At 37.6% G+C, this 144,179-nt stretch overlaps 2 protein-coding genes across 5 annotated transcripts; one reads left to right on the top strand and one right to left on the bottom strand.

Moving 5' to 3' along the window:
• The first annotated feature begins 45,864 nt into the window (after window positions 1-45,864).
• On the top strand, window positions 45,865-66,649 carry HPF1 (histone PARylation factor 1). Its single transcript, XM_090288870.1, has 8 exons — window positions 45,865-45,975; window positions 49,292-49,451; window positions 51,378-51,567; window positions 52,554-52,652; window positions 58,138-58,288; window positions 62,344-62,431; window positions 65,104-65,276; window positions 66,403-66,649. Exons 1-8 carry the CDS (start codon window positions 45,928-45,930, stop codon window positions 66,532-66,534), a joined length of 1,041 nt encoding a protein of 346 aa, XP_090144996.1. The 5' UTR covers window positions 45,865-45,927; the 3' UTR covers window positions 66,535-66,649.
• Window positions 66,650-71,546: 4,897 nt separating this feature from the next.
• On the bottom strand, window positions 71,547-133,753 carry CLCN3 (Cl-/H+ antiporter 3). 4 transcript variants are annotated; one of them, XM_090288866.1, is made up of 14 exons: window positions 133,237-133,753; window positions 122,751-122,926; window positions 99,995-100,152; window positions 95,453-95,552; window positions 93,609-93,796; window positions 92,641-92,763; window positions 91,246-91,452; window positions 88,248-88,328; window positions 86,782-87,327; window positions 84,161-84,347; window positions 80,979-81,377; window positions 78,374-78,590; window positions 73,663-73,738; window positions 71,547-72,067 (listed from the first exon to the last, which is right to left on the bottom strand). In XM_090288866.1, the coding sequence occupies exons 2-14, from the start codon at window positions 122,908-122,910 to the stop codon at window positions 71,909-71,911; spliced, it is 2,601 nt and encodes an 866-aa protein (XP_090144992.1). In that variant the 5' UTR covers window positions 122,911-122,926; window positions 133,237-133,753; the 3' UTR covers window positions 71,547-71,908. The 4 variants fall into 4 exon arrangements, with proteins under 4 accessions (XP_090144992.1, XP_090144993.1, XP_090144994.1 ...); XM_090288867.1 differs by lacking the exons at window positions 122,751-122,926; window positions 133,237-133,753 and adding an exon at window positions 113,541-113,777; XM_090288868.1 differs by lacking the exon at window positions 73,663-73,738 and having other exon boundaries at window positions 71,905-72,067.
• Window positions 133,754-144,179: the final 10,426 nt, after the last annotated feature.

Here is a 144,179-nt window from a genome sequence, read left to right as displayed (position 1 = left end):
TCACCACTTAGCAGCCATGTGACCTTGTACAAGCTCCTGAACTTCTCTAGGCCTCAGTGACTTCATCTGTCAAATGAGAATATTAATAGCCCCCCACTCATAGAGGTGTTGTGAGGGTGACATTAAAGAATCCATATAAGTTACTTAGCTCAGTACCTGCACTTGTATGTGCTCAATAATGTTATATGATTACTTCCAAACGTCCATTTTCTAAAGTCTCTGCTTGAGAGTCCTGAGAGTCATGGTGTTTAGATTTTAATAGATGTGTAATAATAACTGATACCTCCTATGAAAGACTATGATTTTGTTTCCAGTGCAATGACACTTTCTACTGCTGCCTTTCACTGGGGCCCCACAGAGACATGCTTTCCTCAGGAGCCAGTCCCACACAAAGATGAATGTTATTAATTCTGTCAAGATCACCCAGCCCTGTGGCAATCCATCTTCCACCTACTTTGATCCCTGAAACCATTTCTATGAGGGCAAAGTCCTTCATCACATAATTTAAGATAATGCTTAAATTGTAAAACTCCTCTTTCTGTACACACCTTCTGCACTGGCACTAGGAACACGATGAATGCAGGTGATCCTTTGTTTCCTTTAAAAATTAGTCTCAGCACCACTACAGCAAATGAAGAAGCAGAAACCTAAAGGGAAAAATAATTGTATACTACACATTCTTGTCTGTCTGACTATTCAAAGATGGTAGCATCTCTCTTCCCTGTTGCCTCTTCTACAAGTAAGAGTAGTTGGGGAAAGTCCTTCTCTTTTCCTTGTCATGGTTAAGCCCAAATAACATACACAAGGAGGACCAGCCAAGTCTAGTCTTTTGAGAAAGCTCAGAGGAAAGACTCATAATTCCATGCAGGTGGTACCAGGAGGAAAGTATTGTCTCTGTAAAAGTTCTGATACTCTTCAAGCCAACCCTGAAAATCTGTGTGTCAGCGAGACATTATTGATCAAAGCAGAGGTTAAATGCAGAAAGAGCCTGAGGCTGACATGATGAAGTGAGCAGGCCAGGGCAGGTCAGCAGGGTGGGGCAACCAAGGGCAGAGAAAACAACAGGAGGGAAACGGGAGGAAGAAGCTGCTGGGACCCAATGAACTCTGCACCACTCAGATTGCCACATAATCCCAACGCATGTGAGCACACATAATTTATATATATTATAGGATGTCTTGGTAGGGTCTGAAGAAACTCCTCGTAAAAGTAGCTTGACTATAGATTCTTAATCTTCCCACCAAAGCCAGGGAAGTTAGAGACGAGGAGCGAAGAGTTTAAAGGCATTTGCAGACCAGAACAACTGAGGGAAATAATATGTATTTCTCTTAACTGTTTTGAATGAGTGTTTCACCCAGTGGTGTAACGCTACGTTTCATCTGGAACCGAGCAACGAAGCTTAATCTTTACTGAGAGAATAATGTTCTCCACTCTCTGACAGGGCAGCTGCTCCTTGTATCTGCTTTTTGTTGTTGTTGTAAAGAAATGCATCCTGCACAGATGGAGGAATGTCCAGTGCTAAATAACAGGAAAAAGTAACAATTCAGGAGCATTTATAGGTACAGTACAAATTTAATTACCAGGCCCTGGAACAGTACAACCTCTAATTTTAGCTACTTCCTTTTGTTCCTTTACTGCTGCCCCTTGCCCTGCCCTTCGCCAATTTCCCCCCATAGTAAAGATTGCAAGTAACAGCTGTTTTGGAATTAGAAACCTTCACCTCTACTTATTAGATCTACTTTGCCATTGGTTAAGAATAATGCATATGATAGCGATATTTATCTTTTAATAAAAAGTACATTTAAATTCATTTTTCACTTATATTTTAATAATACCCTTTGAAGTGACTTTCGTTCAACAAAACCATACTGGGAATCACTGACCGTGTATACACTTGTTGGATATTTTTCTAAATTTCTTCTTCCAGAGGAAATTTCTTTCAGAGAAACATTGTTACAGCTCTACAATCCCTTATTCACCATTCCAAAATCCCAAAAGTTCTGAAAATGGAAAGTTTTTCATAACACAGTTGGTACCAAAACCTGGTCTGACCTGAACTCATCTGAAGTCAAACTCTGACCTGAACTGGCAGAAGCCTATTTATAGTTTTCATTTATTTCACAACACATTGTAAATATAAGTATACTTTTCTGCAGAAATATTAGTGTATTTTATTACCTACCTAGGGCTGCCCTAGACCTCATTTTACATACTATATGGTATATTACCATTCTAAAAATCTGAAAAAATCTAAATCCTGAAACACATCTGGCCTTGCAAGTTTCAGATTAGGAACCATGGTCCAATCAATACTTGCCAAATCAATACGCAGATGAACTAAGGACTTCCCAAGTGCATATTTCACTACGCGAACCGCAGGCCGGCTTTTGAGCAATGGCTATGGGCCCCTTTACATCTCATTAGACATTCTTCCAAAGAGAGAGGAGCTCTGCGTCTCTGGCATTGCCCACGGCTCCCTCGGTTTCTTCCGTCAGATGCAGTGATGGATGCAGGCTGAGCCCTGGCATCCATTGGATGGCTATACTTCATCATCCACTTAACCACTCACTCCTCCATTCATCCACTAAATAGTTATTAAGTGTTACCACCAGGCACTGTGGTAGCATAAGAAATACAAAGATAAATGAGACTTAACTCTCTGCCTTCTAAAAGCTCCTCTTTGTACACTGAGACCAGATTGGTGGTTGCCAGAGGTAGGGAATGGGGGATGGGCAAAATGGTTAAGGGGGTCAAAATGTACAAACTTCCAGTTATAAAATAAATAAATCATGGGATGTAATGCATAGCCTGGTGGTTATAGTTAGTAATACTGTATTGCATATTTGAAAGTTGCTAAGAGAATGGGTTTTAAAAGTTTTCATCACAAGAAAAAAGAATTTTTAACTAGGTATTGTGACAGATGTTAACTAGACTTATTGCAGTGATTATTTCATAATTATACTAATAGCAAATCATTTTGTTGTATACGTGAAACTAATAAAAGTTAAATGTCAATTTATACCACAATAAAAAATTTAAAAAGTTTTAAAGTGAAACTAAAATCAGGAGACAAAAAATAAAACTCCTATTTATAATATTAATGTTATAAAACAGAATATTAGAAAGCTAAAATTATCTTCTCTTCTATAAAGTAGTCATTCTTTCTTTCTAACAGACATTTATCAAATTCTACACTGTGCCAGGCACCAAGGATGCAAAAGTGAACAGACCTTACTAGGGGCACTAAGTAATAGTGGAAGAAGATGACACTTAGAAAAAAATTGTCCTTTGCAGCCAGCCTTACATAGTGGGGAGGAAATGCCAGTCTCTGGCTAGGAAGGTCAAAAAGCTTTCCCAAAGGTGGTGATATCTAAACCAGAGTAGGTGCTTATTTGGGGAGACAACCAGAGAAAGGACATTCTAAGGAGAAGACACAGCATGCGCAAAGGCATTGAGTCCAGAAATAGTTTGGCACATAGAGCTTGAGTCCATTTGGAATGGCTGCAGGTCAAGGTGCATGTGGAAAAAGCCAATTTTTTTTAACTGAAGGAGAGAGACAAATCGACCTAAGCAGTGTCTACATTTTCCTCTCGGCAATGAGGAGCACCTGAGGCATATTTAAAGAACCCAAATGACATGATCCGATTTGCACATGAGGAGAATTCCTTAGGTAGGAAATAGTTTGGAAAAGAACAAAGATAGTGAGTCTGTTTCTAGCAAGATGCCCTTAGAATATTCAAGTAAGATATATCTGTCTTGTAGGACTGGTCATAAGTAAAAGCTACAAGGCCCTAAGTGAAATCGTAAAAAAAGCAAAGTTGATTTTCAGCCCCCTTTGCCACTCTACTTCCCTGTGTCTCACTTTCCCGTGGAAGTTCTCAGAGACACTGGCATGCCCAAACTGGCCTAGCTGCTTTAAGAAAAATACAATTGCATTTCTTTTAAATTGAAGGGTAGTGTACTTTCCCCTTGAAATATTTTTTTGCAGGAAGGAAAGATCAGATAACATACAACAACAACAACACATCATTTTATCCTTCCTCTTTCCTGAGTGCTACGTTTCACAAACTTTAAAGGAGAGGGGCGTCCCAAGAACAAAGTGATAACTAGGGATTATTCACATGCAGCCCTAAAAAAATCTAAGTAAAGGCAATAGAGTGACAACTCAAACAATTGCCTGTCAGTTGCTTTTTATAAACATGGAACAGATGAGTGTTACTAATTCTTAGGTAGAGCTCAGAAGCAAGGAAGGGAAGGAAATGTATATTTGCATTGTTTGATAGGACAGTATTTAACAATGACTAATTTTATCTCTTGGTCTGAAAACTCTCTAGACTGTTACTGGCTTCGAAAGGATGGAATGTGGTTGGCAGGGCCTTTCATGTCACTTAATGTAGCTGCAACCACATGGGCATCATAATAAACAAGGTGAGAAAATGGATACAGTTTAACTATGATGCTCTTCTGAATTTGTTCCTTCATCTGTGTTCCATTTGACTCCACTGAAAATGAAGTTAGAATGTTGCCCTCTTTAGGTGCCCTCTTTTAAAATTTAGATATCTTGGAATGGGTCCCACCCAAAGCCTCATTCAGTTAGTGACTTTGAGTCACACAGCCTACTTGGAAAAGACCAAAATCTAAACCTTAATTTCGGATTTTCTATTCATCTATACACTTCCTATTGCCTGATTATAATCTTATAAAGGAGCATCAATAGGAAGGTGTTTCAAGACCAAGTTATACAAAAACGCTCAAATAAGAAAATATTTACGGAGTGCCTTGTTGAATGCTAAGCACTACTTGACATGGCCCTCACCCTCACAGATGTTTAAAAAAACACCGCCACCACTATCAATGGCATGAATAGCATTATCTGAGTTCCAGTTGGAAATCACTCACCACTCCATGGGTAACATGGGAAGCTCATGCAGTTCACCAAGCCTCGGTTTCCTTATCTGCAAAAACAAACAAAAACAAAAACAAAAAATAACTCTTCCTTGTGAACTTTTCATGATTATTGCACAGTTTAAACAAGGGGTGGGCCATATGATTTGGCCCACCACCTGATTTTGTAAATAAAGTTTTATTGGAACACAGCCACACTCACTGGTTTATATATTGTCTATGGATACTTTCATGAAGAATTAAGATCATATATCCAACAAAGCATAAAATATTGACTACCTGCTCCCCTGTAAAGTTTGCCAACCTCTCATTTAGATAGTTGTCGTACATGTGCAGAAATGTGTGATATCGTGCATATATTTCTCTCTTGTTCAGGAACAGACCTCAGGTTGGGTAGATGGGACACCTAGAGCACTAGCCTTGTTTTGACCCAGTTGCATGGTAACACTCAGGAACAGTCAGTGTCATCAGCGCCCCCAACTGATGAGTCTCCAGAGCAGTTAATAAGGACCAAAAGGCATCATAAATAAATAAGTAAATAAGTAGTAAAGTTGGAAACAGTAGGGTATTATAGAATCTGACAAGACCTTTCCCCTGGTAGGCTATGTATCTTATGGGAATTAAGGGCCAAAGGGGCAAATACTTCAGACTGGGAACATGCTCCTAAGTTATTTGGACTGAGAAGACCTCTGTGTGGATCTATGTCCAGATAAATGCTTTCTTTTAGAATTGAGATATAATAAAGTCCACAACTTTTTTTAAAAGATTTTATTTATTTATTTTTATAGAAAGGGGAAGGGAGGGAAAAAGAGAGGGAAAGAAACATCAATGTGTGGTTGGCTCTTGAGCGCCCCCAACTGGGGACCTAGCCCACAACCCAGGCATGTGCCCTGACCAGGAATTGAACCAGCAACCCTCTGATTCGCAGGCCAATGCTCAATCCACTGACTCACACCAGTCAGGGCAAGTACACAACTTTTAAATACATATTTCAGTGCATTTTTATCTATGTATATCACTGAGTAACCAATACCTAGATCAACATATAGAACATTTCCAATACACTAGAAAGCTCACTGGACCCCCATTCAGTTGAAAACCCTTTAAAGAAACTAAAGTCTGATAATCTGAACATCATCTAAATAGAAATCAGATAGTATATATTCTTTTGTGCCTCACTTTTTTGCTGTGGAGAAGACACATGAAGAACAGTCGTTCCCTCTCTTGGCTGGGGAGGCAGTCAAAACAACACAAGAGGACTTCTGGCCAAGATGGAGGCGTAGACAGACACACTGCATCTCCCTCCACAACTAAGAAGGAATACAACTACCTCAAAACTAGAAACAACCAGAAGTTCCAGAAAATCAATCTACATGGAGGTTCAGCAAACAAAAATATAAAGAAGAAATACTCATCCAGACAGGTAGGAGGGGCAGAGCTGGGGCGGAGAAGATGTGGTGTGGTGGCAGCAGCAGCAGAAGGCCCACAGAAAGCACAGTCACACATTTTTTAAAGTCAGGAGGGACACCTGGGGAACGTTCCCAGCTCCTCACCGAATCTCACAGCCCACGGTCCCAGCACCAGGGAAAATCAAGCTTCATTGCTCCTGACTGTGCAGACCAGTGGGGGTTGGGGTGGAGGCAGAAACTGCCGGTCTCAGCAGAGTCCACTTGTTTAAAGGGCCCCAGCAGTCCTAGAACGTCCTCAGACCCACCCACTCTGGAAATAACAGCCAGGGCAGCAGCTAGAGGGGCGCCAGTCTGGTGTGAAAGTGGGAGAGGTGCCTGGAAAAGGGGCGAATGCTGGCCAGGTGGCATTGTTCCCTCTCAGACCCCTCCCCCACATACAGCGCCACAACGTGGTGAAACAGGTTGCCCTGTACTGATGAATCCCTAAGGCTCCGCCCCTTACAACATAACAGGAGCAACAGCTCTACCTGGGACACAGAAGCAAACAAATACAGGAGCCTGTCAGAATGAGGAGACAGAGAAGTGTAGCCCAAAAGGGGAAACGGATCAAGGATCCAGTGGGAGAACTAAGCAACAAGGAGGTAGCCAACCTAAGAGATGGGGAGATAGACAACCTAAATAGTGAAAGGCATGGATAATCTAAAATAACAGGAAATAAAGGATGCAGAATTCAAAACGCTGGTGATAAAGATACTCACGGGCTTGACAGATATGCTTGAGTACAGCAAACGCATAAGAGAAGTGAAGGCTATGTTAAGTGAAACAAAGGAAAATCCACACAAAACCAATGGTGAAGGGGAGGAAACTGGGGTTCAAATCAATGATCTGGAACATAAGGAAGAAAAAAACAGTCAACCAGTGCAGAATGAGGAAGCAAGAATTGAAAAAAAATGAGGAAAACTTTCCAAATTTTGCAAAGGAGATGGACATACAGGTCCGGGAAGCACAGAGGGTCGAGCTGGACCCAGAGGGGACCACACCAGGATGCATCATAACTGAGATGCCAAAGGTGAAGGGTAAAGACAGAGTCCTGGGGGCAGCAAGAGAGAAGCGGAGAGTTGCCTACAGGGGAGTGCCTATAGGACTATCAGCTGATTTCTCAGAGGATGCTTTGCAGGCAGGAAGGGACTGGCAAGCAGTATTCAATGTGATGAAAGGCAACCTGCAACCAAGATTACTCTACCCACCAAAGCTACCATTTGAAATGGAAGGGCAGATGAAGTGCTTCCCAGACAAGGTGAAGCTAAAGGAGTTCATCATCATTAAGCCATTATTATATGAAATGTCAAAGGGAGTTACTTAAGAAAAAGAAGATCAAAACTATGAACACTAAAATGACAACAAACTCACAACTATCAACAACTGAATCTAAAGAATAAAAACAAAACCCAACTAAGCAAACCAGAATAGGAACAGAATCATAGGTATGGGGATCATCTGGAGGGTTATCAACTGGGAGGGGGGAGGGGGAGAAATAGGGAAATAGTGCAGAGACTAAGAAGCATAATTAGTTGGTACAAAATAGACAGGGGGATGTTAAGAATATATAGGAAAGGGTGAAGCCAAAGAACTTATATGCACGACTCGTGGACATGAACTAAGGGGGGTAGGATTCCTGGAGGGAAGGGGGGCACTGGGAAGAGGGAAACAAAGGGGAAAGAACTGGAACTACTGTAACAGCATAATCAATAAAATATACTTAAAAAACAAACATAAGAACAGAACAGAAACTGGGGTAGCCATCCCACTGTCTACCTGGATCTGTAATGTTGGTTAAAGGAAGATTCCCACTACTGCTCCTAAGCCCATGCAAAGACCAGCTCGTCGAAGTTTTCAAAGGACAAATATTGTTCTGTTCCCTCGTAGCTAAAGGCTATAGGGGAAGACTCTGCCATATAACCCAATGCTTGCCGTACCCTCAGCTGCCTACCGTCTAAGATCCCCACAGGTTTGCCAAAGGCTCACACCTCAGTTTAGACCCAGTTCCTGCACCTCTGTCTCTAGAGAGACATAATCACCTATATGAAGGCAGCCCCCTGCCCATAGACAAAGATGCCAAAACTGCAGCAACTCACCAACAGTAAAAATTGAGCATGTTTAGCATTTAGTACAGAATCATTAACACCAAAGGCACCTGCCAAGCCAGAACCTCAACCCTCACTCTCACAAGCTGCACTTTCTGTTAACGTCCTAAGACTTGGCCCCATTGTGCAAAGATGTCTGGGTCTGTGAGGTGGTCTGATAACTGAACTGTCCTGCACACTGAGTTTTGAATAGATTAGGAAATGAGACAAAAGAGTCCGCTGAAGGAGAGTCCAAATATCCTGTGTTTTACTTACAAGGCCTAGGCTGATGGACATGGATCATATCTGCAGGCAAATAGACTTCATAATACTAAACCCTAGAATGAGACCCTCACCAGTCCAATCACAGACAAAACTACATCCTCTCTGGCCCGTCCTGACAGCATGGAAAAGCTGAGGAGACTGTTGGCTTCCTGTGGGCAGCTTTCTCCCCTGAGGCAGGGGGAGAGGAAAGAGCTCAGTTACACGTGCCCAGTTTCTCCTTCCAAACTCCCAAACAGATTAAATCATTCTTCCTCCCCGGGGAGAACTGAATAAGAGAGTGGAAAGAAGTTAGAAGTTTAATAATGAGTGGAGTTCCCTCCACATAGCAGGACACATAAAAAAAGAGAAATACATATTCCTTCAAAAGAAATGTAAATCATCCATAAACTATTAGCTAATACACTATTAGTAAATGTTAACAATTAAAAATATTAAACCATACTTAAAACATGAAATATTAATGAGAATATTTTATTAACTAATTGAAAATCCCTTTCACTAACCATAGAGATAAGAAGTTTTTAACTCTTGCAAATGGCTTTAGGTGTCAGAATAACAATACAGGTTACAAATAGAACATCTATATTTTAAACAGGATGTACTCATTTTTCAGGACCCACTTTTTTTTTTTTTTATGATTACTATAAAATAGGCGGTAAAGGCCTCATTATGGAAGAATTCAGAGTCAAACTTGACTACTTCAATCTTTTCATCACCATTACCTTCCCTGTATTTTCATTACCAATTATTATGGGCCACAAATAAAAGAAGCTGTATGTAATTAAAATGTCCTTTAGAGCAGAGCGCTATTCCAACAAGTCTGCACTCTATTGCAGTCTAGTCTACACAGATTTAAGAGATCTGTGATTAAACAGTCCCTAGGATATTACTTCATATCAGGGATAGTGACTATTCAAATGATATTTATAAGACATAAATTACCTTTCTTCAGGAGCAATCTCGAAAAGTGAATTTTAAGAGCAAAACACTGTGGAGGGGGGGATGCCAAAATATCTAAAATGATGAATAAAATCTTTTTTTCAAAACTGAAAACTAGATAATTGCTTTCTACATGGAGATAGTACATTAAAATAACGATCACACTTTAACTTTCACAGCTAAGTTAGCAAAGTTAATTAAATCTTGCATGTTATAAACTGCATTTTCTAAACTAAGAACAAAAGTATAAATAATAGTCGTGGTGAAGTTTTGTTACACCACCATGCTCAGACTCTTCAAACGTAGTATAACTCGTTAACGATAAATTGAAAGCGGCTCCTCACCTCTCCTCAAATAGAGAAACTGGAGGCGTCCTCAGGGCTGATGTCTCTCTCTCTCGCTCGCTGTCAGCTCCGTGAACATGGCCAGGATTTACAGCTGGGTACTAGGGCGTTACCCAAGTTATCACAACACCTTGTTAGCATTCTGCCTATGGTTGTCTCGCAAACGCTCTTTGGTTTAATTAATTAAAGAGTACCTGGGAGGTTTGCCCTGGCTGGTTTAGCTCAGTGGATTGAGCATCGGCCTGCGAGCTAAGTGTCGCTGGTTCGATCTTCCAGTCAGGGTACATCAGAGAAGGAAAACTCTGATTCCAAAAAACCTCCGCTGCCTTGCGGCATACCTCTTCAGGGGAAAGGCTAAGGGAGTAAACCCCGACAGAAAATCCGGAGCCGGAGTCCCTAAGGCGGTTTGACGTTGTAGTCAACACCGGCAACTCCTGCGGCGCACCTGAACCCAAGCTGTATCGACTCCGTCTTTCCCTTGGACCCTTCAGCTGCGAAGAGAGGGGGGGTCTGCTGCATGGGCAACAGCAGACCCTCCATATCACCCTGCCCAGGCTCTGTAGCTTCAGCGTCATCATAAGATGTCAATTCAACACGGGAGGAGACAGATACCATGTCACTCCCGAGTCGGACTGCACAGCCATTCTCGGCGGTGCAGATAGACTCTTAAGAAGCTACACCATCGTCTCTCGAGACGGACGGCTGCCGACGATGATACCTGGGAGGTCCATAACACAGTGTTTAGAATCTAAAATCTCTAAAGCCAGTCTAGCCCGGTTCAAACGTGGCTTTACTCGGTGTGTCTCAGGAAAGTTATTTAACTTATCTTTGCCTCGATTGTTCTTTGTTTTTGTTTTTAAATCTGCAATAGTCAGGTGACGCCAACTTCAGCAGCTCCCCTCTTCCTTTTACCTGCAGTTTTGCTTCCTGGCAGTTTCAAAAATATTAAGCGGAAATTCCAGGAATAAACATTCAAGTTTTAAATTGACCGCCATTCTGAGTAGCGTGTTGAAATCTCCAAGTCCTGCTCCTTCCCGCACCGCGGTGACATCCGCTTGTCCAGCGTCTCCGCGCTGTGTGCGTTCCCCACGCACAGTTACTTGGGAGCCGCTTTGGTGATCAGCTCCGCTGTCCCGCTACCTCAGTGCGGTGTCAAGTCGCCCTTAGAGTATGTAAGGCTAAGTAAGTCACGATGCCTACGCCGTTGGCCTCACTTCAGCTCATCCCATAGGCAGCGCATCATCTTAGGAAGAAGAAAGGTGAGTACAATACAAGAAAATATTTTGAGAGAGAGACCACATTTTCACATAACTTTTATTACCATGTATTGTTATAATTGTTCATCTCTTTTTATTCTTAGTGATTATTTTTCATCTCTTACTGTGCCTAATTTATAAATTAAACTTTATCAAAGGTAAGCATGTGCAGGGAAATAATGTAGTATATGTAGGGTTCTGTACTGTCCACAGTTTCAGCCGTCTACTGGGGGTCTTGGAATTATCCCCTACAGATAAAGGAGGACTGCTGTAGTAGAAACACCTCATTAGTCCATCTCTTTTACCTTTGCCCCATGTTGCTATCTTAAGGCATGCCCTGATCATTTTGTACCTGTTTGCTCTTCTCAAATTCATTCTATACAGCATGCTAGAGTGATATTTCTAAAATGCAAATCTGCCCTTAACTTCTTTGCTGCTGTTACTGCAGTCAAATGTGGAGTGTTTTCCCACATTATTTCTGGGCTCTGCATTCCCATTTCTGGACCCATTAATTTTTGTGAGATGTTAATGTATAAGGCTGGTGCAAAAATAATGTCTGATTTCGAGGTATATTTTAAAAATGAAAAAGCCCATGATTATGAAAATATTTATTTGTTAACAAAACCTCCTTTGCTTTCTAGAACCTCATTCCATCTGTCAACTAGCTTACAAATGCCACGCTTGTAAAATTCTTTAGGTTTTGAAGCAAAATATGAATTCAACTCATTTTCAACCTCTTCTCATGATGTCAACCTAAGACCATCAAAATGGTTCTGTAGCCCTCGAAACAAGTGATAATCAGGAGAATATGGAGGATGGAGCAATATTTCCCAACCAAGCTCTTTCAAGAAATTGTTGGTGAGTCAAGCTGTGTGAGGATGAGCATTATTGTGATGGAAGATGACACCCTGTCTGTTGACTAAGGAGGGTCGCTTTTGGTTCAAAGCTGCTTTCAAATGATGAAGTTGTTCACAGCAAAGATTAGCAGTAATTGTTTGATTGTTGTCTAACAGTTCATAATAGACAATTCCTTCCATATCCCACCATACACTCAACGTGATCTTCTTTGGATGAAGTCCTCCTCTTGGTTGTTGAACTCTTCTTCCTCCTCGACTGATCCATGATTGGCAGCATTTAATGTTATGGTAAAGGACCCACTTCTCAGCACCTGTAACAAGCCTAGCTAAAAATGGTGCCTCAAGGTCTCGAGAAAGCAATGATTCACAACAAGCAACACGCTGTTGCAGATTCTCTGGAGACAGTTTGTGTGCGACCCATTTTCCAACTACTGAAACCTTTCCAATCCTTTTTAGTTGGTGTAGCATGGTTGTATGGGTTATGTTAAATTGCTCTGCAAGTTCCCTAGAGGTAACAGTGGGGATTTCTGTGACAACAACTTCCAACACTTCGGAATTAAGTGTTTTGGACGACCCTCTTTTGGCTCATGTTTCAAACTGAAATCCGCACTTTGGAAATGGGAAAACCACCTCCTGCAACTTCTTTCAGTCACTGAATCATCCCCATAAGCACTCTGAATAGACTTTGCTGCTTTACCTGCATTGACACCTTTATGAAACTCAGAGTAAAACATTTCTAATGTGGTCTTTAGATGGGACAAACATGGGTGAAAATATTGAGGACGATTATGAACAACACTTCGATAATCTGAAAAAATAAGGTATAAATTAGTCACTGTGACATCAAAAAATTATAAGAAGAGGCACCAATTTAATAAATACTATTTAAAACTTTCTTTTAAAAATGTCGGACATTATTTTTGCACCAACCTGATACCATCGTCAGGAGACTCCCAGCTCTGACTCCAACTCTGCCCCTCACCAGCTGTGTGTGACTGAGAGCTGGGTCACAATCCCGTGGCCCCGGCATCCTCATCAGAAGCATGAAGTCATGCAATTGTCATCTTCAAATCCCTTTCAGCTCTTTGACTTGGCAGAACCAGGAAAGTAGAGAGGACAAAGTCAGATTGGCTTTCCCAATTATCAGCTGTGTGGTTTTGTGTGATTAAACTTCTCTGTACAATTAGTTTCATCACAAATAATATGATGGTATATAACCATATTATATAAAATACAGAGATATATAATGGAGTTCCTCAGGTATAGAATGTGAAGATACAACAATATCTTCTAAATTGACTTCTTTAGAAGATAAAATTACCTTGTAATAATTATTTACACTCTAATTTCTCTTTTTAGTCACACCTTGATTGTTATAAAATTGATTTTCTGCCTTATAGATTACCTGAGGAAATTCAGGGCTTTATATTCATTCCTACCACACAATTAAGCATGAGTTACCAACAGAAATATTAAGTTAGTAACATAGTGTGGAAACATGAAGTTCTGTGAAAAAGCTATTAGGGGGTCTCTCACTAATTCCCTAAGCCTGACAAAAATCATTTTTTATTTCCTGTTATTTTAGATTATCCATGCCTTTCTCTATTTTGTTGTAAACAATTAAATGTTGACTAGCTTTCCTAACTGACAAAGTTACTATATTAGGAATGATTCATTCCTTAAGCATTTTTTGTGGGTGCCATGTCAGATTCTTGGCCTACAATTACAGGAGATAGTCCATGCCCTCAGGCAGTTCACAGCCTAGAATGTTGGTAGACGTGGTATATAATTATGAAAACCATAGTTCTTTTCAAAGACTTGAAAATGTTATTAAAAACTGACAGTACAATTTTCATATCTATGAGAAAGATGCACAAGGGAGTTTGAACTAAATGATATCAAAATCCCTTCCAACTTTAAATTCTCATTTTCTAATTCACTCTCCCCATCAAATGCCAAAAAAAAAATCTCAAAATCTGGAGCAGAATAAACTGATCTTAACAGTTACTAACAGGCTTTCCTGAAAGCTGCTCTTGGAGAAATACATTTTATTAGCTCTTCTGGGAGAAAAGGAAGAGAAAGATATTATGCACATACAACATGCGCCTGAGCAGAAAGAGCCTTCATTTTTGAGTATTCCTTTATTGATTGACATGTGAGAGATTTAAGAGCACTTTGAAGGGCTCCTCAACACCTTTCTCCTTGACCTATTTGTTAATTACAAACATCAGGGACTTGCTGAATGGCTTGATAGTCCTTATCCTGCAGGTTTAAAACTCTAGGAGGAGGTTTATGTAGGTTCTGTAAATTTGCTTTATTAATATCAATTAGCAGAAAATTAAATAAGGCTGTTAAGTACTCTCTTTCATGATAGAAATTATCCCTTAAGGAATTGAGGAGTTAGTCATACTGAGCAACAATATCTATGTGTGTGTATGTATATATACACATATATATATGGTATGTATCCATATCTGAAGTTGAGATAGAAATAAAATTTCTGCCAGATTTACCTCAGATTCTGTTCTTCAGTATTCCAAGTTTATCTGTAAGTATATTTAGTGAGAAAATTTTAAATCAAGTCAGAACAGCTTTCCCCGGAAAATGGCAATAGTTAGGTGATCCCCTTTTCTTCTCAGAAGCAGATATCCAAACATCCATAGGTATGTACCACGCAGTTGAAGGACCCAGCAGAGCTTGTAAATGAGGAAAGAAAAGAGGAAATCACAATTCTGGAATCAGACATGCAGCGTTTAAATATGCCTGAAATAAAGAGCAATTGGAGTAGACCAGCTTTAGCAAGGATGTACACAGCTCTGATAAATTTGGGAGGAAATTGGTGTGCCTTCTCTTGATGTGACAACCAGTGGCCACCAGTCATGCTCCACCTGAGTTTATAATATACATATTCTTCAGTCTTGTTCCTCTGGTTTTACTTGAACATAAACCTGACATTGTCATAGGTATTTTGGCATAGATGTTCAGAGAACTTGATTTTCTCTTTATTTTAGAGATGGATTTTTTCAGGCTATATTCCCAGGAGTTATTTATCCAGTAACACTGAGAAGTTGCAAAAACCAAACCAAAGGTTCATGTGAGTTGTAATGTATGCTTAGTGAGGAAGGGGTCAAATATAGTCAAGAATATGTGGACTTCCTAGACACTCCAAAGGGAAAGTTAGATCTGTTTCTTGAACAGTTGTTGCTAAAGTAGTTTTTCCAATTACATTCACTTACATGTTAAACACTAGTGCTTAATTATGACCCAGTGAACTTTATTTTCTATTGCTAAAGTTTTTTCAACTCTGTATGTTTCCAGCACTTAGACTGGAACTAAATATACTTTAATGAAACCAAATAATATCAACAAAATATAAACCAATTTAAATTGAAATGTGACCCAGAGAAATAAGTCCTCTACTACTTCCAAAGATCTGAAACAAGATATGGATAAAAACTAGTTCTAGAACATCCTTTTCTATACAGCAGCCATAATTAAAAATAGATACTATTAGAAGAAGTATTAAATAAAATTCCTGTGGCACGAGGGAGAAATAAAGTATGCCATTCCTCTTATATCTAAGGTAACTGAAACCTCGTAACTATGTGGGAAAATTATCAATCAGTTTATTCATTTATACCTTGAATTGAATTTCCCCAAAATATAATATGTCTTAGGGTGTGGGTTTTTAAAAAAATTTTACTATTGTGGCAAAAAAATACATAAAATTTACCATCTTAACCATTTTAAGTTTCCAGTGGTATTAAATATATTCACATCGTTGTGCAACAGATCCCCAGAACATTTTCGTCTTGCAAAACTGAAACTCTATTCACCTTAGATAACAGCCCCATTTCCCTTCCCCTACCCCTGGCAAGCACCATTTTACTTTCTGTTACCTTGGGTTTGACTGCATTAGATACCTCACATAAGAAGAATCATACGGTATTTGCCTTTTCGTAACTGGCCTATTATACTTAGCATAATGTCCTTAAGGCTCATCCATAGTGTAGCATGTCAGAATTTCCTTCTTCTTTAAAGATAAATGATATTAATGTTTATGCTTTGATGGAAATTTAAGTTGTGAATAGTTCTGCAACGAACATGGGAAGTGCTAATAGCTTTTCAAAATCCCACTTTCAAGTTTTTCAGATAAATACCCAGGAGTGGGATTACTGGGTCATGTTAGTTCTATGTTTAATCTTTTGAGGAACCTCCATACCATTTTCCATAGGGTATGGGTTTTTAATAAACTTTTCTCTGAACATCCTTCTGAAAAAATGAGAGCTACAACTTACTTTTCATTGAATGAAAGAGACAAGCAAGAGGAATTGGATCCAACTGTGAAAGGAAATATGGTAAGAGAACCAAGAAATTAATCTAAGACTGTGAACCTCATATTCCTAGACACACTACCAAAGATTCATATTCATGATATTCATGACTCTGACACAGACCCAGGTTTCGGTACCATTGATGTAGAATATTACTAAGGCAATTGTCACAGCAGACAGGGTCACAGCTACAACAGGCATAGGTCAGGTGAGGCAGAGGTTAGACAAGGTCAGGTCAGGAACAGGTCAGACAAGCAGAACAGACTTTTGCTGGCTCCTTTTTAAAGACAAAATGGCAAGTGTCAGGGCAGGCAGAGCAGAAAACAACTGCAGAGTCAGATCTACGCGGTCACCAAGTGCTGATGAAAGAGTCCAGCACCCTGGATAGCTCCCTGTTGGCAGAATTGATTCAAACAAGCCTGAGGTCTTTTTTTTTTTTTTCACTCAGAATAAGAGTTTACAAAATAAATAGTCTCCACATAGTAAAAGTCCTACACATATGCCAGATATAGTTCCTGTAGCATAAGATAATTATGCTAGTCTACCACCATTACCACTGCCCAAGCTTTTGATCTCTCTCTCAAATGGGAAGCACTCACAGGATCCCAGTGGGTGGCAGTGCCGCTGGAGATTAAATGGGTTAGTTTGGGCGGCAGAGTATAAGGAAAAGTTATCTTCCCAGGGGTGTATCTTTCCTATGTGAATGCCAGATCCTATCCAATTGTCCATCCAATGGCATTTAACACTGTCAGTAATATTAAAAACAACTGCTAACTGAAGAATGAATATAGATAAACTGATACCTAGATACTTTCACTGAGGGTTTAAGTGATTGATTAAGTTCAATGACACTTTCATTTCAAAGGCAGGCCTCCAATTAAGTGAAAGAGACCATGGTATTGAAAAGACTCAATGACATACAAAGGATATTTTCACTATCCCCTCACCCAAAAATAGTTAGTGTTTTAAAGGGACATTGATATAGAAGTCCAAGAAGAAGCAATGGTTTTCTAAACAAATGGGTTATCTCAGAACCCAAAGTCTTAAATTCAAATATATTATAGAGTGAAGATATTCACAATGATGATTCAAACATGACCTTTTATGTCATTTTTGTTCTTCTGACAGATTTTAACTCAACCTGCAACCAGCAGGCTATGTGATGCAAATTAGATGCTAAGTCCTAGAATAGAATCATTAGTAGTAAGCTCTGACAACATAAGAGTTTTTATGAAATCTCTCAAGTAACAGTTGCTATATAGAATTTAACTTGGGGAGAGTAAATTGATCCCTTCAAGGATGCTAAATTTAAGTAGAGTGTTCAATTTCCCAGGTAGTTACAATGTAAAAAGTTCTCAAAAAGACATGGGAGAAAAACGCATTTATAGCATCTCTAACAAAAAATGTAACGAAGAAACAGAACAGCCAGAAGCAGCTCGTTCTGTTAGTCATACCTTCATATTCCTCCCCTTCCATTGTCCCATTAAAGCAAAAGCCCAGAAGATACAATCTGTCTTTGGATTTTACCCCAAGTGGAACACACTTAAATAGGGAAAAACATAATATTTTGCCCCTGGACTTTTTGTTGTTGTTGTTGTTTATATTGGCCCAGGATGACCATTGCCTGGTGTGATTAGCTGAAATTGGGAGATCATACCGGGAACTATCCCCATCCTGCCTAAAACACACATTGATGTATATGCTGGCAGTGACAGTAGAGATGCTGAGCTGATAGTTGTCAGGGAGAACTATATATATATCTCTGCTGCCCATGACATTGGCAAGGAGGGTGGAAAGGACTCAAATTTGCTAGAAAGGAATAACTTGGAAAAATTAGTCCTTTATCATCACAACTGATTTATATATTCTATCATATGTATCAACATTTATTGATTTACTAATTTGAACAGCATCAGGCTCTTTGGTTTATCTACTATTTAGATACAGCATTTAAACCCAATTTTAAAATTAACTTTTTCAATTATTTACACATCTTAATTGCTACTCAGTGATAAGAGGCTTATTTTTAAATGTTCTTTAGGGTTGTAAACCTGTTTCCGAGATAGTTATATTGAATTTGATCACCATATTCAAACCATTTCCATGAATGCGGTTGTTAATATAACTCTGGGCTGGCTTTATGTGAAAAAGCATCATCTCACAGCAGAGTGGTCCTTGAACACCTCACCCAGGATGCTCATTACACATGCAGACTCTTGGCCACTGCTTCAAATGTATGAAATGAGTGTTTCTGAGAATGGAGCCCGAGAAGGGGCATGTTTAGAGAGCTCCCCAGGTGATGGTGTGCACAGTAATGTTTGAGACCCATGAGTAAACAGGCTGGGATCAACTGTGCTTCTTCTTGTTTCAGTACTTAATTTATTCAATAACACTAACTTAAAAAAAAACTATATATATATATAGTGTCAGAGAAGGAAAACTCTGACTCCAAAAAACCTCCGCTGCTTTGCGGCATACCTCTTCAGGGGAAAGGCTAAGGGAGTAAACCCCGACAGAAAATCCGGAGCCGGAGTCCCTAAGGCGGTTTGACGTTGTAGTCAACACCGGCAACTCCTGCGGCGCACCTGAAGCCAAGCTGTATTGACTCCGTCTTTCCCTTGGACCCTTCAGCTGCGAAGAGAGGGGGGGTCTGCTGCATGGGCAACAGCAGACCCTCCATATCACCCTGCCCAGGCTCTGTAGCTTCAGCTTCACTGGAGAGGACACTCCAGCGTCATCGCAAGATGTCGATTCAACACGGGAGGAGACAGATACCGTGTCACTCCCGAGTCGGACTGCACAGCCATTCTCGGCGGTGCAGATAGACTCTTAAGAAGCTACACCATTGCCTCTCGAGACGGACGGCTGCCGATATATATATATATATATATATATATATATATATATATATATATATATATTTTTTTTTTTTTTTTTTTTTTTAGGGGAAGAGAGGGAGAAAGAGAGGAAGAGAAACATCGATGTGTGAGAGAAACAATTGGTTGCCTCTCACATGCCCCCAACTGGGGACCCAGCCCACAACCTAGGCATGTGCCCTGACTGGGAATCAAACCAGTGACCTTTTGGTTCACAAGCCGGTGCTCAACCCACTGAGCAACACCAGCCGGAGGCGGGGAGGGGAGGGAAGGAATTAATTAAACTTAAAGTTATGGTTGCCTTGGTTTTTCATTTATTTATTCAACAGATATGTGATTGCATACATGCTATAAACAAGACACTTGGCTGGGCTCTGGAGAAACATCAGTGTACGAAACAGAAATATCCCCTCAAAGCATAAAGCTAATTCTATCAGGGAAGGCAATCAACAAATAATTTCATAAGTAATTGCTCAGTTACAATTTTGACAGGGGCTACTAAGGAGAAACAAAAGATATTAATACCAAGGGGCACTGACTCAGTCTGAGGGCTCAGTTCAGGTCACCTCTGTGAAGGCATGCTCAAACAGGGATCTGAAGATTCAGTGGGGATGAGTGGTCTAGAAAGAGCATTCCAGGTGGAGGAAGGAGGTACTAAAGGGAAGAACTAAAACAGTGAGAATGCAGCTGTCAGAGTAGGCAAGGGCCAGATTATTCCAGCCTTTAGAGTCCTATTGAGGATTTTGCATTTTAATCTAAGAACAATAAGAGAATATTAAATACCCCTGTCTTGTCAGTGAGTTCTGCAGCTGTGTACTGAAGGAAGGAGAACAGGAGCAGTCAGAATACAGTGAAGGCTCAGGCAGCGTTTTGCCCAGTGACATCAGGCAGAGAAAGAAACTACGCAGTAGAAATAAAGGTTACAAATGGAGACGTTCAAATTGTTTCTGATCAAGGCAGGGCCCTGGTACATTTAAACGACCTGAAAATCTTGACAACTTGATTTTACTAACTTTAAAATAGCTCTGGCAACATAACATTTCCCTTTATAATCAGTGATAGTCATTCATGAGTCAACAAACTAAAAACACCAGTGAACATTTAAATTGTTCATTCCATCCCATGCCACTGGGCTTTATGTGGTTTGTGGTGGCAACCCTTTTGTCTCTGAAAGAGAAGTCAGATTTGGTTGGGGCCCCCTCTCGACTGGGAGCACAACCCCCATTAATGTGAAAACTGTAATCACAGTGGAGTGGAGGAACACGGCACTCAAATCCTGGAAACTATTATTCTACAAAGTTAAACACAGGTTTAAGTTAAAAGAAATTGTGTTATTTTAAAAGAATCATCAACCATGATTTTAGTCAAAAGCACATACTGAGTTAGAATAACTCGAAAGCAGCTTCAAAGGAAACATGGAATGAAACCATTTTGGAACATCTAATTTGTGATAGGCCAGTCTCCCTCTTTCTCCGGGGCTATAATAAACAACATAGCCCTTTATTTTCCTTCCTCAGTACATTGATAATGTGGTTCAAAACTTTGATTTGGATTTTATGCTACACTAGTTTAGTTTGAAAACACATTTGACTATCATTTAGGTTCTCTACTGACAGAAAAGGATTTATGAAAACCAGACTTCAAGAACAAACTATTTATTTGAACACCACTAAATCAAAATCCCTGATATCCAATCTGATGTGATTATAATCACAAATTTTGTAAGCAAATTTATAACATAAAAAAGGTTGAAAGAAAAAATGTGTAAAATTCTTAAAATATAGAAGAGTTCAACAGAAATCACTGTACAATAGGGTTAATGAGACCTCTAATCAAGTTCCTGAATGTATAACAATTTTTTTCTGAGAAACTATAGCATCTTTTTTTTTATAGACATAAGAAGCTACACCATCGTCTCTCGAGACGGACGGCTGCCGACGACGACGACGAGTTAGATAGTTAATTATTCTGAATAAATATATATTAATTAGTATATAAATAATTATATATTACTATGTATGAATTAACTATATAAAATATATTGCTATATAAACTTATTTACTTATTATTATATAATTATATATTGATTAAATACATCTGTATAGACTTGCCATGTATACTACAAATTGCCAGTTCTTAAAAACTGAATAAGAAAACATATTATTGTCAGAAAATAGCTAAATATAATTTAACCTTCCTTTTCTTGTTTATGTCTTAAATTTACACACAGTACAGTTTTTGATGTTCATTTATATGAGCTAAAACATATGCATAGATTCTTATAATCACCACCACACAGAGGATACAGAACCACTCCAACACCTCAAAGAATTCCTTTATGTCGACCCTTTGTAGTCACGCTCCTCACCCCTAACTTGTGGTGACTATTGACCTGTTCTTTACCTGTATAGTCTTGCCTTTTTCAGAATGTTATATAAGTGTATTCATACAGTATATAACCTTTTGAATCTGGCTTCTTTCACTTAGCATGAGCCCTTTGTGATTCATCCACATTGGTTCAAATGTCTTTCTATGATTCCCTAAGTGGTCCTTCACAGCCCTCGTGCCATTGTTGGAAGAACATTTATACATATACAGAGACAAACATGCAGAAACTGTAGGAAATATGGTGTAGTTAGTTATGAAGTACAATTTTAGTTCTTTATGTGAATAAGATCTCCATATCAACTAACTTGTTTACCATTTGTTTCTTTCTAATGAAAGTGTCACATAGAAAAACAATGTTAGTTATTTGACTAAGTATCACTTCTCTGCTCAGCAATTGTTCAAGGCTTCCCCGTTGCCTATCAGCTCCTAACTCCTCCTAAACCAAAGTCCTCTCAGAGCATATTTTACAATCTTATCTCCACCAACTCCCTCAAGTCACCTACTTTCTATTTCTTTTTGTCCTGTTTTTCATGATTTTCAAGTCAGAAATTGATGATAGAATGAAAGCCTCATTAATATTGGAGACACAAAGCTCTCTGTAGCTTCAGATTTTCAGTGTTAACACATCTTCAATATCTCAGCTGTAAATAGATAGTAAAAATTATTAGACCTTGAATTTATATTCAACAGTCCTTCTGACATATCTGGGCCTCTACATAAACAACTATCCTCCCTGATTCTCAAATCTTTTCCTGGGTGTGAAGGAGCCTCTTGGGAAGATTCATGAACATCCACAGGTGCCTCTGGGGAGCTGTTTAGCCAGTTGTCCTGCATCTGTCCCAGCAGGGGAACCCCCCACCCTTTTCCTACCATTACTTGTGAGAGCTTCCAGCATTATAGAGAGCAGTGGGGACACAGGTGCATAATCAGCCAAATAACCATAGATGGCAAGAGGCTCTTTACCTCCATACCTCACAAGCTCTCAAGCCCCACCCACCCAAGGAGTAGGTCTTGCCTTATTTTTTTATATACAGCTGAATGGCTTGACCATGACAAAATCACTTATTCTCCCAGACTCAGAATTTTTCAATACACTTAGAAGTTCAACCAAATGTATATGTAATCAGGGTGCTGACAAGAAAGTCATCTACTAAACCAACTCTCTGTCTCTGCCCTTCTCTCCATAAGAAACTTTCAAAGACCTATCCACAAGGTGCCATATTTTCAGTCCTCTGCAATCCTTTAAAATAGAAGGAAAAATAGTTATGATGACATAGAAACCTTAATAAAACAAATTTAACTTTTGATAAATGAAGGTATACTCTGTGCCAAGTGCTTTCAATAATACTATCTTATTTAGTTCTCATATAACTCCCACATTAAAGAGTTACTGTTATCCCCAATTTTAGAGATGAAGAACATCTCTAAAAGTAAAATACTAATAATAATAATAGCCTACAATTTGTTGAGTATTTACTCAATTATTAAGGGCTTTAACACACTAATTCATTTAATCCTGACAACAGAACTATGAAGTAGGGGATTTTATCATTATCCTCATTTTACAGATGAGAAAACTAAGCACAGAGAAGCTAAGTAATTTGATGAAGCTTATATAACTAGAAAATCATCCTAGCAGTCTGGTTCCAGGGGCCTGTACTCTTAAACAGTAAGCTCCACTGATAAATGAGTAAGGGAGAAAAGAAGAAGGGCTGCCAGATTTAGCAAATACAAATGTAAGACACCAAGTTAAATATAAATTTCAGGTAAACAATGGATAATTTTTAATATAAGTATCTGCCATGTCATATTTGAGGCATATATTAAAAAAAAATCATTTCTTGTTTATCCAAAATTCAGTTTAATTAACCAGCCTATATTTAAACTGGCAACTCCAAGAGGAAGGGATGCCTAGACAGCCTTCTCATATCTGCTGCCATATCTGAGTACATGTTTCTAAGGTCCAAATCATGTGCCAGTTCTAGTCCTGGGGCTGGACTTTGGTCAACCACTAAAATTAAAAGGCAAGCAAGCTTGACCCTGCATTAACAACAGAAAACAGCAATGCTAAGGCACTATGATTTTCAGTCTTTTAAAACTCATTCAAATTCTGTGCCTCATTCATAAGAAAAACTTGAGTAGAGACCTGAAGAGACATTAGAAAACGTTAAAGGATGAGAAATGGGTCATTTATTTTTATATTCAAGAATTCCAGTTTCTCATGAATATTCTAATATGAAAAATCAGCAATGTTTTCCAAGTACTTAAGGAGCCCAGTTAGGAACAGGGTTGATAATTAGAGTAAGTAGAAAATACAGGCAGATGATCATTAGTAAGATTTGACTCGCCTCTTCCCCCTGAAACTTAGGGGCCACAGTCCCGCCCTGATCCAGAAACATGTTTAGATTTCTGCTTATAGAATATGTTTGAATGCTTACTCAAAACACATGCTCAGGCTCCAGATAGCTATAGTAAATTGTAGGAATTTTTAAAAAGTCATCAGCTTAGTATTTTTTGACAACTTCTCTTTTAACATTGAATGGCACATGTTCTTCATGATTCAGGTAAATTTGTCTTTGTTCCCACATGGCTTCACACAGCATCTTCACCAAGTTTACTATTTACTGACAATCATCCAGATATAACTGTCCTTTTACAGCTATAAAAGCTTTCCTCTCCCCTCTTCGGACAAAACACTTTAAGGGAAGAAGAGAATCTTGATAAAATTCTGATGTTCAAAATAAGGACAAGAATGTACAAGTGTGGTCCATTATAGGGAAATTTTACCCAGAGGCCCAATGATTTTACCCACACTGAGATAAGCCAATTGAGTAGAATTCCATTCAGGAAGACTTACCCTGAAGAGGGATTTAAATCGTGGCTCCTCCACTTAGCGGCTTTGTGATCTTATACAAGTCACTGAACCTTTCTCTCTAAGCCTGTTTTCTCACCTCTAAAATGAAAACAGTCAAAATGGCTACCTCAAAGGGTTGTGAGGAGTTAATGAGCTAATCCATGTGAAGTGCTTTGCATAGTGTCTGACCTATATAAACACTCAATGAATGGTACTAGTGTTATAACTGTTGGTCATTTGACTCCAAACAAAGCACCCATGGATGCTTGCACTGGATTCTCAGGAGAAAAACATACTTCTGCTCTTGGGTCGGGTCCCTTTCCATAATTCAGTTATCTTCTCAGGGTGACCAAGGAGGGCTGGCAGGGGTAGCTACTGTATAACTGAATTTTTGGTATGTAAATGTCTATAATTAGATTTCAGTGTTTTTATGAAATAAGTTCTTAAGCCACAATTTGTACATTTATTTGTAAAATCTGATGATTTCCACAGATATTTAAATATTCAAAATCTTCTAGACTAATTAGTGAAAGACAATAATTTTTTATTTCTTTTTTTTAGTATATTTTATTGATTATATTGTTACAATAGTTCCCACCTTCTCCCCTTTGCTGCCCTCTGCCCAGCACCCCCCTCCCCCCACAATCCCTCCTCCTAGTCCATGCCCAGGGGTCGCACATACAAGTTCTCTGGCTTCTCCCTTTCCTACATTATTATTTTTTTTAATAATTAATTAATTTTTTATAACCATAAAAAATAACAGTCCCCCCCCTCTCAGCTTAAGAGCCTTTATAATATTATAGAGGACAAAGGGTGACGGTCTTGTGCTCCTCTAGCTGCTTCAAGCTGGGCATAGTCATCATCCACCCTACCCTTGGGTCCAGAAATCCCTAATAAGAGTGGGGGTGTGGAGGGGAGGGTGGCCTTCCCACATGGGGAAGGATCGTGCAGACTCCAGGTCGGTTGCTGTCCCCAGACAATGGCGTGCTTGGTTTAACAGACTGGCATCCTTGTTGTGTTCTGGGGGCAACAGATTTGGCAAAAGGGTTAAGAGACATCATTCAATCCATAACCACTAGATGACAAAAGGAAGGTATTAATTTTTCAATGTCTTTTTTGTTTTTAATTGCATTTATTGGGTGACCTTGGTTAATAAAATTACACAGAGAAAAGTAATTTTTAAAAAAGCTATTTCCTTCCTGACACTGTTTATTAAGTACTTAGAAAATAGATTAATTTGGAAGTGATTTATCTCTTTGTCACTTAGTTGAATACTTATACTTTTTCACATGTTACGTTAGACTTAAAATTAGATTTTAAAGCAAAAACAATTCTCTGCCCGTAATAACACTATTTAAAATGCAAATTAGTTCACAGATAAAAAGAATTGGAATTTTTGTAGCTTAAAAATAAATGGAATTCCGAAGTCAATATCGTATAAATAGGTGTCCATCTGGCCAACCTAAGGCAGCCAAGTTTCTTTTTTCAGTTGTTTCTTTGTCTTTAACAAGAATTTAAACAGCTCCCTCTTGTGGCCTAAAGAGCCCTCGGCAATCCAGAGTTTGGTCAACTTCTTATCTGTCATTTTAATCACTGCACATTCCTTAATAAATTACATATTGTCTGTTTGCTGCGGTGGAGGAGAGCAGAAACTGGGGGCTGGGATGAATATTGTTGCCAGAAGACGTAGCTCATAGGGATGTAGTCAGTCTCCAAGTTTCAAATTGGAATTCTGGCATAGTGTTTGTGCTGCTTCTAATTCAGAGTCTGTATTTCTCTAAAATGAAAGATTGAGCTTTGACCTGAGCAGCTTATTGAATGAATAGCTGCCTGGATTGATTGGCTGAACTGCAAGGAGCTCAGAAATCCTGATATCCAATTTACCTATTTTCAGCTAAACAGCCTCCAAAAGGTGTAAATCTAAAGTCCCCTTAATACGTTGTGTGTTAAACTTTTCTGTGATTTCTCAGACTTGACTTTAACCAGTTGTTCATACCAGAAATATTTGGGGGCTGCCATCATGTATCAGACACGGTGCTGCACACTGTGGAAACAACTGTAAACAAAACAGCGTGGCCCCAGGTGCCCACAGCCTAGCAGGAAGACAAGCATTAACAATCACACTGTAATGAACGCCTTGGCTGCAGCAATCACTGCAAATGAGCATGACAGGGAGTGCTCAGAGGAAGGGGTTGGGGGGACTAGGTGAAAATGGTGAAGGGATGGAGAAGTACAGATTGGTAGTTAAAAAACAGCCATGGGGATGTAAAGCATAGCATACAATATGTAGTCAATAATATTGTAATAACTGTATGGTGCCAGGTGGGTACTGGAAATACCAGGGGGAACACTTTGTAAAGTATATCATTGTCTATGCTGTGCACTTGAAACTAATACAAATATTAAATGTAAAGTGTCATTGAAAAGAAAGAAAGAAATATTTTAAAAGGAAAAGAAAATGACAAGGAAATTGAATGTAGACAGGTACCTCAGAGAAGGCAGCCTCTCTGAGAAAGACTGAGTAGGAATTTGCCTGATTAAGGGAAGATAGAACACTAGTTCAGGTAGGAAAATAGTGCATACCAAAGCTGAGAAGAGGGCAGAACTTGACTCTTTGGAGGAACCGGAAGCACCTCATGGGCTGGAGTAAGTGGTAGGAGAGGATAGGGGAAGGTGTGAGGCTGAAGGCAGGTCATGCAAGGCCCTACAGACCACATGTGGGATCGGAGCCTTATCCTGAATGCACTGGGACTAATGTTTCAAGTTGTGACTAAATGCATTAATCTCCTTTTGTGTAAAACTCATGTTGGATGCACGTGTAGACAGGATTGGAGGGAAGCAGAAATGGACAATTCCTGTATATAAATGTCTAATCACTGTGTTGTACACCTGAAACTACATAATATTGTATGACAACTATAAACTTTTTTTTAAAAAAGACAATTGCAGCATTCAAGCAAGAAGTACTGATGTCTGGCACCTGGATGGTACTTGCGGAGATAGCAGGAGGGAGCAAGACTTCAGGTGTATTTGAAGATTAAATTTGACAGGATTTAATGAAGTAAAAAGGAAGGCATGAGGGAAAAGGAGGTTTAAAGATGATCCCCAGCACAGCAAAGATAATGAATTATCTACAACTATATGTAAAAGTATGACTGACTCTCACAAATAATGTAGACCCAGACAAAAGAGCCAAACACAGTATAGCTCCCTGCAGGTCTCCCCAACCCCCTTCTTTGCAGCTGCCAGGTGCCCACCAGGTCCCATTCAGGTCATCTGCCTTCCAAAGTTAAGCAAAGAGAACCGACCTGGAAAAATCAAAGCTGGAGATTTGAATAGTAGGAGACAATCAACCAATGAAGAAATGTATGTTAAACACCTTGGATATTGAAGGAACTGCTTAAGCTCTGAGCAAGACTCAAATGGGACATGTCCTTTTGAGTATTATGTCCAATAATGCAACATAACCTGAACATTCTGGTCAACAAATTAAGGGAATTAAAAACAGAGATTTCATTTATTTTTCTGTGAAGATAAAAACACTTAGTGTGAATATATGATAAAAGACCCTCCGTGCCACACACAACTATGAGTGATATTACTTTGAATTTTCTGCTTATTTTTATGCCAATTGTCTCACAAATTTTTCAGTTGTTGGTATGAAATCAAAATAGATTTTCTGGCCCCAAAGTAGAAAGCATCTCCTAGTCAAGAAAAGAAACACCAGCCTTTCATATTATCTGAGAGCTAGAATTAGTTTGAATAAAAAGCCCAAGCCTTTCAGCTGAGGAATTTGAATGTGGGGGATCATCTAAGGACAGAATTGAGAATTTCCAATAGAAGTATCTGACGAGAAGGGGGAGAAATGAAAATTTTCATTTAAAACAGGAAATACAATATGATGAGAACAAGGAGTTGAGCATGTACTTCAGAGGCTTAATTCAGTGATTCATTTCAAAGGTAGTTGACAGGAGTGTTTAAGCAAAATTTTTTTATTTATTTTGACAGTTTCAACACTGAATGAGAAATTTTATCACCTTAATCCCATAAAGGGGAAAGTTATCTTTGTTATGGAAGGAAAGAAATGTTGTTTCATCTGTGGAAGATGGGGTATCAAATGGCCTATTTTCAGATTTTGATACATTGGTCTCATTCTTCATACTGGTTCAGGAAAAAAAGAAGAGCCCGACTATACTTCCTCAAGGAGAGGATAAGGAGATTTCACAAGTCAGACAGAGACTAACCATATCGGTTTGCCACTTTGCGTATAACATTCAACATCACAAGCCTGAATCTGCAGTGCACTCGCTGGTTTTAAGCAAAATGCCAGAGAAGCAGATGTGAGATGCAGCAGACAGCACCGAGCCGCCCTGACCCCGCTTCCCACGGACCCCCGCCCCACTGCCCCGGCTGCTGGGAGTGCTTTGAGCCCCCCTCTCAGGGAGTCATTGTCAGCGGATAAAAGCCGGCTTACTCAGAATCATGCTCTCTTTCTGGGATCAGTCTGTGCAGAACCCAGGGACTGGGTAATGTGGGGTATCAAAGTCCAACCCTCACCCCTAAAACTTGGGAAATTCAAAAATCCTTCGGTCCCGGCGCTGAGGCCTCTATCAAGCAGGATCGCGTTACAGTCTGGCTTCTTCCTTTGCACAATCCTGCTGCCTTTGCTTCTTGCCTCCAGATGGAAATCCTGAGGGTGGATACTGCCTCATCAACTCGCTACCTGCAGACTTCAGATGCAGCTTCTCGGGGAACAGGACTGCCACACTAATATTGCCAAACCGGCATTGTTTTATTTGTTTTTTTCTTAGATGTAGGGCTGAGGAATGGGAGGTTCTTAAGTTTGGTTTCTAATCTGTTTTCATCTTTATTTTCTTTGGGGAATTTGAAGGGATGGGATCACAAGTGGTTCCATTCAGAAAAACATTCAGAACTTCACGTGATTATAAAGCAAGGCAATCTTCACTCTATAAATTAATCTCTATAATAACAAAGAATCCAGGCATATGATACTGCCCTCCTTCCTGACAAGCTTCCTCTGGCCACTAGGACATGAAATATTCTGTTTCTCCCCCTATTTCTCTGACCAGTCGATCTCATGTGCCTTTTATTCTCATTTATTGATAGTAAATTACTCAAAGATATACAGAAATCAGTAAAGATATCAGTTGTGATACAGATCTATTAAAATTTCTCCTTCTTTAGCATTCCCCCGATGGGGAAAATAAAAGTATATCTTAGTAGAGCTTTCACTTAATTAACAAATATACATTGAATACCATCTATGTATCATAGGTGGTTTAGAGTTTGGGGGAAAAATGAAGAAGGGACATTTCTGCACTTAAGAAGTTTAATATCTAGTATAGGTAGTCTCAATCCTATGAAACCAGTATCTCTTTTTAAAACAAATATTTTGTAATGCCACCGTTATGATTATGATGTAAAATTCATAGGTAATTAATCTACAAATTCAAAAATCCAGATATTCCCCTAATTATATAATAAAATTGTAACATATTTTATAATTGTTGTCGTCGGCAGCCGTCCGTCTCGAGAGACGATGGTGTAGCTTCTTAAAAGTCTATCTGCACCGCCGAGAATGGTTGTGCAGTCCGACTCGGGAGTGACACGGTATCTGTCTCCTCCCATGTTGAATCGACATCTTGCGATGACGCTGGAGTGTCCTCTCCAGTGAAGCTGAAGCTACAGAGCCTGGGCAGGGTGATATGGAGGGTCTGCTGTTGCCCATGCAGCAGACCCCCCCTCTCTTCGCAGCTGAAGGGTCCAAGGGAAAGACGGAGTCAATACAGCTTGGCTTCAGGTGCGCCGCAGGAGTTGCCGGTGTTGACTACAACGTCAAACCGCCTTAGGGACTCCGGCTCCGGATTTTCTGTCGGGGTTTACTCCCTTAGCCTTTCCCCTGAAGAGGTATGCCGCAAGGCAGCGGAGGTTTTTTGGAGTCAGAGTTTTCCTTCTCTGTTATAATTGTAAACTATAAATAAAAAGCAAATTGTAATTTTTTAAAAATGTAGTTTAATATGTAGGTACTATGGAAACAATCAGATACTATGCCTTACGTAGTAGCACCTTCCAATCATTGTGACAACCAAAAACTTCCAGAAAATTTATAAAATGCTTCTAGGAGCTGTACTGCCTTCACTAAAAATCACTAATTTAATCATTTAAGAGAAGAGAAGAAAACTATTTGCTAAGTATTTGAAAGGTAGCAACTACTTGCAATATTTGAAGAATTATGGGTGGCACTTAATATATCTTTATTCTGATTAGAACAAGACAAAACAGAAACAAAATTTCAAATAACACCCTGCTATGGGCTGAATATACCTGAAAAATTCATATGACGAAACCCTAACCCCTGTACTTCAGAATGTGAGTGTATTTTAATGTGAAGTCATAAAGGTGGGCCATCATCCAATATGACCACCGTCCGTATAAAATGTAGATTAGGACACAGAGCTCACAGGTAGAAGGGTGGGCATGTGAGGACAGTGGGAAGGCAACCATCTGCAAGCCAGGGAGAGAGGACTTGGACGAAACTACACCAGCTGACTGCTTGATCTGAGACCTCTGGCCTCCAGAAGTGGAGAAAATAAATTTCTCTTGTGTAAGCCACTTGGTTTGTGTTATTTTGCTATGGCAGCCTTGGCAAACTAAGACATTCCTCTGGGTGGGAGTTAGAAGGTTTAATCAACCCTACCTCTCACGCCCAGTACTGGTAAAAGTGAGAAGGAAAATGAAAGAAATGGGTTGAGAAGAAACACTTGAGTGGACGCAGCTGAGTAGGAGGCTGAATAGCTTTTGTGTTTAAGGAATCACATTGCCTGCTCATTAAATTTAGTATTGTGTTCAACATTTGGAGAAAGAAAGACACTGTTCTCATAGAGAAGTCTGTTAACAACAGTTTCTGTGTCAAAGCAGTAAAAGAGCAATTGTGAGCAAAAAGCTAATTCTCAACTGCATTCTCAAAATGTAGTGTGTGTTGGTGTGTGAAAAACACAAGGGAATTATTCAAGTAAATGTCTAATAATTGCATGATTAGCAGTTGTTTGCTCCAAAAAAAATGGGGACAGAATGAGGTATACTTATTTTATAAATTAATAACTATTCATATGCAAAGACTTGTCTTTCATTTCTGCATTCTGTTCTACCACATGTTCATTTTGTTGCATTAGTCTATGTTACTCAGACCCATCAGATTGTCATTGCATTCTGTGTATCACTGCTATTCACAACAGATCAGAGCTTAACAACTGTGAGTCATCACTCCTTGTTTCAGTATTATTGACATGGCACAATATCTTCCCAGTATGTCCATACCAGCCATATTCCAATGGAAGGCATGGAGAAGTAAGGGGAGAATATAAGACTAATCCCTTTTTACAGTGGAAATAGAACACAAGAAAGAAGAATATAAATGCTACATGAACTGAAAGAAGAAAATGTTTTCTTTTTGTTTTTTTACAGAAACAATTAAATATTTATTAAGTCTTTATGTTCTGGACTCTACTACATGCTGCAGAAATACCCATGAAGTATAAAAGCACTCTTGCCCCCAAGAATGATTGCCCCTATGAATGATTGTCTATCTGGAAACATAACACTAGCATATGTGAAGCACTTGTTTTCACAACAATCAAGTGATAAACTCTCAGATACCAATCACAGACCTACCCTGACTGGGGCAACAGAAGCTGAATCAGTCCAAGCACCAAGAGCCAGTACTTTCATTCAGTAAGGAACATGTGACAGAAGCACACCCAGGTCTCTTCGTGTTTACCTGGCATTGAGGTGATACCTGTTAAAGTAAATTACATGGTCAGCAAGTACAAAGACATCAACCACTGCTCCATGATATCAGCTTTGCTAACAATACCTATGTCAGCATTTCCAGTGACTATTTTAATAGTGGGTAATATCAAATGTAGAGACCAAGGGTGGTAGATTTAAGGCAGCATCCATGAGAAAGAACCCTGGACACCGAGTAGGGACAATAAGTAAGTATCTTTCTAGCCTGGTTTCTGGTTCCCATAGATAAGAACAATAATATGTTTAAAACTCAAACATTCAGGGAACAACTGTGTGGTCTAGGAAGGAGGTAAAGAGAAGATAACAAGAAGAGTCTCCAACAGTCAGTAGATTTCTGACATCTCTTGTACAGGTATAACTGGAGTTTCCCAACGACTTGCTGGCTTTTGCATACTGAAGGCTCATACCAAGTTATGGCTCAGGTTAAACTGATTCTTAGCCTTGCCCTTATACTACAGGACTTTGGTCTCCTGAAAAGTTCCCCATAAGTATTTCTGAGAGTGCTTGGGGATGGCCTCTCTCAAGTTCAACGCTCTGCCTTCACAGCACTATGACTGGTCCATCCATGAAATCTGAGCTGTCTCTGATATTCCTGAAGAGAGAAATCCTGGAGGCCTGAAGCCTAGGGTCATCACTGTACCAGTCATGTCATGTTCCTTAAGGTAACAGGCAAATAGTTCTTTTTCCCTCTTTGGGTCACACTTTTTCAGTTGGACATAAATGCAGTGCTGCCTGTGTCCCTGGGTTTCTCAGAGTCCTTCCTGCAGCCCCTCCTCACGCAGCTCAGAAAGAAGTCCACCAAACAGAGCTGGAGAAATGTAACATAATATTACTAGCTGGCATGTAAAAACACGCAATATGTGCCATGCACTGCTTGAAGTAGTTTACACAAATTAACTCAAAACACCCCTGAGAGGCATGTTTCTAACAATATCCCCATTTTACAAAGGCAGTCAAAGAGATAAAGTACCTTGCTCAAGAATGTTACCAGCCTATAAGTAATAGAACTGGGACTGGACCCCAAGCCCTCAGGCTATAGAATCTGTGCTCTGAAAAGCTACTGCTTGACAGACATCAGGCTGTCCTTGGCATCCATACCTATCTTTCCCTCAGGTTCCGCACACACCACTCTCCTCCAACCAGATCCCCAAAGAGAGTAGATTCCTACGGGTGTGAGCTCAGGCTGGGACTCATGCTACCCTAGCACCTTCCCAAGTTTTCCTTTCCATCACAATTTAAAAACAGTTCTCTCAAGCCCAAATGTCATGCAATAGCATAAGCTTGATTTATATGTCATTTTTCCTAACTGTTCTCTTAGCATTGGTAAGCTATCATGGAAGGACAGAAAAAATCTAGTAAAGGACCACTACCTGGAAGTTACCAACTCTAGCAGGGCTCCAAAATGGGAAATAATGGGAGACAGTGGGGACTTGGAAAGGCAATAACGAGGCTCAGATGAAAAGGAAATTGGAGTCCTGGCCAAGTGGCTCATTGGTTGGAGTGTTATCCTATAAACCAAAAGGTTGTGGGTTCAGTCCCTGGTTGGGGTGTGTAAGGACATCTCATATCGATGTTTCTCCCCCTTCCCCTCTCTCTCAAAATCAATAAACATATCCTCAGGTGAGGATTTTTTTAAAAGGGAAGGAAATTAGAGAGATGACAAAACAAACATTCTCAATTTAGTTTCTACCCTTGGCCACTGAAACAGCGGTCATTATGATGCTATTGATAAACTTGATGTCTGTAATTGTTACTTAAATCCTCAGATTTAAAGGAAAATAAATCTACCTAGTTCCTATTTTTGTCAGCCCACAAAACACATCTTTTCCTCCCCAAGATAATCCTGAGAAACACTTAAGTGAAAGTTTACAGTTTCACGTGTAATAATTTGTGAGCTATGGTCTCAGAGAGTTATCAGGTGCAGCTAATATAAATGACACACTCTCAAGAGCTTGCCAGCTAGCGGTGTAACCTGCAAACTGGTTATAATAGCAATTCATTCTGTGACAGGCACTGCATGATGACTTCTCTGAAAGCATCCCACAGAGTAAAAGAGCTTCTATTTGCACTGAATACCATGGCAACTGACAATGACATCCCAATGGAAACATTTTTTTAAAAATATGATAGAGATTTGGAAGAATCAGAACTCTCCCGAGAGCCTGGAAACTGGAGTGCTTGCTCCTGGCTGGTGCTATGGGGTCCAAGGAGCAAAAGCTGGGTAGTAACTCAGGGTGGTGGCTGCAGCAGGAGATGAGAGGGATCTGTTAACCTTAAACAAATGACAGCAGATATTTCTCCTGCAAAATGGGTTGATTCAGAAGAATAAAAAATTGCAATTTGGGACACGGTCTAGTGGTGAACCATGCAGAAGCCCAGAGAAACAAAGGAGAGGAATGCTCTTTTATGGATTTGGGAGGATCTGTTCTAAAGGAAGAGTCCACTGGCAGAAACAAAGTTTGGAGCATAGTGACTTTTCATTGGCTGAGTTATGGTAGCCCTCCTCCCACTGTCTGATCTATTACTGGGCAAGGAGGAGTTTTTTCTTCTGCTGAGACAGTAGTGTCACTTCCTGTAGAGTTTGGTAGTGTGTGTGAGTTCTCCTAGCCTCCCCACTCTGCTTTCAATGGGTTTCTGTTTATTAATTTTCATGGTTCTATCACAGGGGGATGGGGGAAGAGGAAAGGGGTGATAAAGAAGTAAAAGATGAGGACCACGGCAGCATTTCTTTACTTTCTGCAAGGAGCAGGTCATTCTTTCATGACCTTTGCTTCCTTCTGATGGTTTTTATTGTCCTCCCTCCAAGCTCTTCTACCTCTAGCTGCTCTTCAAGGTTGACACTAAGCCTCATGGACCAGTTACATTAGCAGCAGGACTCCTGGTGGTAAAATCAGAAAACAACAATCTTTTCCCTCTTAACCATTCAAAGATGTTCTTTGGGGCAGGCTCTTTCTCTTGAATTTGGATAAAAATTATTACACTCACTTCCAAATAATAAGAAGCCTTCCAGCAATGTCATGTCATTAAAAATTAATCTTGATTCAGTGATGCATATGTGCAGTCTGGTGCAATACGTTAAAATTTCAATCTTCATTAAATGTTCAAGTCTTGCTTTTCTGCAAAAGCCTGCCATAAGAAAATGGAGCTGTTGCTCTTATGTCCTTTCTGGCCTCCGCCTCCCACATCTGGGCAGCCACTAACTCAGGTGCTCTGGGTCCCCAGGAACGGAATTTCCCAGAAATCCTCTTTATGACTTCAGATGCTTTTATGCCTTCCATGTGAGTAATGGATTAAGAGTTGCAAAACTGGTTTTTGACCACCTAAGTCAGTGATTCACTCAACCAATTCATTAAATTATCCATCTGACTTTTTGATTTAATAAAAATTATGGTCTCTCTGCCATAAACAGAGCACTGTGCTAGATGCTGCATAAGACAGATTCTCAGCCGTGCAGAAATTTCCCTGTAGTTCATATGAGAAAACATGCACACAATGGCTAGAACAAAAAGTCATGTAGACTATGGCCCTGTGGTCATAGAACTACAAGAAATTAACAAAGAAAAGTGTCGTTTCCTACATGGATTTTCTTCTACAAAAGGGGACCCCCCCAAAAAACAAAACAATTATCTTCTGGAGGGTGGGCCCCTTGTAGTACAGGCTTCCCTGGCTAGGTGAGTGTTCCAGGAACCCATTTGTATCAGCATACCAGCTGGTGTTGTTGTGAGAGGCTGTGTTCTGCTTAAGTGAATTTTTTCTAAGACTCTTTCAACATGTTTGCCCATTTCATGATGGGTGATTTAAGAGTGTGCCTGCCCACACTGCACTGAGTGTTCAACAGCTTTTGACCAAAAACTGACCCTTGTGCCCCACCTTCCCTGAGGACTTTTTCTTTTTGTTTTCCTAGATGAAAAAGGTCCTCAAAGGGAAACATTTTCCCAATGTGGAAGAGGTGAGACAAAAAATGGCAGAAGCACTGAAAGGAATCAAAATCGACAAGTTCAAAACTGTTTTGAGCAATGGAAAAAATATCTCAATTGGTGTATTGCAGCAAATGGAGAGTACTTTGAAGGTAACTGCAGTTTAAACATGTAAGAATAAATACACAATTTTTTATAAGTAAATTCTGTTTTGGGGGGGGGGTCCCCCTCATATATGACCATTTCTCCCCCTAGAGCCAATGTCTATCTTCTTCTGCTTTTATTCTTCAAACTGCGATTTTATATTTACTACATTCTCTGGCTACTTTTTAATTTTTCCAAGTTAAAAAGAAGCAAGTAAAACAGTTTGTTCAGTCATTGACAGCTGCAAGAGAATGAGTTAGAACTTCAAAACTCTGGTGTACAGATTGTTGCTGGATCTGGACCTTTGTTGTAACTCCCATAGGAGTTGCTGTGACTTCTCCTGTGAATAAGATACAACACAAAATACCAAGAGTATCAAGCATAAGATAATTTCTATTTCCATGTGTTTTTCAGCATTTCTCAGAATAGGTGATAAATTTTAGATTCTCTTTTCAGTCACTTTTTAAATATAGTATCTTTTGAAAACTTGCTTTAAATCCCTACAGAAGAGCCGCAAGTGTGCATGAAACACCTCTCTAAGGGATTCAGAATGAGGGGCTAATAAGTTCTGTGGTAAGGAATTGCATTCAATTTTGTCTCACCTGAAAGTCCCATACTTTTCTTCTTGAAATAGTTCTCATCATCCTGTAGACAGGTGTTAGAAAGCACTGGTACAGATAAAAATAAAGACATGAAGCATCTGTCCTGTCAGACTGGATTATAATAACAGCCTTTTTGGTTGACAGGGAAAAAAATAATGGATAATACATAATAGTAATTGTATTTTTCATGCATTAGATACCCATAAATTGTATATCCTGAATATAAACTGTTGCTGTGAATTTTAAAATGCTTAAGATAAAAATAAAATAAATAAATCAGCGCTTAATCATTTCAAATCTCATTTTTTGTGTTATTTCCCACAAATAAAATATACTCTAGGTTTTCAGAAAAACTATCTAGAATTTTTTAATGAACATTCTAAGTGTCTCTGAGTTACATGCCCTGTCTTATTTCACTTTTATAAATAGTTATGAGCTATTGAAAACTGCAGAAATACAATTGTGTGCTGGGACAGTACAACTGCAGGATCCCCCCCACCCCCTGCCCCGAAATTGCCATGGAGCCCTCTTGTGGCTAATTTAATCCAGCAAATTTTCCCAGATCTATGCAGAAAAACATAAAGAAATAGTTTTTACTGCAGCTGTAGCCATGATAATGTGCTTTGAGTCTATGAGCCTTGGGAATAAACAGCCCATTGAAATATATATATATATATTAGAAAAAGAAAATAAAGACTAAGGAAAGAAGAAACAGAGTTTACCTCTCTATTTTGCAGTTGGCATCTAAAGCCATTCTCATCAATTTTCATAGTAATGGCTTACCAAAAGGAAAGACCTAGAATTTAGAAGCTATGTCAGCAGTGGGAAAATATATGTACCTATAAAGAGGAAAATCACCTATTTTCATAACTCAAATTTCCCAGATATTAAGTGAAAAAAGAACTTTTCATTTATCCAAAAATAACTTACCTGGCAGGCTCTAAAGATTGAATGTTTGTGCCCTCCACCCGCCCACCGATTCATATGTTGAGAAGCTAAGGCCCAATGTGATGGTATTAGCAGGTGGGGCCTCTGGGAGGTGAGTAGGAATCAGTGTCCTTATTTATAGAGGTCCAAGAAAGCTCCCTTGCTCATGTCCTTGTAAGATGACTGCTGCCAAAGAGAAAGGGGATCTGAAGTGACGTGGCTACGAAGATTGGAGTGTGGTAATGACTTTCATAACTTCCACGCCTCTTGTATCTGAATAACAAGAATACTGGCTATACTCTTCCTACAGGACTCTTCAGTAGACAGGGAGCTTCATACTATAGCAAATGCATCGTCTTGGTGTCTCCTGTGCCTAACACATCTGTTACATAGTTGTCACTTACATATCAATCAACTTTGGACAAGAACACCAAGGCAAACAAAAGTTTTATTTGAGGGTATTTTTAGAAATTGCAAATCTCAGAGACAGAGATTTAGATAGAAATCCAACTGTGTTCCCAGGGAGAAAGAAAGGGAAGAGTTTACAAAGACAGAAAAAGAGGGGCTTCCAAAAGGGTACAAGTTGCTTTCAAAGAGCTGTAATTGGTGCAGGCAAGCAGACTTAAACTGTGCTATGCATGAGTAATTAATTAATACCTATTGCTGTGTGAAAGTTTTATTTTTTACTAGAGGGTTCAATGATGCAGTGCCAGCCCAGGAACTGAATCAGGATGTAGCCCTTTGGTTTCGTTCTCATGGGGGGCGGGTGGGGGGTGAGTGTTAGCTTAGCTTCCTGAAAGCCTTCTGGCTCTATTTTAGATTGCTCTCTCTACAATACCAACTCCATTTTGCTGTTTTTCTTTCACACAATAAATGTTTCAAATTAATAAATGAATGGATGAAAGGAAGGGTGAGTAATTATTTTATGATAGTGATTGCAATTCACTAGTGAAGATCAGCCAATCAATTAATATTTATTATTTATTGCACACATTATGTGCCAGTTTGTACTTGTACCTAGATTCCAAGAAACTGTGGTAGAAAAGAAGAGGATTGGTGAATCAGCTGGACTTTTCATCCAGTGTAAATGTGAAGATCTGGGACCTTTCATCACTTCTTAAAATGTCTTTGGGTCATCCAGCTAGTGCTAACTATAGGCTACATGATCCCATGGCTACTGATACAGATTAAGCATCGTTTGGTCACTGTTTAATCAAGGGCTTTGCCAGGTTCAAGTGTTCACAGATAGGTTCAGCATGTGGTGTCAAAGGTTAATGCAACAGCTCATCTGCAGCCATCAGTGTAGCAACCTCTGAGATCAGCACTGCCTGGAGATTCTGCTGACTTTTAATCGGCAGTTTGGACAAAAGTTGACCCTTTCGACATTTCCATTTCCTCTGGACTTAACACATTCACCTGGATCTCCCTAATTAGGTCCCTCGGGATCAGTAGTCCCCCAAAGGAGTCCTTTTTACAGAATAGACTGAGAACCTGAATGCCCCAAGGGTTCTGGACTTTCTCAAAGCAGATGTTATCCTCTAGGGGTGGGCAATGGCCCATGACTAAGGAGTCATGAGGACTCTCTTCATTCCTGATTGCTAGGATGAATGGTTTCCACTCCTCAGAGCCTGTTTAATGAATCGGCTTGTTTAAGCCTTAATTCCCTACATATGTGCCACTTCATGTATTTATCATGCCCCGAACTCTGCTTCAATGCTAAGAGTCTGGCTGTACCCCAAGACCTGGAATCCTGTCTTGTCTTTAATTCTCAGCAGCTCTCATGACAAATTCAGAAAGAAGTGTTCATTCAAGAAGCTATAATAGATGCAACATCTATGGTTTTGAAAGCATGCAAATATCGAAAATAAATACTCCTTTTAAAAATTTTCTCATTGATCAGGAGATTGAAATTCATTGACTACTAATATCAGTTGCTCTTTTAAGGAATACATAGGAATGCTTGATTCCATTTTTTGTTTTTTATTAATCTGTTTCACTAACATTCTATCACCTAAATAGTGAATCCAGTAACTTTTAGCTCTAGAAGAAACATACATATTTCATAGCTGCTATTGTTGCAGTGTGTATTTTTTCCATCTGTATTGTGGTTAAGATTCTTTTCTTTTTTTAGCATTGTATTTGGTTGAGAACCCTGAACTATGCCATCTCAACAGTGCTCTTATTTTACTTGTTGCTATATACATGGTGTTGCAAAAAAAAGTACCCACACTTTAATAGCTGGTACCTTGCTGAATTTTGTTTTGTTTTGTTTTAGATTTAACCATTGAGAAATAATGGCTGAAACCAGATTAAATTTTGAACAAATAAAGTTTATTTTGAAGTACTACTGGAAGTATGAAAATGCTGTAGAAGTGCAAAGACAGGAGTGACAGTGTGATGCAGCTTATCCGCGCGTGGATTAATTGGCCCTTTCTTTCTTGCAGGTACTGTAACTGGTGCCATTTACTTGAATTTACTGCAGGAATCAGCCATGCTGCGTATTCACGAAGATTTTCATGATGAGGACTTTTATTTCCAATAAGATGGAGCATCTTCATATTACCACCATGATGTAAGGGCCTATCTTAATGAGAACCTGCCAAACAGATGGATCAGGCAAAGAGGTCCTGTAGATTACCCTGTGCGTCACCAGACCTCACACCACTAGACTTTTTCCTTTGAGGATTTCTCAAGAATCACGTTTGTGCTAAAAAACCTGAAACCATTCATGAATTATGAATAGCCATTGAAAGAGAATGTGCCCAAATACCAAATGAAATAATTCTTTTTTTAAAAAGTATATTTTATTGATTATGTTGTTATGCAACAGAACCCCTGGGCTGCTCAAATTGAAACAGAACCCAGGAGCTGTTTAGTTAGGGGCCCGATTGCCCGCCGCCAGAATTCTAACTCTCAACACCAGAGTTTAGTGAAAAGAAAAAGAATTGTTTATTTGCACATAGTTCTCCCTCCCCATCCCAGACCTGGCCAGTCTTAGGAAAGCCAGAAACTCTGTTCCCTTACCTCCTAGGCACAGTTCAGTTTTACCAGTAGCTGCCAATCACTCAGTTCTGATTGGGGGGGCCCTTTCTGTGCTGTGGTGCCCTCCAGCTCTCAATGCAGAACCACCTGGATTCTCAGCCTCCTTGTAAACTGCCTTCTTCCTGCAAACTGCATGGCGAGAGCCTCTTCTTAAAGCAGCCCAGAGGCCTCCCTTAAAGCAGCCTGGAGACCCCCTCCTTCAAGCCACATGGAGGGAGTGCATCAGCTAAAATGTCTACAGCTGCTTATATATCCCTGACTGCGTCCTCTGACCCAGTGGGTGTTGCAACCAGTTCTGACCATTCACAGAACCCTATGCAGGCTCTGTAGGCTCCTTCCGTACCATCCCACAATCCAAGATCCCTCCCATCTTCCTGAGCCTTGGAAGTTTCAAAGCAGATCTTTGTGCAACAGTTTTTAGCCACTAGCCCCAGACATGCAAGGCATCCTGAAAACTGCTTCCTTTTCCCTATCTCCCAGCTGCAAACTCTGGGGTTTGTTTATGGACTCCCCTGTTTCTGTAACAGTTACAATAGTTCCAATATTTTCCCCCTTTGCTCCCCTCTGCCCAGTAACCCTCTTCCCTCCATCAATCCCACCCGTTAGTTCATGTCCATGGGTCATGTATATAAGTTTTTTGGCTTCACCCTTTCCTATATTATTCTTAATATCCCCCTGTCTATTTCGTACCAACCAATTATGCTTCTTAGTCCCTGCGCCATTTCCCGTTTCTCTCCCTCCCCCCTCCCAGCTGATAACCCTCCAAATGATCCTCATACCTATGATTCTCTTCCTATTCTGGTTTTCTTAGTTGGATTTTGTTTTTATTTTTTAGATTCAGTTGTTGATATTTTTGAGTTTGTTGTCATTTTAGTGTTCATAGTTTTGATCTTTTTCTTAGGTAACTCCCTTTGACATTTCATATAATAATGGCTTGGTGATGATGAGCTCCTTTAGCTTCACCTTGTCTGGGAAGTACTTCATCTGCCCTTCCATTCCAAATGATAGCTTTGCTGGGTAGAGTAATCCTGGTTGCAGGTTGCCTTTCATCACATTGAATACTGCTTGCCAGTCCCTTCCTGCCTGCAAAGCATCCTCTGAGAAATCAGCTGATAGTCCTATAGGCACTCCCCTGTAGGCAACTCTCCGCTTCTCTCTTGCTGCCCCCAGGACTCTGTCTTTATCCTTCACCTTTGGCATCTCAGTTATGATGTGTCCTGCTGTGGTCCCCTCTGGGTCCAGCTCGCCCGGGACCCTCCATGCTTCCTGGACCTCTATGTCCATCTCCTTCACAAAATTTGGGAAGTTTTCCTCATTTTTTTCAATTCTTGCTTCCTCATTCTGCACTGATTGACTGTTTTTTTCTTCCTTATGTTCCAAATCATTGATTTGAACCCCGGTTTCCTCCCCTTCACCATTGGTTTTCTGTGGATTTTCCTTCGTTTCACTTAGCATAGCCTTTACTTCTTCTCTTATGCGTTTGCTGTACTCAAGCATATCTGTCAAGCCCGTGAGCATCTTTTTATCACCAGTGTTTTGAATTTTTCATCTTTAGGTTGTCTATCTCCTCATCTGTGAGGTTGGCTATCTCCTCGTCACTTAGTTCTCCCACTGTAACCTTGATCCGTTCCCCCTTTTGGGCCATACTTCTCTGTCTCCTCATTCTGACAGACTCCTGTGTTTGTTTGCCTCTGTGTCCCAGGTAGAGCTGTTGCACCTGTTACATTGTAAGGGGTAGGGACTTAGGGATTCGTCAATACAGGGCGACCTGTTTCACCACGTTGTGGCGCTGTATGTGGGGGAGGGGTCTGAGAGGGAACAATGCCGCCAACCCAGCACTCTCCCCTATTCTCGGCAACTCTCCCACTTCCGCACCGGACTGGCGCCCCTCTAGCTGCTGCCCTGGCTGTCGTTCCCAGAGTGGGTGGGTCTGCTGATATTCTAGGATGCTGGGGGCCCTGTAAACAAGTGGACTCTGCTGAGACCGGCAGTTTCTGCCTCCACCCCAACCCCCACTGGTCTGCACAGTCAGGAGCAATGAGGCTTGATTTTCCCTGGTGATGGGACCGTGGGCTGTGAGGTCCTGTGAGGAGCTGGGAACACTCCCCAGGTGTCCCTCCTGACTTTTTAAAACATGGTACTGTTTTCTGCTGGCCTGCTGCTGCTGCTGCCACCACTGCTGCCACCACACCTCGTCCTCTCCGCCCCTCCTACATGTTTGGATGAGTATTTCTTCTTTTTATCTTTGTTTGCTGGACTTCTATATAGTTTGATTTTCTGGAACTTCTGGTTGTTTCTAGTTTTGAGGTAGTTGTATTTCTTTTTAGTTGGGGAGGGAGACGCAGCATGTCTGTCTATGCCTCCATCTTGGCCGGAAGTCCCTGAAATGATTCTTGATGTTTGTGCTTGTGTTGCTTTGCGTTGCCAGCAATGTCTAGACTAGAATGGTCATCAGTTTGAAAACAGGCACTAAGTATAAAAAAGTACATTTATGTAGTTTATTGTGAACATTGAAAGGGAACTGTATGCTGATAAATACAGACTTTATAATGATTAAAATTGTGGGTACATTTTTTTGCGACACCCTGTAGTTCTGATAACACAAGATTGAATTCCCATTCTTTTAGAATTCTACAGAATCGTGTCCATGTACCTCATTTTACATACATTTTTATTTTAAAAACCACATATTTAAAATATCATATAATTCTTTAATGGAAAATCAAGGTCCTGGCAATCACCAATCACTTCCATTTTCATACAGAGAATTTTTCTGTAGAAGTCCACTGGTACCATCACTAACAAAAGCATCTATTTTAAGGTATGTTGTTGATAATTGTTATCCCAAATTTGGCACAAAGAAAAAATAATCCAAATAAATAGGATCTATATAAGACCAATTCATTAAAGGAAAGCAGAGAATTGGAAGGGTAAAAATTTTGTGATTTCAAACCATGCCTTCTGAATTTTGAGAATTTCCTGGTATCATATAGACATGGGAAAAGCACCAATCAGCCCTAGTCAGCAAGAAGGTAAGTTATTTTCCCCCAAAGTAGTAACAAAGAAATCCTTAAACAATTTAAGGCAGCAGAAAATAATTAATTATTGCATATACTTATATCCTATTTTACTGACCATTTGGAAAACAAGAGACCCAAAACTCTGTCCACCATCCTAATTCAAGGGAGGTTCAGAGATACAGTCAAAAAGATACATTCTGTAGATATGCATTTTCTTAGTTAATTCAAATATGATAAAAAATACAAGTGGCTTTCTGCACTATAGACCTTATTCAATGTAATTACATAATTGTATAAGCTGTGCTAATTGCTAGAAAGACTTATCACATAGTGTTGAAAGTACTCTGTCTGTTAGACTATTTGGGTTGGAATCCCACGACCTGTGCTTGCTGTGTGACCTTGAACAACTCAACCTGAGTCTTAGCCACCTTATCTGTAAAATGGATATAAAAATAGTAATTACCTCAAGACTTATTATGAGGATTAAATGAGTCAAGATATGGCCCTGGCTAGTGTGGCTCTGTTGGTTGGAGCATCCTCCCATAAACCAAAGGGTTGCAGGTCAGGGCACATTCCTATGTTGTGGGTTCGGTACCTACTCAAGGCACATACAAGAGGCAACTGATCAATGTTTCTCTCTCACACTGATGTTTCTCTCCCTCTCTCTTTCCCTCCCTTCCCCTCTCTCTAAAACCAGATGAGGATAAAAAACAAATATGTAAAATAAGTGAGTCAATACGTGTAAAGCACTAAGAACAGTACTGCTGCATAGTAAGTACTCTTACTATATACCGATACTGATACGCTAAATTCTACTAAATTCTGTAAAAAATTTCTATACCTGTGCCTGCCTATATAACACATTTAAGGGTAAATTTAAAAAATTATCAATAATTACTTGGTTTCGATATGGTGGACACTGACACCCTGAACAAGCATACCAAATTTGATGAAATTTATCCATTTCCTCTAAATTGTTGTGGGATAAATATACGAATAGAGTGAGACATTAAATGTCAAATGTTGAATTAAAATTTTATTCACATCAACAAAAAAGGTTAAAGTCAAGAAAAAGGAAGGTGCGTGTTCAGGAAATAGAGAATCCCTCTAAGGAACGAGGCATAGGACATTCCCAGGACGGCAGTGAGAGGGACCCCAGGACCCCAGGGCACCAGTTGAATATACTGCCTCTCAAACTCTATCGTGCACAGGAATCGCTGGGGATCTTGTTACAATGTAGATTCTGATTCAGTAAATCTGGGTAGAGCTTAAGATTCGGAATTTTTAACAGGATCTCCACAGGACGCTGGTGCCGATACTGTGCTTCACTACACTTTGCACAGCAGGTGTACAGAACAAACAGTCCAAATTGTAACAAGGCTGTACAGGGAAAGAATGAGATAAATGGATTCACTTCTGGGAGATAACTGAGGATGAATTAGTGTGAAATAAAGGGAAAGATCAGTCTTTTAAATAAATACAAATCAAGCAAACACACGGACTGGGGGTGAAGGCAGTGTCATACATCCAGGTGCTTCCTTGCTCCTAGTAAACACCTGAGGAGGAAGGCCCGACCGCCTGAGCGGAAACCAACCTGTGGCTCTGGGGTCTCTAGAGCAGCCCCTGGAAGGCTCTGGATGGCCGCGTTAGCCCGCGCCAGAATGCAGACCCCGCCAGGGGAAGAAGCACCGCCCTTTCGCCAGCTGGGTGGTGAGCGGAGCCAGGCTCCGGGACTTAGTGGGCGGGGTATGGGCGGGGCTTTCTCCCTAAATTGGCGGTCCAGTGGCGGCGCAGGAATTCTCATTGAACCCGGAAGCAGTCGGCGGCGCTCGGAAGTTTCGGCGGGACGCGGGAATCGGCTGGCACTGCGGCTCCAGGATGGTCGGCGGCGGCGGGAAGCGCAGGCCCGTCGGGGAGGGCCAGCAGGTATTGCTGCGAGGCTGTGCGACCTCCGCGGGCGCTCGCGGGGATGGCCAGGGCGCCAGTGGGCAGCCCTCGCATCGATCCAGTAATCCTTGATTGGCCGCTGTGTGCCTTGGCCCGGGGGCTGCTCCGCGGACCCTGCTTAGGGCCGCTGTTGCCCCGAGTTCTGCTGGGCTGCGGCCCGAAAAGGAGCGCCTTCGCATCGTCTGCCCTGCTGCTGGCGCGGCTCCTAGGGCAGCGGGGTGAGACGCCCGCCGGCTAGCCCAAGTGCTTGGAAACCGAGTACAAGCCAGGCCCTGTGCACGTTCTGCGGCTTCAGGGTGAATCCCGGCGCTCCTGCCTCACGTAGAGCCCCCGGCCCAGGGAGATGGGGCACTGGCGAACATCCCTGTTACAGGAACTTTTTTGCTTGTCATTGTAACAAAAATGTGTAGAAAGTGCTGTGGAAACCTTGAAGGAGGCTTTAACAAGTCCCTGGGGGGTGTTAAGGAAGTCTTTTAGGGCAACTCAAGTTTGAAAGGGTTCTTGAAGGCAGAGAAGAGAAATAACGGGTAGGACTAAGTGCGGAGGCTATTTGCGCACAGCGTCGAGGTCTGCGAGGCTGGAGCCTGGGAGTCTCGAAAGTAAGGGGGACCTGATCGTAGAGGCGTTAATGAGGGAAGGGGGCATGAGGTACTGTATGCGCCCTTTCTCATACATTTAAATGATTTCGGAAGTTCTGTAACCACTGCAGTAGCACCAATAAGGAGAGTCAGGCAGCAAAGAACTGTCATGGTGCTAAGTACAGTTTAGAAAAATCGTTCTGCCTATCGGATAACTGAGTCGGGGAGTCAGTGTCAGAGGAGGGCCTGACGAACTGGGGGAGGGCCATAGTCTTGGCATTCATTGTCAGGCCGCGCTTTCTAGAAACACAGGGGTAACGGATAAGTGCAGCCACTGAAGGGGACAGCTGTCCGAAGTTCTAGTTATTGGGGATTTGAAGATGCTGAACAGGTGTGTGAGGTAAGGCAGAGGTGAGAAAAGTTATTTCCCTTTGGGGGCAGTGAACCGCTTAGAGAAAGTGTTAGAAACAAAATATCAAAAATAAAGATCAGTCTATAAGAGACTATAGCTAATCCTAGTAGCCACATCTGTTATATGCTAGGACACTTTTATAAATAACTCCTTATAACAACTGTATGATATAGGCAAGAGTACGACATATGCCTTTTTCGTAGATGAGAAAACAAGGCACAGAGAGGTTAAGTTACTTGTCCAAGATGACAGAGCTGGAAATCAGAAGTCAGGAGTCTTCCCAGGTAGCCTCACCATTATGCAAAACTGCCTTTTAGCAAGGCAGATCGAGGCTGGTCTTCCTAACATCTTGAAGTCTGAGCCAGTCTTCGCAAGTTTAACCAAAGATGGGTATTAAAACGGAAGGGAGGCTGGGTCAGAACTTGGTATGTTCCAACAGATCTGTATTTGTAGTTGGAGAAGCAGCATGGAGTGGTTGAATCTCTGCTGAGGAGCCAGCCCACCTGGGTTTAAATAAATTCCTGTTTTTTCACTTTATACTTAGGACCCTAGGGGAATTACTTCAGTTTCCGTATCTGTAAAATGTGGACAATATCATCTAGCTCATAAGGTAGTTGTGAAAATTAAATAAGTTATTACATAGGAAGTCCTTAGAACAGTGGCCTGGCACATAGTGAATGCAAAATAAGTACTTTTTAAATTATGTACTGTTTTTACTATTATTATCTTTATTACTGTTGTTTGCTATTATCAGTATCCATTTTCGGGTCCATGTTTCAACAGCTTTTGGTTAAATTTAATTTTTTATGATCTCAAGACATTATAATCCTTGGCATAATAAACTTACTATTGGCCAATACCTGATCCTCTTTTACCTTGTTTATTAGTAATATAACAAACACCTATAAACCCACTGCCCAAGACGAGAACCGAAACACTGACAATAACTCTACACGTACTTGTGTTCCTCACCTATCCTCTGCCTAACTTCCTATCACCTTCAACCTTTGTAGCTACCGTCCTGAATTTGGTTTTGGTTTTCCCTTTTTATAGCTTGATCACCTATGAGTATGTGCCTAGACAATATTTGTTGTTTTTGAACTTTGTAAAAAGGCTATGATGCTGCATATAATCTTCAAGAACTTTTTCCTTCATTCAACATTCACTTACGAAGACTGATTCCTATTGCGTACACCTATGTTTCCTGTTCCCTAAGTGTAATATTACATCGTTTGAAAGTCCTGTAACTATCCATCCTCCTGTCAATAGGCATTTTCATTTATTCTCTTTTCTGCTGTTAGAAACAGTGCCATGGAGAACATTCTCGTGTATGTTATCTTTGTAGACTTTAAATGCTACCTCAAGTAACATCAGTAAATTTGAGTCTACTGGGAAAATGGAAAAATGTAAATATGAGAAACATTTAGGTTAGAATTTTTCAACCTTGGCACTATGGACATTTTGAGTCGGATAAGTGTTTGTTAAGGGGGCCTATCCTGTGCATTGTAGGATATTTAGCAGCAAACCTGGCCTCTATCACACTAAATGCCAGTAGTATCCCCCAGCCCCCAAATTTGTGTAGAATTGCTCCTGGTTGAGAAGCACTGATGTAGGTGGAAAGGAAGAATAAGAAGAAAAGAATTTAATCCAAAAGAAACGTTCTAGAAAGAAAAACAGATTTATGCCTATAAAATTAAAGTAACGTTCAACTAAGCACTTTATCATTATAGAAATTTGTCAAATACCTAATATGCATTATAAAACCTGGTACACATCTATAATGGACCGGTACTGCAGAGATGTTTGAGATAAGTTTTATAACCTAGTCCTGACATTAAAGGGCCTTTTATGAAATAATTATTTAACTGGTAAATTCCCTGTATCCAGTTATTTCTGGTAATTTGCACTTGATGTGATGACTGAATCTAAACAAACGGCATGATGACATCCTATTTACCAAAAGAAGACAAAGCCTGCCTTTTTTTATTTATTCTTTCCCACCTTTTACCTTTTCTCTCTCGTTTTTTTTGTTTATTTTCTGTGTTTCCATTATTTTAGAGAAATACATTGAAGACTTGCTGTGTAGGTCTCTCTGCCACTACGTATTATATACTGGTCTCTCTCTTTTTTTTTAATTTGCCCAAAAGAATCCCCAGATTTTACTCAGAAATACCATTTATAGAGTTTTAAAGAAAACACATGTATGTCATAGAATTGGGTGAGCAAAGATGAGCAGTGTTGTTATTTAAGGAAAGTTACTGAAATTCCTTTTTGGAGAGAAAACATTTTGTGTGTCAACTTTCAGTGTGAAAAAACAGTTGATGTGAAGAAGAGTAAATCCTGTGAAGCAGATGTCTCCAGTGACCTTCGAAAAGAAGTAGAAAATCATTATAAGCTTTCTCTGCCTGAAGATTTCTATCACTTCTGGAAGTTCTGTGAAGAACTTGATCCTGAAAAGCCAGCTGGTGAGTTGTTCAGCATCATTCTGCTTCTACCATGAAAAGACTGGGAAACTGAATCAAAGGTCTAAGCAGTTCATAGAAAAGGAACCTTTCAAACATGTTTTCTAATAAGAGAAATACAAAGTTATGCTATAATGATATGTCATTATCATCTATTATCCTGGCAGAGGTATACTATCCTGGCAGAGGTAAATAATTTCACAACATACTTTGATGAGAGTTTGAAGGAAAACAGGTATTTTGATATGTTGCAGGAGTTTTAGTATGACTTAGCAGTTCTACTTCTTAGAACTTGTTTATGGATTAGGTGAACCAAAATTTATGTTCAATGATATTTATTGAAACAAAAAAATGAGAAATGGCTTACATGCTCATCAATAATGCATCTATTCAATGAGTATTCAATAGAACTATCTATTCAGTAGTTTTAAAGGAATGAGTCAGATTTTTTGGCAATGATAAAGTGTCATGCCTGAAAGATTTTAAGTAAATAAGAGTGTATAGAGTGTACTGTATCAGTATTAAAAAAAATATCAAGAATACACACACACATCCCAATATACTTTCTGTGTGCTTATACTGTCTCTGAAAGGATACACACACACACACACACACACACACACACAAATAGTTGTGATGGAGTTACTTTTCACTGTTAACGTTTTATACTATTTAAATTTTTAACATGAGGTAGGGAGAGAGAAACACTCATACTATTGATGAAAATATTGGTAGGTAACTGAATTTTGGCAGTATATCAAAATACATAAACTGCAGCAACTTTTCTAAAAATATTCATGGCTGTGCACAAACATTAGCAAAGGTGTTCACTGAAGCATTGTTTAGTGAAAAAACAGTAAATGTCAATAGTACAATAGGTATCTATAATGGAATACTTACAGGTATTAAAAATTATGAAAAAATTTAATAGCATGGAAAATATTCAGAAAACATAAGTGAGAACAGGGTGGAATACAAAAAAAACAACAACATAAAAACAGCATGATCTTCCTTTAAAATACCTATACGTTTACGTTTAGGGTGGTGGTGTTACTGTATGTCAGACTGTGAACCTTGTTATCACTGGCTAGTGAGGTTTTAGGTTTTATATAACTTTAAAAATCTGTGGGTGCTACCTTAACTTCCGGGTAAGCTGAGCCGTTTTCCCTGCCCGAAGTGCTTTTATTCACATTGCTTCCTCTATCAAGAATTTCTTCCTCTCTCCCTCCCCAACTCCTACGTACTCAGATCCTGCCTGGAGTGCTTACCTTCCCCTTAGAGAAAGGGTGAGGACGCATCTGATGCTGTAAAAACGTACGCTTGAACAGACTTCGTGACTCTGGTTTTGTTTAACACTCTCCTTCTGTGATCTGGGAGTGGAGAAAAGGAATCATCCAGGATGAGGGTTGGCCAAATAGTGTGAAAGAGGCAACGGAATCCCACAGTGATAATGAGCTGAAGTGGGGAAGAAATATTTTCATTACATACGTTTTTTAACTTCGTAAGTTATTTGCCTTCCCTAGTGCACACTCATTTGTTACCTATCTTGCCGCTCCCTTATCCGGCTGTGCTACAGTTCCTTTAGGCTCACAACAGCACAGTAATGTGACATGCTAAGTGTTCGCAGCTCTGGTATGTCCATAGGAATACAAAACAGTCTTACTTTGGCCAAAATAACAAACAGCAGGGAATGTTTGAAATGTATCTAGTGGTAAATTTAAGAGGAAATCCTAAATGTAACCACCACATTTTTATTGCTCTGATCTCTCTTCCGTTGCATGTTTGTAACATCTTCACTTGTAACTATTTTTTATTTTACTTTAGAAAGTTTTTAAAGACAATTGCTTAGAAATAGTTTACTAATGAAAGGCATTATGTCCAGTCTCTCTTAAGGAAGTTATTGTCTAAATAAACTTATTTAATTTATAGATTCACTTTCCGCAAGCCTTGGACTTCGTTTGGTGGGTCCGTATGATATCCTTGCCGGAAAACATAAAATGAAAAAAAGACCAGGAAGCCTGAATTTTAACCTTCACTGGAGATTTTACTATGATCCTCCTGAGTTCCAGACAATTATTATTGGAGATAATAAAAGTCAGTTCCACATGGGGTACTTCAGGTAAAGGGTCTTTTCCTCTGAAATACACTTACTGTCCTTCTGACAAGCATAAATAAACATTCACTGGTCTCACTCAAGGTGGAGGACATATTTTCCCCTTATTGGTGGATACATGGACCGTCTTAGTCATCTGTGGTCCAGGTGCCAGAGAGGCAACCTGTAGTTAAGAATGTGCTCTGGAGTCGGATAGATTGGTCCTACTGTTTATTCTCTGGGTGACCCTGCGCCAGTCATTAGTGACTGAATTTCTGTGACTCAATTCCCTCTCTTGAAAAATGAGGATAATGTACATACCTAAAAGAATGTTAAGGGGATTAAATGACGTGTGCAAGGTGCTTAGAATGTTAAAGAAGTAGAAATAAGTTGAGGGGAAAACTACTTTGTGCACTGGTACCAGTAGAGATGTCTGTCATTTAAAGGAAAGATTAACTGTAAGATAATACGGCAGAGGAAACAGAAGAAGTATGCTCAGGGAGAAGTGTTGTGATACAGTACAGTGTACCCAGTGCTGGGGGTTGGGGTAACATGGATTCTTCTTCTGGCTTTGCCATTAACTTACCAGGACCTCGACCAAGTACTTCATCTCTCTGTATTGGTTCCTTCAATTGTAAAATAATAAAAGAATTTGGTTATATGTATATAAGCCAGATCCTTTCACTTCTAATGTTTTATAATCTTCTCTGTCCTGTTTCTTTTGTTTTTCCTCCTTTTTCTTTTTTTCACAGACTGTAAAACTGGCATTGAGATGAGGATGTATAATTTTCCCTTCTTCTTTTGATAGGCCTTCTAACTAGGTCCTAAGAATGTTAATGGTAGGGTATATAAATAAGATTTGTTGCAGCTATTCCTAAGAAATTTAGACCTTAAACCTGGCAAATTCCAATTTTAAAAAATGCAGATATAAATTGTTGTCTATAGACCTAAAATACTACTTGCCTAATATAAATCATGGGCAGCTAAATTATTAATACCTTTTGCTTAAACAGGGATTCTCCTGATGAACTTCCTGTATATGTTGGTACAAATGAAGCAAAGAAAAACTGTGTAATTGTTCAAAATGGAGATAATGTGTTTGCTGCAGTCAGGTAAGGAAATATTTTATTTCAATCCCATCCTAATTATAATATTTGTTTATAATTTTTGTGCTACATGGGGAATTGAGGAAACTAAAAACTTGAGATTTCTACAGATAATTTCTGACTTTTGCAGGTATTCTTATCCACATTCTATTCTACTTTTCACCAAAAAAATGTACCCTTATAATTAATTGCTTTACTTAATGAAAACTTAATGAAACTGTTACTTTATCCTTTTTTTTTTTTCTGTTACTTTATCTTGACCTCAGTAGTTTGATGACAAAATCAAAAAAATTTTTTAGTAAAAGATGGTATTTTAAACACCATCATTATGAATTCATTGTAAGAACGCACTGTATATAGTTCAAATGGCAGGATTTAATATGGTAAAGCAGGTGCTCATAAACTCTGTGGAAGGGCTGATGGAGTAGCCTTAACCTCCAGGAGTGACAGTTGTGGCAGAACTGGCTGGCTCACAGATGGAGTTTATGTCTCTGCCAGCATCAGGAAACTGGGAAATCAGCAACTGCTGCCAACTGCAAGACAGTGTGGCTTTGGGACCACATTGTCTGTTACACAACCAGTAAAATGGATGCCCTGCCCTCTGCCTCTCATCCTCAGGAAGCTAAGACCACGTCCTGAGATCTCTGCTGCAGATGCTCCAGAGCAGTCAGATGCCTCTACAACTGTGCTCACAGGGGACACGGCAGAAGCACAGCTGCCACCTGGTATCGCTTCTGCCATTTGCATTTGAAAGTTGCATCTGCTTGAGAGAAGCTAGGTCCCATGTGGAGTCTGAGCTGAAGAATAATATGGGAAATGCAGCAAGGTCTCTAGTGTCTCTAGTGGAAGGGGCTAGGAATGGAGTGAAGTAAGCCAGTTCACGCTGACATCACCGGAAGCCGTTGGTCAGTGGCTGTGCAGTTTACACTGGAAGAAAATGAAGAAAGCCATCTTTATCATTTTCTTAAAGGTTTTATTTATTTATGTATTTATTTTTAGAGAGATGGGAAGGGAGGGAGAAAGAGGGAGAGAGATGTCAATGTGTGAGAGATACATTGACCAGTTGCCTCTCACACACCCCCAACTGGGGACCTGGCCTGCATCCCAGGCATGTGCCCGGACTGGGAATCGAACCAGCGACGCTTGGTTCGCAGGCCGACGCTCAATCCACTGAGCCACACCAGCCAGGGCCATCATTTCAAATACAATAAGTAGATCTTGTTTTGTGGTACCTCTTTTTATTACCTTTTTAAAAGACTTTTATGCCCTGGGTTTAATAATGCAGATTTACGATAAACAATTCAAATGAAGTTAACCTAGTACACCCACTAGACTGGTATGTAAATGTCGTACATACCCCTGTATTTATTTATATATTTATTTATTTATTATTATTTTAAAATATATTTTATTTATTTATATTTAGAGACAGGGAAAGGGAGGGAGGAAGAGGGAGAGAAAGATCAATGTGGGGTTGCTTCTTGCACTCTCCCAACTGGGGACCTGGCCCATCACCCAGGCATGTGCCCTGATGGAATCAAACCAGCAACCCTTTGGTCTGCAGGCCGGCACTCAATCCACTGAGCCATACCAGCCAGGGCAGTACCCCTGTATTTAAAGGGCAACTCATTGTAGGTCTCCAGAAAAGATACTTTGTCTTTTGATGCCTTTGAGTTTTATAAAATGTTTCTTGTCTCTTATAAAGTTTTTATAGTACCTTTTCTTATACTAACTGTTATAATTTATATATAATTTGTAGCTCTTTTAAGTCCTTCAGATTTATCGTTCAGTTGAATTTGGTGCCATCTTTGTTAGAAACTATAGTTGTTTACTTGCCTGTGGTCGAGGGCAGAGGATTTCTCGTATGTAGTACCTGCCCCTTAACAGATGCTTCATAAATAATGTATTCATTCTACAGAAACTTTGACCTGCAAGAACAGCAAATTTTTCATTAGTCTTACTAAAAAAATTTTTAGTAAGAAAGTTATAGTGGTTATCTAAAATAATCCAAGACTATTTGGGTATTTTTTTAGCTTTTTGGAGAACACAGAAAAGAGAAAGAAAAAAATTGGTGATAAATTTATAATTTAGGTGAAGACCATCAAGTAAGTATTTGAGTACCTATTTCACTCAGATGTTTTCCAGCTCCAGTAATTTATCTCAAACATAGAGGTAAAAAGATTATAATACTTTTTAAGTATTAAACAACTGTTTTTAGTTTTTAAAACCTTTTCTTAAAAAGCTACTCAGAACACTTAATCCACTTTATTTCTATATCAGTCTGAGTAAGATCTTTTTAAGGCAGACCATTTGTTGTAAACAAATTATTTTTATGCCCAAAGAAACTAGTTCATTCTGTGCAAGACTGAATTGTAGGCAAAGAAATACAAATTCAGCCAGCAAATATTAGTACAGAGTAAGGAATGATCATATTTTTTAATGCACATAGAAAAAAAATTATATATACTTAAAGTTTTCGTTTATCTTCGGACAACTGAAATAGGAGTGAATTTTTCCCCGTTCTGTCCATTTTTTTTTCCCTTTTTACTCAAATAACTTTAGCAATACTTTTGACCTCAGAGACCTTCTAAAATGATCTCAGGCATCCACAAGGGTCCACAGTCCATTCTTTGGCGACTGCTATGTAGTTAATGGTTTCAAATGTGACTTCATATCAGAACCTCTGGGGTTACTGGTTAAAAGTACTGGACCTTGAGCTCTGCAGGTCCTAGTCTGAGATTCCACTTTAGTACATCTAGAACAGGACTCAGGAATATATTTTAAAATACATTCCAGTTATGTCTAAATTTAACACAAAATTATACTTCTCTAATTTTGATTCTTAAGTTTTTAAAATGTACTTACCATACATTTAATGAACTCTTATTTTGTGCAGAACCCAAACAGTATTTAAGCAGATTTGGTACTTATTAAAAGAATAAATGTGTTTTATTTTGTCCAGTATATCAGATCTTGCGTGATCTTGTTAAATAATCTTTGTCTTGCCTGCTGCCCCTCCTTAACTTTGCCATCCTACCTCACTGTACTGGATAATGTGGATTTATTGCCATGGCAATGGTTTTTCAAACACTAGCTCAAGGTAAAGTACTATTAATAGTAACCCAGAAGGTTCTGATGTACAGTCAGATTTGAAACCATTAACTAAATAGCAGTTATCAAAAAGCCATGTGTGGCCCCTTAGTGAGATCCCTGGCACCTTTCTAGGCAGCTTGTGAGGTCAGAACTATTCGGGATGTCATTTTTGCATCAGTGGCCGGATGTAACGAATGGCAGATAATAAATGTTGGTATCTTGACAGGAATCAGTGCATTGGCATCATATTAGCAGTCATCACACTATTGGTGACAGTTATATAATGCAAGTGTCATTTAAAAATGTCAGTCATGAAGCAGTACATATTAGAACTCCCATCACTGAGTACACATCTTTTAACATTCCGTGTGATGAAATGGGACATCGCAGGAAGAAAGCGCTTCTGCATACTTAAGGGAAAAACTCCTGGTGATAGAGCCGTGAGCTGACAAACTGGTTATTCAGACACGGGTATTCGACAGACATTTTCTCACATGAACTGAAGAAAACAAGTGATTATTCGTTGCCAGTGATTAAAATTCAAGGTTTCAAAAATAAAAATTAGAATTGGGGAAACTTATAGCCACCGTTGTGAGCTTGACAGCGCCTCACTACCTAAAGACTTGTCTAATGTGACTAGTGGTAATAGTAATGAATGCGAGTCTTTCATATTGTGATATATTGGAGTGAATGTAACATAATGAAAAGTTTCAGTTTTTGGAAGATGTGCATAATCTAGCAAACTTGTATTTTCTAAATAGTCATTGCAGGATTCATTCACAGTTCAAGGTATCCCAATGGATTTTAATGCAACAGAGTACAAAATGTTCAAGGTTATTATTTCAGTTTGTACTTGGCAATTGTAAGCATCAGAAAGCAAAGTATTAGATAGTAAGTTGAAGCTGAGAGACAAAAGCTTCATACATTGGTACCAAGGTAGTCATAACAATGTGAAAAGTGTGAAAGACAGCAGTTAAGTGCCTTAAATAGCAATGGAAGTCTTCATGGAGACATTTTGTCTAGGCCTTGAATGCCTAAGAACTTACTAGAAAAATGGGAAGGTGGGTGTTCTAGGCAATGTAGCAATCACTATATGAATGAAAGTGTGAAAACAAGAGGCACATAGCATTTGAAGGCCTAAATGCCATGCCAGAGAGGTGGAGGACTGTGAAGATTGACTCACTTAGACCTGACGTCTTTAGTTTGCTTTGTGTGACTAATATATTCTATTGATATACATACAGCTGGTTATGACTGAAGGTAATAGCGGAAGCATGTGTGCTGTCATCAGAAGACAGTGATTAGGTGGCTTTGTTTTCTGTGGCACTTTAATCTGTCCTTACTAGCTCTGCGAACCTGGGTGAGTGATTATTCTGTGCCTCAGTTTCCTGACATGCAAAATGGGGATGATAGTAATACCCACTATAAGTATTCTAAGCTTTTTACCATGCCCAGTCCATAGCGAACTGTCAAATGTTAGTAGTGAATAGAAGTGACTTTCCTCCTGGGAGTCTGGTAGTGGCTACAGAGGAAGTAGTTGACTTGTGTTTCCAACTGAGCGTTGCTTCCAGCTCTTTTACTCTTGTCCTCCTGTTGCTGAAAGTCTTAACCTGCTTATGATAAAACAGAATTATTTCCCTAATGGGCAGTAACATTATTCTCTTCACATACCTTTAAAAACTGCTTTGTATTGTGCTTCTGTATAAGCTTATAAAGTAGCCTTGCTTTCCTTTTATGTTTTCCAGATTTCGCTTAAAACAAATTTGAGCGCTGGCTGGTGGCTCAGAATCATCCCTATATGCAAGGTTGTGGGTTCAATCCCCGGTCAGGGCACATACAACAATTAACCAATGGATGCATAAATAAGTGGAACAGCAAATCAATGTTTCTCTTTCCCTTCCTCTCTGTTTCTAAAATCAATAAATAAAAAATTAAATAATTTGAAGGTAACATTTTTAAAACTCTAATTGTCAGTATTATAACAGCGTCCCATGCTCTTTAAACGTGAAAAATCCTTTTTGGTGTTTACATACTGCTGCTTTCTGTTTTGCCAGGCTTCTCCAGAGCAGTCTGTCATATCTTAATATCAAGTGATGCCACTTAGAACTTGGCTCCATCTCAGCTTTGTAAATAGCCCTTATACCTTTATTGTAGACAGAGATAATATAAATTTGAATCATGTTTGTCAGTTTTGTGGCTGAAAGCTTTTTATTGATACTGCTTTTCCCTTGTTTGAAGAAATCTATTAGGGATTATGAGAGAGCTATTGGTAATTATTCTGCAGTCTTTTTCTTGTATGGAATTTGATGCTTTTTAACTTAGCTCCCTTCACTTCCCAAGGTCTGTGTACATAGTACTGTGGCCTATAGTGTAACGAGGGCTTTTACTTCTTTTTCAGATTATTTTTGATGAAAAAACTTAAAGAAGTAACAGATAAAAAGAAAACTAGTCTCTTGAAAAGCATAGATGAAAAACTCACAGAAGCAGCCAGAGACCTGGGGTACTCACTGGAACAGAGAACCAAGAAGATGAAACAGAGAGATAAGAAAGTATGATTTCAATCTGTTAGTCACTGGCTATTTTGCTACTTTAATAGGTTTCTTTCTCTCTTAACTCTTTGCCATCTGCACCTTATAACCTTCTCTCTTCATCTGCCCCATCCTAAGGAGAGCTGGACGCCACCCTCAGGGCCTCCGTCAGGGGCTGTGCAACACCCGAGTCGCCAGGACAGCCCTGGAGCAGCGCTTGGGTGGCTGAGTCGGTGACGTGTCACTACCGTGATTGCATGGCCCCTGCCAGTGTCTCCCACTTTCTTCATTTTGTTTTACCAGTTACTCATTTCGTAGAATTGGGTGAAAGCAGCTTTCACATGATGTTTATCTGATTTTTTTTTAATGAGTAGAGTCTAATAGCCAATTATTTCGTGCAAGGTGTCTTTTGGAGGTAGCTTTGTAAAGGTATGCCTCAGAGCGCTTTACTTAGGGACAGGGTGTATAGAGATTTGTTCATTTCCTCCAGTACATGGGTGTAAGCGGTCCTCTCCTTTTTCCTTATTGGTCCCAGCAATGTTTCCTTGGCATCTCTCCCAGTGCCTGCAGTGTGAGTGGAGTGTTTTGTGAACAGCAAATACTTTGGCAAAGTTTTGTATCCTTTTGTTTTATCACTGACAAATTTCAGAGTAAGTTAGTAGGCAAGGTAGAATTCTGCTTTGGGGTAAATGAGAATTCTATAGGACTTTGTTTTTAGAACTTCGGGGAAGGATGTTTGTCACTGGAATGAGACACCCAGTCTCCTTCAGCCTCTCTCCATTGTCTGCTGTGGCTGGTTCATTTGAATGTTCTGGGCCAAATGAAGTACTAGTTATGCCTGGATAAACGAGTAGTGGTAACTGAGTACTTTAGTGTACTTAGTTATTGAAATCCTACTTCAGTTCCTTCTCTGATCTTGACTCAACTGCAGGGTGATGTTCTGGTAAAAATTAGCCACTAGAATGTACATTTGAATGAACCTCATTGCAATTGGGCATTTAACAATTTTTTTTACGATTTTATGTTTCCATTTTACCTTTCTAATTTCTGAAGGGTGCCTCTCCCAGCATATAAGGAGAAAGAGGGGTAGCATTTCATCTTGTAATTATGTATTTCTAATTCTTGACTGAAGACTGAGCTTGTATGTACCATTAGCAAATTCATCAGAGCCTTGTTTTACTTTTGTACTATCAACTATCATTTATTTCAGATGGGATTTCCTTAATTCTCCCTGTAACTATAAATAAGATATGAGTGGGTTTAAACTTCAAAAGTATGTTTGTCCGGATCCCCTCCCCATGATTTATTTGTTTGTTTTAATTTGTTCTACAAAAACAGCTGGTAAAAACATAAATACAAAGAAAAAAGAACTTAAAAGACAACCATCATTTTATCCTACCAAAGACAACATGTTGTTATGCTTTCAAATCCAGAACTGTTCTTTGTTATTGTCTAATCTTCATTTAATTCATGCTTTTCTAGTCCTGAAAAATTAACTTTCACTAGTATATGTGAGTTAGTGACTTTGTCCTTATGTATGAGAGTAATAATATATCCATTTCAGTACAATAGAGTACTGTATAATACACTAGAATGCAATGTTTTTGTACTGACATACCTTTATAGTATGATACTTTGGAGTGCAAAGTCCTTATGAGTTACCTCATTTGACCTTCACAACAAATCTGCAGGATAGGTAAGAGTGATCATCCTATTTTATAGATAAGTAAATCGAGGCTCACAGAGGCTTTGTTCCCTGTTCAAAATGATAAGTGAGACAATCTTCGATAGTTAGCATTTACCCTATCTTCTTACTAATTGGCTATCTGCCACTTTGCCCTTTTCTTATTCCTAGATTTCATTTTTAAAAGTGAACTTTGATTTAATGATATTGTAAAATGAGGGCATATCATTCTATCCACCTCTGATCCTAATACTGTAGAATATCACCACCCTTGTACAGGGCTTTCCTAAATTTGTAATCTTTTCTTCCTTCCTTCCTTCCTTCCTTTCTTTCTTCTTTCTTTCTTTCTCTTTCTCCCTCTCTCTTTCTTATTTTATTTTATTTTTTTTAGAGAGAAGGGAAGGGAAGGAGAAAGGGAGAGAAACATAGATCGGTTGCCTCTTGCATGCATGCCAAACTGGGTCCAGACCTGCAACCCAGGCATGTGCCCTGACTGGAAATCGAACCAGTGACCTTTTGCTTTGCAGGATGACACTCAATCAACTGAGTCGTGCCAGTCAGGGCTGTAATCCTATTCTTCATAATAAAATTAGGATTCTGATGTTTTGCTAATAACTGATACCTCTTTATACACAATTAGTACAGTTTATCATCTGTGAAACATGAAAATACATATGATGGTTTTTGTTGTCAGTGCTTACATTCAAGTCAGTGTATATATGTTTTCTTTTTATTAGTACCATTTTATGAGTTTTTTATACTTACGACTATGATTATCTCTTCATATTGCTAAATTTAAGATCTACCTCATAATTTTCAGTGGCTGCAGAGTACTGTGCTTATGTTCAAAGTTTAGGTTGCTTAAAATTTTTCAAACAACCTTGCCATAAATATCCTTTTATCCGTTTGCACACTTATATGATTATTTCCTTAGATGAAATTCCTTGAATTAGTTTTGCCAGGTCTAAAGTGGTTTAGGGTGAGCCCTGACCGGTGTGGCTCAGTTGGTTGGGTATTGGCACGCAAAGGGAGAAGTCGCTGGTTCGATCCCTGGTCAGGGCACATGCCTGGGTTACAGGTTCGAACCCTCAGTTGGGGCACGTTCAAGAGGCAGCTGATCATTGTTCCTCACATTCATGTTTCTCTACCTTTTCCCCTCCTTTCCCCTCTCTCTAAAAATAAATAAAATGTTTTTAAAATTATTTTTTAATAAGTGGTTTAAGGTGATGTGTGTGTGCTTTATTTTTCTTTGCTTGTTTTTAATTTTGTAGATTTTTGTTATTTGCAAAACTACCCTGTATGTTATATTCCTACCAGCAATGTAAGAGTGCCTGTTTTTTCCATATCCTACCGGCCCTGGGTGTTATCAGTCCTTTTAGTAATACTTCCTTGTTTTAATTAGCTTTAATTAGTTTTATTTTTACATTTAATCCTAAAATCCAACTGCAATTATATTGGCATAAAGAGTAGGATATGACTATAACGTCATTTGTTTTTTTTCCCAAGTGGTGAGCAACTGTCTGTGAACTTCTTGAATAATCTGTCCCTGCTGGTGGCTTAATAAAAGATAATGGGACGTCATAGTAAAGTAAAATCCAGCCTTGGTAGAAAGTATTATACTTTATTTTGGGAGTTGTATCCTTCTCTGTCAATAATTTTCACTGGACTACACAAAGAAGTATAATATTTGAAGCAGATATTTTTGTTAAGGAAAGACCTAAAAATAATGTCACTAGGTGAATAAAAAGGATATAGACGGGGAGGACTATGATGGTGACTGTGGTTGGTCTGTTTTTGTCTTTGAAGATTACCACTCAATAAAAGCTCACTTAAGGAGGCTATGTTATTTACCTCCATAACGGGCACCACAAAACTAGAAACCTGCTTTTGGGAAGTTTACACATAAGCCTGAATTTTTTAGGTAAAGATAGCAGACCTGACTTTGACAAGGTGGATGAGAGGAATTCTGTTCCACCGTATCTCCCTGCTAACAAAAACTACTCATCTACCTTTAGGCCCAGATACTATGCTTTCTACCTAAAAGATAGTTTGACCTTGGAGGAAACTAATATTCTGGCTTGCCCCCTGTCATAGGGTGCGCTGGCGTCCTTCCCTCACCAAGTACACAGAGACCTGTACTTGACGGGCACAGTTAATAAAAGCCAGTTATTTCACTGTTTTATACTTACTTGAAGTGCTTGACTTTAAGCTAATTTTAAAGAAAAAGAATATTAAACTTTTGTCATAGTGTCTAAATTTACTGAAATAAAATGTCACTAAAGATATTTTGACAGAAGTGGAGGGTTTGTGTGTTTTGTTGGATTTGCATGAGGGTTTTTTTGTTTTGTTGTGCCTATTTACCATGATTAAATTTTATTTTTCTTTAATTTAGGTTGTGACAAAGACCTTTCATGGTGCAGGCTTGGTTGTTCCAGTAGATAAAAATGATGTTGGATACAGAGAGCTCCCTGAAACAGATGGTAATGTATTGCTTATGTAAACATGTGCAAATGTGAATATATATGTTAATTTATGTGGGGGAAGGTTTTCCTTAAATTGGAAAGTAGGTATATACGTAAGCCTTTTGTTGGACAATCACTGGACCTTAGTGATAAAGAGCAAGCTCAGGTTTTAGGGTCAGTTAGACCAGAATTAAAACTGGGTTTGTAGCTGTGTTACCTTAAGCAAATTGTTTGATCTCACTAAATCTTGTCGCTTTTATCTGTAAAATGGTTAATAATGGTGAATACCATTTATAGGGAGGGGTTTTTGGAGTATAAAAAAAAATGCAAGGTTCTTAGCACAGTGGTTATAGTGCTTAAAATACAGCATTTGTAAGAGTTTAGGGAATTTTAACCTATTGCCTAGGTTACATTTTCTGAACTATTTCAAAACCGTTGACATTAATCAACATTTTAATAGTAATTATTGAAATAGCATGTTTTTATAGTTTTTTCATCTGGGTATAGGTTAACTTAGCATTCAGAAACCCAAGATCTGCTTCTTTCATAAGTATGAAAACACTTCGAAAATGGAAGATTCATACTCAAAATATAATAATTGCTATGTTAAGAATACAAAATCACTTCTCAACTCTTTCACTTTCACCTCCCCTTGATTCCATTCTTACTTTGGACATCCTTGTTGGCATTGCCTTATTTATCATCCTGTTCCAGAGAGTGTACAACTTAGAGGGAAGTCAAAATTAGTAGTTCCTCAAGGAAGGACCAGCCAGCCTTCGTGGGTAGTCTTTGGGGTTGGGACCTAGAAATCTGCATTTTAACCACTTCTCTAAAGCAGCTATTCTCACTTCATCGTGCAGAGTCTCCACGCGATAGACTGAGGTGTCTTGTATCACAGTTATTCAGATGTAATGTTTGCCAGCTTCATACCACATGAGAGGAATTCCACGGGGGAAATGAATATGGCCGAGTGTGCAATGCAGTGGCCGCCAGCCATGCGCGGCTGAGAGCTTCAGTGTGGCCAGTGTAACTGAGAAGATGGATTTACAATTTTGACTTTAATTCAGTTTATATTTCATATTAAAATGATTATTCTGGGTAGTTGGATTAAATTGAGTATCTTAAAATTAATTTCATGCTTTTTAACTATGGCCATGAGAACAGGTGTAATTCCATGTGTAGCCTGCATTATATTAGTTGGGCTGGGTCATGTCCCACTGTCCTACATCTTCCTGAGTCCAGAGGTCATTAGTATCTGAGAGGGCACGGAGACTCTACCTTACCGTCCTGACTTCTGCTGATACTCCTCTCTTCTGCCTCTCTGCACTAGTCTGCTTGAAGTTTTCACAAGCCATATTACTATCTTGTTTGGGAAAGGTTGAGAACATTTGTTACAGAAATAGCAGTCTTTAAAACTTCAGGGGTGGTGGGTTTTTAATTGTAGTGCCCTGTTACCCTGCCTACCCTGGTTGTGGTTCTGGGGTTTTATGTCCAAGATCTTTTTTATTTCCCTTTTTTCTAATGTTCTAGACATTAAGTCCTTCAGTGATTAATTGTTTTGAATGAAAAGTGGTAGTGAGACATAAAGGACCTAATACCGTCTTGCTCCTGCCTAGTGGTGTTTGCTAGGAACAGTTGGCAGTTTGTTAATGTGTGTGTTCAGCAAATCACAACTGTGATATTCATATGCTGAAGTTAAAAACCCTATTATACCTTTACCACCCTGATAATCCTTCATACCTTGTATTTACAGTCAGTTATCAGTAGAATGTTGTGCCTCATACATGTAACTTGATAATCACCTATCATCCTTAGGTGTGCTTGTTACACCAGCCCTTGTCTCCCCAGTATAGTAGCTACTTAGAGATGTGTTTTGTTGGTTTGAGTAACTTCCATTCTTCTCGTTATTGGATGATTCCTCAAGTAGGTAGTTTGTCAAAAGGAAGTCGAATTAGATGATGTTCAGTGTACCTGCATTCTCCTGCGCATCCTGAGATCGGACGCTGGTGTCCATCAGGCAGTGAGAAAAGGGTGAAGGCCAAAATGGAAATGTCAAACCACTGTTCTTTTTTTAAATCGTTATTTTGTGTTCTTTTTCCAAATTGCACTTCTGCTGTGGCTGCACTTTCTCCACTTCTGTAAAGGTTTAATTCTTTAATGATTTCTTACCTGTTCTATTGTTGTCTTCCCCTTATTTTTTAAATAAGGTAGGATAGGGCAAATAGAGTAAACCTTATGGTCTATTGGGATTTTATATAATCCTGTTCCTAATAAATACTAGCCCAGGTGTGTGTTACATATGGTCTCTATTGCCATATTGTTTTTTTCCAACCTTTTAAAAGTGGAAAAAATTCTTAGCTTCCTGACATTTGAAAAAGGAAATTGGGTTGGGTTTGGCCATAATTTGCCAATTCCTGGAGTAGCCTATGGAACATCATTAAAAACTTAGTACTAAGTCATGATTGCAACTAGATCCACTGTGATATAGTCACATTTTGCTAATACAAGAAATCATTTTGTTAGGCCATTTTTATGCTTGAATCTTAATAGGAAAATTACAGTGCCATCCAAAGTTATTTATATTAGTTGTATGAAAAGTCCTATGAAGGAGAGAAAAAAAAAAAACCAGCTAATATTTTTACCTTTGGAGATGGTTCTAGATAATTTATAATATCATTGATTTCTTTCAGCTGATCTCAAGAGAATTTGCAAAGCGATTGTTGAGGCACCAACTGATGAGGAGAGACTTAAAGCTTTTGCTCCCATTCAGGAAATGATGACTTTTGTGCAGTTTGCTAATGATGAATGTGACTATGGCATGGGGCTAGAGCTGGGAATGGACCTCTTTTGTTATGGTTCAAACGTGAGTAAATCACCACCAAACCCCGCTCTTGTCCCACACCCCCTCCCACATCCACACACATGCATGCATATCATATCCTCAAGTCCTAGCCTAGGTAGGGTATGTATTTCAAAAGGAACTTTTTAAGTAGATGTTTTAAAAATATTTTCTTTCAAATTCATCTTCTGTCCTGGCAAAGGTGAATAACCAAGATTATTTGCCTTTAGGTTTCCATTAAAGTGTATCTACTCGTTAGACATGTTATTGGGACGTGCGCGCGCCCATTTCCTAGGGCTGTTTCATTTCCTGTTGTGATGGGGGCTGTAGTGGCTCTTGTGTTTGAATTCCTAGATGAAGAATAAATACTATTTTAAAACAGGCCTTAAATTACTTAAAATATGAGATGCCATTTTCCATTATCTTCGCTAATTAAATAGGAAAAACCTGCCCGATAGGTAAGTCAGTGCTTGGCCTGCCAGAAAGTGGGCCAGCTTAATAAGAAACCTGATTTTTGTGAGAAATTAAATAACACAGACTATGTGGAAAGGTTTATTAGCACAGTGCATAGCACATGATGCTAATTAATGTTTATCAACAAACGCATTGACAGTTTTTATTCTAGTACACAATAGCAGTCCGATAAAGTCTTAAGTCACTTGATAAACCTAAGGCAGTGAGTGACTAAAAGGATGGAAGGGTTACATGGTGGGTGGGGGAGAGAGAAGGAATTTGAAAAGTGAGTGCTCTGAAAACTCAGCAGGCCTATTCTTACAGTATCAATTGAAGAAATAATGATTAAAATCTTAACTTGTGGGGATACATTGAAGGCAGAAGCATTTGGGTGTATAGTTTGGAGCAAACAACAAAATGGTTGATAAACTTCACGGAAGGGAATAGAGAAGCTTACATTTTAAACTTGGTTTTCTTCTGAATTTCTCCCAAAATATACCATTAGTCTTTTAGAGCTACAAGATTGCCTCTTGGGCAGAATGTCAGGAATCTGCCTCAAAATTCACTGCCCTGACCAACTGAGAAAGTAGCTGAAATGGTTTGGGGAGTATGCTTTGTTAAACAAGTGCTTTTTCCAAGTACTTTGTTACTAGGGCATCTGCTTTATTCTCTGCTTATTGTTGTTTTTATTTTTCAGTATTTTCATAAAGTTGCTGGCCAGCTTTTACCACTTGCATATAATCTGTTGAAAAGGAATCTCTTTGCAGAAATTATTGAAGATCACCTGGCAAACAGAAGTAAAGAGAACATAGACCAACTTGCAGCATGAGTGAGAGTTGGCTTTTCTTGGTGTATATTTTAAAGCATTAATATTAAACTTGTGGTTGTTTGTTTGTTTTTAAGGGATACAGAAAATAAATTGATGGAAACATTTACTACAACTTTACAAATCTCTTCTGGCCTGGTTCTTTTTAATGTGCAAATAAATGGTAGTCAAGTCATCTAAACAGTGAGGCCCTAATCACAGGACGTCACCAGACTATCCTCTCCTTCCAGGGAGTCCTGTTTCGGTATTTAACACGGGCAACTAAGAATTTAGTTCCAGGACTTGAGCTAATAATAGCTGTAGATTCACAGACTGGATTTATGGAGGGTGGGGAAGGCACAAGGGAAAGAAATTCATGATACTGTCCAGCCGTCTCCCATAGGGCCTGCTTACCTGACCCAACCCAGTGAAACTGCATTTTAACAGAATCTCCTGGTGACTCGTGTATTCACTCCTCAAGTAGTGTGGTTATTCCATTTGGAATATTCTTTAAAACAATTCTCCTTTGACTCAGTCTGTATTTACTAATCAATATTGTATAGTATATAGTGTAATATAGTATACAAATCAGTATACCATTAATTTCGATTTTAGTTTTTCACTGCAAATTACTTCATTGGATTTCCAGCACACATCCGTGGATAGCTGTGTTTTTACCAGATTCAGATCCTCATTAAACATGACAAAATGTCCTTCACTTTAAAAACAGAGCAAACAATTCATTGTTTGCAAACAGCAAACTTTGTGGAAAGCTCTTTGCCATTCATCTAGTTTAGTCCCCACATTTTGTAGAAGATTGACTTACCCAAAGAAAGGAAACCCTTCTAGTCAGAATTTTTAATTAAGTAGCATGGCTTCCTCTCCAGTTAGGAGTATATAGCCCCTTCAGTAACAACCTTTCACTCTATATGTGGCTGGAGAAAAAACACAACCATGAAAACTGGTCTCATTTGAACCGCCAGTTAGTTGGTCATGCAGCTGCCCATTAATCCTACTTCACATATTCCCTCAAACAGGCAACACTTCCTCCATCCTCAGTTTATTTCACTAAGAAAATAGCACTCAATATCACTTCCACGGAATCTCACCATGCTACTAACTACCCATCCCTCAGTACTAGGAGTGTTGTTAATGTCCTGATATGTGCCTGAGATGCCACCCCCTTTAGCTACTCAGGGACCTCTCTGAGATGATCAATTTTCCCTCACATTCGCATCAACAACAAAAGCTATAATATCCTGCATCCTAAAACACTTAATTGCATACCCCTTTTCTGAACCACTCGGGAAGAACTGTAATACCTGCCCCTCCAATCTTTGGCAAACCTCCTCCCATTGGACTTTGGCACGATCCCACTCAGTTATCCCCACATTGGCCAATTTTCAGTCCTCATTCACTTGACCTATCAGCAACATCTTACAGTTGATCCTCCTTAAAATGCATTCATCCGGCTTAGGGGACTACCCTTCTCTTAATGACATGACTTCCCACCCTACCTCACTGGGTGCTCCCTCTTCTGCTGGCTCCTCATCTCCAATCTAACTGTACACACATATCAATGCTCAGTCCTTTTCTGTCCACTCAATCCCACGGTGATCTGTCCCAGGACACCACCTACAGTTTTTAGATCTCTCAGGCTAGACTTGTGGGTTTTGTCTGGACTCGAGTCTCCATATACAACTGCTTACTTGACACCCCTATTTGTAAGTCTAAAAACTGTTTAAAACTTAAATGTCTAAAACCAAAATTCCTCTGTACACATCCTCAGATCTATTCTTTGTGACATCTCTCCTACTTCAGTCAGTGGCCATACTATTTATTGTTCTGTACTCAGGCCAAAACCATGGAGACAACCTTCACTCCTCTCTTGCCACACCACACTCAATCCATTAGCAAATCCTGTCTGTTCCACCTTCAACATGTCTGGGATCTAACCACCCCCACCAGCTCCAGTCGGGTTCAAGCCTCTTTCGTAACTTACCTTGATTATTCCAAGAGCCTTCTAATGGTCATGCAGCTTCCACCCCTGCCCCCTCGTAGTCTGTTCCCAGAGAGGTCATGTCACGTTGTGCTTCACTGGCTTCCCATTTTATTCAGAATAAAAGCCAAATTCCCACACCCAACCTCTTTTCATCTTACACTCTTTCCCCCTCCAGCCACATTGACCCACTCAGTGTTCCCTGCGCCAGTCAGGCATATCCTACACCTCAGGATGTCTGCTGCATTTCCTCCTCTTGAGCCTTCGCACAGATAGCTATCATTCCTTCACTTACTTTAGGTTTCGGACCAAATGTTACCTGTTTTCTCTTCATGCAAATAGCGTAATACTTGTTTTTTAAGGAAAAAGCATGGTTTTGAAAGTAAACCCAAATGAAATCTTTATACCTGCAACTTCCACTGACATGGCAGCTCTATACTACCGCTGCTCTGTGTTGAATATATACCCTTCTGTTCAATCCAGCATCTGTTGTTTCGTGGCTCCTTGCTTGCCAGGTGCATAAGTGGCTTTATATTTATCACCCCTCTGAGGCTGCGTGTGCCAGGCATATTGGCCTATGCTGCATAGAGCAGTCAAGTGGGAGGACTGTTACAAGTACGATTAAAGGCCAAACCACAAATTGTCAATAGAGATTTTAATAGATATTCTGAGTAGCTCATCACAGTAATCATTTTTACCGTAATGATATGCAGCTTTACTACACTAGTATAAATGAAAACAGATAAATACAGGTCTAGGCAACATCACAGATTAACAAACTAAGCATTCTTCATGAACCAAACTGAAAATGATGATTAAGAGATGCTGACACCCTTGACCATTCTCATCATACCTTCTCAGAAAGGGTACTCAAATAAGGTGCTCCATTATTGGATCGGTCAGTTAAGTTGCAAATCAGCTAGGCACATATAATTCATGGTCTCCACTATTCACAGTTCAGTTAAAAAGCAGACACACCTCAACATATCAAAAAGAAAAATGGAACAAATTGGAATACCAAAGAAAACTGCTGAATTCATAAAAATATGGCACTTTTCCTGTATTTCAGCTGTAAGACACACCAGGATAGAAATACATCAAAAAGAAAATTACTATCCACCCTAAAATGCCAGTCTCTGAGGCAGGATGGGCAATGAAAGGAGGTTCTCAAATCAAAAAAGAAAACATAAAAAAAGAAATCCATGTGAAGTTGAATGTTAGGAAGCTATCTGCAAAGAAACTAGGTTCTCCTTTGAAGGCTTGTAACTGAGGACAAGCGATGAGGCTCTCAGGAGCCAGTGCCAAGGAGGCCCCTCTGGCGGTGCCTGGGATGCTGCAAATGCACAGCGACAGGCTGGGGATAGGAACACACGGAACTATATTGGTTAAAGCCATTTCACTCCGGATGGTCAAATACGCTCCGAAGGGGCTGCTAAGGAAACCTGAAGTCTGCCAAAGTGGGGATGTGTCTTGGGCAAAATACTAACTGTAGGCAGATAGCAAATCTAAGAATGTTTCACAAAATTGCTAAAATTTTGTTCAACTTTCAATTGTTATTCTAATATGGCTTCATGATCTTACAAATCTTTAAGATCTTACAGATATATTATTATTATTGAAAACTAGGAAGTGAAGAATCACTTCCAAAAAAGCAGCTCATTGCCAGTTGTTTCAGAAAATGTCTGTGCAAAAAATTCACTTTCCAATCACAGAATAGTGAGGCCAGTCCTTCAAGTAAAACTGCCTTTGCCGATAGAGAATTAAGATCATGATTAAGACAGACATTTCCAAAAACAAAAATCCCCAAAATACCCCAGTACCTTTTCAATTCATCCTGCAAAAACGTGCACTCTGGCTTGCCAACACACCACTGAACAGAGCAGTGGTGGAAGTGACGTGCCCAAAGGCTCAAAGCTTATGTTCAGATTACAATTTTAACTGCTACTTTTGCAATTTTATTGTTTGCATTTGATTTTTTAAAAAAGGTAAACACTATTTAACAATTGACTTTAATTTGCAAAGTGATTTGTAGTGTTTCCAGTTAATGAGTCAGAATGGACAGGTCAGAGGGTGGCAGTGAAAGATCAGAGAAAGGTTTATGAACACACTGGATCATCGAGAAGTAACCACAACCTCCTTAAACCCTTGTTCCCACTGTAAACTTTGTTCATATCTCCATATTTCTACGTCTGAATTAGTCTATAAAATCACATTAAAAAGGTAAAATTATTTAAGTGAGATATTAACTGATCTGTATTTTATAAATTTTAATCCATAAAAATATAAATAAGAATGGTAAATTTTTAGGGAAAGAAATATACATTTAGTGCAAGTTATGAATTACATTTCTTCAGGGTCAGCAGTAAAACATCTTAAGAAAAAAATGACCGATCTTATTTCAAGAAAAAAAAATTCCAGTGTTTAAACATGCAATTAATACCAGATACAGCTAAACAGAATATTTCCTCCTCTTCACTGTCAAAGCAGCAGCACTTAGTTTCCTTATGCTAAACAGTACTTGTATATCATAGTACTTTTAGAAATCGAAAATATGCGTAAGACCAGGTCACATTATCCATGAAGTCTGAGAGGAAGAAAAAAAAAGACAGAAAGGAAACTTTATCCTTACAAGTCACGTTTCACTGTGGACTCGGAACCACACAGCACCCAAGCCCAGGGATGTCCTTCACGCTGCACTGGAGATTTCACCAGTTGGACCAGCCTCTTGTGCTGCATGTGACTGCTCCAAGCGTTCAGTGATGGCATAAACGACATGGTTAGCGGTACAACAAACACTCTTTTCTTGTGATGAAACCTCAGTAAAATCACAGTACATCTCAATATGAGAAAGGACTGCTTTAAAGGGTACACCAATTTAAAGAGGCTTTGTTACAGTGAGGGAGGGGGAGAGAGGGAGAGAGAGGGAAGAGGAGAGAGGGAGGGAGAGAAAGGGTGAGGGAGAGAGCTCTTCTGGAATGTAGAAAGGTAATGCTTAACTATACAATTCATGAATTAAGCAGAACAGTTTTGATTGAAAAAAAAAAAAAAAAAAAGGGCAAGACCTGCAGTCTTACAGATGGCTCAATTCAAAGTAATCCCTCCAGAAACAGGGACTGACGGCGCGTCTGCAATGCTGGAGGGCCAGGCCAGGTGTCCGCGGGGCTCCGGGTGGTCTCTGCAGGGGCCGGGCGCACTCCCCCGCCACGCCCTCCTCGCGGGATGCAGCCAGTGCAGGCGGGCTGGGTTGGCTGCTCTCCCTCACTCCTCTCTTCTTTCCCTCCTCAAACAATTCCTTTATTCCAGCAGCAGTGTTTGCAAACCATGTTGCAAAAGCCTGGCTTTTATCATTCCTTTTTTTGTTTGTTTAAAGGAGAAATATAAGTAGATGACTCCCTTAGGTTACAGAGTTGTGCTATTCAACAAACGAACTTCCTCTTCCGCCTCCTCTCTCTCCTCATCCACCAGACTCAGTTGAACATTACTGAGGCGGGGTCTTGGTTTGCCGTCTGGGCCATATGACGGAGGATATCTTTTTTTGTTATAATGCCAAGGAGGCGCCTGAAAGGGATAAACAGAAGACTGCCATTAAAATAAAAGGGAAAAAGAAAAAGAGAGGCAACATCTATAGCTAAATCCTTTTTGTTGACAGCAACAGAGCCAAGCAAGCAGCCTGATTTTTTATTTCCAAAAAGTATTTTATTGTTAAAGATAAATTATCCAGCAACCATCCTCTGATATAAAAAGTAGTATGGTCACTAGTAGTACAATGTCCTTTCCACTGTGACTCTCACTGAAGTAGAGCTATTTTGATTAATGTATGCCAACAAAAAAGTAACAAAAAAATGGATGTGTGAACATTTGAGAAGGAATATTCATTTCCACCACACCAAGAAAGCAGTAAAATGTCTGATGACCAAATCCCTTCAATATTCCACTATTTTTAAAAGCAACACTTTAAAAAATAGAGACTGCTCAGTTGTATGTAGAATCTTCATGAAAACACATACAACTGAGATAAAACGGTCAACACAGAACTTCAATCGCAAACTTCAGAACCCCAAGAATAAACCTATATAAGACAACACAAGTTTCTAGTACATTCACCAATGTTTTCCTTTTTTGATTTTGGCCAAAAAAGTTGATACAGTGCTTTTATGAAAGTCTTAGTGGTTAATGCTTACATTAAAAGATAGATGGAAAAACAAGAAGCAGTCCTAAGATATTATAAGTGAAGCATAAAGCGGAATGAATGAGTAGCCACTTATTATTCTGGTTAGTAGTTTTTTAAAGAGGATGCATGAAACACTTGTGAAATATTAGCATACAACAGGAATACATAATCAGTAGTGTTTTCAACAAACTGGGGCACGTTATATATAGGTGTGACAAGTGCAAGGCAAAATAATTTCAGCATCAATTGCTAAAGCCAGACAATTTTTAGGTTATAAGGTATAATAATAATTCGAAATGTAGCTTTAGTCTTGAAACCACTACAATGTAGAGCCAGTTAAAGCAAATGCATCTGACCCTAAAAGCTGCTTACAGCGTTCTAGAAGCATCGTACAAAAGGGGCACACACTGTTCTAGGTACAATTCACTAATGAAATGGCAGGACACACATTACTGACTTGGAAAGCATGGAGGGTATAGCAAAAAAAGAACTAATGCTATGATCATATATATATATACACACACACACACACGTACACATTACACTATAGTTAGTGTGCTCATTAAAAAATCCATTTACCTGTCAGCAATTCTAACACTGCTAAGCTCGGTTAAAATGATTTATGAGCTTAGATTTACCATAAGATCAGGAACCTTTTCTTATTTAAGGGGGGTGCGGATTTGGGGTGATGAGGTAGACATTTTTACCAGTCCGGAGTCCTACCAAACTCTTTGCAGTTCTTAAATTGCAACTAATGATTCTGATAATATGTTAACTTTTGCTTACTTCTCATGAATGGAATTTAACACACATTTAAATTTATCTTAAGAGACATTTTGCATGACACAAACGTAACTGGCAGCATGTAGAACTTTTTGTTCAGCAGAAAAAGAGAACTGGGAAAGAGAGAACTGACAGTTCACAAGTTTCATGCTTCCTGACTTCTAAGGTGTCTATGAGGACATCTGATATAGCTAATCACCAAGGGTTCCACGTGCTGCTTTAGTTGCTCGAGATGCTCTAATATGTTCTTCTTTGTGATGATCCCCAAGACAATCCTGAAACAGATCATGTTATGCTAATAACTGTGAGAAATTAAATTAAAAGAGGTTCCAATCATAATGATAATGAGAGAAAAAAAAAACATGAGCCATAAGAATGCTTCTAATGAACTTGAGAAAAATAAAAACAAAAATGATTTGAAACCCCAAGTCCCATTTGCATAAATTCTACTGCCTTTCAAAAGTGACATGGTGCTATTTTAAAATACTGGTGGATTGTTTTCCTTTTCAAATTAAAAATTAAAATGACAAAATGTTCACAATGAAGATGACTACAAAGAAAAGTACAAAAAATATTAATACACAATTATAAAACCTGAAATTTAGTTTCATTTTTCAGTGTTCCTTCGAGGAAATTATTTCTCTAATATCTAAAATGTCACAATGCAGCAGCTATTATGTGGATCTACCTCAGCAATAAAAAGGTACAACAAGTCCTAGCTTTTACTGCCCATGAAGAGACTTAAGCAATCCTGAGAATTTTAATATTATTTGGAATTACAATTAAAGGCAATTTGCACCAAATAAATAATGCTGAACAATACAAACACCTCCTAATTTTCAGGACCTGCCAAATGCTACTTCTTAAAATAAGCTAGTAAGACATATTTAAGACTATGGGTCAAAATAATTTTACTTTATGTATTTCTTCTCTAAATGATTATTTCTCGGTTAATGTATCATTACTATCACATCAAGCAAAATAATGGACGTAAATTCTCATAAGGATATCTGAAAATATTAAACTTTTAATCATTAAAACAAAATACTAGTTACTGATTTTATAGCGAAAGTCAATGAATTAAACTACAATATATGGGATAAAGACGGTGAATGTTAAAAATCTTAAAAAGCTTTAAATCATTAAATTCTGCAAGCATACCCTGAATGCCCTTCAGGGTAACTGAACACATTTCCCTGTTGATCAGGTTAAGTCAATTTTACTATTAAACTGTCTTTGCACATTCTGATTTCTTGAAGGGGTCTCCAGGGGACTTCACTTAGTCCAAAGTAGCCTGGTCCTACAGGTATGTCAGTCATAAAAGAGTTACTTAGGGTAATGCCTGGGTGTGGAGGTGGGGAAGCAGGGAAGGTAGGGGATGAAAAAGGCATAAATAGGTTCTCTGCTAATGTTTTTACAGAGAAAGGAAGGAAGGGAGGGAGGGAGAGGGGAGAGGGAGGGAGAGAGAGAGAGAGACAGAGAAACATTGATATTTATTGTTCCACTTATTTATGCTTTCACCGGTTGATTCTTGCATGTGCCCTGACTGGGGATCAACTATGCAACCTTGGCGCATCAGGACAACACTCTAACCAACTAAGCTACCATTATTTTTTAAAAACAATATACTAATCACTGAGAACAAAGATAAACTGAAAAGTTCTCAGAGCACGGGAGCAAGTCCTTCCTCCCAGTAAGCTCAGACACTGTATTATGTAAAACAAGCACTCAATTGTTCAGATGTTCTTCCTGACTAAATATTTGAGGTCAAATAAAATAACAACAAAAAAACCCATCAATTAACTTGAATTTATACTTGTATGAGGAAATATGATGATCCTGACAATTAAAATAATTCCAGTCTAATTCTTATTCATTTTTTCTATCCAATTACATATAATAATTTCAGTTAATATATTAGTAAACTCTGCCAAATCATAAGGTATACAATGAGAAAAAATTAAGTTTTTAAGGACCAAATGGCAAATTTAGAGATTTACAAAGCAATGTTTACATTTACAAAGTAACATCCCTAAAAAGGAGGAAATAACATGGATTTCCTCTCTTTAATTAATGGACAAGAGTGATTTGAGAATAAGGTGGCCAGGTTCAGTGCTGCTTTGTTAATTTCAGGAAGTGTAAGGCATATCAATGCAAAATGTGACTCATGTAAAGACTGATTTGCTGTTTCCTTGTGGGCTCACATACCATGATGTTAAGAGTTAACAGAGCATGACCTAAATTTTCCCAGAGTATATTCCAACAAACACCTGTCACCACAGTTCTGCCCCCTTGCCTCCATCAAAAAAAGGTTTGATATCAAACTTTGGAAAACTATGTTCCTATTACTTCATCTGAGAATCAAATAATATCAACACTTTATAGGTTCTGAGAAGTTTCATAGTAAATAAACCTCAATTGTATTTAATCCAATATTTATTTTATATAATCACAAAGTTCTTTTGGAACAATCCTAGTAACATCCTGTTAGTTCCACCAAGACTAAAAGATTTTGAGAAATTCTGCTAATTAAAATAAAAATGTGGGAACATCCATAACTGACCTCTTTACAGACATGCTTCCCCCTTATCTTTCTGCTCTCATTTTCTCCCTACATCCAAGGTTCCAGATTTGTTATATCTCATCCCTCGAAGTTATTTTCCACCTCTAAGGACCCAGTATAAACTATAAAAAGTGAGCAATAGTCCAGAACTTCATAGTCTATACTAAAAACCAGAAGGTAAAATTTCTTTTCTGGTTTAAATCATTTAACTGTAAGTGAGAATAAAACACTCTAACTTCTTATATATTTCAAGGAAAATGTCCCATGAGTCACCACCCAAAATGATCTCTTTTCTTTTTATGTCTAACAATCTGTTTCTTATAGGGCAGAAATAAGGAAAGTATAATCAAGGCAATTAAGCATGCTCCTTTAGAAAAAGTCACCCTACCTACCACCACAAGCTTTCTTATAAAAAAGAAGTATCAGGTAAGATTTTAATTAACTATCCTCACTTTTCCCCTACTTCATTATTTTTACACTTTCTTCTAACTATTTTCCTTTCCAATGTCTGTACTGCCAAAAACCTGGGAATCAATGAGCAATGGGAAATACAGTAATTAACCCATGTAGCTTTGTGTTCATAGTCCATTAATCATGACTAGGGAATGATAGCATATTTATTTGGTAGGACATAAAAGGGCAAACCATGCCAGGTACAGAGAATAACTCAGAGCAAGTAAAAGTTTGTAATAAGTCATCTTAGCTTCCACTTGAGCCATTTATAATTAAAAGGGCCCAAGAACCAGTAAAGCTTTATGAAAAGTTGTTCCATTTAACATGTACTTATTAAGTTTTTAAAGAGATAAGTTTGTACCATTATTTTTAAAGTTAAACTACATGAAAGAAAAGTTATTTTACTACACACATTTCTTCTCCAATCAATATCTGTGATATTTAATAATTATGACCTCTCTGCCCTTAATCAAGGCCTTTATCTCTTTAATGACTTATTTCATATTACCTAGAGTTATTTTAACTGGGTAGCACAGTGAAAACACTAAACATGGACCTAATTCTCTAGCTTTATATTTCTATTCCTAATACAATATGGTCTCGTATATTGTCCAAGAAAACAATAGTAGTTTAAGAAATCACAAAGAAAAAAGATCTATCAGTCAATTACAAGTAAAACAATAGCAAGAGATTGGGTTTTCAAATTGGAAAGGTATTTTATTCCTTGATCTCTGACTTGCTTAACCATGTGACTAGGCACGTTATTAAGCCTCTTCTAGCCCCATTACTATGACTGCAAGTTGGTATACAGCCACCTACTTTGCAGACGGGCTGCAAAGTTCAGTGAGAAACAGGAAAAAGGTGCTCAATAAACCTCTGGTCTTTCTTCCTCCTTTCTCTAGATAGGAGTCATGTGTTTTGTATAAAATGGTGTTTTAAAAATCCTGCTGTTGTTCAGCATTTCAACCAGCTTCACGCTGTGCATGCAGTTTCTGCATAATCCTTTGTTTCTCATTTCTATCCTTTCTGTTAACACTGGAAAACTATGCTCTTCAGTATTTCAACCAGGAACAGTAAAGCAATGGGAAAAAGGGTGACTCGAGTGAGAACGGGCCTGGACACAAACCCGGGGTCAGGGACAAGGGAGCAGGGGCTGGGGGAGTTTGTCTGCCCCGGCACCCTGGCAGCCCGTGTGTTCCCCTCCACAACCCCAGTGACATGTGCTGAACAAGACTGGCCCATAGTGCCCTCGGAAACACTGGCAATTTATGTGTATAAGGCAAAAAATAATCAACTTACACATTTCATATACATGAGTATTTGTCATTAGCAGTGTATGTAAAAGGTTTGTGAATGGAGAAGGAAGAAAAGAGGAAACAAAGCATTTGCTAAGGGAGGTTTCCAACTAATTTACAAATTTCATTTAATTACATATTATTTCCCTCATTACATGACCAGTTAAAGAATGGCTGACAGAGTAAATAGCCAAATATCTAGAAAGTCATTCCTGTACTATTATAGAAAGTCTAAACTTGAAATACTGACAAAAAGAAACAGGTGTTTGCAGCAGGGCAGGGCCACTACTCGCCTGAGGAAGGAAATAACTCTAACACCACATACATGGGGGTGATGTTTCAGCACCTCTTTGCCAACTTTCAAGTGTTCCTGACAAACGTCACTACATTTTGGCAAAGATCTAGGAGTTGCCACTTTTCTTACTCTTTCTTAAGTGTCAATCTGACCTTATATTTATAACCAAAGTAAAAGACAGACTTTTCCACTTGGGAGCTGATTATACTCTCTCCTTATAAGGGCATACAAATTCTACAGAAAAGATTAAAAATGATAAGTGAATTGCTTTTTTTTTTTTTTTTTTTTTTTTTATGAAACTTACCCATTGTGAGTTACAAGGCACTGCCTCAGACCCAGCTTCCGGAAAATATCCACCACGATCTCCATGGGGGTATGGTCTGTCACTGTGAAAGGGCTCATGTCAAGAATGCTGCGAAGCTTCAAGGGCCGCGGACTCTCCGCTGGAAGAGATGGTGTGTGCTGTGCAAAACACACGCGGGAACTGCCCACAATACCTTCCTGTTTTTTTCTGGCACTTTCTGAAGAAATTGAGAAGACCAAAAATCAAAATGTCATTGGTTTTACTTGAAGGGCAACACGCTTATTCAGAGAGTAAACAAATAAATAAATATAGCCCATGACTTTTGGTCCCTTCATTTTTTCCGATCTCCTTAATCAAGAAAGGAATCAACTGAACAGTCATTTAGCAATTTTTTATATTTAACAGAATCAGAATTCATGAAAAACAAATCATCTTCATATAAATAAAATATTGTTGGTGTATATTTTATGGGGCAGAAGCTGTTTTCTACCTTTGGGGGATAAGGAAGCATCCCTGGAAAGTGAGATTTTAAAACACGCACAGATTATAGAAAGCCGTCACTGTATAACACCAGCCCGTGCTAACAGTCACTTGTCCCGCACTGGAGGTGGGACTAAAGAGAGCTTCTTCCTTGCTTTGACCATGCTGTGCACTTCACCACTGGGAACTAGCTAGTCCTTACTCTTTTCTTATGTTTGAGTTTAACATTCTAGGTGAGTCAAGAGCATTAACAGGTGGGTTGAAACTACAATTATACACTCAGTGGGACACAGAGTGGCTGTTCAGGTTTTATTTGCAAAGGCTATGCTAACTGCCTCTCCAGTGTGCTCCGCTGCCCACTTCACTCCCACCCTTGAAAGTCCTAGACAGGAAGGGGCAAAGATGCACAAAACTACAGAGGAAGAACAGAGACCATGGAAACAAAAAGGAAATCCATGAAATGAAGAAAGTACAAAAATAAGTCAGCTTTATGCTTCTATTAAGAGACAGTGTGCATTCAAACTGTCCTTTTAATAAGGTATTTTATATATTATACATATAAATATAACCTAGTGCTATAGGTCTACTTCCCCCATTCAAAAACTTTATAAAAATATATGTGGGTAAATATTTAAGGTGTGTTCACAATAATTCTGATGATGCGACTTGTTCTCACATATCTAAAGTACCTCTAATTACCTTAAATAAACACTGTCTACTAACACAACATTCTATTTCTTAAGACAGTAACAAAACTACAGAATATATCCACTAAATCAGTGGGAATGTGAGTAATTCTTAACTTTACCACTTCCTTCTAAAAACCTGGCCTCTTTAAATTTCAATGGAAATTCCACAATTCTAATCTTTTCCATTTCTTTGCCTGACTATGGGTTTGGCCATGGTGATGGCTTAGATGCTAAAACACCTGAACAGAGCCAAGTGTGACCCATATTTTGCCCACTCTGGCAACTATGATATTACTTAAAGCAAAACCTGGAATGATGGGATTGCCAGTCTTTGAAAAAGTCTTCCAAAGATGTAAGCCTTGTCCTAAACTGAGTAAGATATTTTCTGTAGGCTCTTTCCTTCTCCTCCTCCTCCTCCTCTTTTCCCCCTTTAATAGGTCTTGTAAACTGAGTTCTCCAGTTTGATTTGAGAAATACTCCCCATCTACACTGTATAGTCTTCTCTCTTCAGATGGCACAAGAATGGAAATATTTTACTACCCTGTTGCAATGGCCACAGGGACAGGCTGGAAGGGAGATGACGGGCTCACAGGAGTAAACTTTGGAGATAGACCAAGTGTTTGACATTTTCAGCTCAAGGTCTACTAAAAACTGAAGAGTGTCAAAGCAATGGCTTGATGAAAATATTCTATCATCTTCGAGAGTTGAGGGGAGAGGAGTTGGTGTCCTCATTAAGATTGTAGTACTGCTGGGTAAGAGGAAAAACTAATTTTGGAGGAACCCAATTGCTTCCTCCTCAGAAAAAGTTTAATTTATCTCCAAGAAATAACATAGTATGGCTAATGTCTTTAAAGAATATTTTCAGGAATGTCAGCCCAAAATACAATAGCACTTACATGCTTTTTCAACCTGACATTTAATCAAAAATAAAGTCTCAATTATTTTTTTTCACTTTAAACTATATATTACGATGTTGTAAGTTTAAATCCAAAAATTAGAAAGCAAAACCTTGTGAATCTGATATGAAACAGACCAATGAAAATGAGATTTCCAATTACTTCCATTTAAATAAGCCAACTTTATTAAATATGAGAATGTATTTAGCTGGAAGCCCTGGCACTTACTAAGGCCTTATATGACATGTTAATCAAGAATAATATTAGTTTAACAAAGCTTATCTGAGTGGCAAAAAAGAATGACTCCAAACTGATGATAATGCCAAGTCAAAAGATAAAACTATATTTAGCAGGAAAACAATCCATGGAAGCATAAATTCCTTTCCTAAAGAACATAAGACCTCTGCCCCCACAAACCCAACTAATTAAATTTTATTGCTTTTCTTTCTTCCAGAAACCTATTATATATCCACATCTACCTACCTAGATACCAATACATATAAATGTGTGCGTGTGTGTGTGTGTGTGTTTTAAAGGTACCTATTGCAATCGTCAGATCTCTTCTGAGGGCAAATCCCACTAATCTCTGAGATTCTTTTGACATGATGACAGGAAAGCCATTGTAACTTGTTTCATTAATCATGTTTTCTATGTCATCCACTGTCATATTATCCTGGGTCAGGACGGCCAACGGAGGATCGTTCCTTCGAGGTCTCATGACATCAGCAGCAAGGGTGGTATGAGTGAATTCTTCTTTTGCATCCAAGAAAGGGTATCCATTTAATCGAATGTGCGCTTCATAAATGCCTTCCCTACCAAAGGCATCTCCAACCCATTTACTGGTCATTACTGCAGCCATAAGGGGAACAATATATTCCAAGCCACCAGTAAGCTCAAAAACAATAACCACCAAGGAGACAGTCATCCTTGTCACACCACCTGAAAAAAATAAGCACCACTGGTCATGAAGGATAGGATCCTCACCCACACATGCTAGTAGGATTTTTGCACTAGACAGTTGACATAAATTGTAAATAGAACTTAGTGAAAAGGATTATCATAAAAAACTACTATTAGGACAATTATCACTATTTTAATAAGGTCTAGAAGAACACCAATCTTCTTTGTTTATAATATAGAAGGCTTGAAATAACATTTCAAAACCTGTTTGCTTCATATAAACAAAAATAGTTGTCCAACCAAAACAAGTTAGCCATTTTGGTTCACTGCTACAGTAAAGACATAATTTCACCCTTATAAAAGATTATTAATTCTTAAGAAATTTGGTGAAGCACATCAGAGCTATCTTGTTTACTGTCAATTTACAAATTAAATTCATATGTGGGTAGAATATATTCTATATCTTTTCAAAATGAATAAATTATTTTGATGCTGGGGATTTGTGGTAGCAGAATAATATTCCCTCCCTCAGAAAACTCAGGTATTCATTTACCCCAACCACCATTCTGAACTCTCTCCTCTACGCTGACGCCTTCCCCACATCTTCCCAGCTACTACTGTGTTTGTCCCCTGTCTCCAGCTGGGCATGGAGACTAAACTCCTCTTCTTCCCAAAGAGCTCCCCATTCCAACTCCCCGACTCTAACAGCAGGTGCAACATTCTTTCTGACAACCTAGGTAATCATTCTTGGTTCATCCCTTTACTTTATTCCAACATCTAGACTCTTACCTAGTCCTGTCTGATTTGCTCTGCAAAATATCTATGGGTACCTTTTTCAACATTCTCACTATTACCAACCTAGTCCAGACCCTCAAGACTTTGTTCCTTAATTTTAATACTACTTTGTGTTTATGTCCTTAACTCCAGACCTATTACCTTAAATCCACTTTCAAAGCCACGGTCGCAGGTTAATCCTCCCTAAGTAATACTTTCCCCATGTTGCTTCTTTGCTCAAAAACCTACCAGGGTTCATTCTGTATTAAGCTTAAACTCTTCCTTCTTGTTTTTTAACCTAAAAATAGAAGGGAGAAAGGACCTACCATATATTACATATCTACACTATGCCAGACATGTCTTAGTCAGTTTACTAATCAATTATACATTTTATCTCATATGATCCTCAAAACAACTGTAAGATGTAAGTAGTTACTATTTCCATTTTAAAGATTTTAAAAAAGAAAGAAAAGTAAAGGAACTTTCCCAAAGTCATCAAGCTACATGTGGCAAAGCCACAGCTCTGTCATAGATTTGACCAATTCTAAATACAAATTCATCCTAACATAAATCATGGCCTTCTCATAATCTACTCCTTCTCACCAATCCAACTGTTTCCCAAAAAGTATTCAAAGTGCACTCTCTTACTTCAATATTGTCACTTTCTTCAGAGCCCCAAGATTACTAAATCTATTCCTAATTTCTTTGTCTTCACATTATTATAGTCTTCAACAAAGTCCTCTCCCTTAAATTTTATCAATCTTTTAAAGTATAGCTCATGTTCTACCTGAATTAGTTTAATTCTTTTCCCTCTAGATTCCTGCAATTTTCATGGACTCTTCCAGCACAGTATACAATCATCATCTATTGCTCACTATTATTTTCTCAGCGTGGGTTTCGTCTCCCCAGCCTGACTGCAGTTGAGGTTGCTCCATGTTTTATGCTGCTTTTTCTATCACTCACTGCACCTAGCACAGTGCTAAACAGAAAGTGGATACTTTACACTCACGACTTCAGCAAAAATGATTCTGTCCTTCACTTTCAATTGATATTACAGATTTGAAGATCAATAATTACTTTATACATTTTTGATGTATTGAACAAAAATAAATCAAAATGCCAACTATTATTAAATATTTAACCAAAGTTCAACTGACATTTTAAAGATAAAATAACTGTTTTTCATGCCCAAGAGGACAGACCAAAAATAGACTTGTAAGTTGTTTTTTTTTTATCCTCACCCAAGGATATGTTTATTGATTTTAGCATTTACAGGAAAGGGGAGAGCAAGAAGGGAGAGGGAGGAAATGAGAGATGGAGGAAGGGAGAGAGAGAGAGAGGGAGGGAGAGAAAGAGAGAGGCATCCAATGTGAGAGGCAAACACGGATTGGCTGCATCCTGTATGTACTCCATGAGGACTGAACCCGCCACCTTTTGGCATACTGGACAACACTCCAACCAAATGAGCCACCCAGCCAGGGCTAGACTCTTAAGTATTTAAGGCAAATATTTTGCTTTTCTTTTCTTTAAAACAGTAGTTACCTTTCTCATTTTGCTGTAAATACACCTTAGATGGAAGAAGGCTGGTAAAGAAATCTTTTACTGAGGCTAAAAATAAATCACTGCAGAGTCCGAAGTAAAGCTATTCTGTAGCTTGCCAGCATACTAATCTCAGGAACCATGTTATAGCTGGTATATGTAAATCAAGATCCTTAACAATGAGAAAACCAAAAATCTCCTTGGACAGGATACAAATTAGGCCTATGGTGTACTGAAATGCTTTCTGTCATAGAACATTACGTGATATTATAAAAATGGTGTATTAAATTTTTGCATTAACACATTTTCAGAGACAGGTAAATAAAACCTAGTACTGTATAATACCATATAATAGTAGTACTGTTTCATTTCTGTTAACACATTCTCTTCCGCTGTCCTGTACACCCTAACTCCACTCTCCCCACTCCACCCCACCAATTAAGCATGAGCAAACTCTTCTCTCCCTCAGATTCACAAGCACCCAGCCCAGACAGACACAGTGGCATTACCTAAACACGCAGCAGCACCAACCATGGCATAGAGGCCAGGAGTGATGCAATCAGCCCCAACCTCACACCACTCCTTAAAGATAAACCAGTCATGGTGGTGATAGGCGAGCTGCTCGACTGCAATCCCCACGATCCTTCCCGCAATCGCTCCAATGGCCATGCTGGGGATGAACAGGCCTGACGGAACCTGTAACAGAATGGAATGCTTGATAAGGCAGAGGGCCTCTACTCACTGCTTGTGGGTTGCTTTCTAGCACTTGATTCTTTCCACAGTTTCATAACAAAATCCTACTATAAATTTACTTTCAGCAAAATCTTAATATACAGTATTTTAACAATTCTATCAATTACAAAATAACAAATCACATTCTCTACACCAAAGAGAAAATAACCCAAGGGTTATTTCTCCTTTAGCTCAGGAATTCCTTAATTCCCATCCCTACCAAAATTTTCAATAGTCCATGGAAAATATAGGAGCAAAACAAACAAACAAACAAAAAACACCACAGTATGAAGCACTTTTCATAACTAAATCCACTGAGTCTGAAGTACTGCTCTTAACTTCAAGATTATGTCCTTCCTCTATACGTCACAACCAAGTGATAGAAATAGATGCTAGTCCTCTTAAGTGGTACAATGTAAAGTGGCCAATATTATCAGGTTTCCCAATACTTTCTTTTTTAGTGATTATAGGTATGTATATATATTTAATCAATATTTTTCTCCTTTTAATGAAGTCGTAAATATATGACATATATGAATTAAAAGGAGAAAAAATTACTGCCCAAATTTAATAAGGATATGGGAATAGTAAATAGCTCTAAACTGTTCTGGGTATGGAACAAGATGGGCACAAAGTGATGGCAAGTTGAAGAGTATGTCAGGATCATGAAATGGATATCCAAGTGGAAGGGATCAAAATACGTTTTACACTCTCCTGCCAGTTAGAATCCTTAGGCCAGACCGCAGGACCATGACAAAGAAAGGCCTGTCAAGTGTCCCAGTTTCCTGTAGCTCAGCTGAGGGTGAGAACATTGGATTTACAGAAAATCAATTTGCTATAGTAAAGGAGTTTTAACAACTCCTTTAATTTGATTCACCATGAAAAAAAAGTAAAATTTCAAGGTTTTTTATTATTTAACTCATATTGAATTAATATAAAGTGGACTAAATACAGAGGACAACAGAAAAGGGACCATATTTCAAACCTGGTAAAATCCAGCTGTTATTCCACATAATGTACAGCTGCGAAAGCACACTGTCACTAGAGAACATTAACTATTATGTAACTACAGGTACAATAATTTAAAGAACTAGGATTAGCTGACATCTGATTCCCCAAACACATCACGGACAGTCACATCATAGAATTATATTTGCTGGCGAATCACTATTTAACAGATGCTATTCTCACTTTGTAAGTTCAGAAGAAACAATGTCCCAGGGCACAAGGGCTTGAGTCCTTGATAGAAAAAGGCATAGTGTTCATGGGCCTAGTAATTTAACTCAAGTCTGCAGTGTCTTTTCAAGGTAACACCCTGTAGCGATATGGTGAGGCAGAAAAATGGTTTCCTAAACATATGGATATCCTCATTCTAGTGAATTCGTTATGCTACGTGGCAAGGAGGAATTAAGGTTGTTAATCAGCTAACCTTCAAACAGGAGATTATCCTGGATTATCTGGTTGGGTCCAAAGTAACAGTAGTAATAATAAAGGTGTTTTAAATGTGGAAGAAGGATTTAGAAGAGTTTCAGAATGAAGAGATAAAAGAAAAGCCTTGCGCACCATTGCTGGCTTTGAAGACAGAAGAGCCAAGCAAGTCGGTGGCCTCTAGAAAGCTACAAAAGCAGAAAAGAAGACTCTCCCCTTGAACCTCCATAAGTTCCTGTGAACACCTTGATGTTAGCCCAGTGAGACCCTTTTTGGACTTCTGATCTCCAGAACTGTAATAAATTTGGGTGATTTTTAAGCCACTAAGTCTGTGCTAATTTATTACAGAGCAATAATCACAAATTTTCTGACACTTCTCCCACTAAATGACAGAGTGTGTATCCCTCCCCTTGAACCTGGGTGGTCCTTTGTGGCCGTCTAGACAAATAGAACACAATACAAAACATGCTGCATGACTTCTTTGGCTAGGTTAGAAACAGTCCTATTGGGACACTTGCTTTTGGAACCCTGAGCTAACATGTAAGAAATCTAACTATCCTGAGGCCGTCATCTTGGAAAAAGCAGAGAGAGAGCCCAGATGTTCTTAGCCCAGATGCCAGACAAATGAGATGGGCAGCCCTAGCCATATCTGATGACCAACTGCCTGAGAGACCAAAACATGCCCAGTTGAGTCCCTCCAAAATCACTGATCAATATCAAGAGCAAAATAAGTTATCTTAAGATGCTAGGTTTTGGGGTAATTTGTTACAAATTAACAGATACTACAGCTCAACAACAGATCCTAAGGAATTCTTTTTTTCATTTCTTAAAATTAAACCCAAAAGGTAAGAACTTTTGCAGGCCACAGTTATGAAACTACCACGTTTAGATAAAAATTTCATCTCTCATTCCACATACAAGTTTTGATCATGCCAAGATTACTTAAACATTGCCCCACATTGGCACTTACCTTGATACCAAAAGTGAAGACTGTCATTATGATTTTAAATATGAGTGCTAAGCATAACTGCCATATAGCTGAATATACTCCGAGGCCTGCTGGACGATCAGGAATATCATCAACAATTTTACTGGCATTCGTGTCATTTCTGTAGTCACAAAGAGAAGAGGACTCCAGGGGCCCACAGTCTGTAAAAAGCTCTCTAATCAGTTCACTGGTGTTGAGCCTAGTATACGGATTAGGGAAGGCTATCACAGCAGTAATGGCTGCAACAATGATGACTTCAAGAACAGGATACTTTCCAAATTTAGTGGATTTGCGTCGACGACACCAGGCAATATTTGCCCTAATGAAAAAGGCTCCCCAAAGCCCTCCAAATACGCCGAGGAGAATAAAAGGGAACAGTTCAAAAAGGTACCATGGTGTATGATACTCCACATAAAAAAGGACCAGACGGCTATTTCCAAATGGATTAATGGATCTCAAAACAAATGCAGCAACTAAAGCAGCAAAAAATGATCTCCATAAAGTTTTAAGAGGAAAATAATAGCTAACCTAAAAAAAAGAAGAAAGGAAGAAAAATTAATGGTATAATTTTTATAAAATGTTTCTGATATGTTGTAACTTGAGTGGTAAATATCATAGCTCTACGTTTTGTTGCAGCTAGAATTTACATAGAATGGATTTTACTGTTGTAAGAACAATACAGATTTTTAATTAACTTTGACTATATCTCTTCATTATACATTCACAATATCAACTAGTTATAAATATCTAATAATTATTTATAATACCTAGCATTGTTTTATTTTCAAAAGGAATTTCACCTCCAATCATAGTAGTTAACAATAAATGTACTGCCACCAACTCATATTAGCTCATAAAGAGGTATTTATCTCATCTATATGAAATAAAATAAAAAATAAAAAAACACAAACAACTAGAAAGTGAAATTTAAAACATTCCTAGTCATATTTTTGTGTAAATGTGTAAAAAGTCTTAGGCATCAAAGAGAAAACAAAAACAAAACATTCCACTAAAGCAACTACCATTTTCTTAACCATTAGTAACTGCAACAGAAATAATCACACAAGAAAAACTTGATTTAGTAATTGATTAAAAATTTTAAAATATAAAGATAGGCTGTATTTCAGCCAATAGGGATAGAAGGTTTTAAATATTTCCTATTAGGTCAAATTCATATCTACTTACTTTAATGTCAATAAAGTTAATTTTTGAACAGTAAATAATGTTTTATACATCAATAATATTTTTTAGAAGATTTTTCAAGGTAAAGAACATATATAGTATGCTACCTTTTATGTACAAGTGGAAAAAAATTCTATAAAAATAAATTTGAAAACTTAAAAACAAAGTCTGTATCTATTACACTAGATATAAAACTGAAAAGTGTGCCAAAATATATTTGTAATGGTACTTATACATAATTTTAATAGTTTTTTTTTTTTTCCTACCTCTTCCAGGCTAAAAAGAACTCCTCCGATCGGTGCACCAAAAGCTACAGAAACACCTGCAGCTGAGGCAGCTGACAGCACCTTAGAAAAAAAGGACGTGGCTTACTTCATGTTTTTATAATTCAAATATATGCCAAATAAAAATTCTTCATGTTACTCGAATTTTTTTATTTTTTTTTATTTTTGGTTTTTCAATTACAGTTGTCCCATTTTCCCCCATTTCTCTCCCTCGAATTTTTGAAATGACTCTTTGGAATTTAACTCACATCTCTCCCCTCCCCAAGCAAAGGCAAATATTTATGCTCTCTAAGAGGATTGTTTTCTCTTCTGCTTTAACTGAAAGGTCATCCATATGTGCAATATTCAGTCAAAAAAAGTTGTGTGATATATACTAATGTAACTGGGATGTAAAGAAGCACCAATAAATACAACTAACTTTCAAGATGTTTGTGAAGACCAGTAGAGACAGCAGTAACTGGTCTGAGGGGAGAGTTGTTTATTTATTTTTAAATAGGATATAATTTCTTCCTATTTTAGAGCTAACAGCATCATCATCAACAACTATGCCAATCCTAGTAAAATATCCAGGGAACTTAAAGCCTATTAAGTTTCCCTGCATTTTCAGTACCCTAAGTCCTCTGAATATACTGCCACTGCCAATACGGAGAGCCTCATTCTGAAAGCACTTACAATGGCTACCCCTTATGACATAGTCTCACCAGCCAGAGCCCATATCATGAAACAAACTCTCTGTGGCTCTTCTCTTCGGCTTCCTGGTCTGTCACTTGGACACTGCCCAACCCCACCACTGCGAAGCCAACTACACATATAATTCATTGGGCACTTATTTGTAATTAATTTTCTAGGAGTCTTTATTCTTTTCATTACTTCAGTAAATATTTGAGACTACCAAAGCATTTCTTCAAATGGTCAATTTCTACATTTCTGAAAAAGAAATTAGAAATCATCAAATTTAAATTGTAAATGATTAAGAGTACAAACTACATAGACAGGCTGCTGTTTGGTAAATTAAAAATAAATAAATATTTGTTTTAATTAAACTGTATCTGGCTTTAAGAAAGCAGACTTTGCTTATCTGGGGGAAAGTAGAGTCAGAAAATTTAACTCCTCCCTCCCCCATAATGGAATTGCAGACAACATATTTAACTAAATTTTCTAATTCTACATTTAATAAAATAGAATTTTACAATCAAGCTAACATCCACGAACCTATAACTCACATACTTTAATACCTTTAATAAATAATAATCTAAGAATCACTTAAATTAAAAAATGTCAAGGAAGTAGGTATAGAAAAAAGACAAAATATGAGGTTTTAATACTTTCACTAACAAGTAAATTCTAGACACTAATGTACTAAGGTGACAATAAAATTAATGTCATAAACATTACTAATCATCACAGTGAGTAGATTAAAATTTAGGTAATTTAATTTTTATAACATTTTATAATAAATTACATTTTGCGCTTATAATGAATAAAAATTAAAATCTTACAAAATGTCAAGGTATAATAGCAAGTAAAGGAACTGAACTGGGGAGGCAAATGCTACAGTTCCATTTAGCCACTAGCTTGCCACGCTATGATATAGTTCAGGTTTTGTTGTAAACACACACAAACACATGTCCACACAGTCAAGAGTAGTAGCAGTAGTAGTAGAAAAGTATTTAAGAGTACAGACTTTAAAATGAAAGAAAAATAAATTTCAATTCATGCTCTGATACTCTGCTATGTAATCTTGGGCAAGTTAGCCAAGATTTAATTTAGTTTCCTATCTACAAATGAAAATAGTAGTGCCAAGTTAATGAGATTATTGTGGAATTAAATTTTAAATGCAAGTAAAGAATGTGTCACAGAACCACATGGTAATTAATCAGTAATGTTAATTATTTTTGTTATATATGATAGTACTGAAATCAGTTACCACATGAAACAATGATGCTCTGAAATGTTACACTATTAGACTACTGCTAATGCCAGGACAATGTTTTGGTACTAACACTAAAATGAAGTAGAATTAGTTCCATTGAGGAATTAAGTAGTTTGATAAAAATATTCTACTTTTTTCAACGTAGTATAAAAAAACAACAGGATGAAACATTCTCTTGTGCTAGGGCCAGAAACCCCTGAGTTCTCAATATTTGATGATATATAAAAATGCTGTACCTTAAGAACTCAAGAGCTCTGTACCACCTAGAGCTGCAGATTAGACTGGGAAAACAGGAAGGGATTGGGCCTCCAAAATCTAGCTCTAACACAGAAGAGTTCAGGAGCCCACTTTCCTTCTAGAAAATATCCAGAGCAATCTAGAAACATCAAGGAAATTCGATAACATATAAAGTTTAAAGATTTCCGACACAATCTCAGGATGGCCTTAAAAAATGGTAAAAGAAGCTGCCTTCAACAGCCAAATAAAAGAGGAATTCCTACATCCCTTTTAATGTAAATCTCTGATTTAAACCTCAGGTGGTCTTAGAGGCCCTCGGAACCTCCCCATGGTGCCAAATAGCTCTCTGCAGATGGCACACAACTCCCACTGGCATTAGATACTTCCTTCAGAGGAAAACGGAGCTGTTAAGATTTCCCAACCCTGGAGAAAGACTGATGGTGAGAAATAAGAGTAAAAATAATATTATATTTGAGAAACACTTCAGAGGAGGGGAGATACAATGCAAAGCAAAAGACAAGAGGAAAGACCTTTGTGAAATTCAACTGAAATTTGGACACCAGGTAGTCTATCCAAAATTTCTCTAAAATATACAATTAACTGAGCAGCACTGGAGACTGATTCTAGAAAGACATGCGCGATTAGTCACAAAAAGGAAAAGAAGCATAAACAATTCTCATATTATATTTTTCATGCGAATACAAAATGTACCCAAAAAGTGTGATCTTTACACTAGAAAATTCTTCACTGAAACAAGTCTATGTGACAGATATTTATATGTCAAAGAAACTACAAAGGAGACTTACTTACCTCCCTTTTTTTAGCTTCATTTGTGCTGTACTTTGGAAAGAGGTAGGAAAAGATATTTCCACAGCAACAGGCAACATGTACCAGGGGACCTTCTTTTCCTAAACTCAAACCTGATGCCACAGCCAGGACTAATGTGATGGTTTTAATCATTAAAGTCCATTTTCCCAAGTAACCTCTGATGATGAATCCACTCAAAATAGTTTTAATCTACAAAGGAAAAATCAAGGCAACTTAATTTCCTTTTAAAAAACAAAACATGAGAACTTAAATAACTTAAGTTACTCTTTGTTTTACTCAGAAAACTACCTTGCAAATTTTGGGGGACTAAGAATAATTCACAATTAATTTTTCAATGGTTTTAACTAATATGCTACATATAACACTTTATATCATATTCTAACACTCCCCATGCAAGGATAGAAGACAACCCTATCTCAGGAACAAACCTAAAGTATCAGGCCAGGTTAAAGGGAATACAGACCTTAATACAAGGATTATGATTACATAACCAGAAAAAGGCAAATTTGAGTATTTGTTATAGAAATTTAATACAGTCAGATACACTTCAGACATTCTGTGTCAGAAACAGATATGTCTTCTCAGAGTCCTGTCATTCTATGTGACATTTACCTACATGTCAATAAGGATGAGTGACAACTGCTAAATACTGCATGATACTGCTATTTATTGAAGACATTCTTAACAGACTTTAAAAGGGTCCACCATTTAGTTTTTATAAGAAATGCACTAGAAGAAACTGGTAAATTATTTAAAACAGAAAAACAAAAAGGGGAAAGGATGAGTTAACATCATGTTCAATCCTAAGTTTAGTCTCCTTTACTATTGATAAACAATAAAACCCAAAAATTTGTGCCACTGACTCACTATGATCAAATGTTTACTTTAAATTATAAAATGTTTATACATATTATCTGCCAAATTCAAAAGTTAATTAAAATATAATTATGTTATATAATTATAATTATATAATTAAAATATAGTTATATAAAGAGAAGGAATGTATTTAAATCAGGTTCTTAACTGTAAAACAATAATCGATCCATCCAATAACTTTAGGCCACAAGGTATTTTTTCAGGTTCTTGGGGTTTAAATAAATCTGATATCTGTTTAACCAAGTAATAAATTAGTGGTGAGCAAAAAAAAAAAAAAAAAAAAAAAAAAAAAAAAAAAAAAAAAAAATCAACCTCCACAGTAAATGATGAAAGACTACAGGGAAGAATTTCTTTCAGTGATGTCTATAATCAGCTTACATTTTTTTAACTTTTCTTTTTCATATTATGTTTTTTTCCCCAGAAAAAACAACTACTTCTTCCCCTAGAGGAAAAAAGATAAGCTACTAAATGTTTAATGATACTAAATATTGCATGGCTTACCTCTGGGATTCCAGAGCCACAAGCATATGGAGCAAATACCTTCACCAGAGAAACAGCAAGAAAGGCAAAACTCAAGGCCCAGAAGATGTACATTATGTAGTTCATGATGTAAGAACCAGGACCCTAAAAAGAAAATATTTCAATAGTATGAATTTAATTTACAGTGCATCTCTAATGCAAGTGATTGCCTCATTAAGAAGCTTGGGCAAAACTTGTAAAGGCTCCTCGTTTATTTCCACAGTGATAAAAGCTTTACATGAACAAAACATTTAAAAAGAATCCAAAAACATTTTTGTAAATGCCTTAAGGAGCCTTAACCTACAATATTTAATGTTTTTCCTTTTTCCAGATCCCTAAAATCTTGTCCAGAATCTCTGCAATACTTCAATCTCTAAAATTCAGCTATAAAATTTTTAAAACATATCTTTACATGATCATGTTACAATATATATTATGTAATATCTAACTCCTAAAATGTGCACTATTGAATACCAAGAACAATAAAATAATCATTTCAATACTGCAATGCCATTAAGAAAAATTTATGGATTTCTCCAAGATTATCTCTAGGTTTATTTTTCTAAGTATTTTGATAATTCATAGTTCCAAAATAATTGTGATGTAATATGTTAAGCAGTTTTAATAATGTGACTTGATAATAACTTTCTGTGGTTACACAGATCCTGCTGCACTTCTTTTCTACAATAATATATTACACGTCCTCATCCAGTAGACCCCTGCCTATGTGACTGTATAATTAATACAAGCATTTCTTGAAACAATACATACATTTTACTTGCTGCAAAGTATTCTCATATTTTTCATTCTATCCTTTTACATTTATTTCTTTTTTTCCTTTAATATAGGTTGCAATCATCTAATGTGCGATTAATTGTATAATTAAATGATTTGGAGACTCATTTCACTACAGCAATTATTAACTCATTTTGAGAAAAAGGAAGACTTACCTCTGCTTGACCTATGATTAATTCTGCCCATGTTTTCCACTGTGGACATTTATCCCTCTCCTCAAATGTTGTCTCACTAGATCCCCAACAGCACTGCTCATGGTTGTACCACAGGGCATTAAGGCAGATGCCCTCCTTTAGGTCAGTCATCCAATCGGCAGCAATGTCTATTAATCCAGCCAACGCTCCTACAAAAACATGTTGGAGATGGTAACAAATTAAGTTCATTTTGGGGAGTTAAAAACTATCAAGTCAAAAAGGCCAAGGAAAAGAGAGGGACTCCCTACAAATAAAGGGGCACATAGGGAATAATATCATGTGAACTTAAGATTTTCAAATCTTAGTTATCAGTAAGTTTCTATTACTTTTTTAAAACTCTAAATACCTGTTCTTTAAAACTGTTATTCTTTGTTTGAAATTAAAACTAGCTACATCATTCAAATTAATTGTGATTTTAAACAAAGGTGTTTAAAAGATACTAAACCATCTTTAAAAGACAGCTACCCGGCAGGAGATTCACAAATCCGGTTGCTGAAGTCAGAGCTTTTAGTGGTATGTTTCAATCCAAAATTTAATTAATGGATTTACAAATGATCTCAGTCTCATTAAAATTTAATGTTCATTAGAAATAATTAGTGAAACTCCTAGCCTTAATGAATTACTTTGATAATTGTCAGTTTTTCTTAAATAACAAAAGGTCAAATATATCATGATCATTTACTGACAGGATACAAAAAAATACATAAATTTATGCTCAAAATCAAGGTCCTTCTCATCATATAAAAAGGTCAATGAGTTGCATACAATATACAGTGGCCACAAAAATTCTTGCATGTCGATTAGAGATATCAGTACTTCCCTCTATTTTCCACACACATTTTAATTTTTTTCTCCTGTTCTTCTGGACATAATCGTCCGTGGTGGAAGCTGAAAGTAATTAAAACAGTCCTTAATGTTTGCTTTCAGATCTTCTATGCTATTCTTAAAATCTCAGACGTAGTGACTTTGTGGTTACTCTAGCTTGGCGGTTAAAAGCACAGGGTTTTAAACTAAACTGCCTGAATTTAAATCTTTGTCTGGCTATTTACTAGCTACAATATAGGACTTTAGTCAAGTTAATTGATTTCTCTGTGCTTCAATCCTCTCATTGTAAAATGGTAATAACAACACATATACCAGTGATTTCAACTGGTGTCCCATGAGAATTTTTAAAACATGCAATACCTGACTATTTAGTCAGGGTCAATGACCTCTTTTCCCTTAGATTGCCAAATAAAAAATGTGTGAATGAATCAAAATAATACCTATTTTTTTTGTTGTTGTTAGATCAGCAAAAAAACATGTATTTTGGCGTGCTACAAAATTTTAGTAATTTGTTTATGTGTGCCATGAGATGAAAAAGCTTGAAAATTGCTGGGGTATACAATAGGATTTCCATGAGGTTTACATACACATAAAGCTTTTAGAGCAGGCCACGACACAGGAAGCAGTCAATAAATATTCCCTACTTATTATAAGGTTAACATTAAATGATACTTTACTCAGCACCTGGTCCAAACCACGTACTTCACAGATAGAGAAACTGAACCCAGAAAAAATGAAAAAAAAAAAAAAAAAAAAAAAAAAAAATCGATAGAGCCAAGACTTGACTCAGAACCCTCTAACCCTCTAGTCTTATATTTAAGAGTTTTTGAAGGAAAGAAACAAACAAACAAACAACAACAACAAAAAAAAACCCCACACTTTTAAAAATCCAACAGTATCTGAAAAGAACTGTGGAAAGAAGAGAGAACTATTTATTATTTTGTTAATCATAAAAGGATTGCATTAAAAAGTTCCTTTACCTGATGCCAATCCTGTTAGTGTGACAACCAGCCATCCTGACCACGCGTCATACAAACTTTTTGTCATTTCCCATGCTGATTCTTTCTTTTTGCTGTTGATCTGAAATTAGAAATGTTTATGCTCCATTTTTCAAACTAAGAATAGAAGCCACATTATAGAATCCAACACTTTTTCTCAGTTATTATAAAGAGCACAGTACTTTCTAAACTAAATAATAGGGGAGGTGGGTTTGGGGCAGAACCACTATCAACTGCTATAGCTATAAACCAGATGACAAACGTTTACCCGGAGACATGGTGTTTAACAAAAACCTCAGAATTTGAAAGCAAGGGGTCCACAAACCACATAGAGCTTGACCAAGACTGGTCTAAATTGTATCAAATTTAGCTTGTATACATCTTTTATATGAACAGAAATAAAACATTATAGCTTGAAATGTCTATCATCCCCTAGTTATTCTCTGCTCCTAGCAATGAAGTGGATTATTATATTCTTGAAAAGGTACGGTGAGCAAGTAACAGTACCATGCCCATAAATGCAGCATGCAGCATACAACAGTCATGTGAATAAAGTGGCTATAAATTTACAAATAAATTTGTAGGTCTGTAAATATACAGGTATGAAGAGCTCCAATCCCACTAGTGGGGTCCAGAGGCTCTCTTTTGTCACTGGGTAAGGCAGAAAAGTTCTCCACTGAATGTAGTGGAGGAGATGAGATTGGCAGGACATTAACATTTGATTTCCAGATCTCACTTTAGGAACACACAGGAAGCCAAGTCTTCCTTCTCTTAGTAAGAATGCACTTCTAAGCCTACCTGAAACCCTAACCTTTTCTGTTTTACTAGGATTGCTGTTTTAAAAGCCCATATTCTAGAAAGACATGTATCTTGTGATTCCACTCAATCTAATGAACACAATGAACTAACAAGCAACACAGAGATAGACTCATAGGTGGAGGGCAGGCTGGCAGCTGTGCAGGGAAGGTGTTGGGGGTGGGGGGTGGGCTAAAAAAAATAGAGAAAGAACTCATGGACACGGACAACTGTGTGGGGACTGCTTGTGGGGAAGAGGGGTGGGAGGAGGTGGAACAGGGTAAAGGGGGGATAAATGGTGAGGACAAAGACTTGACTTCCGGTAGTGAACACAATACGGTGTACAGATGATGAGTTGTGGAATTATGCACCCGAAACCTGCATAATGTGTTAACCAGTGTCACCTCAATAAGTTCAATTAAAAGGAAAAAAGCCATATTCTAGAAACTACATTACTATGAGCTTACAGATAAAGTTGGCTAAGAAAAAGGGGGGTGGGGAAAGGAATATTCTCTGCCTAGTGCTCAAGTGCCCCATAGGAGAGAGACAGTTCCAAGTCAATGATCTGGACTAGTTCAAATATCTGGTCTATTTTAAGCCACAAAGTCCCATTCAAAAGACCTAGTAAGTTCTAAGTTAAATGAGGCAATTTTACTCCTTCTACACTATCTGCCACCAATCATAGACATTAACCATTCTTGAGAGTTGAAGGTGGATAATTTTTCAGAAATAATCATTAAACCCATGCTGCCTTTTCTTAAAAATAACTGTAATATTTAAATAAAATATTATAACATTAAGGAAAAACTTGGAAATCATCTAAATGCTCGTCAATATAGTATTGGTTAAGTAAATGTTATTACATAGATGTTAATAAAAACTTCTGCAGCCATTAAAAAGAATAAAATAGATGCAGTGTCACTCAGAGGGAAAAGCAAGGTGGATAAAAGTGTGTATAGTATGCTACAGTTTATACAAGAAAGATAAGTACATAAATATATATGCTTGCATTTTAAAAAATATAAGAGGATAAACCATAAAATTTAATGTAAATCATTACTTAGAAGAGGAAGAAGGCAATAGGTTGAATGGGATAGGTGTTTTAAAACAAAGTCATTAGTATGTACAACCCTAGTGGGATAAACACTAAGGAAAAAAGTATCATAAAAAAGAAAACACTAAAATTTTTCAGTAAGCATATTGCTGGTGACGGTGTCAGTAACACTGTTCTGAAACTGCTGTATGTGTATTGTGAGGCAAATCAAATGATTATATAAGTAATGTTGGTATTTATGGCATGGCTGAAAGAGATACAGATTTAAGAACTAGAGGTTTAAGTAAAAGCCCTACAAGTATTGAATTTAAATGAGAAGGTTGCTATAAACTTTAAGAGGGTACCAATAACCAACTCAGAAGCAGTAAGTACCTCTAGTGCCCAGACTGTCTCACGAATGGAGGCAGTGGCATTTAAATGCTAGTAGTCATGACACTTACTCTTCACTGCCATGTAACCCAGTAAAAAAATAAGTGACATTTTAAGAATGTCTCTGATGAAGCTGTAAAATTATCATTTCTCAATCATTGCAGCCTTTTTAATATTATATGTGGTGACATAAGTGTTCTGTCTCAAGAAAAGGCATCTGTGATGTGAGTTGCAAATAAACTAGACAGTCACATGGAACACGACTTTTATTTGAAAGAAAGATACCAAACTATGGTTTTTCAGACTTAATGAATTTTCTCAAAACATTAAACCAAGTAAGCCTGTTGTTTCAAGTAAAATAAATGTGCATTTGTTTTCAATAATAAAATTTGAGATTTCAAGTAAAAAATTAGAACTTTGGAAAACTTGTACCGTCAATGTAAGGATGACAGATTCCCAATACTTAAAAACTTTCCTGAAGAGCACTGGCTGGTGTGGCTCAGTGGACTGAGCGTGCCAGCCTGTGAGTCAAGTGTCGCTGGTTCAATTCCCAGTCAGGGCACATGACTAGGTTGCAGGCCAGGTCCCCAGTTGGGGGCACATGAGAGTCAACCATACACTGATGTTTCTCTTCCTCTTTTTCTCTCACCCTTCCCCTCTCTCTAAAAATGAATAAATAAAATCTTTAAAAAAAAACTATCTTGAAGAGATGAGTATTGAAATTAACAAATGTGAGTTTTTAAAAATATATTAAGTAATAAAAAGTGTCAATATTTGAAAGAACTGCGTAAGTCAGTGGATCAACATATCCCAAATAATCAATCGTTGCAGATGTTAAAAATCATCTATTTAAAGTTCAAGGTGAACCAATGGATTTTAACTAAGGGAAGACAGTAAGTTCACTCATACAGTTTCAGATTACACATTGCAACTAACATTTAAGAAACCACCACTTGTCACTTTCGTGTAGTATCAAAAAAGAATATCCCCAATGACCTAAACAGTTATTAAAATATGCCTAGCTTTTCCAACTATGAGGTTGGATTTTTTCATCTACTTTAATTAAAACATTTCATAGAAGAATCAATGCAAAAGAAGATATGAGAACCCAGAAGTCTTTTATTAAACCAGACAATAAAATTTATAAAAATTTAACACAATGTCTCTCAGTCACTATGTTTTTATTTTGGAAAAGTTAACTTTCATAAAAATGTGTTTTATGTAAATATGTAATGGGTTTGTTATTGTTACTTTTAAATGAATTAATATTTTTAAAGTATCACAGTTTTCATATTTAACATGGTGAATATCAACTAATGTAACCACGTATACTAAAGCTCCTTAGGAATCCTCAATAATTGTTTATAGTTTAGAAAGGAGCAGAGACAAAAAAGTTTAAGAATCACTGGACTAGAACACTGATTTCATGTATTGTGTCTTATTTTCAGTTGCACCTTCCTTATAATGTTCCCAGAAATAATAAATATTGACTGGTAAATCGCAGAAGCTGTACTTTTCATAAACAATATAACAGAATTCCAATTTCAGGTTTAAAAATCCATGTATACATTTATATAAAAGGTTATAACTAATTTGTCCAAGCAGTTATTTTCATTTACAAGTAAACTGCAGACCCCAAAGTTGCAAAGGGCTTTTTGGAATTTGAAATTTTACTGTCAGAGAGATTTCTTTTCTCTCTCATTTTTTAAAAAATGTGTTTTTGGATTGTATTATGCCAATAAGTCACAATCAATAACAAGAAAGATCCACAAGTTGTACTTCTTAGAAAAAGCCACTTTTTTGAGTAGTGATTCATTATAACACTCAATATTAACTTGAGAAATGTCTCAGAATTTAAAAACAAAAAAATGGAAATAAAAGGAAGAAAATACACAAAAACTGAAAAAAATAAAAGAGCAAAACCCCACAAAATGATCTCCCTAGTAACTTTCTTCTTTTGGGGTAAGAATTATGCAACAAGGTATCTCTTTTGCATAGCTGCTGTGCTGATCAAAGCCAAAAATCATGCTGCCTTCTAAATCTTGAACTTGGTTTAACCGTCCCCCAAATCATATGGCATGTTTTCTCTTTCCTTTCTATTTTGTCTTATTACACACTTTTTGATTTTAAACTACCTCAAATTCTTTCTGGAAAGACTTGGTATAAGTAAACTAAAAAAATAAAATGCTTAAATGTACTTTAATGTATAACACATATTTTGGCGATCTGAGATCATTGGGAGAAATGTATTATTACTCAGTGACCTAATTATGTACTATATTTTTTAAATGGCTGAAAACACTTACCCGTCTATGCCTTTCTCTGTCTTTACATTTCTCCCGCACCCAGTCAATAGTATGAAAATCATCATATGTCCCAACACCCGGAATTGGTTCATCCAGAAGATCCAGTAAGTGTGTAGAACTATTAATGCTGCCTCCGTTTGTCATTGTGTAATGAGTTCCTACAAACCAAAAGAGGAATTTATGATTATGTTTGAAGAAACAATGGTATCACTAGAAATAACTGAAATAAAATAGAGAAAATGAAAATTAACCAAATTTGGAAATAAGGCAAAGTGATCTATGGCATGTCCTTTCAAACTAATACTAGAGTATCAAAAATAAGCCTGCTGACTCATAGATTCTAGTCCTAAACAGCTAAATAACTTCGGACAGGTCACTGTTAAATGTTAAATATCTTCATGAAATATGCTATGCTTTATAATAAAGACATATAAGTAAAGAAGCATTTGATGTTTTTCTCAAGCCCTAAAAAACTTAGAAAAACTGGTACACAATTTCAAATAGGTGATTTTAGCACAAGTGATTACAAATTACATCATCAAATTATGTAGCAGTAATATAGAATTTATGCCAAAAATAATAATTTAGAAGTGTGTCATTTTAATGAAAATGTAACTAATTGATATAGAATATAAAGAGTGGCACTATACTAATGTTTAAATAACTATTCTAAAAATAAAACACAAGAAACCTGTTTATTTTATTCTATGACTTTAAGACCTGCAGTTTGATGGTTTAAAATGACGCATTCACTTTTCTTTACAGATAAAATATCATAAATGTTAAGCCGCTTCACAAAACTATCATCTGGCAAATGTGAACTTTCCCCAATCACTATAAATGCTGCCTAGATTAGAGCAAGAGATTACCATAAATCAATTGCGAGTGAAGGGGAAAGCTGAGTTCTGTTTCTTGATAATTCAAAGAGGCAGTGGGAACTAGCATTAATATAGAAAGGGTTACTATTTTAAACAGTATAATAAGTACTGAATACGGTACTAATAAACTTAAATGTCTATTTACTTCTACCAGATAAAACAGGGATCTCGCTTATCTCCCTATGCAAAACATTTTTGAATGTTTGCCTTGAAAAGGTGTAAAACTTCTAAAAGGAGGATAGTATATTGATTTCAGTGTTTAGGCAGAAGTACTCCAGGAATAAATAATTTATCATTCTTGACTGAGGGTTTAAAGGTCCACTCCCTGCAACAGTCCCATGTTCATTCACATAAAACACATACTCTAAACCTTATACTTAATGCTTCAAGTATACCAGCTCTTTCTTCCTCCCCCAATTCTGATTTTCTTCAGTAATTTCCATTTTGTAAAAACTAAAAGGCCACAAATTTTCCTAAGAGAAAGCAACTGGAGAATAAATATAATAAAAGCATGTATAATGTCTTGACCAATTTGAGAATCTCTGACTCTACTTTATGTGTAATAATAAAACTGGTAGTTAAAAAAAAAATGTTTGTGGAGGGAAGTGTCAAAAGCCTCTATGGACTTCTGGTATGATGACATCACTCCTGTGGTACTCAGACCAAAAATGCATTAACTGACTCTTATAAGGAAAAACAAGATAAACCCAAATTCTACAAAATAAACACCTTGTATTCTTCAAAAATGTCAAAGTCTTCATGAAAGACAAAGTTTGAGGAACTGTTCTAGGTGAAAGGAGACTTCTGGATTATTATTAGATCCTGGGCCGGGGGGGGGGGGGGGGGGGCCCGGGGATGTGTTTTTTTTTCTTTTATAATAAAGAATACAATGGGACAACTGGCAAATTTGAAAATAGCTTGTAGCTCGGATAATAGAACTGATCAATGCCAATTCTCTGATTTTGAAAACTGTACTGTAGCTATGTATAAGGGAATACCTTTTCATATAGAAATACACACTGAAGTACTTAGGAGTAAATGCATTATGTCTGCACCTTATTCTTACATGGTTCAGGAAAAAATAATGTGGTGCATATGTGTTTTTATGTATTAGCGTAGAGTGTATATTACACAGAGAATAGCATATATAACAGCAAGAGGAAGAATAAGAGACAGAAATAACAAATGTTAACATTTCAGGAATCTGGGTAAAGGGTACATTTTTTCAATATTTGTAAGTCTGAAATTATAAGAAAACATTTTTTAAGTATACTATGAAAAAATTATTTTAAAGATGTATACTATACAGTAATATATTTTGCAAACTTTCTCCTCTAAGTGCCCTTATCTGGGTAGAATTTAAGAGAAATGGACTACTGATCTTAATTATCATTCTTGTATGCAAAAAATAAAAAAGCAAAATTTCTATACCATTTAATCTGCACTCAGGACACCATTATCAACCCCAATGTTTGCACTAATATAGATAAATAGCAAATGAAGCATGTATTCCTCCAACAGACTTTAGAACTAGGAAGTAGAAAAGTAGAGATTACCATTCTCATTTTTTATAAGGTAGCAAAAGGTATAGCACTATAATAAACATTTATATTAGCCATGTGTCTGGCCTTCAGTAACTTTCAAATAATTACTCTGTAGAAACTACTTTGATACCTAAACTATGTACAACCAAGGATCCTGATTTAATGTATGATTTTGACTTAACATGTAGCCCCAGCACTCAATTCAGTTTCTTCATAACATGCCCCATAAGCCTCAGCCCTTCCCCTTACATTTTATTAACTTCCTGAGGCAGCAAAGAACAAAGGACAGGCCCTAACTAATGGTCAGAAGTTTTGGTTTTCCTTAAGCTGAAGATAACATCCTGCCCTAAGTTGTGTTTCAGTTCCTAAGCCCTAAGGTGAAATGGCCCCCTGTCTGCATCCCCATGAAACCAAACTGAGGGAACCCAAAGCTCACCTCAAGACCTGAAATCATGACTTACATCCCTTACCTCACTCTTGACTAATCAGTTTCACCCATAACACCAGCCCCTTACTCATGATGGCATGATTTTTGCTCCATAAAGCCTCTCGTCTGAACCATATGAGCTCATCCATTCTCCAGATTGACACCAATCCTAATAAACTAATTCTTTTCTCCACTGAAACCCCCTGCCTGTACATTCCTTTCAGTCTGTGTGTGCCAGCAGATGAACTCCTGTTCTGCTCAGTAACATACATAAGCAGTAATTCTAAACATGTAAACACCAGAAATAAAGGACTCACACTTTTTAAACCAGAGGATCCTGTGGATCAATGTATTAATGTTTTGCGGGTTTTATGTTGTGTCCTTTGGAATTTCTAGGGCAGTCACTGCACAAGTTAAGGTGGAAATTAGCTGGAGCAGTTGGTGTCCCCAAAAGACTGCTTGAAGGTCAGTCTGTCTCCTCCTGCCTATTGACTTCTAACTGACACAGCAGTGATGATTGAAACAGTAGAGTGGAGGGAAACACTGATTGATCTTTTTGGTTTTGAGGGAGACCACAAAAACAGATTTCCCTTCTAAATTACTTCTAAAAGAGGTTTGGGTCCTTTTTACGACTGTTGCTATCAAATTGGCTTGGACAGTAAAAAAGACAGATTTTGTTACAAAAATATAAACTTTTTGTTGAGATACAGCTGATTAGAATATTCCTTGGCCTCTGATAAATATAATTAAATGGAATCTCCAGGAGGAGAAAGGCAGACATTTCAATAGCCTTTCTCCTTTTGTCCTGATTCTTGTTCATTTTACTGGTTTATTACTGACCACTGAAAGGCATCATATTGAATGTGAAATTAATAAGCATTTTTTAAATTTAAAGTCTGTTCTTGCAAAAGAATTGTTAAATAAAATTTGAGAATCAGCTGGCAATTAGAAAAATATTCGGACTTACTTACTTATGTGTGACACTTCATATACTTTCTTTCCATAGCTTGTTCTGCCAAACATGGAGCAGCACAAAGAACAGGAAAGATTTTCAGTCCTACTCTCAGTTGGGTAGGGAACATTCATTTCTAATGGGATCACAGGAATGCCTACATATCCCACATGAAGAGTAATTTTAAAGGTATTATGTTTCCTAACCTATCATTTCTTTGTGTATAGTTTACTGCAACCTAGATTTGTATCAAGTTTAACATATATATTAAAATGAGATGAATACAAATAAATTATATGTTAATAAAATTTTTAGAAACAACAGTACAACTTAACCAACTTGACCTTCCAACTTATCTTATGCATGAATGAAGCATATAACTTGTAGGTTATCCCACAGGCACAAATTAAAGTCCTCTCATATACAAAATACATCTGTCTTTCGTTTCTAAAATAATACTACAAGGATTGGTTCATTAAGAAATTATAATACGGCTTTCCTACAGCAGACATTGGGAAGGGAGCTCTAGAAGACGAAGAGGTTTATGGGATGAAATAAAGGTGGTGAGGCCACACTTCCCTGCTTATGCCTTTCTTTGTCCTCAATAAAAGCTCTTCTTATAGAATTTTACTAACGTAAAATGAGGTGATTTGCCCTGGACTTCCTGTTTCTCAAAGCATATGCAGCTCTCATTTATTTATTTGTGAAGACAGTAATAGAGATGCACTGGAACACCTTCTGGAACTAGAATCAGGGCTCCTCACCCACCATTACGTCCTTGTCCTCTCCACCTATCTTTCCTCACTAGGCCAGTGAGAGAGTCGCTGCCACAGACACAGAAATACACAACAGACTCTAGAGAACAAGATTCAGTAATGGGGCTTCTGAGTTTCAAATGTAGGCTTTTGAAACCCATATGAAAAACAAAATCGTAAAAGCCAATAGCTTTGAGTTGTAAACGATGGGTTTCTGGGTTTTAATAAGGCTTTAAGTAAAAAGCCCTATTAGAATTGTACAATAAGTCATGGTTTGAAAAACGAACTGATGAAAAACCAATTCTACAAAGCCACATAAAGTGTGCTAGGGAAGCAAGGAGAGGGAATTGAGTAAACAAGAGAGTTATAACAGATTGGCAATTGATTTCAGCCTTCAACATGTTCTACAAACCAAAAATAAAAATTAGATTACACTAGCCACACTTATTTATAAGCTTTACATTACTTAGCATATTTTCATTACTAGGCATACTTCCTAAAGCTACCTCAAATCATTAAATGCATATGCACATCTCTTTCAATGTACTTCAGATTATATTTAAATGTTGTGACATACTATATTTTAAACAAACTTCTGGGTTAGTTTGCATTACAAACAGTACCTGGAATGGACATATGTGAGTATACTTAGTCATCCTCTTTTCCAATTAATTTTTTAAATTTTAACTTTTTTCTTGTTCTTACCTTTTTTCCTCCAACCCCACACCCACATCCACATATTCAATATTAATAACCAGTTATATCTCCAAATTTCAAATAAACACATTATCCAGTAACTGCACTCAGGTTAGGGTAATTACTTGCGTTAAGGACCCCTTGTTTCTGTCCACTGGTAACCCTTTCCCTTCTTTCTGTAGCAGAACCCAATTCTTTTTAGGAAACATCTATTCCTCTATCGTATGCAGCCCTGGTGTGGGCCTCAACCAAGGTACCCTCCCTTTCCCAGCTAAGAAAAAGGCATTTGATGCAAGTTAAACTAATCAAACTCTTCTAGAAATGTAAACCTTGAGCAGAGTGGTAGGAGTCTATTAATTTTAACAACTGAATTTCAAAAAGATAGAAGATCACTCCTGCTACCTACATTCCCTAGATCATGGATTGTAAGAAAGTGCAACCTGAAAGTAGTAGCTCCCAAATTTAGCACAAGGAAATTAAAAAAAATGAAGAAACACTTTTCTGGAGGTCTGACTACCATATGCCAGTGACTACCCTTTACTACCTAACGGCTGCAAGACAGCAAAAAAGACTTGAGAAAAGACATTTTCAATGTCCGAGTAGAGAAATTCCATGACCTTAAATATGTTTTCAGGTCAAATTCCAGCCTGCCATCTATTAACTATGTGATCCAGCACAAGTTACTTACTAACCTCTTGTAGGTACCTGGGTTTTCTCACCCACTTCAGGAATATGGTATGTGAACTGGAAATAAATCATACACATATCTGACAAACAGTAACAAATCAATAAACACAAGCAATTGTTTCTGCTCAAATATTTTGGCAGGCTGCATTATATTACTCACAAGGTATTTATCTTAACCATAGACTGAAAATATTACAAAGAGAAGGGGGAAACCTTATAAATTTGACTAATGAGTTCTGCTACAAATCTGTATTTGAGCAAAAATCCTTGAGATTTTTAATAGATAACGTAATTCATTATACCTGACTTGGACACAGAAACAAATTTTCAAAAAGTGTAGTCAATGACCAATCTTTCCATAACTGAACATTTTATAATAAATCAAATATCACTAAGAATATTTCATAGTTCAAGTATCACCAACACTAAAATGCCTCAGCAAGCAGGAAAAATTATCCAGTCAGTGAGCTGTGACTGGCATGTAGCTTACTTCAAAAAATAACTTTATTGATAAAAAGACTTTATGCCTTGTTTATTTTTTCCCCAGAGAACTTTATAAAATTCATGCAGGCCTATGTAAACACAAATTCATTATATACTAATACCTGTAATCTAAAGAAGTTTTTTTATTATCTGTAGGAAAATTTTAAATTATTCATTATCATTTAAAATAGTATTTTCACCAACGGGAAGAGAACAGTCTCTTCACCAAGTGATGCTCGGACAACTAGCTATCCACAGGCAAAGGAGTGGAGCTGGACCCCTACCTCACACCATATATGAAATTAACTAAAAGTGGATCATAGACCAGAGGGTTAAAACTATAAAACTCTTATTGGAACACATAGGAGCCAATCCTTGTGACCTTGGATTAGGCAATGGTTTTGCACATAACTGACAAAAGAAAAAACACAACAGATAAACTAGAATAAATCAGAATTAAAATAACTTTCCCACCTAGAGGTCAGACACTGTTATCTATTGAATGTCAAATAATAACAATAAAAACTAACGTTTACTGAGTACTTACTGCGCCAGACGTTCTTAGCACTTTACATGTATTAGCTCATTTAATGCTCACAACAACCCCATAAAATAGGTATCACTATCTCATTTTATAAATTAGAAAAAAAAGACGGAGAGAGTTAAGAAATACACCCATGGTTACAAAGCTAATAAGTAGTGGAACAGGAATTCATATCTAAGCAGTTGGATTCCAAAGGCAATTCTCACCACTATGTAATACTGCCTAAAAAATAATTTCATGGTTTTTCTTGTATGTATTAAGCATGTAGACACTCTCCTCTGAGTTAGGTGGTGCCTTCTCCCAGAACACTTTTGAACATGCATTTAGCTTTCAGACAATTAATACAATCCTACCCACCACCACCATCATCCCTTCTTACCTTTGGTTCCAAACCACTTGTCCTGTATTATTTAAAATATTGCAATGAAAAAAATGTTGCAGTAGTAGTAGTGGGCACTGCTTTGTTACCAACACTCACATCCCTCTGCTTTAACAGAGGTCTATGACAATAACACATCCTATTCTCATCCTCAGGTTCTTTCACTCATCTTAGGACCTTTACCCCAGAAAGAGTTAACTGCCTTCCTGGCTGTATACTTAAAAACTGGTTTTCAAACTTGTTTGACTGGCCCACTGCAAGAAACATTTCTCAATGACATAGTATACAGATATGTACCTAAGTAAAACCAGAGTTTAGTATAATTACTATTTGGCATATACTCTGCCAAATAGTAACTTTTTTTTTTTCTCCTTTCTTTCTCTCTCTCTTTTTCTCTTTCTTTCTTTTAAATACTGGTCACAACCCAATTTATTTCACAACCAACATGTTAAAACCTGAAATTTCACAAAGACTGAACTAGAGAATACAACATTAATGAAATTATCTGCTTTCCCATAAATAAAAACCTTTATATTCCCACCCACTAGCCCTTAATATCTATTTGGTGAACTGACTTATAAAATAGTACTTAACAGTTGCACCTTAAACTGAGCTTATTAGTAAATTCCAAAGTCACACATCTTCAGCAGCCTACATCTTTTTTTTTAAAGGGGAGTATCCAAATAATAATTTCACATGAAAAAGTAGGTGTATATTTATTTATTTGGCTGGGTTGGCTCAGTGGATTGAGCGTCGGCCTGCGAGCTAAGTGTCGCTGGTTCGATCTTCCAGTCAGGGCACATCAGAGAAGGAAAACTCTGACTCCAAAAAACCTCCGCTGCCTTGCGGCATACCTCTTCAGGGGAAAGGCTAAGGGAGTAAACCCCGACAGAAAATCCGGAGCCGGAGTCCCTAAGGCGGTTTGACGTTGTAGTCAACACCGGCAACTCCTGCGGCGCACCTGAAGCCAAGCTGTATTGACTCCGTCTTTCCCTTGGACCCTTCAGCTGCGAAGAGAGGGGGCATCTGCTGCATGGGCAACAGCAGACCCTCCATATCACCCTGCCCAGGCTCTGTAGCTTCAGCGTCATCGCAAGATGTCGATTCAACACGGGAGGAGACAGATACCGTGTCACTCCCGAGTCGGACTGCGCAGCCATTCTCGGCGGTGCAGATAGACTCTTAAGAAGCTACACCATCGTCTCTCGAGACGGACGGCTGCCGACGACGATATTTATTTATTTAGACTGTTATTTATTACTTCTGGGCTTAATCTTAAAAGATGTGACAGCAGTGATTCTTATCATTTAAGCTCATAATGCAGATTAATGTCCTACCACACATGCATAAAACATATTCATTTTTTTTTAATTATGGAAGAAGGCAAACAGAAATCCCAAACTCTACATATTCCCTAACTACCCAGTTTCTTTCATATATTAAGAGCAGGAAGTCTAGTCCCCAATGCATTCTTCTCCCCTCTCTCCGTGACCCTACTGATAAGAAATGGTCATCCTGGTGAGGAAGAGGAAAGTAAATGTTGTAAGTTGATAGTAGAAGTTCCAGAATGTTAGCAGACTCCCAATGAAAGATTAAAAGGGACTAGCAAGCACCATGCCTAGGCCTTAGCAGGTAGTCAAGTAAATATCTGCTGGATAAATGAATAGGATAAATGAAGTGTATGCTCTTTAAATCTGTTCTGCTAACTACAGTCATATTTAACTGCCATCTATTTAAACTGCAATGAACTGGAAATTAAAAACAAATCCCAAAGAAGCTGAGCAAGGACACAAAACCAGCCAGAAGCAATGCTGATCCCATTACCCAATTCACTGTTTTCTTCTCTGATCTATTGCCAACCCGAAATAAAAAGGCACATCCTTAGGTAGAGATAATAAAGTGGATATTAAAACACCTGTATAACTGGGAAGAAGTTCCATGTTCATTGATCTCTGCACAGAATGACATATATTACATACATAAAATAAAATATGAAATTTGTTCTCCTAAGTGGAACGAAGAATAATTGACAGAAACTAATGTAAATCCATGTTTGATCTATTTATGGTTGTAAAAGACTACAAAAAATTACCAAACATATATTTATTAAAAAACCACAACAAAACTTTAAAATACAATTTAAGCCACCAGTCTCCCCTGACTTTATGCAGGCACAAAGAAGAGAGCTCAGTGCTAGAAAAAAGAGCCAAATTTACAAACCTAATCTATGTGAAAGATCTGGTCACGTGAAATTCTGATACACAAAGCATTTCTGACTTACGACAAGCAATGAGATGGTATAAAATTAACCACAGTAAAGTGTAGGTTATTTTTAGAAAACAGAGCTAGAGATAGTAATATGAACCAGATCTTTTAGAAGATTTTAAATTCAGGTGCTGTCAGCAAATAAATTTAAGGACAGGCTTTGTTTTATAATATTGTTTTAGAATACGAAGAGTTTCTGACATCAAATAAGGAATCTTTATTTGTTATTTTATAGACACTTAGATGAATTAATTTTGTAAGAAGAGATTTAATTTTCTAGTTAGCTAAAAGATTGGAGGTACAATAACAGCCTGATTCTTAAAAGCATTTTACAAAGAGCCTATAAAATGTCCCTATAGCAATAAGAATATCAGCAAGCCCCTGGATTTCCAAATAATGTGCAAAAATATGCTAACTACTAATACTTTTAGGAGGGAATTAAAAATGAACAAACCATATGTTATCCGAACAAAAAAGCTACTTAAAATACATCTCTGAACTAATGAATGTCAAGAAACGATTTCAGGTAGAAACTTAAAAAAATATATACGAGACTCCCAAACTTTTATTTCAACAGGAAGGTTACACTTTATGTGGTTTAAGACCATTATTAGTCTGGCATTCAAGTTTCCTCTAGGATATAGCACTCTTCTACCTTACACCTTTCTAAATGACCCCTTTTATGACCCACTGAGATACAACAAAACTGACCAGGGAACACAGGAGGCATTTACTCCCACCAGAGCAGGTACTCATTCTATCCCCTCCCCCAGAAACATTATATCAAATTCCCTTGGGTACTTGAAGACTTGGCCTACTTTGAAAACACCTGTCAAAAGACTAATCTTTTCCTCCCCTAAAGTCCAGGAGAACATGCAGTCTATAACATTCACTAGAAATTTATTAACTTCTTTGGGGTTTTGTTTCTTTGTTTTTAAACTTGGGAAGCCTTCTTGTGCCCCATCCAGACTCAAAATGCCAAGCTATTACAGGTATACACAGTAAAGAGCAGTATATACCCATGATTAGAGTATGAGCCAAACCATATGGAGCAAATCCTGACTTTGAACATTTCCTTGCCTCGGTTTTGTCAACAGAAAAATGGGATTAAAACAGCACCTACAATTCAAGACGGCAATGAGGATTAAAATGAGTTGTTACACATATATTAACTGATACATCTAAAGCACTTAAAACAGCGTCTGGCAAACAGTGAATTCTACACTACGTATTAGCTACTGTTAATATTACTATTACTACTACCACCTTTCTTCACATCACCAGGTAGTGCTTTATATATATACACAAGAGCTCAATAAATTCATTAAATGAAACAATTAATACTCAAATAATTTTTAGTGATCACTGAGGAAATAAATGGAGCCTCAAGGCCCCAAAGATCAAATCCATGATAGGGTTTGGCAGAAGAAAGAATTGAGCCACCACCCCCCACCCCGCCAAACTAATTAAACTTCTTGAACAAATTAAGAAGAAAATCAAAGTATAAAACTGACAATCCAAATAAAGCATTTTTCCTGACAAAAATGAAAGACATTTTATAAAAGAACTTGATAGTTTCAATGTAGGAAATTTACACCAAGAGACAGCTAATTCTAAAATGTCAAAATTTCTACTCTAGCAATAATATATTAACTAATTCTGTTTTTAATCTACTGACAACCCAGGCTCTATATGAGTCACTTAAGTAGGAAGCTACATCATATACCATCTCACCTAGAAAAGTAGTATTAAATTTAATTTACTCCACAAAGGTAACCCCTAACACTAGAATTCCAGGTTTCAGTTTACTTTATTGGTATCTTTTACAATTTCATACTTCCTTTATCTGTCTCTTTACCCTTTATCAGCCGGAAGAGATATTTCTAATCATTGTAATTTTGTCATGATTCATTTTTCTTGATTTATGTTAGCTGCTTATCTCTACATCTCCAGTTCCTTTGTGCTGACCCACTGGTTACAATAGTTTATAAATTATGAAAAGCAAATAACCTCTTATCCACAGATACTAGGATACTGCAGTACAGGCAAGTAAACCTGATAACTGACTAATTGGTACTACAAAGACACAATTTTACTTTCAAATAACCTTAGCTTATATCAATTGAGTAAGTCTCAAGAAGGAACAAGGAACCAATTTGGGCTGCCAAGAGACCTTATGCAAGATTCCTAAGGAGATTATTTATGAATATATAAAAGAAAAAAAGCTTATATTTTAGTAATAGCCATATCAGTAACCATGCTTACTTTCACAGAAGCTTTGACTTACACCTTACTATTTGCATATCTTACACAGAGATGAACTCCCTAAGTTCTGTCATAAGTAATTTCTATCAAAGACTGTTAGCTTAACACTGATAATTTAAATTTCCCAAGCCTAGGTCTTCTGATTTATCATCATCATCAAACAGATGTTGTAATACCTCAAATAAAACAGTTTGTCTTGTTTTACAGTTTAATTACTTACTAATTAGGAAATACTGTGACATTTGAACCTCACCATTCATCCAAGTCATTTCCTGTTTAAAGAAATCCTTACCAGAAAAGGGATGGTAACATAAGAAAAGGTAGAGTTAATGAACACATTAAGAATTGGAGAGAAGGGGTAACTCAACAGACCCGGGTGGTAAAATTAGGAGAAATTTTTATTTTCTTTTTTATGCTTTTAAGTATTTCCCCAAATATTCTAAAATTATATAATTATTTTGTTAAAATGGCAACTGTAAGAGAAGCACAATACTATATATGGAACATGATCTTCATACAATTTTTCTCAAAATCAAGCTTTTACTAACAACAGAATACTATGGATATATAATGTTATAACTGTTCAGAACCTAAAATAGTTTCCAGTAGACAATGTAACCAATAAATATTTGTTGATTAACTTTTTAATTCTAATGGAACTTAACACTAAAAAAAGTATTATCAGAATACAGACTATAAATAAAACAGGCTAAATACGCTCAGTAAAATCATGACTATTTCATAAATAAAAGTTTGGACTAAACTATAAGTTTATAATACTATGAAGTAATTCAAACTAATGTGGCTCATAAATAAAGTCATCCATCTAAGACAGTTTTATTTTGGTTTATTTTATTTTATTTTTTGCTAGAACAATTGCTAATAGTCTATTTTCAGTATTACCGGTTTAAGAAAAACGAATAAAAAGCAGTTTAATTAACATGTAATCAGTTTTAAGACCTTAACAGTACCTGCAAAAAGATTTCTATGAATGCTAAGTGCTTTCCGGTTTTTTTACAAAATACTGACTTTTCTTTTTCTGATGTGTAAAAATTACCCTATTTTTATTATATCAATTTTAAAAGCTACTTGTGTAAGACAATGTAGTTCATGTTAACCAATTGAAATGCATATTATATATAAAATATTAATATAAAAATGTGTTCATTTTTATTGCCATTCCAGTGTTCTAAAATGCTGGTAGAGCTTTTACTATAAATTTACTTTGTGGTGTGAAAGCTACATAGTAATTGGCAGCAGCTGAAATATGGTACATAGACACACACTTGATTTATCTGTGTAAATTAAAAGAAATATAAGTTTTCCAAAGGAAGAAAAACATTGTTGTACAGGTGCCAACCAACACCACAATAGTTAGCTGTAAAAGCGGATTAATTCATTTTCCCAGTTAACTAGAAAAAGGATTTCACACCGAACATGGAGTCGGAGTCCGATGTGATCTGAAGCAGTACTAATCTGCACAGAGAAAACAATCAGAGAGGACTACAGAACATTCGGAAGGTTTCATTTGCCCCTGCCTAACAACCCAGGTCAACTAAACAACACCCTGCAGTATTTAAAGGACAATCCAGAACCTGTTTAAATTAGAGAACCACCCAGCCGCATGCAAAACATACCAACAGAAGATTCATAGCAAAGGGATGGTATTACCTCTTTTATGTAATTCCCTCAGGGGAATATAGTCTCCTCCCCCGTCATAAGGCAAATAAGGATCAGAAGAAGCATCCATGATTAGAATTTTTAAAAAGAAGAAGGAAAAGAAATGCTGGCTCGCTTAAAAAGACAGTGCCATTTCTTCCACCCCTGCTGCAGCAGGCAAGGGAGATGCCATATTTGATGAGGGTTAGAACTGTATGTAGTTCGACTCGCTGAAGCAACTGTGTTCTTCCACAGTGGATGATGTCATCAAAGGGAAATTATTGCAGCCTGGTTGCTAGTGGCTACAATCTAGCAAGGCTTAGAGGCGGAACAGCTTTCTTAATCAGGTCCTGCTACGTATGATGATGACTAAGCTCCAAGTATAACAGACAAAACTGGTTTGAGAATTTTAAAGCACTCACAATACAGCAACAGTGGCAACTACACTAAGACAACAGAACATTATTTCTTTTTGATATTGAGATAAATATAGAGGGGAACAAAATACTTAATAATAGAGATGTGAAAAGGAAATTCTGGCTATAGACAATGCCCCTTTTCATTTCCAATGTAGAAAAATGAGAGCAACACTCTCATAAGGTTGTATGATTTTATAATACGTGTACTAATGTCATGTGAATCATAAAGAACTAGAACATATCAAAGGCTTCAAGAGACTTAGTTTTAAAAGTAAATTTTTAATGATCAAAATGTACGTCAGACTTCTTTGTGCGTTCAAAATACTTAGTAACTGAGCAGTTGAATGGCATTTTACCTCACTAATCCCCTTCAGCAGCCTCTTGTTTCCTTCTTTCAAGAACTAGCAAGACACTAGCTTTTGAGGAGAAAGAAAACTTGTGGACATAATAAGTAACTTGGCTATTGTTTGTGAGACAACACAAAGAGATTTACTAGGGACATTTCCCTACCCTATCTCACTGTTTTCCTACCTCACAAACACGTTGTGATTAAACAAACAAAAAACAAACAAACACAAAAAGGCTTTTAATAAAATGTGTCTCAAAAGGTTAACTCCAATTGTGTCTTTTCTGGAAATTTTTATAAAATTCAGAAATAAAGCAACTCTTTTTGTTTCAAACTGCCATTTTAAAAAAGTTCATAATTTTTATAGCTACCTTTGAGGTGATTCCTCTGGACTAAGAGATTCTCCTTCTGAAATAGCAATATTGTTACAGTGCCACTAAATAAAAATGTGCTATTCAAGAAAAGCAATTCAGAGGTTCTGAAAATTTTGTTTTCCTAAGTATTGAATGAGCCAACCCCCAAGGTCCAGTCCTATTCAAGGCATTTATATAAGAATTGGGGTAATGAAAAAAGAGAGGATTCACATGACAGTAAAGAGAAATTCTATTCACTCTAATACATTTTAGTTATTTGGGGTATTTTAAATCAGGTTAAGTGAAGTTTTTATATTTCAAGAACTCTGAACTTCAGAAAGACATACCTTCTCATAAAATCCCAACTGGGATTTGGGGAAAGGAATATAAACTAGAATTAATGCCATAGGAATATTCTATCTAATTCCGATTCTGGCTTTTAATGTTTGTATTACTGTGTGTGACTTTGCTTTTTTGGGTTTTTTGAATTTTCTTGGAAATAATTTTTTTTTAACCAGAAAAGCTTTAACCAAAAAGCTAACTTTACTACATTAAATATGAGCCTTTGTGGTCATTTGATATGTAAGTTCAACTATTATAAAACTCTTTAAAATATGTGCTATATGACATTTATAAATAATTTAACTTTTATAATACTATTTATATTATTTCATGCCTTTATATAAAATGAAAATCTATTTGCAGGTTTTCCTGGTATTTGTAGACACTCTCTTAACTTGTTTTTCCTGATTTACAACTTAGTCAGAAAGGGAAAACAGAAATGATAGCTAGCTAGCACTGAATAGAGGGGGAAGAATATCTTCTCTATAAAATATATTGACAGTATTGCGTAAGTAGAAGTTTTGCATCATAAGTAAACAATTTTGAATTATGTTTAGTTAACAAAATATGTGTGTATGTTTATATAATATATAAACTGAACGTATTTATAAATTATAGAGTTCAGTTTAGAATGAGACACATGAAACTTTTAAAAAAATATTTTATTTATTTTTAGAGAGAGGGGAAGGGAGGGAGAAAGAGAGGAAGAGAAACATCGATGTGTGGCTGTCTCTGTTACGCCCCCAAAAGGGGACCTGGCCTGCAACCCAGGCATGTGCCTTACTGGGAATCGTACTGGTGACCCTTTGGTTCACATGCTGGCACTCAATCCACTGAGCTACACCAGCCAGGGCAAGACACACCAAACTCTTAACAATTGTTATCACTGAGGAAGGAATGAGGTGAAGAGTCAGAGAGACAATGGCACATTTACTTTTTACTTTATATAGTTCCACATGGTCTTAAACTTTAAAACATATATATTACATATTTAATTTTTTATATAAATATATTATTTTGTAATACAAAAAAATCTGCAAACAAAATTTTTCAAAGTAAACAAATCTCTCATGATTATAGGATCCATGGTTCCACTTTTTCTTAAAAGAATTATTACTCGGGCTAAAGTGCTTTCCAATTAGAGTTTAGAAAAGGATAAAGTAGACTGGAAGGTGTGGCCTAAGAGGACTTTGACACACGGGTTAGGTAACACCAGATTAACAAACTGAACTACAATTAGAGTGGGTCTGAAGTGAAAAGAGAACAGAAGACAAATTCAAGAATTCTGAGATATAGCTGGTGTGGGCTGGAGGGATGCTCTGGATGAAACTTCTGAAGAACAAAAACACTAAAGTGGCAGCACAGACGGAACTTAAAATTCAGAGGGCAAAGATATTTCTACTTCCAAATGCACTCTAGATTCTCACTTCAACTTGATGTGGAATGCTGGATAAATCACAGCCTCTCTGAGGTCTATAAATCAGGGAGCCTGAATATATGACAACAGATGACTGGGGTATTATAACTACATAACTATATATGTATATACAACACACATTATGACTGTAGTATTATAATGTCAAACTTTGAACCTTTCCTAACACACATGATCCAAGAAATCTACATTAAAATTACTTTAAAAAATGATTTTTGCCTTTAGATTTAACTACCAATTTATAGGAAATACAGAAATCACAGAAACAAGTTAAATGACAGCTCAGAAACTGAACCAGGAAAACCCAAATTAGGAAACAAATGACCAGATTTCTTCAACAAATTAATAATAAGAAAAAAAAGGAAGCGGAGGGATGCTATATAATTAAAAACAAAACAATTTTTTTATTAAAAAAATTGGGGAAATGTGAAATAGATAATATATTTGATTTTTTAAAAGTATTCATATTTTATATGTGATAATAACCTTAAAGGAATCCTTATATTTTAGAGATACAAAATGAAATATATATAGTGAAAGAAAAACCAGAGCTGGACAGTAGATAAAACGGTAAAAACAGATTTTATTCAGGACTATTGTAATGGGGGAAAAGATACCTCAATCAATATAGAACTCAGCTCAACTCCCAATACAATAAGGAAGTAGAAATTTACAGCCAAGGAGGGGATTAGGGGGTTTATCAATAAAAAATTACTAAGAGGATTTGGATTTAGGATAATGCTGGCCTTGTAGAATAAGCTTCAGAGTCTTCCCTCCTCTTGAATTTTTTGGAATAGTTTGAGAAGGATCGGTGTTAGTTCTTTTTTGACTATTTGGTAAAATTTACCTGTGAACCCGTGGTGTCCAGGATTTTTGTTTGTTGGGAGTTTTTTTTATTACAGCTTCAATTTCATTAGTTGTAATTGGTCTCTTCAGATTTTCTGATTCGTCCTGATACAGTTTTGGAAGATGGTATGTTTTTAGTAATGTATTCATTTCACCAGATAAAGAAAATTATAGGCCAATATCCCTGATGGACATACATGCTAAAATCCTCAACAAAATATTAGCAAACTGGATCCAACAATACATTAAAAAGATCACACACCATGCTCAAGTGGGATTTACTCCTGGGATGCAAGGTTGATACAATATTCACAGATCAACAAATGTGATACACCACATGAACAAAATGAAAGTAAAAATCACATGATCCTATCAACAGATGCAGAAAAAGCATTGGATAATATCTAGCACCTATTCATGATAAAAACTCTCAGCAAAGTGGGAATAGAGGGAACATTCCTCAACATAATAAAGGCCATATATGACAAACTCATAGCTAACGTGATACTCAATAGGTAAAAACTAAAAGTGTTCCCCTTAGGATCAGGAACAACACAGGGATGTCTGCTTTTACCACTCTTATTCAACATAGTACTGGAAGTCCTGGCCACAGCAATCACACGAGAAGAATAATAAAAAGGCATCTGAGTTGGGTAGGTAGAATAAACATTTTGCATTCATGTTTCTGATAAGAAAACTGAAAACCAGAAGTGATGGCACTGACTAATGTCAGGGAGCTTAGTATTAATATAGCCTGTATCTTCCCTCCTGTGCCCTTTTCCTCCTGAATGGCACCACCATTTTGGTGGGCCCCTGTGGAATACAGTTGTAACAGAGTGATACAGTTCCTGTTACTCCACTGAATATCCTACCAGCTTCACAGGTACCCAGTTAAACTGAAACTTTTCTCTATATACCCATACTAGTTTAATAAATTAAAAGGAAAAGAGACTCCTAAAAATTATAAAATTTGATTAGCTAATATTTTAAATAGATGAATATTCCACAAAACAGCAATCCTTTAATGAGCTTCTACTGTGTGTGAGCCCATATATTAGACATTGTAAGAAGAGTGGATGAAAAAATAGCATATGTGGCTGTCCATGATATTACTAATATCCTGTTCCCATGAAGATTAGAAATAAAGAAAATAAAGTTGCTCAAGAGTTAAAATATGTGCTCAATATATAACAGAGCAGCTCTAAACAGAACTATGCAGACAGTAAAATAAATGACTTATACTGGTAAGCCAACAAGAATTAGTAGGATAATTATACTAAAGGATAATGTAGCTAAATCTAGGAGGAAGAAAGGCTATAAACAAATAAGACAAATAAGGAGCCCAGGCTGCTGTGGCTCAGTGGATTGAGCGTCGGCCTGCGAGCCAAGTGACGCTGGTTTGATTCCCAGTCAGGGCACATTACTAGGTTCCACATCAGGTCCCCAGTTGGGGGTGCAAGTGAGAGGCAACCACACAGTGATGTTTCTCTCCCTCTTTTTCTCCTTTCCCCTCTCTCTAAAGAAATAAAATAAACTAATTAATTAATTTTTTAAAAAAAGACAAATAAGGAAAGTCAAGAAAGCGAACACAACAGAAGTAATACAGTTTACTGAACAGAAGTGGCCCCAACCTAAACCTGAAAAGTCAGGTAAGGCTCTCTAGAGGAAATGAGGTCTAACCTAAGAAGCAACATACAAGTAATAACTGGTATTATAGGCAAAGGAAACATGTCCAGAGACCTGGAGATACGACAGCCAGGCACAAGCCCAAACCTAGTATTACAAGGCCCAGGACAAGAGTGTAGTAGGCAGTTAGGCATGAGCAGAGTAGGAACGGATAGGCCAGGTAGGCCAGGTAGGCCAGGTATGGAACATCAGCACGGCAGAAAGCCCTGGGTGCCTAGCAATGGGCAGAACTGGAAAAACAAGGTCTCGTCCCCAGGGTGATCTTTCCTCCCCTAGCATACTGCAGTTTAGATCCACATACCTTTCATATCACTGGTCATGTGGTTTGGACCCTCCCTTGAATTCTCCTCCCTTAGCATGTGGCTAGTCCTTGTGGTAGACCCCCTTAGAGGAGGAACAAGGGGGCCAGAGAATAGTCTCACAGAGCTCCCATACAAGCCCTGGAATGACCACTCCCTTAAGCATTAGGCCCTCAGGACAGTGGGGTTGGCCCGCATGAAGTAATCTGAAAAACAAAGCCTCAGATCTGCTGACCAGAGTTGGGAGTTTTGGTCAAACAAGAGTTTAGGCCTCCCTTGCTTTTCAGCTTCAGGCCTAGGAACCCAAATTCTATCACCATGAGAAAAATCCTTATTTTGGTATATCTCCCTGCTAAATATGTGTGTGTGTGTATGTGTGTATAACATGTAAAGAAAACTGGTATCATATTACACAGACAGATTAAATATGGTCAAGTGTATTGTACAGTGATATATTTTATCAGTTTCCCACTGCTACTGTAACAAATCACCACCAGCTTAGTGGATTAAAAACAATACAAATCCATTCCATCATAATTCTGGAAGTCAGAGGTCTAAAATCAAGGTGTCCACAGGGCTTTGTTCCTTCTGGAGGCTTCAGGGGAGAATCTGCTTCCTTGTTTTTTGTCAGCTTCTACAGGCGGCCTACATTCTCTTGCTCATGTCCCCTTCCCCTTCCCACTCCACCTCTTGCTTTGGACTCTAACTCTCCCGCCTCCTTCTATTAAGGACCCTAATGATTACCACAGAGTTACCCAGATAATCCTGAATAATCTCTCCGTTCTCTCTTCATTAATTCAAAACCACTAAATCCCTTTTTTCATGTAAAGTCACATACTTACAGGTTCCAGAAATTATGATGTAGTGGCCATTATTCAGTCTACACAATGTTCTTTGGCTTTTTCATTCTACTTATGGTGCTGAGTCAATAGTTGGTAAAATAGTTTGCATCTAGCACAAATAAAAGCAGCAGCACCAAAATATACTAGTAGTCATTGCATTCTTTCCCCCATGGACACCCAGAAAACAAAAGGTCTGTTTCTCTTTTAAATGTCCCACATAAAAATGTAAAAATTATTCATTTTGTTAAATTCCAACTCTTGAATATACATTCTTCTAATATTCTGTGTGACAAATGGGAAGAATACATAAAGCACTTATGCTTATACTGTTAAACAATGGTTCCATCTTGAGAAAAAGCACTTGTGCGGATTTCTGAGTTGTCACTGAACTTTTTCATGGAACATCATTTTTACTCAAATGAATAACTGATACACAAACTACAGTTACTTAGACCTTGGTTTCTGGCAGACATTTTTCTCAAAATGAATAAAGTGAAAGTGTCTCTTCAAGTAAAACAATGAACAGTACTTGTTGCCAATAATAAAACTTGAGCTTTCAGGCAAAAGTTAAATTTAGAAATCTCGTACTCACGACTGTGAGCCTGACAGCTTCCCAACATTTAAAGACTTATGGGATTGTGAGATTGATAGCAATATTTAAAAATATGACTTGATTTTGTGTAATAAAATGTGTGAACGTTAGCAAGATCTGCATAAATGTATTATGCGCTGAATTGTATCCCTCCAAAATTTATGTGATAAAAGCCCTACTGCTAAGTACCTCAGAATATGACTGTATTTGGAGATAAAACCTTTAAAAAGGTGGTTAATCTTAAATGAGGTCACTAAGGTGGGCCCTAATCCAATGTCTGTGATAGCTACTCCCTTTCAAATTTATCATAGCTGAAATTATCATGACCTTGTCATACGGAATATAAGTTTTAGACCTTTTGCTAATCACTTATATCTTCTGGCAAATACAAAATTATTTTGTAAAAAACCTCTAGTGTTGGGTCAACTAGTTATCCATATAGGAAAAAAATGAATCTGAACCCGTAACATACACAAATTAATTCCAGGTAGATTATAACTCTAAGTATGAAAGACACAAAAAATAAAACTTCTACAAGAAATGGGAAAAGATCTTCATGATCTTGAGATATGGAAAGATATCTTAAAACAAAAACACAAAGAAAAAAGGAAAAGATTAATTGGACTTCATTAAAACTGATAGTATATTCATCAAAAGATACCAGTCAGAGAGTGAAAAGGCATAGCGAGAGAAATTTGCAATACATATATATAACAAAGAACTCATAATCAGAATGCATAAAGAACTCTTGCAAAATAGGCAGAAAAAAAAAAGGATGAGCACTTTCAAAGGAGGCCATCTAAAAAGCCAATGAATATATAAAAGGCACTTCAACTCATAAGCCGTCAGGCAAATGTCAATTAAAACCAAAATTCAAGACTACTGCACCCACACTAGAATAGTCAAAAATTTTAAAACTGGTAATATCAAGTATTGGTGAAGATGTGGAACAAACTAGACTCTCACACATGGCTGGTAGCATGTACATGCTCCAACCACTTTGGAACTATCTTTGACAGTATCTGGTAGCACTATAATTCACACACCCTGTCAACTAAGAATTTCATTCCAAGACATAAATGCACAGAATTGCATATATAACATGCACGAAAACATATGTACATGAAAATTTACAGCAGCATTAGTATTTTATTAACAACCGAAATCTGAAAAAAAATACCCTATATATCCATCAACAATATGGATAATAGGTAGACTGCAGCATATTTATAGAATGGGATACTACATGGCAATAAAAATAAATTAACTATTGCTATAGTCAACAAGAAGGATGAATCTCAAAAAATAAGTGACAAAAGAATATATATAATTCCATTTATATAAAGGTAAATACCTGCAAAAGTAATCTATAGTAATAGAAATCAAAACAGTAGTTACCTTTGAAACTGGAAGGGGGAACAAGGGAGGATTCTGGGGGTCCTGATAATGCTTTCTTTCTTGATAAAGGGGTAGTTATATGAGGTGTTCACTTTGTAGAAATTCATCAATTTCTACACTTAGAATTTGTTGATTGTTGTTATGGTAAATTTTGTTTTAACTTGACTGCACTAAGGAATGCCTGGATAGCTGGTAAAACATTTTTTCTGCATATGTGTCTGAGAGGGTCTTTCCAGAAGAGGTTAGCATTTGAACTGGGAGACTGAAAAGATGCCCTCACCAATGAAAGTGGGCATCATCCAGTTAAGGATTGGAATAGATCATGAAGCAGAGGCAAGGTGAATTTGCGCTCTGCTTGAGCTGGGACATTTATCTTCCTCTGCCCTTGGACATCAGGGCTCCACGATCCAGGGCCTTCAGACTCAAACTGGGACTTCAGCACAGGTTCCCCTGGTTCTCAGGCCTTTGGGTTTGGACTAAAATCACACCTGCAGCTTTCCTGGCCTTCCAATTTGCGGATGGCAGTTCATGGGACTTTTTATGTTACACAGATCACCTCAATTTTTAAAAAGTTACTCAAAAAAATACAACCTCAATAAATCAAATATATAGATTCATAGATATTCATGACTGCAAATATTAAGAGTAGTAATGCCAAACTTACCAACTACTGTGTCACCATCTAACAAATTGTCATCTTCAGAAGTTTGAAAGTCCATAATGACACCTGCTCCATCTAAAAGTTCCTCATCACTGCTTGCACTTGTTATACTGTTATAGCTGTTTCTATAGTAGCCTCTGTGGAACAGTTGCTCAGACTCCATTGAGCTGCCTGGTTATCTGAAAAAGGAGAAAATTTGTTTAAAAAATTTCCCAACATATAATAAAAATTATCTAGTTCATGGCAAAAGGAAACTTGTGATCTCTATTGAAAAAAAAAAACCACTTCTGATCTCTGTAACAATAGCTAAACATATATCATGTTAATTCTTCTGGGATGATTTATAATTCTATTCTCACTATGCAGCTGTATAAAAGAATTAAGAATTTCTTCAGGTAGTGGTATATGAGTAAAATGATCTCCAAGATAAATTGTTAAGTTAAAGAACAAAGCACAGAGAAGTGTTTACGGTGCATTATAATATACTGTATGTGAGGACAAAGTGAATACAGTATACAATTGCTTGTGCATGTACAGACTATCTCTGGAGGGATTTCCAAGAAAGCTGTCCACAGGGGAAAAGAGCGATGTGGCTGAAGTAACGAGTCTGAAAGTGAGACTGTTCCTTTTGCATATTTTAGGAGAGGCAAGTACTAGTCTTAAACACTGTAATTTAAATTATTTTAATATTAATTTCATTCTTCTTTCACCATTTTAAAATTCAAATCTTCAGAGCCCATGGACAAATATCAGCCATGCAAAATATGATAATATATAACAATTCTCATGTTTTCAAAGCAGATAATACCAAAAAAGCATAATTTTCATTGTTTTACTCCTAGGTTGATTAAAGAAAAAAAAAATCTACCTATTTGCTCAACATCAAAATAGCAGTCATTAGCAATAGACTTGGAAGGTTCATATGTGGGAGTTGAAAGATAGTCACAAAAAATAGTGAAACCAGTAAGCCTTGTAAAACAAGACTTACTATATATGTCATAATCAGTATATACAGAAAAATAAAAGATGAATGGAACTAAGCATACTCCAATTCTAGTGCTGAATTCTAGTACTGAAAACTTAAGTATTTTAAGACAATCTTGTATCCCCAATAAATTTTTCTTTTGCATATGGAAAATAACCTCAAAGAGCTATAATAATTAAAAAATATTTGTAAAGCTTTTACACATTATTTAAAAAAATAAAATATCATATTTTAAACAGTTATTACCCAAATTTCCTAATTTAGAGAAGGTAAAATTTTGAGAGCTCCTTGGGAACATATCTCCATTCTCAGCATCTGCTAGTGACTGGTATATAATATATGATAATAAGTGTTTAATTGTTTATTCAAGCAATGAGGTAAAAGATCAGTATTAATCTGGTCTTGGGACAATAACCAAAAACTAGCACATAAGTAACAAAGAAAAATTTAAATACATACTGCTTTACAACTCCTTTAATGTTTTATGGTTAACTCTACCAAAGATGGCCTATTATTACATATCGAACATTTTAGAATGTCCTAATTAAAGCAAGAGTTTTATATTTAAGGTAAATGTTAAGACAGAATAGTATGAAAATAACTGTTCGTACTAAGAATTTTGTAATGTCCATAGAAGCAATCAAATTAAATATTGTGTCTCTTCAGTAAATAACCAAAGGTTTTTAAAAAAATAAGCATGAATAGTTCGAGAATCATTTTAATTTTGATGTATCAAAGCATGGAGGCTAATATTTTGCAAACACAGACATCCTATTCTTTACTTCTTTATGTGATAATCAGACTAGAAGGGATTAATATATATAACACACACCAAAGAGACATTAGTTACAGGCTACATATCACTGACAAAGCTCTCTAAAATAATTAAAACTTTCTGTGTATTGAGACCTCAATCAGCAAGTTCCAACATAGCTCCTCCATTTTATCCCTAACATTCCCTCAAAAACCATAAATGTGGCAACTTAACTCTTTCAAAATGTTTAAAAAACTTCATTTCACTAACACCTCTGAGACATCTAGAACTCCACAACTTTCTTTACAACAAGAGCAACCAACTCTGTTCCAAAAGTTTATTAAACTCAGGCCTGCATGGATTACTATTTCCATAAATTTGATAACTTAAAAAGAAAAAAAAAACCCTACTCTTATTAACCCAGAAACCTTCAGAGCTGCACTGTCTGTTCAGCAGCCACTAGCGCTGAAACACGGCCAGTCCAAACTGAGATGTGCTCTCAGGTGAAACACCCAGTGGATTTCTAAGACTTGACAAAAAATCAACTATTTCATTAATAATTTTATATTGATTCCATTTTGAAATAATACTTTAGATACATTGGGTTAAATAAAACATTATTAAAATTAACTTCATCGTTTTCTTTTTACCTTTTAATGTAGCTCCGAAGAGATTTAAAATTATATATGTGGCTGGCAGTTACAGCATAAATATTTTTATTGATCAGCACTGTCATAAAGTATTCAAAATTCTATGGTTCCGTAAAGGAAATATAAAGAAGCAATCTGGAAGCAGTGTTAAATCCTTATAGGTTCTAAACTCAATCCCCAGGCTGGCCCACAAAAGGTCCTTTAAATCATAATACAACACCTGAAATTTTGCATATGAAAACAATACCACAGTCACCTTTTCCTTTGTAATTGTCAAATAAACATTCAAAACATTATGAGAGACACACAAGAGCATGCACATGTGTTTTTGCAGCGTTATGAAGATTATAGCAATAGCCTATGAAAATCTCCAGGGATAAGGCCTGGCTTACTGCAGTAAGTTCCTACATGATCTAGAATCATCTTGAGCTCCTCCAATCTGACTTCCCCATGGCAGCCAGCCTGGTCTTTTCTAAAAGCAAGTCTGACCAGTAACATCTTCCACTCTGTTGACTAGTCTTAATGATTTCTCACCACCCTTAGCAGACAAAGTTGAACGTAATGGACAGAGCCCTATGCAACCTGGCCTCTGCCTAGATCGCCAGCTCCATTTTTCAGTGTGTACTTGCAGTGTTCTTGACTCACTAATCTTCTTTCCCCCAGTCCTACCAGGCCCTTTCCTGTCTCCAGCCTCAGTGCTGCATTTATTGCTCCCTCTGCCAGGAACATACCCTTCTCCTCATCATCTAATCAACTCTCCTACTCATCCTTCAGATCAAGTATCCCTTTAGTTATTTAACAAATTCTTAAAAGTTTACAATTCATTAGGCACTATCCTAAGCAGGTTACAAATTAACTCACTTAATATATGTGTTAAATACAATCACACCCCTAAAGCTTAGGTACTATTATTATCCCCATTTAACAAATGAGGAGACCGAAGCACAAAGAGTTTAAATAACTTGTCCAAAGCCATGCAGCTAGTAAGGAAAACCTTCCTTGACCTACTTACTTACTACCTGGGCAAATCTTTCCTGACCAAGTCAGGAAAGCTCTCCTTTTCTCCTTTTTGGCACTTATCACAGTTGTAATATTATACTTATTTATGTAATTATTTAATTAATGTCTGTCTTCCCTTCTAGAATGTATCATGAGGTCTGGCACTGTGTCACTTTTTGCTCAACATTACATATTCAGTGGTTTGCACAGTACCTGGCACATACCACATGTTCATTTTTTTCTAACTGAACTCTTTGAGATAACTGTGATGTCACATGCCGTCGTAATAAATAATACAGAGATATCCTTGTACCTGTTACTTAGTTACCAATGGTAACTTGTAAAACTATAGTATAAAATCACAATCAGGATACTGACAATGATAAAGTCAAGATATAGGACATTTCCATCACCACAAGGATCCCTTCTGTTCCCCTTTGATAGCTAGGACCATATTATTCCAGCCCCCCATCCCATCCCTTCCTTAACCCCTGGCAACCCTTAATCTGTTTTCTATTTCTATAAATTTGCCATTCAAAGAATGTCACATAAATGGAATTATTAATTATGGTACTTTTGGGGATTAGCTTCTTGCAGTCAGAATAATTCTCTAGATTCATTCAGGTTGTTGTATGTATTGATCATTCTTTCCTTTTTTATTGATGAGTAGTATTCCATGGTATGGATGTACCAGTTTGTTTAACCACTCACCAACTGAAGAATATCTAGCTCTTTTCTAGGTTTCAGCTATTATGAATAAACCTATTATAAATATCCATGTACAGGTTTTTTGTGTGTGTGAACTTAGACTTCATCTCTCTGGGATGAAAGCCAACGGGTGTAATAGATGGTAACTGCATGTTTAGTTTTTCAAGAAACTGCAAATTTTACATTCCAACCAACAATGTATGATAACCCAGTTTCTCCATGTCCTTACCAGCACTTGATGTAACTATTTTTTATTTTAGCTATTCTAATAGGTGTACAGTGACCACTTATTGTTTTAATTTAATTTCCCTAATGACTAATGATGTTGACCATCTTTTTATGTGCTTATTTGCTATCTGCATATTCTGGTCAATAAAGTGACTGTTCATATCTTTTGCCCATTTTCTAATTGGATTGCTTTTTTACTGCCAAATTCTATATTTTAGAATATATATCCTAGATACTAGTCCTTTGTCAGATATGCTGTTTGTAAACATTTTCTCCCACTCTGTAGCTTTATTCCTTTTAACCAGGAGCAAAAATATTTAATTTTGATGAAGTTTAATCTATAAATTATTCCTTTATGGACAGTTCTTCTGATGTCAAACCTAAGAATCCATGTCGCAAAGATTTTCTTCTGAACTTTTTTCTAAAACTTTTATAGTTTTACATTTTATATTTAACTCCATGATCCACTGTGAGTGAATTTTTGTATAAGGCTTAAGATGTAGGTTAAGGTTCATTTTTTGTTTGCTTGTTTTGTTGACATATGGACGTCCAATTGCTACAGCACCATTTGCTGAAAAAGTTATCTTCCTTCCACTGAATTGTTCTGTGCTGCTGTCAAAATTAGTTGTGCATATTTGTGTGGGTCAATCACATTGATCTATGTGTCTCTACCTACAGCAATACCACAGTTTTGATTATCAGTCTTGGAATTGGATAGACTGATTTCTCACTCATTTTTATTTTTCAAAACTGTATTAGCTATTCTAGTTCCTCTGCCTCTCCATATCAATTTTAGAATACTTTTGTCTATACCTACAAAATCATTCTGGGTCAATAAACATTTATAGTATGAATGAATAACAAATGCATAACAAATGGATGACACATCTCTACTCAGATGTATGAGAACTCAAATTCAACAAGACCCAACCTGAATAAATATTTGCCTCAAACTTGACTGTCGTCCTACTCTCCCTATATGAATTTACAGGATGACCATCTACCTAATAGCCAAAGTTACTTTTCAGAGTCATTTATTAAGTCATTCAACAACCATTTACTCAGCAGCTAGCATACCAGGCACAAAGCCAGGTGCTGGGGTAGTAAGTAAGATATGGTCTCTACTACCAAGGCAGTGAGGTTAAAGACATACTAATAACTATAGCATGGTGTGTGGTGAGTACCACAGGAGAGCTATATACAAGGTATTTAACAACACTGAAAAGGAATAGCATGCTGCCAGGGAAAATCTGTGAACTCTTAGTAATAGAGGGACGGTTTCAGCTGAATACTGAATGATTAGGATGAATTAACTAAGCTAAGTATAAGATAAAGTCAATATAAACCAAAAATGTGCAAAACACACAGCAGCATAATAACAAAACCTGCTTGGGTGGCTTTTAGAGAAGAGGACGGGGACTAAAGAATAGCTGGAGAGATGAGCATATGCCAGATCAAGAAAGGGGCTCATGTCATGCTAAGGAGCTTATTTAACTCATTTATACACATGGGAAACCATTAAGAGTTTGAAGAGACAAACCACATATCAGATACAAATTTTAGCAGACCAATGCTGGCAGTACTGTGGAAGATAGATTAGAAGGTCAAGAGACTGAAAGGCTGAAGATAGGGAAAGAAGTTAGATGACCCTTTTTCTAGTAGACCCTTAAACAATTCTAAATATATAAGATAGTGAGGGCATACTGAAATAAGACATAGCAACTTGGAGGAGCAAAAAGTTTGAGAAATATTTAAGAGGATGTGGTAACTAATAAAATGTGGGGAATGGTAAAGAAGAAATTGAAGATAATCTGCTAAATTTCTGACTAATTAATTTGAAACAGTTGGAAGAAACAAATTTTTGTCTCCTACAGCTTACAGGACTCAACTGTTCTTTCCAACTGTAGAATTACAAGGGGAAACCCCAAAAAACATATTTATTAAAAAAATTGTGTATTTATTCTTACATGTTTAAATTTTAGTCACCTTCACCAAAGTACTCTCCATTTCATGCAATACACCTATCAAACGTTTTTTCCACTGCTCAAAACAGTTTTGAAACTCATCGATTTTGATGCCTTTTAGTGCTTCTGCCATTTTTTGTTTCACTTCTTCCACATTGGCAAACTGTTTATCTTTGAGGACTTTTTTCATTGGGGGAACAAAAAAGAGTCAGTTGCGGGGATGAAACTGAGTGAACAGGGAGGGTGGGGTACAGGGTCATATCATTCTTGGTCAAAAATTGCACTCGTAAATCACCCATCATAAAATGGGCAAATACATTGAAAGGGTCTTCAAAAAAATTTCACGGAAGCTGAACACAACCTCTCACAACACTAGCTGGTACAGATACAGGTGCATTCCTAGAACACTCACCTAGCAAGGGAAGCCTATACTACAAGGGGCCCACCCTCCAGAAGATGATTCTGGTTTTGAGGGTACATCCAGGCTTAGTCGTATTCAAGGCCAGACTACAATGAAGGGAATGTAACCTAGCCCCCAAACTGCAAACACTAAGCAGTATACACCAGAATGGGAAGGGAGAGGTTAGAAAAAAAAAGTGACTAATAACCTGAGGTAGCATACTGATTGTTTATAGCTCCCCAAAAAGTTTCACCTTACTCATAAAGAAGACTGGTTAGGGCTGAGGACCATAGCTAGTGTCAAAGGTCTGTCAAGTTAGCTATCTGGTTGGCTATTAAACTGACAGAAAAGTATGCACAATCTGAGTGAAAAAAATGAAAATCCCAAATGTCAGCAACTACAGAGACAGACAAAGTCTCAAGAACAACGATAGCAGGAAAGTGAAACGGACTGATCTAGCCATTTGTACGTAAGAAGCATTTTCATATAAGTATTTTAAGAACTGTATGTGCTAAATACTGATTAAATATTAAAATGTGACAACAAATTTAAACAATAATTTATTCATTTACTAATGTTTATAGAACAGCTACTAACGTACCAGAAATTGTAAAAAATATAAACATAATTTTTATTCATAAATAGCATATTTGTACAGCTTTCATTAACCTTCGGTATAAATTACTTTATGTACTATCCCCAAAAGGGATGTTGTAATTTTTTCACATAAATTACTATATATCTAAATAAAAGGCAATATATGACAGATGTCACAGAAGACACAAGAACTGTTATTGCAGCTCAGAGAAAAGACCATATTCCACTACATTTGATGATGAGAAGCCTTCTTTGGAAGACACACATGTAAGCTGGACCTTAAAAGGTAAGTGGGATTTTATGGGGCAGAAATGGGTAAAGAGGTTGTTAACTAAAGCAAAAGTACTGGGCATGCATCAAGCTATGGAGCCAAGAAGGCAACAAATCTACGGTAGTCCCTCTCTATATCGCGGTTCACTTATCACGGCCTCACCGTATTGCGGGGATTTTTTAAAATATTATATTTAATTATTTATCGCGGATTTTTCGCTATATCGCAGGATTTTGCGGCACTGTATATGTATGTTGCCAAAGTTATGTAGGTTTAAGAGTGTAGAATATGTTTAAGAACATAAGTAGTGTTTATAAAAGTGTGGAAAAGGTTAATAAGGGACTGGGAATGGTTTATAAGTGTGTGGGAAGGGTTTATGAAGCCTTAAAATATATGTAAATACTAAAATAAATGTAAGGCTCCTACTTCGCGGGTTTTCACCTATAATGGGGGGGGTCTAGAACGTAATACCTGCGATAAGTGAGGGAATACTGTATTTGGAGATGAATATGTGCACAGAACAGAAATCCAGTCAAAGGTTTCATGGTCAAATAAGCATGGGTAATAAAGCATATCTGCATCCAGAACCGTAACAGCTAACAGTGTAAGATTCTTGAGAAAACCTGTAGTAAACATTAACTTCATAAATAAAATTTATGAAAAGCTTCTCAAATTTATTTTATTCATGATGGCATGGCATCATGAAACTCAGGCTGCATCATCACAGTAGAAATAATTTATTCTGACATAAATTGTCAACTCATACAAGATATGACAAAAACCAATTTCTCCCAAGAGTTATATTACTTGATTACTGTTAATTACTGTTGGGTACTGTTAATATTACTGTTAATTAAGTTAGCTGGATGTCCAAATTGCTTTTTTCTTCAAAATTATGAAATTAATAATATCCTAAAAGAAGTAGCTGTCTCCTCTGGAGAAAATTTCCTAGATTCATAAAAAAATGTTAGAGCCATGCAAAAGTTAAATGCCAGATGATTTTAAAAGGAAAACCACCCACACAAATATAAGGCTCAGACTATAAGAAGGAAGAAAGGTAAACAAAATCCAACAAAAAGATGCTGTGGAAGGCTTACACTTTGAAAACAAGTAATAATTTTCATGATTTTACAAGACAAACTGTTCAACTATTTCCCATAAGGTCAAGAAATAAGTTTATTTAACTTGGTTCCTGTCAAAGTTGCAGATTAAAATCTTTACATGTGTTAGCAATGCAAATGGGCAGTTTCCCCACATGGGTTCATCCTCCATTTTATATTTAACTAAGGAACATTTATTTTTAAGAATCAAAATGAATAATAGTTACAATGGTTATATACACATGTGAATCTGCATATGGAAAAAATGCCCAAACAGGGTTTATTAGAGTAGAATGAGAGTTTTAAAGAAAAAAATTTCCAGAGTTTCTGTAATTGTACATTATTTTTATAATGGAAAAATAAATTAACTTACGGTGCCATCCCTCTCATCCTATCTTCTCTTCTGGCATTTAATTAATCTTGCCCGCCTTATAGTGTAGCCTTTGAGAGCGAGACCTCTGAAATCACACTGCCAGGCTTTAGTCTCAATTCTGACACTTAATTGAAACTTTGGGCAAATTAATTAGATCCTGTATGCCTCAGTTTCCCATCTGTATAATGGGAACACTGGAAAGTGCCTACTTCATGGAGTTGGTGTGAGAATTGAGATAATCCACATAAACTACACAGGAAAAATCCTGAGTCATCGAATTCCCTCAATAAATATTAACACTTATTATGTCATATTATAAGTTTTAGATGACAAGTTTGACCAGAAACTTAGCGGAAAGTTCTGCAGTAATAGTGGCCAGACCCCACAGGATACTGCTTTGACATCTGACCCACCACAGAGATCAAATCTGGCTTCCTGTGCGGTCTAAAAAATATTGCCAACGTGTCACAACAGGAAATGGAAAGCCTTGCACCAACGTGACCTGGAAAATAGCCAATTTACTAACATAAAATCATAACTTCAGCAAATGTTTCCCTTAACTGTATGTATCCAAAACCTGTTAAATAGTTGCATTCCTAATAAGCAACATATGATTGAAAACACATGTTAAAACAATTTCCAAGTAACATGTAGATACTATACATTCACATCAAATTCTTAAAATCATTTGACCCACTTTTCAAGCAAAGAATCAAAGTCTTTGAGTTATTAGACATGTGGTGATCACATAAGGTATATAAATGTAGAACACGGCACATAAAATTGACGTTAAATTACTTCTATATAGACCTCATCAACGCAAAAAATTCTAAATTAACTCTTTGGTGATGAAAGAAAATCGCTTCTGGAAAGACTCAACAATCAATGACACAAGCCACAATGATGGTGCAGTAACAATGCATAGATCAAAAAAAGTTTCCATAGTTCGCAGAACTGAATTTTTGAATTAAAAATATTTGTATGGTCACTATTGATTCAATTGTAATAAGTGGGCATAATGTAAATGTAAATGCCTTCTATGTGCTCATTTTAAAATGCTATACAAATAAAGCATATGCAAAATTAATTTGAGATTCTAAGGAAGCTTCTGGTCCAAGATCATAAGTTTTATATATAAACAAAAATCTAAAGAAATAAAAACTCAATAGTTACTTTAAATTTGGGCAAGTTTAGCGAATGTAAATCCCAGTCTCTCAGTTCAAATTTAATCTTTTTCTGGAACCTACTTCCATTCTATTCAAAGGTCCTTCGACGTTTCCTGGACCAAACAGGCTAAATTTTAAAGTATATTCGAGGGTATATATCTAATCAGCATGGATTTAACATTATGTCGGTAAACCTGTTAGACATAAACCAAGATGACAGCCTTGCCATCACAGTTGAGCCAAAAACCATGAACAGGACAGCTAATGAATTTTCACTCACAGAAGGCAACTCACCTTGCAGCTCAGAGGCATAGCAAAATCGGTGGCTGTTTTCTGCACTGCCTTTGGATTCTGCATCTGTTTCAAACCCAAAACCTAGCCAAACCTGGGAGCTCCACCTGAAGAAGCTGGATACAACAAAAACTATCGCAATTTAAAATACACCTGGGTTTTCGACTGAAAAGGTTACAGAAATTTTGCCAGGTGGGACTTTCCTTTTTTTTTCTCTCTTTTGGTCCTCCTCCAAACACGGGAGCAACATTAAGTTAAATGTGCTTACTTTGGGCCCTAGAGTCAACCTGCTGCTACCCAAAATTGAAACTGATCTCCAACATCACTTCCCTTTTAAGAGATTAAAACTGAATCCATGGTCTAATTCTGGGATGAAGTAGAATGGCTTTCAACCCACCACACCCTCTTTCCTCAACAAGCAGCCGGATTCCGGCCACGGGCGAACTTGGACTACGAGAAAGGTGCTGCAGGTTCCGTAACACACTGGCCCGGACCCACGAAAGAGGAAGAAAAGCGACAGGAACCGGGAGCCCGAGAGCTGCGTCGACGTGTGACATCACCGCGTAGACGTGAACGGCCGTTCAGCGTCTGGCCGCCCCAACACCTCCTTCTCCGGTCACACCGGAGCCCCATCGGCGCCTATTGGGCAATGCGGCAACAGTGGGCGGGGCACCAGGAGGAGAGGCGGGCGAGCTGGTGAGCCCTGTAGGGGACGTGCTGGGTGTGAGATCTTGCCTGTGGGTTATCTCCCGTCACTCTAGCCTCGCTGTTTGCCGCGCTGGTGACCTCGCGAAAGGACAGGAGGCAGCCGCCTCCGGAAAAGCAGTCTCAGAAGTCTGCAGACGCGCGCCCTGACCAGTGTCCTCTAGGAGCTCCGTTTCCTCGCAGGCCAGAGAAGTCAGTGTCCCGTAGCAGCGCGTGAAACGCCGGCATGCGTCGGTCCCGAGACTGAAAAGCAAAAGCAGCTGTCGATGAGTGCTAGTAACAAACACTTAGACCGAGAGAAATGTGCGCCTTTGAATTTAGACCAGCAGCGCATGCTGCCTGTGCTTATAGGTTGCAGGCAGGGAATGCAATGGGGTCGCCTCGCATTATACATCGTTGCCGATTTTGTACCTAACATGCATGTAAAGAAAAACCAATAGGTCAGATTTAACTGTTGCGCCTTTTCAGCAATAATGCTTGCGAATTAGTATTTTGGAGAAAGTATATAACGATTTATTTTTTCGAAGTGTAAATTCAACTTACAATAACAATATGATATTGAAGAGTTTTCATCATAGGCATGACAGGATCAATCACCGAGATTAAGAAATTCTGCTATATTTGCGTCATCTATACAGTATTTGGGTGTATTTTTTCCCCCTGAAGCACATGAAAGTAGGGTGCAGACATTATGATGCCTTACCCCCCTATGTACTTTGGCATGCATCTACTAAAAATAATCTCTTCAGCACAATCAGAATACCATTATCACCTGTGAAACTAAAGGGCCAAGTTATCTGCTCCCAACGCTTTTAAAATACAGCGGTTGGACAGGCAAAAAGTAACAGTTGTAGGTATTCCAGTCCAAAAAGTGGTAGAAAGTAAGATGGAGTCACTTCTCAAATGCGCAGCCACCTACTACGGGTGATAAAGGAGTTCCCTTTTCTTCCCCATTGCAGTAGGTAGTAGGATGGGGGTGTTGGTTGATGTTTATGAGAAAAGGAAATCCCCTCTGTAATACCGTTACCCAAGAGGGTTTTATGCCTTAAGAGGCTTGAGAACCAGTTTTTTCAGCTCATACCTGATTCCACCAGCTGACAGCCTCACAGATTCAAGTCTCCCATTCACATTCACGTTCTGATTCAGGGCCAGCACCAACCCATGAATCAAGTTTTTCTCAGTGTAACTTTATTTCAGAACCCACTTTGACCTTCCCTGTCACTAGGCCTTGCATAAAATTACATGTTTATGCAGTAGGTTTCCTTAACAAGCAGGCAAAAAACACCAAACGTTCTTGCTATCTAATCCTGAAACAATGAGGTCTAGTCACACAACACGTGCAATAATCAAAGGGCCATTCAAGTGACCTTTTCAGGATCAAGAAATTCAGCTGCTTGTAATTAAAATAAACTATATCCTACTATCATGAATATTCTAAAAATTGCTAATCCGGTTTATTTGGAAAGCCTAAAGATTAAAAGGTCTTCTAAGGACATGTCACAGAACCTGCCAAAATTAGATTCTCTCTTGTTGCCAGGAAAGTCTGCACTCAACAAGAGACATTCTTTTGAGTGCAAAGAATTGAAAATTATAGGATATTAGGCAAAAGAGTTTTATTTGCTAAGTTTGTATAACATACAGTGGTGAGTAATACCCAGGTATTACCTGCTTCGTGTTGTGTGAGAAATTACCTTGTTGCAATGATAACCTCCAAATATAGTACCAGATGAGCTATCCTAGAGGTCATGGAAAGAAAGGCTAAGACATCATGAGAAGTGGGGGGTGGAGGGGTGGGGGGAGGAACATTAACATACTTACAGTAGGGTACAAATAAGACCGAAAAACACATGAGTTGAAACGTGTGGTTATGCAATATTCGTATGTCCTGTCTCTTTGGCATATTAGCCTTCTTGTTGATCGTTTCATAATTGGAACAGAATTGAAGTTTGAGCAAGGGACCAGAAATGGAAGGTGCCTAAGTCAGTGACACACTCTGGCCCTATTGGAGCGATACATGGTAAGAATTTCTGTCTACAGCAGTAGCTTGCCCGTTAACCTGCTGAGCAGGTACAGGTTTTGCACTTCTTGAGCAGGACATGGGAGACAGTATAATTGTCACCACTAGGTGGCAGAACTAAGAACCTGCAAATGTTGAATATTTCATGTATATTTAGTGTGTCAGGACTATATAATGCTAATGAATATTAGTGCCTCTTCTATGTTTAGTGTATCATGAATATTAAGCATGTCTTGGTCATTTCAGCCTTTTCTATGTTCAGAAGTATATGTCCTATTAACTTTATCTCTCTACCATGTGTCACAGGTTAGTAACTTATCTGCGCTTAACACATGACTTTTGTCCATCCTATTTATTTCTCCCAGGAAGAATTGAATATTCACGAACAATACAGTCCTGGGATTCAGAGCATGGTAACAATGCAGTCACATTTCTTATCACTCCCGTCAGAGTACCACCACGCTGCCCCTGCACAGTTGATCCTCCACTGAGGGAGGAGGTTGATGGTCAGTTGTCACAGATTGTCCTTGCAGCTGACTGGCCTGAGTAAATCCCTCTCATTGATCTGCCAACAGCAACGAAGGCTCAACTACAAGAAACGGGGTGTACTCAGCCCACATGAAGGTCGCACCTCAAGTACCCAGCTTGAGAGATAGGAGAGGCTGTGCCACTGGACCTTACAGGACACCTGCTACATCAGGCCACACTACCAAGACACGGAGTCAAAACAGCTCTGCCCAATACACAGAAACAAACACAGGGAGGTTGCCAAATTGAGGAGGCAAAGAAATATGGCCCAAATGAAAGAACAGAACAAAACCCCATAAAAAGAACTAAATGAAGTGGAGATAGTCAACCTATGAGATGCAGAGTTCAAAGCATTGGTTGTCAGGATGCTCACCATGGCCACAAAATAAAAGAAGTGAACGGGATACAATGTGAAATAAAGAAAAATATATAGGGAACCAAAAGTGATGGGAAGGACAGTGAGATTCAAATCAATGATTTGGAACAAAAGGAAGAAACAGGCAACCAGAATAGAAAGAAGAAACAGGAATTGAAAAAAATGAGGAGAGGATAAGGAACCTCTGGGACAACTTTAAATGTACCAACATCCGAATCATAGGGGTGCGAGAAGGAGAAGAAAAAGAGCAATAAATTGAAAACTTATTTGAAAAAATAATGAAAGGAAACTTCCCTAATTTGGTGAAGGAAATAGACATACAAGTCCAGGAAGCACAGAGAGTCCCAAATAAGTTGGACCCAAAGAGGACCAAAGGCCTAGAGATAAAGAGAGAATCTTAAAAGCAGCAAGAGAAAAGCATAGAGTTACTTACAAAGGAGTTCTCATAAGAGTATCAGTCAACCAGTGCAGAATGAGCAAACAAGAATTGAAAAAAATGATGAAAACTTCCGAAATTTTGCGAAGGAGATGGACATACAGGTCCAGGAATCACAGAGGGTCCCAGAGGGGACCACAGCAGGACGCACCATGATTGAGATGCCAAAAAATGAAAGACAAAGAGAGTCCTGGGGGCAGCAAGAGAGAGGTGGAGAGTTGCCTACAGCAGGGTGCCTATAGGACTATCAGCTGATCTCTCAGAGGACACTTTGCAGGCAGGAAGGGACTGGCAAGCAGCATTTAATGTGATGAAAAACAACCTACAACCAGGATTACTCTATCCAGCAAAGCTATCATTTGGAATGGAGGGGCAGATGAAGTGCTTCCCAGACAAGGTAATGCTAAAAGAATTCATCATCACCAAGCCATTATTACATGAAATGTTAAAGGTACTTATTTAAGAAAAAGAAGAAGATTAAAACTGAAGATTAAAATGGCAACAAACTCATAACTATCAACAACTGAATCTAAAAAATAAAAACAAGCTAAACAAACACTCAACTGGAACAGAATCATGTAAGGGGGTCATTTGGAAGGTTAACTGGGAGAGGGAAGAGGGAGAAAGGTAAAAGTGGTGCAGGGATCGAGAAACATAATTGGTAGTAACAAAATAGATGGGGATATTAAGAATAGTATAGGAAAGGGTGAATCCAAAGAACTTACATGCATGACCCATGGACACGAACTAAGGGGGGGAGTTGCTGAAGGGAAGAGCGGTATTGGGTGGGAAGGGGAAAGGGAAAAAAATTGAAACAACTGTAACATCATAATCAATAAAATATACTTAAAAAATTTTCCTATGACTCCTTCATTACTTTTATCAAGGTAGTAATTCCAAGAACAATATTCTCTTATTTTACTTGGGAAACTGTTGAACAGGTTTGTTAGTTTTTTTTTTTTTAGAAAAATGTTGAAAAGTAAGCAAAAACTTCTAAACTAAGTGAAATTTTTCACAAGGGATTTACAGACATTAAATACTTTCTTCTCTTACTACAGACATATACCTTAATTTTGGAAAGGTACATAGACTCTGAGAATAATAGACAATTGTCTTAGTCAATTATATGAGCTTTCTGTGACCCTTTTATTTATAAATAAATTCTAAATCCTTTGTATGGTAGTATATTTGTTCCTATATGGGGATTATTTCAAGAATCTTTTATAAGTGGGCAAGAACAAGTCTACTTATCCATTTGGTTCTGTAATATTGTTTATATTGTGCAGTACCTTATTTCTTTTTGAGAACTTATTTACTTTAAAATTTATTGTGTCTGACATACGTAACCATTTTGTCAGCAGCTGTTAGCCTTCACTTTGAATCACAACCACCTAGGGAGCTTTAAAAACAAAAACAAAAAAAAAACCTGGCTTGGGTCCCACCTGGGTTTCTGTTTTAATTGTCCCAAGTTTGGACCTGAGCAAGCATGTTTTTAATTATTACCAGTTAATGAGTAGGACTCAGTCAGAACCTCTACATTAGACATGGGACAATCTCTTTAAACAAAGAGCTATGTGATAGTTCGGTGATAAGACAATAGATTCCATCCGGGAAAGAACTTTCTCTTTTACTCCTCTGTTATTTTTGTTAGATAATCTGGCAGTGTTAAACCTCCACTTCAACAGACTTGGGTGTTTCCGATGGTAAGAACTCCAGCTAGATCCTTTGAACATTTTCTTTATGTACTAATATAAGTACTTCCAACAGAATATCATTCCTTCTCAACAAGTGTTATAAAAGGGATACTGTTAATTGGGGTACTTACCAGATTCCTTACTTGGAGGGGGATGGTTCTTCTATTTTAAATCATGTTTTTGGTTAGAATTGAGCTGAAACAGTAATGACAAAACTACCAATATTCATATTAGCTTTACTTCTCTCCTACTGACCAACCAACAAAACCTTGGGGAAAAGGAAAAGGAAAAAGAAGAATAACTCAACAGTGCTAAGAGTTTACCCATTCCAACTGGGTCTGGGACTGCTTGCTCACTAGTCTTGTTGGTACCCTGGCAGATACAGAGAAACAAATGGTAAATATTACTAGTGAGTGGAGGTGATATGAGCCATTCCCTTCTGCCAGCAATTCCACGATTCTAGGAGTGGCAGGTTGTGATGTGCTATTTTATGGAATGGGCAAAGTAAATAGAAAAGAGCACTGGGAATCATATTTCAGTTTCTCATAGATTCTTATTCCCTGACCCCAGTCAAGCTACTGTAAGTTTTAAGTAAAAAACCTGGAGATAGGATTATTTCCCATAACAACTTAAAAAAATACATTAAAAAACAGTTCTACAGAAAATCAGAGAAATGTATAAGGCAGTACAGATCTGTTTCATGTGTTTATGAGTTGTTTCAGAAAAATGACTTTGATTTTATTGCTTATATTTCATACATATTGGCAAGGAATGTAAAGGGGTTAAGATGTTCTATTAGAAAAATAGTGATATGGTTCTAGTCTAGAATTTCCTCCTGATCCCATCAGCATCAGGAAAATAGTTGAAAATGACCTTTTCTTGCCCTTTACCTTTTTCCGTAAGAAAGAATGTGAAATTACCTTTAACAGATTTGTACTCCCGATTACATTTGAAGCATTTGCCATTGCAGACAATCTTCTAGTTTAATGTGATTGTTTCCTACAAAACTCCTATCTAAGCCTCATTGGAACTTGATACACTGAGCTATTTCAACCAAGTACATCCTCAATTCAGACTCATGAGGTGACTCCTTTCTCAGGCTCTGCAAGGCTAAGAACTAAATGTTTTACTTTATTCTTTCTAAAAATAGATTATGATCTGTCTCTCTCTTCAGATAGTTGACTCCTCTATGAGCTCTTGGAGGTGACCCAACCCAGAAAGCCAGAAACTCAAGAACTGATTAGATAAGTGTTTTATCTTTGCATATTGAGCTAGGCTTACCTGATTAAGATTTGGAAAGTAATCAGACTGCTACAGTTTACTTTCAAGCTATATGTAGCTATGGGTTATTTCAAACTACTTAACGCTAGCAAGATGGAGGAGGCTTTCAGGAATTGGTTTAAAAGTAAAGATTTCTCCCTTAGAATGTAGAGAGAGAGAGCCCTAAATGCAGACACTTTTTTTTTTTTTCTTTTTTGGATGTGAGTATTACATGTCTACAGCAGATTTGGATTTTAGAGCATGCATTTACTCATATTTAAGGTTTTAAAGCCTTCTTTTCTTCAATCACAAAAGATTGCTTGTATGTTTACAGTCTGATCAAATACATACACCTACATAAATATGTGGTCTTTTAATAACTTCACAAAGGAAAAATATTCAGTGTAAACCTACTATCAACTATTTGCTCTAATTTGTTATCCCCTAATTTGTTTCATCTTGCTGCCTGCCTTTACTGGAAAAAGTGAATAATAATACCTATGTCTATCCACATCATTTGCATAGTGCTCAATCCCATGTGAATAAATGACAGTATATTTCTGAGAAATCTCTAGTAGAACACTTTAGTAATATAGCTAGTCCCTTTCCACTTGGCATAGTATATAGCACTATTAATAAAGGCTTAAGGAATTTTCATTTTTTTCTATCAGAAAAAGGCCTAAATGTATAACTTTATGATCATCTTTGGTATACAAGTATACGAATAATTATTAAAATAAAAAAAATTATTTTAGTGTCAGCATTTCTTTTTCAAAATAGAAATATTGTTAGAGTATTTCTTGATTATTAAAACAAAAATTTTCTTTTTCTAACTGACAAAATGAGAAAGACACCAATAGGTAAGTAAAAGAGAAATTCATAAGTAGATACAAATATTAATAGTAAATTTATATATGATAAAGTTTACATTCAAATCAGTGGAAAAGAAAATCACATTTAATAAATCATGCTGGTATAACTAGCTCTTCCCCAAAAGAATACAAAGCTAATCTCTCTATGTTAATCATATACAAAAATAAATTTCAAATGTATTAAACTTATCAAATAATTAAAACACAATAACATTACAATTATTTGGATAACTTTGTGGGTGACAGAATATTTTCCTGGCAAAATCAGAAGACTAAATTACAAAATAAAAGACTGCCAGATTTGATCACATATAAATTTTTGTATGGCTAAAGATACCATAAAAAGTATCAAAATATTAGTGAGAGACTGTCAAAACATATTTGTTCCACAATATGACAAAGGGTTCATTTCTATATTTTACAAATAGCACTGATGCAAGGTTCCCTGTCCTTCAGATCCCTCAATGCAGATGAAAGAACTGATTCAGAAACATATTGTCCGAGGAGAGAGAAGGGTGAGTGTCTCTCACAGGAGATCACTGATCACTTTTCTCAGTCAGGGTTTTTATTGAGTTTTCTACATGCAGAAATGCACGGGGTAATCATGCAGACCTCCACCAAATGGGAGTAATAAAGGGGAACATAAATCAGAATAGGGAGATAAATAGCAAGACTGTGAGGCACCAAGGCATATAAAACTCTAGATGTCTCTTACTTAGACATTTTGTTTTCAAATTCTACTGATAAGAATTTGGGGCTACACAGAGCAAGCAGGCTCCATTAGCTTCAAAGAGTACATTGCATTCCTATTTTACTTCTAAAACCTCCTGAAGTGTGGGACCAGCAATACGGTAGGTGGGGCACATTTGCCAGCCAGTTAAGGCTTATGGACCCGTGTTTTGGTTCTGGCTCCACACAGCAGCTACAGCTCTCTGTACCATATACTGGTCTCCCACACACCGACAAATTGATTTTTTTTAAAGAAAATAGAAAAGGAAGAGGGATATAAAAGGAAGAAATTCAAAATTTTTGCACAATTAAGAGAGAAACATCCAGTGGTGGTAGAAATAAGCATCTTTTGTACAAAGCTATCGGGAGTTTGAATTTCTTAAACTTCTGAAAAATAATCTAGGATGTAGTAGATAGTCTACAAATAGGCCAACATTGATCCCTCCCCTCCTTGAAAATCTTGCCTGGCTTTGAGCCTTGTTTTCACCAAGAATGTGCCAAATGTAACATTATACTTGTCCCTGGTCTGGCCTTTAAAAGACTGACCGGCACCTTCTATTTATTCCTTATAAGAAGCCAGCTTTTGGACTTCTGGGCAAGATGGAGGCATAGACAGACATGCTGCATCTCCCACCACAACTAAGAAGGAATACAACTACCTCAAAACTAGAAAAAACCATAAGTTCCAGAAAATCAAACTGCATGGAAGTCCAGCAAAAAAATATAGAAAGAAGAGATGCTCATCCAGACGGGTGGGATGGGTGGAGCCAGGGCAGAGAAGATGTGGTGTAGTGGTGGCAGCAGCAGGCCAGCAGAAAGCACAGTCACACATTTTAAGGGGTCGGGAGGGACACCTGGGGAACGTTTCCAGCTCCTCACTGGATCTCGAAGCTCATGGTCCCAGCACCGGGGATGGTCAAGCCTCATTGCTTCTGACTGTGCAGGCTAGTGGGGGTTGGGGTGGAGGCGGAGGCTCCCTGTCTCAGCAGAGTCCGCTTGTTTGGAGGGCCTCCATGGTTCTGGAACGTCTGCAGACCCACCCTCTCTGGGAAAGATGGCCAGGGCAACAGCTAGAGGGGTGTCAACCCAGTGAGAAAGTGGGAGAGGTGCCTGGAAAAGGAGCGAGTGCTGGGCAAGCGGCATTGTTCCCTCTAGGACCCCTCCCCCACATACAACTCCACAACATGGTGAAACGGGTCACCCTGTGCTGATGAATCCCTAAGGCTCCGCCCCTACAACGTAACAGGAGTGACAGCTCTACCTGGGACGTGGAGGCAAACAAACACAGGAGCCTGTCAGAATGAGGAGACAGAGAAGTATGGCCCAAAAGGGGGAACGGATCAAGGTTCCAGTGGGAGAACTAAGTGACGAGGAGATAGCCAATGTAACAGATGAGGAGACAGACAACCTAACAAATGAAGAATTCAAAACACTGGTGATAAAGATGCTCACAGGCTTGACAGATATGCTTGAGTGTGGCAGATGCATAAGAGAAGAAGTGAAGGCTATGCTAAGTGAAACGAAGGAAAATCCACAGAAAACCAATGGTGAAGGGAAGGAAACCGGGGTTCAAATCAATGATTTGGAACATAAGGAAGAAAAAAACAGTCAACCAGTGCAGAATGAGCAAACAAGAATTGAAAAAAATGATGAAAACTTCCGAAATTTTGCGAAGGAGATGGACATACAGGTCCAGGAATCACAGAGGGTCCCAGAGGGGACCACAGCAGGACGCATCATGATTGAGATGCCAAAAAATGAAAGACAAAGAGAGTCCTGGGGGCAGCAAGAGAGAGGTGGAGAGTTGCCTACAGCAGGGTGCCTATAGGACTATCAGCTGATCTCTCAGAGGACACTTTGCAGGCAGGAAGGGACTGGCAAGCAGCATTTAATGTGATGAAAAACAACCTACAACCAGGATTACTCTATCCAGCAAAGCTATCATTTGGAATGGATGGGCAGATGAAGTGCTTCCCAGACAAGGTGAAGCTAAAGGAGTTCATCATCACTAAGCCATTATTATATGAAATGTCAAAAGGACTTACTTAAGAAAAAGAAGATCAAAACTATGAACACTAAAATGACAACAAACTCACTACTCTCAACAACTAAATCTAAAAAATAAAAACAAAATCCAACTAAGCAAACCAGAATAGGAACAGAATCATAGGTATGGGGATCATTTGGAGGGTTATCAGCTGGGAGGAGGGAGAGGGAGAAATGGGGAAATGGTGCAGGACTAAGAAGCATAATCGGTTGGTACAAAATAGACATGGGGATGCTAAGAATAATATAGGAAAGGGTGAAGCCAAAGAACTTATATGCATGA

Source organism: Furipterus horrens, unplaced genomic scaffold (assembly GCF_987537825.1).
Source record: "Furipterus horrens unplaced genomic scaffold, mFurHor1.1.pri manual_scaffold_10, whole genome shotgun sequence".
Taxonomy (NCBI): Eukaryota; Metazoa; Chordata; class Mammalia; order Chiroptera; family Furipteridae; genus Furipterus; species Furipterus horrens.
The sequence above is the reverse complement of the archived record's forward strand: the minus strand, read 5'-3'. Positions and strand labels throughout refer to the sequence as shown.

Coding starts and splice junctions, on each gene's coding strand:
- CLCN3 (XM_090288866.1), bottom strand. CDS start 122,910: ATGGAGTCTGAGCAACTGTTCCACAGAGGCTACTATAGAAACAGCTAT. Junction 100,153..122,750: donor AGATGGTGACACAGTAGTTG/GTAAGTTTGGCA, acceptor TTTGGTTTGTAG/GAACTCATTACACAATGACA. Junction 91,453..92,640: donor GTGGCTCTGGAATCCCAGAG/GTAAGCCATGCA, acceptor TTTCCTTTGTAG/ATTAAAACTATTTTGAGTGG.
- HPF1 (XM_090288870.1), top strand. CDS start 45,928: ATGGTCGGCGGCGGCGGGAAGCGCAGGCCCGTCGGGGAGGGCCAGCAG. Junction 62,432..65,103: donor AGAGCTCCCTGAAACAGATG/GTAATGTATTGC, acceptor GATTTCTTTCAG/CTGATCTCAAGAGAATTTGC. Junction 65,277..66,402: donor TCTTTTGTTATGGTTCAAAC/GTGAGTAAATCA, acceptor TTTATTTTTCAG/TATTTTCATAAAGTTGCTGG.